Below are 143,775 nucleotides of genomic sequence, written 5' to 3' on the forward strand. Positions count from 1 at the left end.
TTCGAGATTAAGTTTTGAATTTTTTTTTGTAAAATAGGATATAATGATCGATGGGATTTTTTTTTAAATCAATACAAAGCATTTTTTATTTTTAAATATATAAAATGTGTTTTTATATTAAAATATTGTTAACAATTCAAATTGTTGTTGCATGTCAGTGTGTCATAGTGTGTCCTACTCGTGTCATCCATGACACAGCCTCTAAATGGCGTATCATTGTGATATAGAGCTTGGATACATGTTAAAAATATGAATGAGATCATTCACAAAGGCGCCTCTAATTCCACTCCATCCAAGTATACCACCAAAGAAACACTACCTCTCAGTCTCCATCTTTTTGTTTCAAATGCAGATTCTAGGATGTTTCTCAAAGTTGGCAAATGGGACTAACAAAAGTGAGCAAATTGATGAAGTCTTTGAAAGAAAGGACAATATGCCTTTTATTTTTTTATGAGCAAGCTAGGGTTAGGCAGGCTGAGTCAGCGCGACCAGGTCTTCGTGTCAGGTGCAGTTTCTTCGGGTTATAAATACAAAAAAAGCTAGGGTTAGGCAGACCATGGAAGGTGAGAAATTACCAGTCTACGGAAACTCCTTGTTTTTTTTATGCGGACTTGCAGTTTTGGCTTGTCCAAACTCCAAGTTAAAGATACCAGGAACCTCTAATGAAATCCATGAGTCCATTCTCATCTACAGTGGATTTCATTCTCATACTTGTTGAGGGGTTTCCTCAGAGGGATATTTCTCATTTATGGAGCCTCCATTTGCTAGTTCATGCAGTTGTATTTAATACTTCAAAAACGATTTTTATCCACCATTAGTTGGTAACAGTGTTCAAAAACTTGTCAACTCAACTCGGTCATTCACCAGATCAAATCATTGAATGATCCGGAACTTAACAAAACTCAGTTGAGATAAAATGACTCAGCTGAGTGATACATATGTATTTGTTATGTACATGCATGCTTATTATGTATATTATATATAAATGATATGTTTGCATAATTAATAATGTAATATATACACTTTGTATACACAATATGTATATTATAATACACATTATATGTAGCAAATAGTTATACAATATATGTAACAAAACATATTATTATATACATATTTATTTATAGAAATATAAAGTTGTCATGACTTGGCCGAGTCACCGAGTTGGCTAGGTGAGTCACAAATCAACCAATCCAGAGTCGAGTCACCACTGGCTGGGTTTTAAAATTATTGTTAGTAATGTGGGTTGTCTTAGATTATTTAAGTGTCATGTTATCTCTAATAACGTAACCTACCTCACAACTACATATACCAACTGGTGAAGTTCTCTTCTTTGAACACTAGAAACTGCTGCACAAATCTGTCACATTAACCAGATTCTCCCAAAAACTATAGTTATATCATCTGAGAAGACAAACCAAGTAGCTTACAAATTTTCTAGGCCCTGTAGAAATGGCCTAGCTTATTGAATTGATTCTGCACCATCCTACATCTTTTAATTCTGCAATGTAAAAGATTTTATAGAATTTAATTAAATGCATGAATCATTGATTCACAATTCCTTACCACCATTTATTAGTTTGTATAATGTAAAATTCATTACTACCACTATGTTGTCATCGCGATCCCTAGTGCCTTTAAGTTGCTTTCCATATTAGCATTTTTCAAAACTTTTTATATGTATGTATTCTTGCTTTTAACTCTTGGTCCTAACCTTCATTTATGCTTAGTCATGGTTACCTTGGTGCTAATTTATTTCACTTCATTCTTTTATCATGAATCTAAAACTTATTCTTCAGTTGAAAATGAATACGCCGTTATAAGGTAAATTATTCTTTTTTATGTCTCAGTGCATTTTTGTACTCTTTTCAAGAAATTTAAGTTTCAATAATTGCCACTATTTAAAAAGGTTTATCAAGGTTCATACACTCCTACTTGGTTTGACAAGCTAAATATAAGACAATATTTGTATCTCATGAACTTGAGATAACAATATGGGCATGTCATTAAAAAGCTTAAATCTTGCTTATTGGAAAATTTTATGATTTTCACATGTACTGTTTCTTATTTACTTTCTAACATCTCCTACAACTCGCGTGGGCCCGAGGGTGTTGACGTAGTATGGTTGGGAGCATCATGTCCTCTCATGTAAGCCAACACCCAACATAGGCCCTAGGGGTGAGTAGGGATGCACATGAACGGGGTTCAAGCCAAGCTGGGACTGGCTTGGCTAGGCTCGAAAAGAAAAACTGGTTGTTCAAACTCTGCTCGAACAGCCTACGCCCGGCTTGAGATGAACACATTTTATAAAAAATAGAACTTTTTGAAAGAAACTTAAGTCGTAGGATTTGAACCGCTTTTAAAAGAGTCCAAAGACGTAAGGTAACACCCCTTTTCGTGTACATGAAAAGAAAAATAATATACATATATAAAATCTAATTTCTTTATATAACTATGTGAACCGAGCTTAATCAAGTTTATCGAGCCTAATTGAGCTGGACTACCTTTTCAAGCTTAAACGAAACATTTATGAGCATAGTCAACTTAAGAATTATCAACAAGGATTAAAAAATAAGTCTAGATTATTGATAAAGGAGCGTGAAAGTGTTTTCAAAATGGTGAAGCTACGAAAAACCCTTAAAAATGGGGCAGAGGAAAAAAAAAAGATCATTTTCCTCTCAATTACATTTTCTCATTAAGATGGCAAAGGCCGAAGCATCCAAACCAATGTTGTCAGTATCAGTATCGGCCCTGTATCGTTTGGTCAACGATTCAGGTGAATCAGCCTATACCTATACTCAAGTGAATCCTTTTGAGTAGGCCAAAATATAATTAAAAATATTATGTGTCAATTAGAACCCGACACATGTTAAAACTATTAAAATATTACACAATTTGGGATCCAGGGATCTCAGTAGCTTGTCATATGAATCATGTATGGCTTCTTTTATTACTATAATTAGTTTAAATAAATAAAAAAAATATATATATATATATATATATATACCTTTCTTATTATTATAATTAATTTAAATAAATAAAAATAAAAATGCAATGTGATTATTTTTTATGGGATTTTATACTTAATTGCAATCATATCTGAATATGTTATTCTTAATTGATAATATTCTTTGCAGTATTATTTTTTATATCATGTCTTCCAACAAATAATATTCCTTGAAGTATTAATTTTTTAGATCACGACCTACACGTTTTCCAACAAAATCATTTAATGTCATATTGAATATAATCAGGTCAGCTTTGAATCCCCACCCGAACAACACACTTGATGGAAGTGTGAGTGGGCCCCACTCTTACGTGTTCAGAGTGAGATACTCGTTCTCTCGAGTGAGATGTGCAGTGGGGGTTGAATGTAAGTGATGATCAGTTACATGCAATATAACCGCAACTAGGGTTGTTAATGGGTCGGATATCCGACATGTCAAGGTGTACCAGACCCAATCAAATAGCAAATTAGCTGGTTTGGGTTTTGGTTCGGGTTTTGTGAGGTCACAAAAATGAAATCTCAAGATAGGATTCGTATAATTTTAGAAATTTACTTGTATTAAAAATACATATAAAAATACTTGAGTCAAATATCTAACAAAAAAACCAACTTGGGTCAAGTACCCGACAAAGATCATAACCCAAATAATGCCTGCATATTGCTTGGATCGGGTTTAGAATGAGCTGAATATTATACATGTTAATACTTTTTATGCCCATACCTGAAAATTCGAGTTGGGTTGAGTTGAATACCTGATACGAACCTGACCCATTGACAAACCTAATATTAACTGATAGTTACGAAACATGAAAAGTGTGGGGAATCATACGATGCTTATGGGTTTTAAGTGTTTGTCCATACACACTTTTGAAAGTCCAAAGGAGCTTTTGAAAAAAAAAAAATGAATCCATTAACAGCAAAGCCTCTGAAGTAAAGGCACTGTTTTAGAGTGAGTACCTTCCCCCACAGGTGTTTCGGAGCTATGTTTTGCGAGATAAGGCTTGTGTTGGGAGTGGAGATTTGCACGCGATCACCAGTGAATGTTTGTCCGACGTTTATCTTCGACAATAAGGTGTTGGACGTTACACATTCCTCTACTTAATTTTATATCTTATCATGTAATGGGTGTAGGCCAAGTTGGCGCCCCCATATTGTGGATGAACTTAGTTTAGATTCTAGAAGTTCATCCGCAGGATAAAGAAATTGTTGGAAAATTGTAACTTGAAAGGACTTTTAAACATAAATAGTGTGTTTGGCGCAGTTTGTTAAGAAGGCCTTATAAAACATTGTTTTTGTAGTAAAGGACTAAATTACCATTGATTTTATAAAATGGGTCGGGTTTGGGTCGGATACAGGTTTAACCAACCCACCCACCCCAACTTGAACTCAACTCAAGCTTTTGTGGGCCTTTTGTAATAATGGGTCTCATTGTATATTGGATCACATTGTTTTTTATGGGTCTTTTGTAATAATGGGTTTGATTGGATAATTTGCAAGAGCAGACAATGGTGAGGCCGCATTGTTCTGCCCCGTCATGATCTACTTTGTCAACATTTCTCACAACACAAAATGACTCCAAAATTGGTACAAAAGGGATGCTTGTCAAGAACCAACTGGGCCCCATGTTTGCCCTCCAAGAAGTGGGGCTCTATGAAAGGTTCTCATATGAAAGCCCTCTAGAGGGCCATAGTAGGCCAAACGAGGCCTTTCATTTTTCAGTCAGAACTGTATATTTGAGTCATCATGGAACCACGACCTATTTTCATACGAAATGGGTCATTGCACAAGAAAAATGCGAGAATTGCTTTGAACGTTTTAAACGGCTAAATCTCGCAAGCTTTACAAAATCTCACAAGATTTTTTTGTGTGTGACATTTTCTCGCGATAATATCGCGAGATTTACTAAATCTAACTATATTATCAGAATATGTTTGTTACCCTTTTTATTTTACACGATTTCAAAACTCTAAAAATCCTAAGTTTGCAAAAAATACAAATACTCTGTTCTGCTGCAAGGGGCGACAACGGACGACTCATTTCTCCCTCTTTCTCTCATTGTTTGTCTGTTCTCTGGTAATACAGATCAACCCCTTAATTTGGTTCTTGTTCTTTTCTTTGTGAGGGCACAACTGATCGTGGGTCTTGTTTTGTTCTTCCTTATGGGGTGGGACTCTCTTTTGTTCCTACTTCTAAAACAAGGTATGGATTTTTTTTTCTATCTAACGAAGGCAGCAATTGCTTGTTCTCGATTTTGTAGGATTCCATTTTTTTTTTATACGCAAGCTGGGTTAATTTGATCCCCACTAGTTACACAACATACTGATGGGGTTTGAACTTGCAACATCCCAACACATGGTGGTGTGCACTAACAGCTCTTACCAAACAAGCTGAGCACCCTGTTGGTGATTGTATAGGATTCTTGTAGCAACTGTGATCTTTGATAGATTTTAATAATTGGGCGTCTATTTTTGCTCTAACAGGCATTTTTATCCTCTTTTTGCTTGAATTCTGCCTATGGTGCATAAAAACTGTATTCACATTGTCTGGAATCAAATTGTTATGAGATGTATCTCACTTGAGAAAATGACATGGTAGAACCATTTGCAGCATAGAGTTTGCAGTTGGTAAACATAAAACTTTTTTTGCTATCATACAAAATGATGCTCCTAATCTATCAACCGGCATGTGTTAGGATCAGATACATCTGCAAGGGGTAGGCTTTGTTATCTGTCGGTTGCAAGAAGGTTGAGGGCCCTCTAACTCTGCAAGGATTTGACTTAATTGTCCTCTCTTCATGACTAATGAATACCCATTGTAATCACAAAGCAATGAACCTATGGGGTAGTGTAATCTAACACACACACAAACAAGCATACATATTCTGGAGACAAGCAAGAAACTTTCACTTTGGGAGGTTATTACGACCTTAGCATGTGAAAGCAAGACATTAAGTGCACCAATATAAGGTTCAATAGGTTAGCTCCCTGCCCTATAGAAAAAAAATTGAAGAAAAAATAGAACTTAATCCTACAAGAAGAAATCAAGAAAATCTTTGATCGTCCTAGATGTTTGGCTAGATAAATCGATATTGTTTTCTTCTCTTTCTATATGTATAAAATCAATCTTGATCCTTTTACAGGCAACACCCTACAAGAAGAAATCCTCAACTATCATTCAAGATGAACTTATGTCTGTTTTGATCAGAATTTACAAGTGAAAGCCACAAAAAGAAAACTGTATAAAATTGCATGATTTGTTGTCTATACCATAAGCATCTCTCTTGAAAGTGCAATATTTTCTTGTAAGGATGAGCTGAATAGTGATTAGAGAAACTTTCCTCCTAGTATTTTCACCACCGCAAAATAAAGGTAGTCACTGTGGAGAAGCTTTGAGAGTATTGACATCGTCAGCAAACTATCCATCCAAACCAACATGAGAAATTTTGTGGGGTTACTCAAACGGGAAAATGTTATGATTTCTCTCGGGTGCTGATCATCACTTTGGCAAATGTTATATTTTATGGTGTGCCAATTGTGTTATCCCAAAACACATTCTAGGGATCTTTGCAATAAGTACAAATTTGGCTATATAAATGTACAATTTTGATTAAAATATGCAAAATATTCTGTTTTGATATATTTTGCTAAATATTTGATCTGTTTTGATGTGTTCTATGTAGAAAAAAATACGAGGAGACCTAAAGATGCATTATGGAACCATTCTACACTACAATTAGATGGTCAATTACTTTGCAACTATTGTAAGGTAGACTTCCATGGAGGAATAACAAGATTTAAGTATCATCTTGCAGGCATACCAAATAAGGATGTTGTTACATGTGAGCACGTAATATCATATGTGAAACATCTAGCATTGGCTTCAATTCATGAATTAGAGTTCAAGTCATCAGGGAAAAAATCAAAACTCACAAGTTATTTGTCTTCTACTGGAAGCGGCTCAGATTCTACTTTTATAGAAATTTCTTCTACTTCTCCAAGTATAGGTATGAATTATTGAAATACTCTAAATGTTTTCATAAAGAAGAAAGAGAAAGAACATGCAGATATATGTGTAGCAAAATGTATTGACATGAACAATTTACCTTTTAGGTTAGCTATAGATGATGCATTTAAGGAGATGGTTAATGCCATTGCAAAGTGCAGACTTGATTATACTTCTTCAAGTAGTGAAACAATTAGAATAAAATTGCTTCAAAACCTAAAATGACAAGTTATAACATTAATTGATGAGGTCAAAAAGTCACGGTCGATATCAGGATGCACTTTAATGTCTGATATATGAACAAATAAGAAAAATTGTTTAAACATAAATATTTTGGCTTCATGCCCTAAAGGCACAATATTTTGAAAATCTAAATATGCTAAAGGGTAAAAAACTGGTGAATATATTGATGCGTATATATCAACTACTATTGAAGAAATTAGATCAGACAAAATAGTTCAATTTGTGACAAAAATGACTCAAATTACTTGAAAGCAAGGGCTACAGTACAGGTAAGATACCCTCATATTTTTATATCATCTTGTGCTGCACACTATATTGATTTAATGCTTTGAGATTATGATAGATTACCTAATTTCTATCATACATTATTAGATGAAAAAAGGATTACAAGCTTCATATATGAATCACAATCAATTTTGCAATTTATGAAAAATTATACAAATGATAGAGATATACAAAGGTCTGGAGTTACTCGTTTTGCCAATAATTTTTTATGTTTGCAATCTATATTGAAAATGGAAGATAAGTTGAGCTTTTTAGTTGCTTCTTCTGAATGGAGAAATTTAGAAAATGTTAAGAAATAAGAAGAAGGTAAAGATGTGACTAATATTATACAAGGAGAAGAGTTTTGGGAAAATGAAAGAGAAATAATAGCAACAATAGAACCACTTATAAAACTTTTGAGGATGGTAGATGGGGATGGTTCTACCATAGGTTACTTGCATTAAAGTATAAATCATGTTAAAGAAGAAATAAAAAGTTTTTATAAATGTCGAGTAGATAAGCATCTACGAATATGGGACATCATTGATAGTCGATGGGAGGTCAACTTGAGAAGTGGCTTACATGTTGTTGCTGGGTATTTAAATCCACAACTTTTTTATAATGGTCTTGTAAAGGTAAACAACGAAATCATGGAAGGATTGAAGAAAATGATGGAAAAGATGATGGATAAGGAAGATAAAAATGATGAGCTTGATTCAAAATTGACTTATTATCATTCAAAAGATCCAAAGATCTTTAATGAGATTACAATATCTCTTCTCCGTACTACACATCCACTTAAGTTTCAATTTTGATTTTCATTTTGGATATTTTTTTTAAATATATTATCAATTTTTCATACTTGCTTTTATTTTCATTAGGGATATGATTGGGAAATGAGTGAAAGCATACCAAAAAGAGAAATCATCTTGAGCCAACAACTCTTACTGATTTATTTTATGTGCGCATAAACATGCACGTGCAGAAGACTTCAATTGGAAAAGAAGCAAAAGATTCCTAACCCATTGTATATGATGACATCGATGCATTTGCATATGATTCAATTAAAGAAAAGAATGAAAAAGAAGAAATAGAAGATGAGGAAAAGGATGATGAAAGCATTGACGACCAAGGAATTGATGAAGACACTTTTTATTCCACTTTTGATTTCTCAGTTAGTAGCAAGTGAATAATTTTTTTTGTATAAACTTGAATAATTATTATGTCTGCTTTTTCATGAACTTATGGTCATTTTGTTTTTGTTTTTGTTTTTGATACTTGATTATTGATACTTGATGCTTATTTGAATGAAAGTACATTTGATATACATGCTTGATACTTATTTGATGCTTGATAGTTTTTAGATATGCTTAGTGAGATTGAAAATAGATTTTATATTTTTTTCATGTAAAATTTAGTTAGTTTATTTTATTTTTTATTTTTTTAGATTTTTTAAGAATTTATTTGGTTTTTTAATTTATTCTCAAGATTTTGCCAAAAAAAAAATGAGAAATATTCAAAAAGTTGAAAATCTCTCAAGAAATTTACTACCGAGAAATACTGTTTTAAACTTTTGTCGCAATGGGTGTAGGCTGCATTTGACACCTGGATGAACTTATGTAAAAGTCAGTTCTAGAGATGACATAGTTTAGAAGTTCATCTGCATGATAAAAAAACTTTGTTTGGAAACTGCAACTTGAAAGAACTTTTAAACATGAATAGTGCTTGGTGCATTACATAACTGACCTTATAAAGTACTGTTTTGTAGTAAAAGACTAAATTACCCTTGACTTTCTAAAATGGGCTAGGTTTCGGTCGAGTATATGTTGAACCCACTTAACCCAACTCAAGGGTATTGGATCATGCTGCTTTGTGGGCCTTTTGTAATAATGGGTCCGACTGGATATTGGATCACACTATTTTTGTGGGTTTTTTTTTGTAATAATGTGTCTGATTGGATAAGCACATTGCACACACAATTGATACAATTTGCAAGAGCAAACAATAGTGAGGCCACATTGTTCAGCCTTGTCATGATCTAGTTTAGAAACATTTCTCACAACACGGGGTGACTGCAAAATTCGTACGAAAAAGATGTCTGTCAAGAACGAAATGTGCCCCTAGTAGGGGTGACAATCGTGTCGGGTCGGCGGGTCAGAACACCTCAACATGAACCCAATCCGTTTATTAAACGAGTCAGATGTGGCAAACACGAACCCATCCCATTTATTAAATGGGTAACCCGACCCGATTAACTCGTTTAATAAACGGGTCGGGGCAACCCGACACGATTATATCTCTCCTTTAAAAGATGTTGCAAGCAAAAAATAAGAAGAAGGGGGGTTATTTTAAGTAAGAAAAAATTAAAAAGAGTTATATTTTTAAGCTTGATTTGATGTTAAAAAAAATTAACGTTTTTTTCAGATAAGAACATTTAATGTTATTGCTCTCAAGTCTTGTCACCTCTGCGATTAACTTTTCACCTCTTTCTCTCTCTCACATTTAATTCTATTGCTCTCAAGTCTTGTCACCTTTGCAGGGCAGGTTTAAATATTTAAAAGTGTCGTGTATATTTAAAACAGGTCGACATGATTATCAGTTTGGATTACAAACGGGTTGCGAATTTAATCATCCCAAAGAACCTTTTTAAATATAAATGGGTTGCGGGTTGACGGGTTCGTGTAAAAGGGTTGACCCGCCCGCCTAACCTGTTTATTAAACGGGTCAAACGGGTTGGCGGGTTGACATACCCCTAACACGAACCCGACCCGTTTAATAAACGAGTTAGGCGGGTCAACCCAGTTACAACACGAACATGTTTAAGCCAAACCCGAACCCGGCTAAGAAGCGGGTTGGCGGGTCGTGTCAGATTTTGCCACCCCTAGCCCCTAGTGGCCACATGTTTGCCCTCCAAAAAGTGGGGCTCTATGAAAGGTTCTCATATGAAAGCCCTGTAGGGGCACATAGTAGGCTAAATGAGGACTTTCATTTTTCAGTGAAAACCATTTATTTGAGTCATCATGGAACCATGGCCTATTTTCATACTAAATGGGTCATTGCACAAGAAACAAACAGGCCTAGCTGGCAACACATACAGTTTATACAAAAGAAAATATAATCTCCCGCCAAAACAGAAAGAAATGCACAAAGTTGTGAACATGGATACAAGGATATAAGACCTCTTCAGCTTGAAAGTAAATGATATATTTGCTTATGCCAAGTCTATGTAAAAACAAAGTCATGTCTATCCTGTAACAACATAAGGAAACTTGTCTTTCACAAAAGTGAAAGAAACAAATGGGTGTATATTTCAACTAATGAGAAATCACAGTCAATCAATATACGCAAATCATTTTTTTTTGTGCTCTATGTTTCTGCAAATCACAAGTCACAAACAGTATGAGCATGAGGAGCCATTCTTTTGATCTCAATGGCCATGACACCAAAGAAAAACACCTGTGAAGAGTGCATAAGAACAATTTCACTATAGTGAAACATGTCCCATTACATGGTGAAAACATTGCCGCACCATGATCCATGTTAGAGGACCAATGCTGGTAAGCCCCATAAGCAGCAACATTAAAACCAAGTAGGCAAGGAGAACGGAAATGGAATTACATAAACCTCTAGTTACCTTTCTCAACAAATGCCTCAGACTAAAAGATGAATTTCTTTGCAAAGAATTCGAATTACAAATCACTGGCAATCCAACATGTATGCTATATATGCCCATGACCAACTAGGCTCATGCACCAATACAAGCTGATCAATGAAATCCTCATGTAAAAGAACCAGCATGACCTGCTGCTATGGATAATCCCATTGTTCCAGTACCATCATTAAGACTAGGGGTGGCAAAATCTGACACGACCCGCCAACCCACTTCTTAGCCGGGTTCAGGTTTGGATTAAACGGGTTTGTGTCGTAAACGGGTCGACCCGCCTAACCCGTTTATTAAACGGGTCGGGTTCGTGTTAGGGGTATGCCAACCCGCCAACCCGTTTGACCCGTTTAATAAATGGGTTAGGCGGGTGAGTCAACCCGTTTACACGAACCCGTCAACCTGCAACCCGTTTATATTTAAAATGGTTCTTTAGGATGATTAAATTCACAACCCGTTTGTAATCCAAACTGATAATCATGTCGACCTGTTTTAAATATACACGACACTTTTAAATATTTAAAACCCGCCCTGCAAAGGTGACAAGACTTGAGAGCAATAGCATTAAATGTGAGAGAGAGAAAAAGGTGAAAAGTTAATCGCATAGGTGACAATACTTGAGAGCAATAGCATTAAATGTTCTCATATGAAAAAAACGTTATTTTTTTTTAACATCAAATCAAGCTAAAAGTATAACTCTTTTTAATTTCTTCTTACTTAAAATAACCCCCCCTTCTTATTTTCTGCTTGCAACATCGTTTAACAGAGAGATATAATCGTGTCGGTTCGACTCGACCCGTTTATTAAACGAGTTAACCGTGTCGGATTACCCGTTTAATAAATGGGTCGTGTTCGTGTTTGCCACATCCAACCCATTTAATAAACGGGTCGGGTTCGTGTTGAGGTGTTTTGACCCGCCGACCCGACACGATTGCCACCCCTAATTAAGACCATCATTCACAACCATTAATGCTAATATTAACATCACATCATGACCTTTGTTCCCTTCTTTCAACCAGGCTTGACTTCAATGGTCAAGATCTCATCCACAGCTGCCACTTTACTGAAAATAAAAAACAGAACTATATCAAATACCAGGGAATTGTAGGAAGCATTTTCATTCTTCTATAAGAAAAGTACCTACTCAGTATTTAACCCAGAAATGAACATATGTAGTAATAATTTTCTGATTATGTTATTGTTCACACAGAACTCTCAGCCAAAAACATCATCTAAAGGCAATTTGCAGCTAAAACTTACAGCAACAATAGATGCAAGGTTGTCATCAGCCAACACCATATCCGCAACACTCTGATATTCAGAAAAGGAAATAAAAAAACATTATAAACTGGCATTCACAGTACTCTGATTCCAATGTTATGATGGCTAAGCCTCGTAAGCCCACCAAACAGAATGCCATATTAACTTCTAAGTAGCACCAAATTAAAAAGATACTATAACAACTGCTAAGTGCTAACTAACCTCAAATTCTAACATAAGCAAAACAGGCTCAAGCAACAAAATGAGTATCTCTAGGTCCACGAATTGCAGGATGTAAGTTGATAGCATGTAGCAATTCTACATGTGTGACCATGTGCCTAACCTGGTGCAAAACTCTTTCTGTTGAAACTTCAACTGGCATTCACAAGTACGTTCATGGGTCCAGGTCACAGATCATGCTATGTAAAAATATGTATATTTGACCACTATTATAATAAAGTTTATAGGAATTTTTCTCTTCTCTGCAAACTTATGTAAACTTCAATTTGTGATCAGTTCAGTCAAGAAAAATTGAAAATTAAAAGAACACTTAAAAACCATCAAATGGAAAAAAAGATAAGGCACACATTCATGCAAGATGAAAACTGAAAAAGCAGAAAGCAAATGCTTCAATACAAATGCAATCCTACAAATACAAATTCTTCAATACAAATGCAATCCTACAAATAGTTTTCCCTCCTCCTTAATTGGGTCTGCTAATCTGCCTGGTTAGGACAATTAAAGAGATCCTGACCCCCAGGTCAAAGCTCAGCCCAATTGTTCACAAGGCTTATGTAACAAATAGTGATGTTAATGAAATGAAAGGAGGCGGAAGCACCAATAGGGCAAAAAGTCACTCCTTAAGAGTGACTACAAGAGCCAAGAACACAAACACCAAATGTGCACACACAAAACTCACAAATATAGAAAATGACTTAAAGTCATAAGTTGGATTTATTGAAGAAAGGAAGAGAAGGGTGTAAAAACCCATACATTTACAAGGGGGAACCTCCTCTTTATATAGAGGAGGGAAGCACTAAAGAGGACCCATAAAGGGGGCTCCCTTCTAGTCGTTGGGAGCCCCAACGGTCATAAATATGACTGTTGGGGCCCCAACGACTAGATGGGTGGGGCCCCTTTATGATTCCAAAAAGCAAAAAGACAAAAATAAAAAGGAAAAAGAAAAAGAGGAAAAAGAGAAAAAGGTAAAAAAGAAAAAGGTACATTTGGAATTACCAAAACACCCCTATCGGGTTTTTGGTTTATACAAAACAGGAAAAAAAAACTATATAATTATGTATATATACATATATACGTATATATACTTATATATACTTATATATATACTAATGTATATATATATATATATATAAGTATATGTATATATATATTTATATATACATAATTTAACATGCCTCCTCAAACTTTACGGGGAGAAGACCGAAAGTTTGCCAAGAAGAAACATGAATCGTGGAGTTGGGAGTGCCTTGGTGAAGAAGTCAGCTAGTTGATACTCTGAAGTGACATATGGCAATGTGATGGTCCCTTTGAGATATTCGTCTCGAACATAATGGCAATCCATTTCGATATGCTTGGTCCGCTCATGAAAGGTGTGATTGCTGGCAATGTATATCGCACTCTTGTTATCACAACAGAGCTTGATGGGAGTGGAAATGTGAACGCCCATGTCACCAAGAAGACTTCTGAGCCACACAATCTCCATAGTTGTCATCGCCATAGCCCGATATTCAGCTTCAGTAGATGATAAGAAGACCTTCTGCTGCTTCTTGCATCTCCACGAGATGAGAGATTCACCTAAAAAAATGCAAAGACCCGCAATTGAGATCAGATCATTGGGATTTCCTCCCTAGTCAGCATCAGTAAAAGCAGTCAATTCAAGAGATGAGGAAGAGGATAAGAAGAGTCCCTTGGAGATGGTATTTTTGATATATCGCACAATTCTCATTACGGCCGCCATATGAACCGTAGTAGGAGCGTGTTGAAATTGGCTCGCTGCATGAACCGCATGAGCTATGTCTGGACGTGTGATGGATAGATAGGTGAGGGATCCAATTAATTGACGGTAGGGGGTTGGATCTTCAAGAAGAACACCATCTTCAAGTCTTAGTTTCGCATTGATAACTTTAGGAGTCTCCACTTTCTTTAAATCAGATATTCCTGATTTGGTACAAATTTCTGCAACTAACTTCATTTGAGATAAGATGTACCCACGCGCTGAATAAGCCACTTCAATTCCTAAAAAATATCTCAAATAACCAAGGTCAGACATATCAAAAGTATCTTTTAATATAGACTTAACATCATTTACTCCCTTTTTGTCATTCCCAGTGATGATCATATCATCAACATACAACAGAAGCATAATAATGGAGTCACCTGTCCTATTGACAAAAAGAGCAGTGTCAGTATAACAAGAAGAAAAACCTAAATTGATTAATACATTACTAAACCTGTCATACCAAGCTTTAGGAGCTTGCTTAAGTCCATATAAAGCCTTTTTTAATTTTAAAACTTTTCCATTTAAATTCATACCTGGAGGTGGTTCCATATAAACTTCTTCATTTAAATTACCATTCAAGAAAGCATTTTTAACATCAAGTTGAAAGATGAGCCATTTTTTAACAGAAGCTATAGCAATAAGGGCTCGAACACTAGTCATTCGAGCAACTGGGGCAAAAGTTTCATCATAGTCTACCCCATACTCTAGGGCAAAACCTTTGGCTACCAACCTAACCTTATATCTTTCCAATGAACCATCACTCTTAGTTTTTACTTTAAACACCCATCTATATCCAATGGGTTTCTTGCCATTGGGAGGATCAATGATTTCCCAAGTTTGTGCCTTTTTAAGGGCATTAAGTTCAAGCTCCATAGCTTCATTCCAATGATCATATTGTTTAGCATCATTGTAATGAGATGGTTCATTGTGAACACCCCAAATTTTTCAAAATCTTTTAAATATTCCCTTTTTGCCCCTAAATTCATTTTTTAGCAGATGAGTCATTTTTAATCTAAATTCCAGTTCATTTCTCAAGTTTTACTGAAATTAAATCCATTGTATATATTTAAATTGATTTCGGATCTGGATCCATTATCCAGATCCAAATCTGAGTCTCCTTGTTCAAAATTTTAAATTAAAATTAAAATACCAAAAATAGCCTTTAAATAGTTCAGACGGACCATCCGACATCCGTTTGGATCCATTACGTTGTATTCCTCGATTCGAGTTTTTAAAACTCGAATATTTTCTCAAAACTTGGGTCCAAACCCACTTTCTGAAGAAATTTCTCCAAAATGGTCTGAAATTCTCGGAAAAACACTCTTTGTAAATATTTCTCAGAAAAATACAAAAATTTATTGTTTAAACTTTGTTTTTTATAAAATCTTAGTTTTCTATTACAAAAATACAAAAAAATGGAAAAGCAATACAAAAATCAAAATTTGAGAAAAGCAAATGGTTTTAAAAATTGAAAAAAATTTGAATTTTGCTAAAAACCTCGTTTTAAACCATTTTATGAAATTTTTTCTTAAAAGGAGCCTCTTTTTTGAAAAAATGAAATTTCAAAACAGTCTCTCCCGCGCATCCTCCCTCAACCCCTCATCTTTAACCACTGATTCTCCTTCATACCTCCATCAGCCGCTGGCTCCCCCTTTCCAGAAGGATCCTCCCCATCGAACGGCCTCACGAGCTTTTCCCATTCTCAACCCTCGATCACCTGAAAGCCTCCCTCCTCCATTCATCCTGAACGAACTTCCCCCTCTCGTTGCCCATATAAGGAGGCATCCCCTGCAATGATCGATCATCCATTATCGACCCCTCCATCTTCTTCTTCTCAATCCGTCTTCACCCTTCCTGACCTATTTCCTCCTCCCCTCTTTCTCATTCCTTCTTCTCTTCCTCTTCAGCAAAAGGGGGGGAAAGCCAGCAATCCCTCCATTCCATCGATTCCACTGCCTCCCACACGAAGCTCCTTCAGATTCCCTGCAAAACCACGGTGAGTCTTCTCTCTCTCTCTCTCTGTTTTCTTTTATACATGTATATATATCTGGATTCTTCTTTGAAATTTTCCTTATTCCATCTCATAAAGGCACCCTCTATGATACCGATTTGCATATAGCAAATTCGGATCATAGATAGGCAACATTAATGGAATCCCCTGATTCCTACATTCAATTTTTTTTTCTTTTCTCCTTCCTCTTCTTTTATTTCCCTTTTTTTTTTTTCTTCTTTCTCTTTCTTCTTTCTGGTAAATGTTTGGAGTTTTCGATTGTTAGAAATTCTGGGCAATCGACCAAGTGGAATTACAGAATTCTGACGATTTGACTAATTAAAATTTTGGATAAGCACTGGTGCGTTATTATGCTTCGATCCATCTCTGTTCTTATTCCCAATTGTCGATTGAGACTTCAATGATATCTGCAATTTAAGAATTCGAAATTCATGCCAATCTGGCGACAGCATCAGATGTGGATGCTCCAACAAAAAAAAGAAAATGTTCATTACAATCCAGCAACGATTTGCTACAAGAGAGATCTGCCGGAATTCTGCAGTGACCTGTGCTGAATAAAATCCCTTGTTATTAAAATTTTGTTGGAACCCTGGCTGCCTTTTGAATGGTATTCTTGTTGAAGAAAGCGTTGAATATGCTATTGAATCCTTAATCTGAAGCAGAGGTTAAGATCATTGGTTGTTGATCGGCAATCTGATTCTTAAATCAGAGATTAGCACTCTACATCCCAGGTTTACCATCTTCACTGATTCATTTAGGACCTTCATTATCATTTGTTCACTGTTTAGTTCAATTATCTAATTCTTTTACTGTTTACTTCATTTATTTGCATGATTTGTTTGCTTGATTCATTTATTATTTGTCTAAATCACCAATCCAAACCCTACAATCCGATCGACCAATGCTCTTCATCAGGAATTCCATTTCCATCATGGTAATGAATCCTGGTTGATCACGTGGGTTGGAATAAATCTGTATTTTAAGTTCTAAATATCCCTTTCTAGTTAATACAAAGTGCAACCTCTTGATGATCGATTTGCCAGAACTTGTTAGGCTCTGGCCAATGGCCTGAAAATGTTCTGACGCGTTTGTAATGGCATATGCTTTTGATTTAAATGCAGAAAATCCCTTACCAGTGAATTCGTTCAACTGAATACCTTTGGGGAAGTCATCTTCATTTTGAATCTGCTGTTGGAAATCTTTTAGAATGCCTAACTCTTGTCCTTCACATAAGATTCAGATAGGTTCTTTTTTTTTTCTGTTCTCTAAAAGAACTTACAGGAAATTTTTTTCGGTGGTATGAACTAAAGCACTACTTGTGGTTAAGGTAATATTGGTTTGGAGGTCTGGATCCAGCTTACAGGGGCGTGTGCTTCCAATGTTGCTGTTATCGGTAACGACAAAGAGGTTCATAATGGATCTCTTTGCGAAATTCAATCCTGAAGCCACCACAATTGCTTTTTAAGGGGTTGGCTGGTTGTTTTCTTCTGGGTTTGCTGCTAAAAGCGTCCATATTTTCTTTAAGAAACAGGGAAGTCCCATTGTTGGATATCGTTGCGCCAAACAAAAGGCTATGACAAGGACACTAGCAGTGCAGAATCCTGTCTCTCGGATGGTATACAAAAGTTCCCAACCTCTTAACAAAACTGGAGAAGTGTGCTACAGCCGTTTGCAGCCATCATCTGCAAATGGTACTGTTCATCAAAACCTGGAAGCAATTCCCACCTCTTGCAGCTTTACCAAACCACACCCAGATTTGCTGTAGGAGCCATTTCGCTGGTAGTAGACTCCCCTGTTAAATGCCTATGCTTGTGCAATGTTATTAGAGTATATATATCCTCATTTCTTTTAATTTCGGGTTCCTTCAGCTTATGCCCTTCGCTTAGCCTGTATTTGCACCCAACCATTAAATCCTGCGTTCATTCATGTTTGCATTCCTGTGTATTTATTACAAGCTTTATCTTTCGGTATCTTATCCACTATATTTTCCAACTTTGTGACATGCATATTGTTTTCTGGTGATCACTTTCAATTCTCCTATTTACTCTTTTGTTTCAAGTATTACAGCCTACAGGTATATATCGATATCTACATTTGCAGTATGTTTAGCACAATATCCAGACATGCTCGTCTTCCAAATTTCATTATGGTTTGACAGTATTACATCAATGCAATTGCTGATCTAAACTTAGGAGATTTTGTAAAGATTGCAGGATGCCCTTATGATCATAAGGAGTCTCATCACCTGTTTATCGCCCACTAATCCATAAGCTGCTGAAGCCTGTGTAGACAGAGGATTGCCAAAAAAAAAAAGAGAGTTTATTTGTTTCACCCTCCTGTCGCAATATAAGGGTCATTTTCTATGCTTATGTGAAATCCCATGAATGAACAAGCATACTGATCAAGAAAGGTTTTGGATTCTATTTGCTTTACTGAATTCACTTGTTTCATCCTCGTATAGAAGATCCTATTACAAGCATGTGTCGTAGAATAGTTTGGTCATATGATAGATTTTACAGGTGACTACTCTGTGCTATGTGTTAAGTCTTGCTTTTTCTCCAATATTTTCAAGATGGAGAGCCTGTCTTCAAGTCATGAGGGACCTCAATGACCAGTATATGTAGTCAGTATATTATTGCCATACATGGCCACTAGCTGAAAATCGTTTTGAGAGGTTTGCTAAGCATCCAGTCTGCCTGGGAAAACTTTGTTATTCCCTCTTCGCGGATATCATTAATTCAAAAGAAAATGGGTTTGCTGGACTCTTTAAATGCAAGTCCTGCTGTGAAGTTTAGTGTTATTACATTTGATATCAATTTTATTTATTTGAACTGACCTCCTGAATATGTTTGGAAAACCGCCCTGGGGACTCTCTGTAAGGTGCTGTGAATTTCCTGGATGTATGAAGCAAGGGAAGAAACTTTGTCTTTGATGAAGCATCAAATTGTTAAAGTGACTGTAGCTGAATCAAGTATAGATCCAGACATCGAAGCTACGGTGGCATGCTATAGTGATTGCTACTACTGTTATAGCAACAACAACTATCATTGGGGGATCCTTGTGCGCATGATGTTGGGTTCTTTGCATCTCACAACTGTCATTACATCTCCCTGTTACATCTCATTATCAGCATATCAACCTGCTGTGACAACTTCATTCCAATATCATCCCCTATAAACATATTATATATAGCATCATTGCATCATGATAATATATGCCATTTTCATTCCATTGATCATTGTTGTAATCTTCTATGTCGCTCCATCTGCATATTGATGCATACTGCTAATATCTACTTCACCACATTACATTCTCATTTTCGTTAGCTGCTACATTGTCCACTATCTCCACAGCCCCCACTACCCTATGCTCCCAGCTTATAAACCATATCTACTGTTTACCCATTACCGTTACAGCAGCATCTCCTGTATACTTTACCATATCTTCATAATGTCCACTTCAACCCTCATTACCTCTCACTCCATTGATGCATCGGTATAACACCCCATCATAGTACTTGATCGCCTACCACTGCCAGCATCTTCGCCTTGCTGAACCTCCCTTTTCTATTATAAAACAGCAGCATTTCTGCATCTCAGCATATCCATACATCATTCCTTATTTTTTTTTCTTCTTTCCTGCATATTTTGTAAACAGATCATGTAGGTTGCTTAATCACTGTGCATATGGGTGTACTAAACCATTCACATGTCATCCCTTTTTCGCAAACCTTCCACAAAACTGTGTGGCATTCATCTTATAGTCAATAAATACATTAAACCTCATCCGTCATGCTTCTTTGTATGTCACCTTCATTAATGTTTCTAGTTGCTTATCTACATGTTATATTTGTCATAATCTCGTTTTATTTAGTATAAGCATTATAGTTAGATAGATACATTTGCATTTCATTATTTGTATGGCCATATGTATGTTAATCTCTGATATAGCACTTTCCATCTTTCTTTACATGTTCACATTCTTGGTTTGTGCTAACTCCATTTTTCTTGCAGGGATACGTGAGATGTTAGGTTCTCTCTTTTAGATTAGGTTTTGATTATTTTAATTTCGATTCTCAAGATTGTAATAGCTAGATGCTAAATGAGAATATTTATATTTCTAGTTCTAGAATAGAATAAACGAGCATTATAAATATCATAAATTGTTTATTTTTCATACTTTTTGCCTTTATTTCTCAAATTCTCACAAATGGTGAAACACGAATGGCATGTGCACCATTTCGTAAGAGGTAATTAATCCTAAGTTGATGATTTACATCAATGGCCATAGTCAAGATGTAAACAAAACTTAGGATTTTTATCTTTTATAAAATAACACTGGATCCACACTGGATCCTTTTAAAAAATCATCATATTTTCAAATATTTCATCTTTTATCAGAATTTAACTTAAAATTAATTCAATATATATACCAATGGTCATAGTCAGGGTATATTGAGAATTAATTTCATTTTAAACTCTATAAAAGCACAAAATGTGTTTCATTCTTCCCTTGAATTTAAATATAGATTATTATATAATACATTCAATGACCATAGTCAAGGATGTATTATATCTTCAATCTTATTTTAAATTCATTTAAAGAATAAAATAGCTTTTCAAAATCCAATTTCAAAAATTTAAATTCATTCATCATTTAGGATAGAATTGCATCATATTTTCGAAATTTCCTCTTCAAAAACTCCAAGTGAAGTAAATATCTTCCTCAATCTATCTTCAAGTCTTATAAAATCCAATTCATCCTTTCATTTTTTTTAAATTCAATTTTATTTTCAATCTCAAAATCCAAATTAACTTTGAGATTTCAAATTCATTTTATATTCAAATCCAAATCAGATTTCAAAATTCAAATTTGACTTTGAAATTCCAAATTCATTCCAACTCAAAGTTCAATTTAACTTTGAGACTCTTGATTCATCTTCTAAATTCCAAAATCAAACTTCAAAAATTCAAGGTCTAATTTGACTTTGAAATTCGTTTGTATATTCAAATTCTAAATTTCATTTTTCAAGTTCAATTTGAACTCGGAAGTTCTTGATTCATCTCCTGAATTTAAACTCCAAATCCATTTTAGGATCCAGGATTCAACACTCATATTGGATCTCAGACTTCAGATCCAATTCCTCTTTAGGATCCAGACTCCAATCTCGTATTGGATCTCAGACTTCAGATCCAATTCCTCTTTAGGGTCCAGAATCCAATTTCACCTTGGATCTCAGACTTTAGATCCAAATTCATCTTAGGATCCAGAGTCCAAATCTACATTGGATCTCAGACTTCAGATCCAAAATTTCCTTTAAGATCTAGAATCCAATTTCACCTTTGATCTCAGACTTTAGATCCGAATCCATCTTAGGATCCAAAACCCAATTCTACATTTGGATCTCAGACTTCAGATCCACTCCATCTTAAGATCCAGAACCCAAGTCCATCTTTGATTCCAAATCTCGGACCCAATTCCATTTTAGGATCCAAAATCCAATTACATTCCCCAGTCTAGATTTCAATTCCTATTCCATTCTCGGATCTAATCTGAAATCTCCTAAATCCATTTCTATTCTTAAATACCATTTGATTTTCCCAGGTTCATTCTAAGATTCAAATTCAATCACTTCAAAGAAATTTCATCTTTTTCTTCTCCTATATCCATGATTAAATTAAAAATCCATTTCTGACTTTGAAACTTCATTTCCTTTCATTTCAAAGCTTCAAATCATTCTTTCTCAAAATAAAAATTTATTCTTCCAACTTTGATTTACTTCAAAGAATTAGAATTTCTCTGATCTATCTCAAGTTTTAAGTTAGATCATTTCTTCACTCCCTTACCAAGTTCACCTCAGAACACTTGAGAATTTTTTCAAAACATCTTTCAAAAAGAGCATACATCTTTGCATTACACAAGCATGATTCTTTGTGCATTTTAGAGTTAGAATAAATTCTTAGATTATATTTAGGCAAAGCAAAAGGCATAGATTCGATCCTTGGTTCGATTACCCCTGGTAAAGGCGCCAGGAACGGTCGAACCTCGTACCGACGAGCGAATCCCGTCTCTCCATTTTCCCGCAATAATTTTTAAAACGGAGGCGAGTTAAATTTCTAAATATTTTCAAATTAAGGTCAAGTGAGACCGCGTAAAAGAGTTTCTCTTCTCTTTTTCTTTCTTTCTTTTCTCTTCTCTTTCTCTTTTCTTTCTTTTATTCTTCTCCCCTCAAAAAGGAGGAAAATAGAGGTTGTAAAAGGAAAAGAGAAGGAAGAGAGAGAAACCACAAAAGAGGAAATTTTTTGCGATGATCACATTCATGAAAGGAGTGAAGAGCAAGAAGACATACTCGATAATTAGGGGAAAAAGAGTCATAAGAAACAAATCTATTTGGAATCTTAGGAATGCGATTTGATCTTCTTTGAGAGGTTTCTTCTATCGACTCATTTTGAGAAAATCTTTCAAGGGCACATGGAGGATTTCTTTCATTCCTTTTAGAGTAGACTTGTATTTGTCTTGAAGCATTTTCTTCTAAGTTTTGATCATTATTTGGATGTTCAACAAGATCTTCATTAAGATCAATATGATAATCTATGATGTTTTCTTGAGGTAACAAGTCAAATAAAAAGGAATAGTCAATATTTTCATTTGGTTGATGCGAAAAACCATTTTCTTCTTCGAGGAATGTGACATCTTTTGAGATATAAAGTTTATTATTAAGTATGTCAAAACATCGATATCCTTTTTGTTTTTCGCTATATCCCAAAAAAATACATTCAATAGCCCTAGGAGAAAGTTTATCATTTTTGCGAGTTAAAACAAAGCATTTACATAAAAAAATTCTTAATCTTTTATAATCGGGAGACATATTGTAAAGTTTTTCAAATGAAGAAAGATTTTTCAAAGAGGATGAATGGATTCTATTGATGAGATATGTTGAAGTTAGAACTGCTTCGGCCCAAAAGGATTTTGGGATATTTTTTGAAATCAATAATGTTCTTGTAGTTTCTATTATGTGCCTATGCTTTTTTTCCGCAAGACCATTTTGTTGCGGAGTGTTGGGACAAGAACGTTGATGACAAATTCCATTTTCTTTTAAGTAATTTTGAAAATCATTAGACATATATTCACCTCCCGAATCGGACCTAAGAATAGATAGATTTCCCAAAAATTGATTTTTAACCATTGCATGAAATTCTTTAAAGAACGAGAAGACTTCAGATTTGCGACTTAAGAAGTATATCCACGTAAATCTAGTGAAGTCATCAATAAAGACCACATAATACGAAAAACTTCCTTTAGATAAAATTGGGGAAGGTCCCCACACATCGGAATGAACAAGTTCAAATGGCCGAGTGGCAAAATAACTTCTTTGAGGAAACAGAGTAGCTTTAGATTTCCCAAAAATGCAATCCTTACAAGTCATGTGATTGTCTTTACAAGTATTGTTCAAAAAAGGGAAAAGAGACATTTTTACAAAATTTGGATGACCAAGTCACTCATGCCAAATTCCAATACTTTTGTCTTTAACAAGATTGCAAGATGACTTAGATGAAAGCGTCAAAAAGTCCATAAAATAGAGATCACCCCTTCTATGGCCTTGCCCAATTAGCTTCCCTGACTGGAGATCCTGCACGATGCAATCTTTAGGTAAGAAAGAGACTTGGCATCCATGGTCGGTGATTTGGGAAACGGAAAAAAAATTTAAATTAATTTTTGGAACAACTCTTACTTTAGGAACAAAAAAGTTTTGAGAATTTTTGAAGTCAAGTGTTCCAATACTTTTAATTTTTAATGAAGTTCCATCGGCCGTTGAAACATAGGAGGACATGGGTTCGGAAAAAACATTGGAAAGGGAGGTTTTATGAGATGTCATATGGAAAGAAGCACCAGAGTCTAGTATCCACATACCTGGAGGTGATGAAGAGTAGGCGATGACGACTCCGGATGTTGAAGGAGAAGACTTGAGAAGGTGTTGGAGAACTTCAGATATATGATTAAGAGTTTCTTTGATATCTCCTTCTTTGGTACTTTCTTCCTTCTTTGGAGAATTTTCTCCAACCGCGGCAACCTTTCCTTTAAGCTTTGGACAAACCGGTCTAATGTGTCCCGGTTCATTACAATAGTGGCATATGATTCCCTTTCTAGGCCCATTGATATTTTTGTTAAAGTGGGGAGGTCTATATGCTTTAACATTTGATCCGGGCCTATTAACGGCCAAAACCTCATCATTCCTAATGCTCAAGCCAAGTCAAGTTTCTTCTTGACATACCTCGGCAAGAGCATCTTCAATAGGTAGGGCTTTGCTTCTATGGAGAAGAGATGCCCTCACTTGTTCAAATTCCGGGCGAAGTCCATGAAGGAATTGAAAAAAGTGCTCCTTTTCAATTTGTTCCCTTCTCAGTTCAATGTCTTGTGGAGCAACCCATTTGGGCTCAAGAAGGTCAAGCTCATCCCAAAGAGGGGTTAGAGAGCTAAAATAGTCCCGGACACTCATATCCATTTGTTTGGTGGAACGAATTTTTTCTTGACAAAAGAATTGCCGAGCAAGATCCTTTTGGGTATACATACCCTTAAGGAAAAACCAAGCCTCATTGGCTCTTCTAAACTTGGCAATATTGGCACAATTTTTAAGATCTACATTGTTCATAAACCATGCCAAAATTTTGGCATGGTTACTTTCCCAATCCTCGATTTTGGATTGATGTTCATTAATGGCTTTGATGCGCTCATCGCCATCTAAAGCCTTTTCAACTTCATTTTCAATTTTGGTAAGAACAAGAGAGGGTTCGGGAGTAGTCCCCATAACAAAACCCCAAAGTTTCTTACCTCTTAGATGATTTTCCATAGCGGAGGCCCACATGAGATAGTTGGACCCATTTAGCTTGAAAGAGAGCTCCACTTTAGAGTCACGTTCCATCGGCACCAAATATACTTCCTTTCTTCAAAACTTTGAGAGGCACGCTTTCCAAGATGACAAAAGAAAAACACAATCACCAACCAAGCTTTGATACCATGAAATGAAAGGAGGCGGAAGCACCAATAGGGCAAAAAGTCACTCCTTAAGAGTGACTACAAGAGCCAAGAACACAAACACCAAATGTGCACACACAAAACTCACAAATATAGAAAATGACTTAAAGTCATAAGTTGGATTTATTGAAGAAAGGAAGAGAAGGGTGTAAAAACCCATACATTTACAAGGGGGAACCTCCTCTTTATATAGAGGAGGGAAGCACTAAAGAGGACCCATAAAGGGGGCTCCCTTCCCCTTTATGATTCCAAAAAGCAAAAAGGCAAAAATAAAAAGGAAAAAGAAAAAGGGGAAAAAGAGAAAAAGGTACATTTGGAATTACCAAAACACCCCTATCGGGTTTTTGGTTTATACAAAACAGGAAAAAAAAACTATATAATTATGTATATATACATATATACGTATATATACTTATATATATATATACTAATGTATATATATAAGTATATGTATATATATATTTATATATACATAATTTAACAGTTAAGTGCCAACAAAGTCATGGAGAGAAATGAAGCTTTATTCAGTCATAATGTATCCAATAGAAGAGTAATTAACCAGACCCAATATGTAAATCCCTTTTAAGATTCCAAATTACTATTATAAGCAATGTAATCACAATTCTCAGTATAATGAAAACAAGTGTAAAGACTAATAGAAGTTTGAATGAAACTTGGTGCTTCTCTTATTGACATAATTAGTCAAACATATTGCTATATAGATTTATGGAAATACAACAAAGCACAAATGTAATTTATAGCTGCAAACAAGCCCCTGAAACAAACTATTGCTTAGCAAATGATTTCTGGTATTAAGTTTTATAGGACATGGTCAGTAAGGCTTCAACAAAACTGTTGGCCCAAGTTATATCCCTCATGGAATAGGTATTTGGTTGATTGGCCTAGACTCGCCTGGGTTGATGCATTCAGCTCTAGCTGTAATGGATCTAGCTGTAGAAACATATATCATTTCGGACCAAAATTTGATACCCAAATCTGCCTGATAAATATCAGCATGGCAGGATGGTAACCTCAACCACTAAAACTTGTTCAAGACAGGTTTTCTCACAGGACATATAAAAAATAAACAATTTTGACCCAGATACAACACAAGTCCAACATGAACATACTGATCAAATCAAGCTCCTAATTCATCAATATATATTTAGATAGATTCAAAACAATTAGCTTCAATTCCACACAGACAGGTTCAAGTTTTTTTTGGAAAACCGGTTGGATTCAAAAACCGATTATTAACAGATCAATAAGGACAAAAACAAAACAAAAAAAAATGCCGATTACCAAGGAATTCAAAAACAAAAGCTACCAAAAGAGCACAAAAAAGGAAAAACCCCAAACAAAGAAAAACCTAGATCCAAACGAAACATCTTCACCTAAAAAAAAACAAATAAAATAAAAAAAAACTCCCAAACAAAATAAAGAAAACCCTCTAACCATTGAGAGAGAGTATGAAGCTTACCCTGCCGTCGATGGTGAAGTGTCGAGGAGGCCACGATGGTGTTCACACAGGGAAGACGATGGTGGGACTGCGGTCGATGGTGTTCACACAAGCAAGACACGAGAAGCATCGTGAAAGTAACCCTAACGCCACATTTTTGTATGTGTCATATGAGTATTTAATGGGAATGAGCTTGCACAACAATGTTCAAGCTCGTTATTACCTTACCATGCCGACGATGAAAAAACTCTCATCCCGCTCCTTCCTATGGAAAGGAGCTTTTTTCTCCTTCCTGAAATCTCAGTCGTGAATCACCATTACAGATGACGAGTTTTATTTAAGGCTTACAAACTCCTTCCCGTCTAGAAAACGTGGGACCCTCCAGGACGGGGCGCCAAACGTGTAAACCAGCTTGGATCACATCTAGACAAATAAAAGCAGGGTGCTTCACAATGACACAATATGCTTATCGTAACGGAAAAATATGGGTATGTATATTCCCAGACATGCCCATTACACTAAAACCTGCAAAACATGTATGGGTTTGAGGAAGGGACCTACTTAGTATTGGGTATCCATCCTTAAACTGAATCAAATACTTTAAGAAGCTAGCAGAGCACAAAGGGTTTATCTATACGAATTATTGAGGAATACAGATTTCACAGGAAATCAGAGACTTTCCCCATCAAGGGTGAAACAAACACCACAAAAAGAACATGGGAATGGGGCCCAAGTGTTTGTCCTGCCTTTGGCTGAAACAAACGACCCTTAAGGGCACGTTTGGAAGAGAGAAAAACTCTCATAGGAAAAATAGTTTTGCCTATGACAGTTTTTGACATTGAGAATTTTTTCAAAAGAAAGTTTTTCACTTGTTTGTGTAGCACGAGAAAAATAGAGTGAGAAAGTGTAAAAAATGAGAGAGGAGGAGGAGGGTGGTGGTGGTGCTGACAGTGAGATGTTTTGAGATAGGTGTGTGTGGTGGTGGTGGTGGGGGGGGAGTGTAAAAATAAGTAGGAAACATTCTTGCAAATGTTTCTTATGAAAAAGTGTATTCATTAGAAAAACTCTCTAAGATAAAAAGTCTCTAGTTTGAAAGGGTAGAAAAAAACCTTACAAATTTTTTATTTTACATCACTTTTCCTATATCTTTCTTGCTTCCAAACATGCCTTAGAAGAGAGAAAAATTTTCACAGGAAAAGAAAGTTTTGCCTGTGAGAGTTTTTGATACGAGTTATTCAAAAGAAAGCTTTTCACTTGTTTGTGTAGCATACTGAAAACAGAGTGAAAAAATAAAAGAGGAGAAAGAGGATGGTGGTAGGTGATAGTGACAGTGAGATGGTGGGTAGTGGGGAGTGTAAAAATAAATTTTCTCTTGGTAGAAAATATTCTTCTACCACCCCTCAAGGAGAAATGTTTTTATAAAAAAGTATTTTTTTAGAAAAACTCTCAATCAAAAATCTCTCTCGTTTGTAAGGGTAGCATTTTTTCATTTTACATCACTTTTCCTACATCTTTCTCCCTTTCAAACGTGCCCTAAAAGTTTCATGGGTAGAGAGCCTCCGGTAAAACGTGTATTTCTCATGCTTAAAAGGAATAGTAAATCGCTTCGAGAACGTTGGGTCTTTCAAGAATCGGAGATTTGGGGCACATGGTCTCCTCGCGTCTCCCGTATTCCTCTCTCCGTCTGATCGCGCTCCCCACCGTTTCTTGATTCTTCTTGTTGGTATTTGACCTTCTATCGCACGAAGCTCGATGGCTTACTGATGGGCAACTCTAAGAGTTGGTCTTAACGGTGACGGAAAGAGACGCGGGGATGTCGGGGAAGGCAGAAGGCGGTGACGAGGCATCTCCGATTGGAAATGCCGCCGGAGAAGCAGAGAACCTTTTGCCTGGCGCGGTACCAACGAACGATGGATCGGCCGGGGCGACGGAACGAGGCTTCGAGCCCTCTTCAGAAGGGATCTATTTGCCGAGAGACGATGGTGGTCACGACCATCTTGTGCAAACGATCCTCGAATTGGGGTTTCAGAACGAGTACTTGAAAAACCAGTTGGAAGGTCTCAGGGTTCAGCATCAAAGGGCTCTTGGGGATCATGACGAGCGCGGTGGGAACGAAAACGGGGATTCTGCGGAATTGCGCGAGAAGGTCCGGATTCTGACGAGGCAGATCCAGGAGCAGAAGGAGATGCAAGCCTCCGCGGAGGAGGCCTTGAAGCATCTGAGATCGGCTTGCGCCGAAGCGGATGCAAGAGTTGAAGACTTGTCTGCGAAACTGATCGGAGGTTCTTGCTGTTCTTCACACTTTCATGAATCTTCTCTCTTTAATTGTTCAGATTGAAGAAATTTGCGTTATTTTACGTCCTTGTTTGCGTTTGTTATGATCGGAACGTTATTCTGGTAAGCTTTCTTGGAAGGATGACTAACCTCAATTTGGTTATTAATAATTGTTTACAGTGATTGCTTTCTTTAATTATATTCATTGGGCAAATGGGAATGCTTTCTGTACAATGGCAGAGGTCTTTGCTTTTTAGCGTGATTTCAGGATGTATAAATAATTTGTTATGTTTAGTCCTATAAAGTGTATACCACATCAGTAATAACAGTTATGCATCAGAGATTATGATACGTTTTTCTTATATTGGGAACAAAAGCAGTGGAATGTTAGTTAAGGCTGCAAGACTCGTGATTATGTAACTTCTCTCCGATGTAGCAGTGATGTTCACCTTATCTTCAGTTATACGAGTAAATCTACCATCTCTGACATAATAGCAGCATGATCAAATTATATTTCATTTTCTTGCTTATATGACAGTCGGGTAAAGAATGTACCTAGTGATGGCTCAAGATGTCCTGGTTGGAACGTTGGGTGACTATGTGCTGAATTTAGCATTGACAAACTTTGGGACTTTTCATACATAGAAATTTAGCTGATGAATTTGGGCTCCCAAAGAAGAATATGAACTTGTTGAATAGGTTTAGTGATTGGAACCATTCAGCAAGATTGTGAGGTACAAACAAGTATGGTTAGATGGTATTACTTGGCTTGAACATCTTGTATTCTATTAACCAACAAGGAATTTTCAGTGATGAAGTATCTGGATGCAGAGTTATTCAGGATTTCAGTTAATGCTGAGAAAATATTGGTTCTTCCTGTTATAGCAACTTCCACCTTAAGCTTGGGAGGGTTTCGTTGTTTGGGCATTTTAGCCATTTCTATATCTAAAATGCAGAAAGCACCTTTTTCATGGAGGTTCTGCTATGGCAGTACATCAAACCTCCTGTTTTTCCTCTTAAGCCCTCCATGTAGGGATGCAAATGGTTCGGATTTTGGATCAGAAAATACACTGGGGAGTTAGATCTGAAACAGCCAAAATTTGCAAAAGGCCCATCCTGAATCCAAACCGTTTGCAACTCTACCTCCAGGAAAGCTAAAGAAAAAGATTCTCTTCAGAAAAGGTGTAATGTTCAAGTTGTACGACTATGTCGTCCAGAAAATCCATGTTCGTTCACTGCTTTTTGTTAGAAACAAAGTCTGAGGGGAAAGGGAGAGGGGAGAAGGACGTTCTACTTCCTATATGATGTTTACTGTGTTATCATAATCTATTTGGGGAGGGGTTTTGCCTGCAAATTCATCCTGCAGTTGTGTTTGGAGATTAGTGAAGGTTTTATAGATATATGTTCACTTTGACTGCGATATATATGTCTGTTTTGTCCCTTAATTAATATTTCATTACTCGTCTTTTAGGAACTGATAACTGATCTGATGCCACATTATTGGTTGTGTTCTAGTTTTCCCATAACACCTATAAAGTACAAACAATTCTCTGCAGTACAACTTTTGTCATATGGACTTTTTTCATATTTATGTGTTTTTTCACTCACATCTATTTCGCTACAATATTTTAATTACAGCTCAACAGAAGATGGACCAAGAAATACGTGAGCGTGATGAGAAGTATACAGAACTTGACTCAAAGTTTGGAAGGCTCCATAAACGTGCTAAACAACGCATTCAAGAGCTTCAAAAGGTAGAATTTATATTGAAATATTTGAGCTTGATCCTTTAATAGCATGTTTGCATCTCTTGGGGTCTGCATTGTGAACATGGAGCTCATAGGACATGGCCAATTTTCATAAGCACTAATCCCCAGACAGTTGTAGTTGGGATTTCAAATGTCACTGATCTTTGTAGAAAAATCGTTGGAAAATGTGGTTTTATATCTTTTATTTCCTTTCATGTGAGAATGGATGGAGATGTGATATTATCTTTCAGCATGTATTTGGATATATGTTAGCGCGATCCAATTCAAAAATTTCACCCAACTGGCTGGTATCTGAGCAATTCGTCCTGTTGCTTTACAGTGGCCACTATTGTGGAATTTTGCACAAAGAAAGTGTTGCATATGACACAGAGACAAGAGTGTCATATGTGTATAATATAGCTTTAGAATCTTAGATACATGATATTGGACTTGGCTTTCCTACTCAAGAAGCTTGAGGGTTTTCAATAAGCATCTCTTTGCTGTGCTAAAATGAGGTTCATATTTGTAAATGCTGATGTCTTTGTGTACATATTGCAAGGTTGTTGCAATTGCTCTTTTAGCCAAACCTTCGCATTATGACTTGCCAGAGGAGGTGTTGCAATTCCATGTATCCAAAACACCTTTGTTAATGAACACATTCTGATTGCTTGTACTAGCCAAAGTTTTCTTTATTCTCCTCTATAGTTGAGCATGTGGGTTGCATAATTTTTATTCCTACATGATATTTCCCCAACTGGATACTGCTGAAAATTTAAATGTTATTTGAGATCTTAAACAACAAGTTGGTGACATATTGTAATAGACAAAAGTGGTGTTAGACTGGGTTTGGGTCGTTGTTTAAGGCAGATCAATGGTATTGTCAAATTTGAATTGACTAGTTTTGGCCAGATTTCAGAATTTTCTTGTAGGTGTTCTTTCAGCCTTTGTTTCAATAAGCGTTTCAGATTGGCTACAAATCTACAAGCAATAAAGTTGGCATGACAAACATCTCATCTTGGATTCAATAGCAGATCTTGATGTATTGGTTGCACTGCTATTTGAAAAAGATGAAATGTGGGACACTGTCATTCCCCAGTTTTGTGGTTGATATGTTTAGCATGTTTCTTAGATCAATATTATATCCTGATGTGGCCATCGAAAATCTTTAACGAGTATGTCCAGTTCTGTCCTGTTATTGTATTAACCATTCCTGTAGCATGCTGTTCCACTAGCGAATCATGGCAAAAGAAAAGGAAATACGAGAACTATATGGAATGTTATAATGTCGCTAGCAAACTCTAAGCTAGTTTAGGTTTGTTATGGGAATTTTTTCTGTCTTTGCTGGTTGCTTACAGAGTGGTAACCAGTCTCAAATTTCTAGGTGTTAATATTATCATACTTTTCTCTTTTGAGTTGAGAAAAGCATTTATGTTATGAAGTGAAATAACAAAATGTATAAGACAAATACAAGTCACAGTATCCAACATGGCATTCATCCATCCCTGACCATCTTATTGTTTGCTTAATTGTAGACCGTCATACTAATACATGGATTAAAAGGTAATGTGTGGAATTAAAGAACTTTTGTTTCTCTCACTCTACAAGGTCCATCATACCATTAAAAGCCTTCAACAACAGACAACTAACAATTTTCCCGTATATTCTTTATCTAGTTCACATCAATTGGCAAAACGGAAGGTCATGTCGCCTTCATTTAGCCAATTCAATTCAGAAGGTTTCAGGCAGAATAAAAGTGTCATAACATGGAGGAAAATTTCATAGATTTCAAGGCAAAGCACATATCTTCCTTTTGTGTATATCTTCTGCTTACTTCTAGGTTTTCTATTATTAGTCGCTTAAACAAGCCAAAGTGATGGCTCTTGGAGAGGGTTGCAGTTCTGAAGCGCTGATTAAGAAGTTGATCTTGATGGTTACTTCAGGTTGGCAACACATAACTTAATTGATAAAACCTGAATTATGGCATCCTGCCTAAAAGGGTTGGCTACATATGCGTTCAGCTTATGAGAGAATCCCTCTCCTTCTGGACTTATGAAGTTTCCCACCATTAGTTAACATTTCAGGCACATTCTTTTGCTACATAATCTATATTATGCGGTCAAAAGTGCTGGCCATCCTGGGAAATACCTAAGTGACAATGTTCAAATTTGCAGTATGCGCTGGTGGTACAATGCAAGCAAAATACATGATGATGCCCATCCATGATCTGACAATAATTGCCTTCTTTCACAGAAGAAAACTACTGACCAACCAAAATGGTTTTGAAATTGTTGGTCCTGGTTACTAGACTTTATACTTATCCTGGTTTGTTCCTCTAAAGCCTGTTTGTGAATGTTAATATCATTAATGTAGTGGCAACTATGTCACAGGGATTCGGCTAGGAGGGTACCGCACCCGCGTCGACGCGACTCGACGCGGGTGCGGGTGCCGCACCGGGTGCGGTCAACCCGATCCTGGGTGCGTTGACCGCACCCAGGATCATTAAGGTCCATTTTAAAAAAAATTTTTTTTTGCCCAAATGGGCTTACGATTTTTTTTTTAAAAAAAATTATGCAGCTGACAGGATCATTAAGGTCCATTAATGCTGTCAGCTGCTGTCAGCAGCTGACAGCAGCTGTGCTGACAGCTGAAACCCCTCCCCCCCCCGCCTATTCCCCTGACCCCCTTTATTTATATATATATATATATATTACATTTTTGCCCCTGCCGCACCCCCGCACCCGGGTTTTTTGGAAGTGCCGAATCCCCGCACCCGCACCCGCACCCGCACCCATGTGACATAGAGTGGCAAGTATGTAAGAGGTCATGGTTCCAACCACTCCCCAAGGAACATCTTCATGTTTTTAGCAGGGTGTAAATCTGAACTCTGTATACATTTATTGTGGATCCCCTGCTAATTTTTTTATCAGGAGAAAGATGATCTTGAAGCTAACCTTCAAGAGGTGAATGAGAAGTCTGCACAAATGTCGTCTCAGTATACATCAGCACAGCAGGAACTTGAACGCACACGTCAAAAAACTAGTGAAGCACTTCGGACAATAGATGTTGAAAGGCAACAGTTGTGGACTGCAAATAACAAGTAAGTCTTGCTGCATATGTAATGATTTGGTGTATTCACATATTAGAATTACCTATATGGTAATATCATCTTTCATAGTTAGGATAATGAGTTCTTCTCATTTGTATTTTTTGTTCAGTTGCTCACCTTTCATATGATCCCTAATTTAAATCCATGTTGTCTATTAATGAGTCATTATGCTTCTATACTTTCACCTTGTGTGTTGGATAAGAACTGTGTTTTTGTTACAAGGATCATTATGTTTCTTGCTGTTGTCCCCTTTGTTATTGTGGCTTAACTGGTGCTATTCGTTTGGTCAGATAGTGATCCATAGGCTTCAATTTTTATTTCAAACGTTTAAGTAAATGCCAGCTACTGTATTAGTGGTTCATTGACTGAAAGAGATTCTCCTTTGTCTTCCACAGATTCGCATGTATGAATCAATCATTTAGCAAATTTGTTCTAGCCTTTAAACAATGGAATTATGGTACACTGATTGGCTAAGTTTGTTAAATTATGTATTAATTGTAATCTCGTATATATATATTGAAATACATATACATATTACTATGTATATATGTATATGTATCTCAATATATATATATATATATATATTTACTTATTTCCTTTTTTGTTTCTTTTTACCCAAAAAGGGTATTTCTGTAAATTCCTATTTTACGCATATTCCCCTTGGAATATGATTGTAATTCTTTTTTACTTTTTACTTTTTCTTTTCTCTCTTTCTTTTCTTTTTTCTTTTTTATCTTTGGATTTTGCGCCACATAGGGTGGCTCCCCAAAGAGTCGTTGGGGAGCCTCCAACGGTCACATATGTGACCGTTGGGGGCTCCCAACGACTCTCTTGGGAGCCCCCTTTTGTGGCTCCTTTGTGTGATTATAAATAGGGGTTTCACCCCTTTTGTATTTTTCATGACTTTGAGTCAAAGCCCAAGTGCTCAATAAAGTGATTCTAATATTTTTTAAGCCGTTGTGCATTTGTGAGATTTTGTGAGTTATGCTTTTGTATACAAGTGTTCTAAAGTGTTCTTATCGTGCATATGTGCCAAGTTTGTTATCAAGAATATTAAGGTCTTGATCTTAGTATCTTGTTAGAGATACATTTACATGGTATCAAAGCAAGGTTGAAAGAGGAGGATCGTGCATTTTTTTCATTTTTGAAGTGCCTCGAAAAATGTGTCTTCAAGCTATTAGAGTTTGAAGTGGATCATCTTCTTCGGGCAATATTTTAGAAGCCTCTTTTGTCAAGAAAGGACTTGAAAATCTTTTGAGGTATGTGTTATTTTTTATCTTCTACCCGCTCTAGTGGGTGAAAAAGATTCACACTTCTCCCTGGGTTTAGACTTAGTGGTTCGAACTATCATGTTTGGGCCGGCAATATGGAAGCCCATATCAAAGGAAAGGGCCTTTGGGGGTACGTTCAAGGTTCAATATCCGAACCCGAACCCAAACTTACCATAATTGAAAAAGGGGATATTAAGATTCTTGATGGGGAAGATAGACAAAAAGCCCTTGAAGATTATTCAAAAAAGCATGATGAGTGGGAGATGAAGAGCTTCAAGATCTTGTCTTGGATTTTTTTATCCGTAGAAACCAAGATCAACGCCAACATCATTAAGTTCAAAAAGGCCTCCAAAGCTTGGTTGTACCTTGAAAAGATGTATATTTCAAGGGATTTATCACACAAGTATTACCTCTAAAAGAAGGCATTGACCCTTCAACAAAACAATTTATCTATTCGGGAATATTTTGCCGAACTATCGTCTATTTGGGACGAGCTAGCTATGTTCGAACCAAAATGGAGTGAAGAAGCAATTGAGTTAAGACACAAACAACTAAAGGAAGATCGATTCTTCAATTTTCTAAATGGACTTAGACCCGAATTTGAACAAATTCGGTCTTCTCTTCTATCCGCCTTCACATCTCCCTCTATTGAAGATGTAATCACTGAGCTAAGTGGTGAAGAAACCTGTATGGAGATTAGTAAAAATAATCCTAGCATCCTTGCTACATCTTCTTCTCAAGATGATTGTGAAGGGGTTAATGCCGTGTCATGACCCGAGAACAATACGAAGGCCTACAAACCTCCTCATTTTAAAAATCAAGGTCAAGGAGGAAATGATCGATATGGCAAAAAAGACTATAGCAAATTAACTTGCCATTTTTGTAAAGAACCCGGGCATATCAAACCCATTTGCCCCAAATGAAAGAAAATACTTGCTGCGGCTATGGCATCCCAACCAGAGGAACGGCCATCTTCATCAAATGAGCCTCTTTCCCTTCAACAAATTGTGGATGCTCTACAACCTCTTCTCAAGGGAGGCATTTCCGGAGCCGCTATGTCATCTTCCTCGCCTCCCGGTAAGATATCTTGGCTCTTAGATTCCGATGCATCTTTTCACATGACTCCAAGTGCTTGTTCTCATTCTGATTTTTCTAAAAATTCTTTTCCATCTTTTGTCTCAACGGCGGATGAAATACCTCTTGAAATTAAAGGAATAGGCAATTTTGAAAAACAAGACTTCTTTATTCCAAAAATTCGTCTTATACCAAAACTAAACTTAAATTTACTTTCGGTCTCTCAACTCTCGGACTATGGTTGCGATATAAAATTTTCTTCTAATAAATGTTGCATACAGGATCACAGAAAGCAATAGGGTGTAGATGGGTATTTAAGGTTAAGAGTAAGAGTGATGGGTCCTTCGAGAGATACATGGCCCGTTTGGTTGCAAAAGGATATAGTCAAGAATATGGGATTGATTATGAAGAGACCTTTGCCCCGATAGCTCGAATGGTCACTGTCCGATGTCTTATAACCGTTGCCTCAATCAACAAGTGGAACATTTATCAAATGGATGTTAAGAATGCATTTCTAAACGAAGATCTAAATGAAGAAGTGTATATGGATGCTTCTTCTGGAATGGAGTATCCTAAAGAAAAGGTGCTTCGCCTTCGAAAAACACTTTATGGTTTGAAACAAGCCCCCAAGGCTTGGTATGATAGGTTTAATTCCGTAATGATAGAAAATGGTTTTTCATCCTGTTTTACTTATACTGCTTTGCTTGTTAGAAAATCCAATGCAGGGATTGTTATTTTACTTCTATATGTGGATGACATGCTTATAACCGGAAGTAATTCTAAAGGGATTAAAAGCATAAAATCAATTTTAAAGGATAGGTTTGAAATGTCTGACTTGGGATTTCTAACTTATTTTTTGGGTATTGAAGTAGCATACTCTCATAGAGGGTATTTTTTGTCTCAAACTAAGCTTGCATCTGAGATCATTGATAGGTCAGGTATTACAGATGATAAGGTTTATGAAACTCCTGCTATAGTAGGAGCTAAAATGAAGATTGCTGATAGTGTTCTTCTCTCCGATCCTACTCCCTACAGACAACTTGTAGGATCGTTGATGTACCTGAGTATTACCAGACCAGATATCTCACATGCGGTTCATACGGCAAGTCAGTTTCAGCACGCACCAACTTCTGTTCACATGAGTGCCGTCTTACGAGTCGTAAGATACCTAAAGGGTACTCCAAATAAAGGAGTTTTTCTGTCATCTTCTTCTGTTTTAAAATTAATTTCTTATACTGACTCTGATTGGGGAGGTGACCCAAATAACCGTCACTCCACCACTGGTTTTTGTGTGTTCTTAGGTGATTTACTGATCTCGTGGAGATGTAAGAAACAACAAAAAGTTTCTCTCTCTTCAACTGAAGCTGAATATCGTGCCATGACAACTACTACCATGAAAATTGTATGGATCCATCAGATGCTTGAAGACATGGGGATCACTATTGAAGGGCCCACTAAGCTATGCTGAACTAACAAGAGTGCAATTTATATTGCCAAAAATCATACTTTCCACGAGCGGACTAAGCACATTGAAATAGATTGCTATTATGTTCGTGAAGCCTATCTAAAAGGAATCATTGATCTACCTTATGTTACTTCAGAATATCAGTTGGCAGATTTCTTCACCAAAGCTTTATGTGCACCACGATTCAACTTTCTCCTTGGCAAACTTTCGGTCATCATGCCCTAAGTTTGAGGGGGGTGTTAAATTATGTATCAATTGTAATCTCGTATATATATTCATATATATATATATTTACTTATTTCCTTTTTTGTTTCTTTTTACCTGAAAAGGGTATTTTTGTAAATTCCTATTTTACGCATATTCCCCTTGGAATACGATTGTAATTCTTTTTTACTTTTTACTTTTTCTTTTCTCTCTTTCTTTTCTTTTTTCTTTTTCATCTTTGGATTTTGCGCCACATAGGGTGGCTCCCCAAAGAGTCATTGGGGAGCCTCCAACGGTCACATATGTGACCATTGGGGGCTCCCAATGACTCTCTTGGGAGCCCCCTTTTGTGGATTCTTTGTGTGATTATAAATAGGGGTTTCACCCCTTTGTATTTTTCATGGCTTTGAGTCAAAGCCCAAGTGCTCAATAAAGTGATTCCAATATTTTTTATGCCGTTGTGCATTTGCGAGATTTTGTGAGTTGTGCTTTGGTGTACAAGTGTTCTAAAGTGTTCTTATCGTGCATATGTGCCAAGTTTGTTATCAAGAATATTAAGGTCTTGATCTTAGTATCTTGTTAGAGATACTTTTACAAAGTTAAGATATATAATGTACATAGATACGTACGTAATTTCATACATGTGGGTATATATGCATGTATCCATGTATGTATGTATAGAGCATATAAATGCATGCAAATATACACAATTATGCTACATTTTACAAGTTACTCTAGATATGAAGTTATGGATTTCAATTATGAACTAAAAACATAAAGATGTAAAAGGTATCGGTTAACTAACAAATATATAGCTAGTAGTTTAAACTTTTGATGTCGATCATAGGCTACACATTGACTGGATCATAAGATAGACAAAATGAGTTATGTTAAGTTCAAAACATGGATGACCTATACCCAGGAGTACCTAGTACCAGTGTGGGTACTTCATGGGTGTGAATGGCTACGAGGGTTTTGTAGAAGTACCCATCTTACATAAGTTATAATCATATCATATTTAATTTAGTACTGATCTGGGTAAAAAGGGTACTTCTACTAGGTCTGTACACCTTGTTGTGTTCGTACTGTTAGTGATACTCCTATGTATGGGTCAATTGGTTTTCGGACTTAACTCATTTTATCTATTTTATGATCTAGTTGATAGCTTTTCCTCAACATCAAAATTTTGTATGGTTAATTATATATTTTCTGATCATTATTTGTTAGTTAACTACATACATTTGACATGATTTAGTCTTTTAGTTCGCAATTGACAGTCTATTGCTTTATATCTAGGGCATCTTGTAACCTGTAGCATAATTGTGCATGTGAGTGTGTCCATGTACCCATCTTTTTAGAAATTTGCATGTTGTACCTATGTGATATAGGTACTTACAGTAGCATTAGATTGTATAAAATATCAAAGTTGAGTCATAAAACAAACTCCATTTATTTTCTTCTAAGGAAAATGAAGTTCACTTATTTTGAGTGTGCGCAAAGCAGTTTGTGGTTCTCGTTTAGTGAGCCTTGGGAGCATGGTCTACAAATTACAGAAATCCTCTTGCATGTTATTTCATTTCTTGGTCGGAATTTGGGTCTAATTGTTATCACATTCTGTTAACATATAGATATCTATATATAGATACATATATGTATATATTGTTAACATGTGCATATAATATATATATTATATATATAATGTTTCTATATATTTTTTCTGTATGTAAACTGAAATACCCATCCGGGGTATTTCAGTCATTTCACTTGTAATAGGGTCGGCCTAGTAAGGGCTGTATTGTAATTTTTGTTTTTAGTTTTTATATTTTTTGTATTTGGTGCCATTGGGATAGCCCAACTAGTCATTGGGCACGTCCCAACGACCGTCATTGGGCAAGTCCCAACGACCGTTGGGGCTCGTTGGACTAGCCCTTGTGGTCTCCTTTTGCCTATTTAAAGGGGGTTCTTCCCCATTGTAAGCTAATGCTTTTCTAAGCATTTTATGGTTAATACAATCTTATATTTTTTACATTGTTGCTCTCTAAAAGTGTTTGTGTGTGGTTTCTCCATTGTGAGAGTGTATTAGTTCCATAAGTGACCCTTTTGATTGTACTTGTATATCTCTTTTGAGAGATTGTATTTGACCCATAAGTGGTCTCTCAGTGCATTCTTGTAGCCCTTAGAGGAAATCTTTGTATTAATTTTTGGTTTCATTACATGGTATCAGAGCTAGTGCTCTTGAAGGCTTGTGGATTCAAGATCGGGTTGTGGTGAAGGTTCAGGAGCTCGTGTGCAAGCCTCTCGGTGGATCTTCATCTTTCTCTCTTATACTCTCTCTCTCTCTCTCTTTTCCTCCTCTTCTATGGTCAATAAAAAAGTTGTAACAGTTGTTTCCATCAAATTTGATGGGTGTAGTTATAATATGTGGGCCACAATGATTAAAAGAATACTTATGAGAAAGGATTTGTGGCAATTTGTTGATTGTTCTGCTTTGAAACCTTAACCAATTCTCACAAAAAAACTATAGAAGAAGATGGGCAATCTAAAGAAGAAACTCTGAAAGGAGTTGAGAGCAAAAAGGCTTTGATTGAATACAAAAAAGCCTATAAAGAATGGGAGGTAAGCCATGCCAAGGTTCTTTCCCTTTTTATGGGAAGTATGCACGAGGCGTCATGCTCCAATATTCTTGAATTTGAGAGGGTAGACGAATCTTGGGAGTTTGTTAGACAAACTTATACAAAAAAAGATGCTGCTCACAAATGTGATCTAAGGGACCAGATCCATAATTATAAGCAAAATGACAAGACGATTAAAGAATATTATAGTGCCCTTAAGAGGCTTTTGGACCAAATGGCTAAGTTAGAGCCAATATGAGAAACCCTAAATGATGCTCTTCAAAGAAAAAAGCAAATACTTGAGGATAAACTATTCCAATTTATGAGAGGACTTAGACCCGAATTTCAATAAGTTCAGGTTAATATTATCCATAGGAAAAAATCTCTTTCCTTGCATGAAATATTGGCCGAGGTGTGTATGGAGGAGACAAGGTTGAGATCCATGTCCAACTCCAAAGAAACTAAGGATAATCTATTGGCCGTATTTAGACAGTGTGCCAACATCAGTGTATACAAACCACCATACTTTTTCAAGCCTTACTACGGGAAACCTCGCAATGATGACAACAAAAAGATCATGTCACAATTATTGAGAACCGGGGCATATTAAGCCCTATTGTCCCATGTTCAAAAGAAGAGAAAAAAATAAGGTGGCATCCGTGGGAACTTCACAATATGACAATAATGGAACCGATGGTGATTCCAAATTTATTGGAACCATGACCATGTCCCAACTTGTGGAGGCCCTACAACCACTCTTCAAAACCTCTACTTCCTCTTTTTTGGGAGCCACAGTCTCTACTTCATCACCTCTTTGTAAGGTTAATTGGCTTTTGGATTTTGGAGCCTCCTTTCATATGATCCCAAATGAATCTTTTCCCTCTGATTGTTGCACTAATTCAACAAAAACTCATGTTATAATCGTCGATGGGTCCTCTCTTAATATAAAAGGTATTGGGAATTTTAAAAATCTTTCAAAAATTTGCATTCAAAAAATTAGATTTGTTCATAAATTAAATTTGAACCTTTTCGTTTCTCAAATTGTTGATCATGGATATAGTGTTTCCTTTTCATCCAACCAATGTTGGGTGCAGGATCTCCGGTCAAGGAAATGGATTGGGGAAGGGCATAGAGAAGGAGATCTCTACTGTATGGATCAACTTGTCCTTTCAAAAGACAGTTTTTTGTTATAATGTATAAAATGTGGACATTTTTTGTGGCATCAAAGGCTAGGTCATCCTAGCATATCCAAATTGTCTTATGTACTACATTTGAAAGTTTTTTGTAATGAAGAATTTCATTGTACTAATTGCATTTTTGGCAAAATGAAAGCACTTCCTTTTCCCAATATGACTTTCTTTTCTTCTAAAGCATTTGAATTAGTGCATTTGAATGTACGAGGTCCTGCTCCTATTCCTTCAACACGTGGTTATGTTTACTATGTGATTTGTTGATGATTACTTTAGATTTACTTTCTTAGGCATAAATATGAAGTTTTTGAATTTTTCAAAAATTTTCATAACGACGATGAAGATAGGTGTTTCTCTCAAGTACATTAGTATAATTAAAGTTATGTACGAAGGAGTAGTAACCAATGTCCGCACTTGTGGAGGGGTGACAACCAATTTTCCTATAACGGTTGGGTTACATCAAGGATCTGCATTAAGCCCTTTCCTATTTGCTATAGTGATGGATGAGCTTACGAGATCAATTCAAGAAAATGTGCCGTGGTGTATGTTGTTTGCTGATGATATTGTTTTGATTGATGAGTCTAGAGCTGGGGTTAATGCTAAGTTAAAATTATGGAGACAAACATTGGAAGCAAGAGGTTTTAAGTTGAGTAAGAGTATGACAAAATATATGGAATGTTGGTTTAGTAAGCAACGAAGTAGTGATGGGAGTGTACTGAAGCTTGGTGAGCAACAAATACCGGTGGATGTCTGTTTCAAATATTTGGGATCTATCATTCAAAAGTATGGAGAAATTGATGGAGATGTAAATCATAGGATAAAGGTTGGGTGGATGAAATGGAAAAGTGCAACTGGAGTGTTGTGCGATCGTAGAATGCCATTGCGGTTGAAAGGAAAGTTTTATAGGACGACAATTAGGCCCGCTTTACTATATGGTACAGAATGTTGGGCTGCCAAGAGACATCATATTCAAAAAATGAGTGTAGCTGAGATGCGTATGCTTAGATGGATGTGTGGAAATACAATAAAAGATAAGATTCGAAACGAGGAGATACGTAAGAAGGTAGGCGTTGCATCCATTGAAAATAAGATGAGAGAGAATCGTTTACGGTGATTTGGACATATTCGGCGTAGGCCTAATGATGCTCCAGTTAGAAGGATGGAGAAATGGGAAAATATATTAGTTAAAAGAGGTCGGGGTAGGCCTAAGAAGACTTGGATGAAGATGATAGGAAAAAATATGAATGCTTTGAACCTCACCGAGGACATGACATTGGATAAAAATGATTGGAGGAGAAGGATTCATGTGGAAGACCCAAAATGATTTTATTTTTTGGTTCATATCGCCGACCCCAATTGTTTTGGGACGAAGGCGTAGTTGTTGTTGTTGATGTCAAAAATCAATTTAAAACTGACATCTCCATCTTTCCCTTTGATTGAGGGGGGATAATTTATGTCAAATGATTTCAAAAAATATCTTTAATCAATTGAGATTTTATATCAAAGATCTTGTGCTTATACACCACAACAAAATGGTTTTGCTGAAATGAAATATAGACACATAATTGAGACTACTAGAACATTTCTAACTTCAAAACATATTCCAAAAGAGTTTTTAGCCAAAACTTCCTTAACTTTCGTATATCTTATCAATAGACTTCATTTCACCAAACTCCAAAACTTTTCTCCCTATGAAAAACTTTTTAAAATCTCTCATGACTTATCTTATATTAGGCCTTTTGGATGTAAAAGCTTTGTTCTTACCAACAAACATGTCAAACTTTCTCCGAAAGCCATACCTTATATATTTTTCGGGTATGGAGGAACCCAAAAAGTTTTAGGTGTTATGATCTTGAAAAAGACAAACTTTATATTTTTAGAAATATCTATTTCTTATAAAAGGAAAGTTTTTTTTATCAAAGTGTCCCTAAGAAAAGTAATGAATATTCTTTATTGCTTGAGTTATTACGAGCAATGATGATTGCTTAATTGATGATGTTAATCACGAAAAACCATATCTTAATATCGAGGATGGTGTAAATCTTCTTAGGAATATGACAAATTATAATGAGACCTTTGCACCCATAACTAGAATGACCTATGTTAGGACTCTTATTGCTGCAACTGCTGTCAAGGGTTGGGTCATGTACCAAATGGATGTGAAAAATACATTCCTAAATGAGGAGTTAAAGGAAAAAGTTTATATGAAATTCACCTCCTGGATATAAGATTCCTACTGGAAAGGCACTTCATTTGAAAACGACGTTATATTGTTTAAAATGGCACTTAAGGCATGATATGATAGATTTAGATTTGTTATGCTTGCACTTGGATTTAAATCCTGCTATATTGACACTACTATGTTTGTTAAGAAATCAGATTCCGGACTTGTCATCTTGCTCCTTTATGTTGATGATATGATCATCACAAGTGAAGATGACCAGAGAGTTGAAAGTATTAAAACTATTCTTAAGAAACATTTTGAAATGACTGGCTTGGTTTTCTTAGATGTTTTCTAGGGATTGAGGTTGCTTATTACCTTAGAGGATATTTACTTAAACCAAGTTTGCTAATGATATTATTGACAGATCTGGGATCACTAACGAAAAGAGGGTAGATACTACAAAGGTTATCAATGCCAAAATGAAGAAAGACGATGGATCACCTCTAGAAGATCCTACTCCGTATCACAAAATGATTGGTGCATTGATCCACCAGACCATTACCTAACCTAATATTACTCATGCAGTTCATACTGCGAGCCAGTTCCAATATTCTCCTACCGAAGTTCACATGAGTGTTGTGATGAAAATCGTTAGATATTTACAAAATTCTACTTCTAGGGGTCTTTTATTGTCTTCTTTCTTTGTCTCTTGAGTTAATTGCTTATTCTGACTTAGATTGGAGAGAAGATCCAAATGATAAACTCTCAACTATTGATTTTTGTATTTTTAGGTGATTCTTTGGTGTCTTGGAGGTGCAAGAAACAACATAAAGTATTATTATCATCTACTGAAGCTGAGTACCATGCGATTACTACTACAACATCAAAGATTGTTTAACTACGTAGACTACTTGAAGATATGGGGGTTCATTTGCAGAGACCTTTCAGATTATGTTGTGACAATAAGAGTGCCATATACATAGCTGACAATCATACATTTAGTGAAAGGATTAAACATATTGAAATGGATTGCCACTACGTACATGAAGAATTTTTGAAGAAGACTATCATCTTGCCCTACATCATATCAAAATATCAACTAGCTCACTTCTTCACCAAGGCGCTTCCGTCACCTCGGTTTTACTTTCTCCTTGTCAAACTTTCGGTTTTTACACCGTAAGTTTAAGGGGGAGTGTTAACATATATATATATTATTTCTGTATGTAAACTAAAATACACATCAGTGGTATTTTAGTCATTTCATTCTTATAATATGGTCGGCATAGCAGAAGTTGTATTGCAAATTTTGTTTTTAATTTTTACATATTTTTGTATTTGGAGCCATTGGGATAGCCCAACTAGTCGTTGGGCTAGTCTCAACAACCATATTTTTAGCTGTTGGGGCTAGTCCAACCAAGGTTATAAGTATCGTATCGTTACTCGTATCGGTCGATGGCAGTGGACCGGGGAGAAACGGGTATTCGTCCAAACCCGCCCCATTTGGGTCGGGGATGGAGGGCATGAAACAGGGAATGAACCGGGGATGGAGGTGAAAGTCAAGATTCGTGCGAGGATGGACTTACGCTTTCCCCCACCCCGCACCGCCTCGCCTTCGATCTTCATTAATAAAATGACTAAAATACTCTTATTTATTTTATAAAATTACATACAAATCTTATATATATATATATATATTTATATTTATATGTTTTATTGATGCCGCAGGGTAGTCGGCTGGGTTAGGATTGACCCAACCGGATGGGTCAGCTGGGCTGGAGCCGAGCCCCAGTCGACTGTCGGTTGGCTGGGTGCTGATTTTTGAAAAAAAAATAGAAAATAGAAAGGGGAGATTTTCGGAAGGGCTTGGTTTATATATGTTCACCAGTTTTGTTGAGTATGTTGGACTTAATCCGATGCATGTAAGGGGATTTTATTGTTTACATGCTTGGAATTGGTTATGTTGCATGTTCATAGTGGTGTTACATATTGTTTTATGAACATGAGTATATTGGAATTTAGGTGTTATTGCATGATAATAATTGTATGTATGCTCATATGTTTAATTGAATTGGTTCATGAATATAAGCATGCATTTAGCATGATTATGTGAACGCATGCATTTGGTATGATTATGTGAATGCATGCATTTGAATTTTATGAGTTAAAGTGTTAATTCAAGGTTGTTCTCTTATGCAGGAGCATACGTGAAATTGACATGTTGCATGTAAATAATTGCAAGAGTGTTCACGTGCTTTAATTGAAAGGATTCATGAATGAAAGCATGTATTTGACATGAATACATGTATTAAATGAAGTCATGCATTGTACATGAATATGTGTATTGAATGGAAGCATGCATTTAACCTGGATACGTGTGAACTCATGCATATGCGTATGAATTTTATTGTTTCATGTACATCTCTGAAATTGCTTGTATGAGGGTGCATTGAAAAGCATGTCAAAGGAATGCATAGTGGCATGTGATTGATGATTTTTGCATATGAATGCATCAATGATCAAAATGGATCATCCTGGGCTGTGTGAGCCTTGAGTATATGTTGCTCTTTGTTTTAGTTGTTATATGCATTGCAAAAATCAAATGTCATATTATTGTCTTATTGCACTGTTCTATGTTGCCATGAGCTGTGGTCCCTTGCAGAGCTCTCCATGTTGATTTGCAAGCATTGTATTATTAATTTTGCATGTTGAATTGCAAAATTTGAAAGAAGATGAATTAATAACAAGATAAAAGAAATTAAAGAACAATGTAATTTACGTTTCCTTGATGTCCCTTCGATAGTGTAAGAATCTTGGACATTGCAGTTTTGGGAATACCGTGAGGATACTAAAACTTCGTGTGCGTTGTTGTTGCCTCTGAACCCGATATTGAGGTTCTTGTCCTGACCACAGTTTTAGGGAGGAGTTTGCCACTTTGTCTGGCGGTGGTGTATAGATACAACTGTTGTTTTGGTATACCAAGAAAGTGACATTATTGTTGTTGATTTCCATAGTGTCTCTATATTGGTTGTTTATTTTCAATATTTTGATGGATGATGTTTATTATTGATGTCGGTCGAGGGCTAAATTTGAAACCCAGTAATAAAATACAACTTGTGTGCTAAGTGTAACGCCCCAAAATTTCGAACCTTATAATTTCCTTGAAATAGTTGAAAAAAATTCCTTTTCTTTATAGAGTTTATTTTTAAAATCAGCGGAAACGATTTCTTTAAAAGAAAAAGAACAAGTTTGACAACCTTGGGCACGTTAGCGAGAGAACAAAGATTTACCATGGACGATCTGCTATAATACTTAGGAAACCATTTTTTCTATTTAAAGAGAGTATCAAGTTTGTACAAAATTTGGATTTCCTCTAGGGAAAACCATATCAAAAACCAAAATGTCCAGAAGAAGAACTACGAGCAGAAACAGTGGATCCTTAAATCATCTCGCAGTCGCGCCATCGCCTGATGCACCTATTCGTTACCTGTACCCATGAAATGGGTTAGTTTTGCGAAAAACTAGTAGGAGAGCAAAAAAATAGAAAGAACTAAATTAGGCATGAATAATTTATGCAACAGGTAGTAACGAGCAAACTAAGCAGATAGACTGAAGAAACAAGATAAGTACAACAAACTGAAAAGGTGAGCATGCTCAATTTAGTTATTACTTGTTAACCCGCCATGCGGGTACATACATGGCACGTGAGTCGAAACAGTCGAGTCCAAGCCGAGTGTTCATTATGTTAAGTATTTTAAGATACCTCGGTTGTCTGACTGAATCCTATTCCTATGGAGACGACTGATGGTCGAGAGAGTAAGTCCCCAAGGCCTGATAGAGATGCATCCAACTTCTGCAGAAGTGTTAGACTAACTTATGTAGCCCCTATCCCCCCCTTAACCTCCGATGACTGGGGAAAACGAGTCTTTTGCCCTTTTAAAAAGCCATAAATGGTCTGTCCATCGGAGTTGGTACCCTTCGTCCTTTCTCTTGACGAAGCCAGGTTGAATTGAGCGCGACGGGGTTTCTTAGCCATTGCCTCATTCTTCATGCTCTGGTCCATTAGACCAAAACGAGCATCTTGCCTATGAAGGCGATCCCATTTTTATATGTGTTTTCAACAACGTGCACAAAGCACTAATCGAGGTCATAAGACCCTCTCATCCAATCGTCGTAGTACTAACATGCCTCGCATGTTCAAGAGTACACTTACAAGGAAAGGGATATAGGTCCTTAATAGGAGCCTCAGAAGTGTGTTTCGCAGAGATATAATGTTTTAAAAAGCTATTTTAACATTTTAAATCTTTCGAAACGACCCACATCTTGCCAACATATGGCATGTGATTTTCTCGAATCTGACAACTGATGATGCAGTGTCTAGCTGCTATGCAAGTCATGACACTGGTTTTGGTAAATGGGCTTCACAAATGAACCCATCACCCAACAACTTGATCTTGCCTCAGATCAAAGGTTTTCCCAAAACATATTGGGTAAAAAAGAGAGGAATAGGTATTCCTTCCGAATACGCTGAGTCGATGGCAAGGCAAGAACGAAAGACAATAATGCGAAAAGCAAGAGCCTGGGCGCGAAGCGCGACGGCAAACAGAAACAAGAAATGCGAAAGCAAAAGACAAGGATCACGAAACCGCATCCTTGAATTAAAAGACAGTAAGTAGTACTTGCTAAAACAAAAGCCTGGGCGCAAAGCGCGACAGCAAACAAAAATAGGAAATGCGAAAACAAAGGACAAGGATTGCGAAACCGCGTCCTTGAATTAAAAGACAGTAAGTAGTAATTGCTAAAACAAAAGCCTGGGCGCAAAGCGCGACGACAAACAGAAATAGGAAATGCGAAAGCAAAGGACAAGGATCGCGAAACCGCGTCCTTGATTTAAAAGTGTACTTATATACGTATATGTATATAAATATATCATTCAGTCCTTTCGATCTTTAATTATTTGAGCTTGATTTAATTATTTAAGTCCTTGTGCAACTTCTCCTACCTTGGGGTATTGCGAGAAAGAAGTCGTCTACGAGCGTAGGTGATCGTCGGTTTAGTTCGCGGGGCGCGAACGGGCTCCGCTGCGTAACACTGCAAAAGTACGTTGTTTAGCATGCATAAAACGAATAAAGATAAGGAGAAAACTCGGTTTCTCCGCAATTTAATGCAGGGGTCATCGACTCCTACAGTTACGAAAAAGAACGGGGTAGGGTCCAATGACCCATGCCGTTAAAGGAGATAGGTGCAGGGGCCATCGGCCCCTGCCGGATATCTAAAGGAGGGCAGGGGCCATCGGCCCCTGCCGTGATAACAGTAAGAGGGGCAGGGGCCTTTGGCGCCTGCTGAGTCTTCAAAAGGAGGGGCAAGGGCCTTCGGCTCCTGCCAGCTTTTCAAAAGAAAGGGGCAGGGGCCGATGGCCCCTGCCAAGGAAATGAATAGGGAGGGGGAGCGCAGGGGCCAAAGGCCCCTGTCGAGCCTTTGCTCGACAGAAAAAGAGACTGTGAAAAGAGGGGCAGGGGCCATTGGCCCCTGCTTGGTTTTCGAGAGATGAGGCAGGAGCCTTCGGCTCCTGCCTCCTTTTTTAAGGAGAAGGGTAGGGGCCATCGGCCCCTACATGAAAAGGCAAGGGCAGGGGCCATGGCCCCTGCCAGAATAGTAAAAAGGGCAGGGGCGGAGCCCCCTGCCTGCTAAGAAGATGAGGGCAAGGGGGGCGGAGCCCCCCTGCCTGCTAAGAAGAGGAAGGCAAGGGGGGCGGAGCCCCTTGCCTGTCGAAAAAGAGGAAGGCAAAGGGGCGGAGCCCCTTGCCTGTCGAGAAAGAGGAAGGCAAGGGGGCAGAGCCCCTTGCTTGTCGAAAAAAGGAGGCGGAAGGCTCGGCAGGGGCCGCTGGCCACCTGTCGGCCTTCCGGCGAACCAGCGGAAGAAAAGAGGGGGGGTGGGTGGTGGGGTGTTTACCTGGGCTGCCGTGAAGGGGTGTTGGCTGGCGTCGGCAGTGAGAGGGAGACGAGAGATAGAGTCAGGGAGAGAGAGAGCAGAGACAGAGGGGAGAGACGAGAGATGAGAGAGAGAGTCGGGGGAGGCTCGTAAGCCTTCCCCTCTCCCCTCTCGCCTTTTCATAGGGAGGGGGCGCACACAGGGCCCGCCCCCTGTGTCGCCGGAGACCCCCCCCCTTCCATGGGCTGCCAGCCCCCTCGAAAACCCTTTTCGAGGGGCTTGGCATGAGTTGGATCTGGGTCGGGTCTGGACCCGCCCCAGGTCCGAGATTTTTTTTTGTTAAAAAAACTAGGTTTTAAACTAAGTTACCCTAAGAACCCTACTTGACCTCGAAAATTCTTACCCGTTTGGAGTATCCGCGGGCAACGATAAGTAAAAAGAGAAACCTAAATTGTGTGCATTTAATAGGGACATGCATATGAAAAGAAAACTCTGATAAAAGATAATAATTTATTCATGCATGTGCACTGAAATCATATATATTCCTGCTATGCATTAGATCATGCATATTTACTTGTTCCCTTAATTATCATCTATTGGTGAATGTATGCTGTTTGTTTCCTAATGCATGTTAAATGTCTTTATTGCTTAACTTGTGACCCTTGTTGTTTATTAAATTGTTCCCTCTTACTTAATAATTGTTCCCTATTGCATGAGTAGTTAATTGAGTTATGAATTTGTCATAATTGCATTCCTCTAAAATATTGCATGAATCTTATTTATGTTCTTTTTACTTGTTTGTTTCGTTAGAGGGATTCATACGCAAGATTCTTTGGATTCTGACACCCTACTTTTGTGTTTTTCGCAGTTTCAAATGCCTAGTGGATCAACTTGCTTTTGAGAGGAGCTACGAGGGGATTTCACGATTGCTTGTCAGATTCTTTGGACAACGTGACTCTTCTTTTTGCCTTATTTACATGTTATTTGTTTATGTCTCAGACCTTATGCATTTGAATAAATAAAGTTTGGTTTGGTTTGGTATGAAAGATGAGTATAAGATTCCTTGTGGTGGTGGTTGTATGTAACTGTAAAGTCCTCGAGTCTCTGGGATTGTTTCCGCACTTGTTTAAGAAAAAATGCCACTTTTTTACAGGTATGAGATGAGGTCGTTACACAGATGACCCTTCTAAAGGATAGGGAGAGTACTTTAGTATCATGGAATCGAGAGGTATCATTAATAGGAAACATATACCTAATATGTTTATTTATGGATGTGAATAAGGATGTAAATGGGCCGACTTGGGTCGGATGTAGGCAATACCGAATCCGAGTAATCAGATTTCTTTTATTTGGATTCAGAGCCGGATGTAAAATTACTTCAACTGAATCCTAATCCGATTATTAAAATATAACCCGAACTCGGATTCGGCCTTCCAAGGCAATGAGCTTTTGGCGGGGCCTAAACATTTGAACTTCAACATTCATAACATTAAAAACCAATGCAAATGAATTAACACGCGGCATTATGTTTTTAATATTGTTTATTGGACTTAGAGCAACCTTAATGCAGTTCCACACGACTCAATGCATTTATTGCACCTTATTTGGAACCCAACTGGTATCCTCTTTGTTAATAAAACCTTTTAAATTACCGTCACTCCTTTTTAGAAATATTCTTTTCTGAGCTCTTAAAAATCCAATTGGGTTGGTAGATAAAAGTAAAACCGAATTCGACTCCAAACGCGATTGGGTTTGATGAAACCATACCGAATTTGACCCAAATAAGTATTCCCATCCATATTTTTCAACCAAACTGGATCAAACAAGTTTTGGGTCTGTCGGATATCTAACCCAAACCCTGACTGTTGACATCCCTAGATGTGAATAGTTGTTTTACAGTTTATGATGTAAAACCATATTCATTTTCAGGTTTGACATTAATCCATATTAGCATTGGAAATCAATGTTGTAAGTATCAGACATATCGTAACTATGGCCTAACTTGATACAATATACACTCGTATCACGATATGAGTGTGTATCGTATTCGTACGATACATGTCTGGCGCACTTTAAAAAAACCCAAAACTCGATTATTTTAATTTTGTGTTTTAAGGACCTCCCTAGGGCCGATTCTCTCATTTGTGTAGAGGCCTTTAGAGGAGAACCCACACACCCTAAGAAGCATGAGAGCAATTTATGGGCCAATTTGTGCGCAAAGGAGATGGCTTTTGCGGATTTCTCACTTAAGAGTGCATTTCCATCAGTTTTCATTCAAGAGAGTGGGCTAAGGTAACAAATCTGTATTCTTTGTTTCCCATTAATTTTTTTGGGAGAAGATGACATCAAATGATCCGGCATGACAATGGGGCACTCAAGTAGGAGTGAAAACCAATTGAAAATCAAGTGCAACTATTGCCATCATATTGTTTTGGGTGGTATCTTTCAGTTAAATCATCATTTAGCTGGGACACATTACAATGTTGCCCCCTGTATGTCGAAGGATTTGCCGGATGCCGTGAAACGCCAATGCCAACAATTAGAGAAAAAAGACAAAAAAAGAGATGAGTGAGGCATAAATGGGGTATGCGTAGCTCTTAGATGATGTGCATGACGAAGATGAGCTCCATGCTTCTGATCCTACAACCTCTAGCATAACATTAGGAGAAGAAGAAGATAATGATGATGATGATTGATGTTATATTTTAAAAAAACTTTGTTATTTAACACTTAAGTGTTCATAAACTCGGTTATTATGTTTGTGTTTATATAATATGAAAGTATGAGTCTCGTGGCATGTTCTTAATTGCAAGATATTTAATATTTTGCATTGTTCTTATGAGATATACATGCAATATTATCTGTATTAGTTGATGTTTGATGATGTCTTATGTAGCCCATAGATATATAAATGCTTCATATGTGATTTTATGGTTGTATTTTGTACAATTCATCATTGTTTCATGGGCTATGATTTTTTAAAATTTTTGCTATTTTTTCTGATTTTTTTGAAAATTTTATTTTTTTTTATTAAAAAGTTATGATTTTTATGATACACTATGATACATATCTAACTTTGGGCCCGACCAATATGAGTAACGATACGCTACTTACAACCTTGTTGGAAATGATCTTAATGTAAGTTTTGACCAACATGACTACATAATCATTCTGTCATTTTCTATTGTATGCATTCTTAAAAAACCATTTTGCTTAACAGGGCTGAAACAAGAAAAAGTTAGTGCTGGAATTCATTTACCTGACTGATGTAGCTATAATTCAATAAAAGTTCTTTTTAAGTTTTAAAGTAGTAGTTGTTAAATTATATTACGAAACCTTGTAATCTTATATATTATATATATAAATGATGATAAATATATATATATATATATCCATTTATATATAAAATATATATATTTCCTTATTTTAGTCATAGGAGTAATTTAGTCATTTTCACTGTTTTACGCACATTCATTTTCATGAATGTGATTGTAATTTATTTTTATTTTATTTTATTTTCCTTTTGTACCAAAAGGTACCTTGGGGGCCCCACTCAAATAGACGTTGGGCCCCTCCAATGTCTATGAGTGGAGCCCCTCCAAGGCTCCTTTATGGTTATTATAAATAGGGGTTCTCCCCTTGTATCATTCATGATTTTGGGTCAAAGCCCAAGTGATTAATAAAGTGTTTTTTCATTCTTTTATGTCTTTGTGCATTTGTGAGATTTAGTGGGTTGTGCTTTTGTGCACAAGTGTTCTAAGAGTTCTTATTGTGCATGTGTGCACATATTTATCATCAAGAATATTAAGGTCTTGATCATAGCATCTTATTGAAGATACTTTTACATGGTATCAGAGCAAGGTTGGAGAAAGAAAGATCGTGTGGATTCTCACATTTTTTCGGGGCCTCGAAAAATGTGCTCTCAAATATTTGGTGATTGGGGTGGATCCTTTCTTCATCAATACTTTAGAAGATTCTTCCACCAAGAAAGATCTAAAAATCTCTTGAGGTGCGTATTTTTTTCCTCATTTCTCCTCTCTAATGGGTGAAAAAAACTCCCATTTCTCTCTCGGCTTTAAACTTAATGGCTCCAACTATCACGTTTGGGCCGGAAATATGGAGGCACATATTAAAGGAAAAAAGGCTTTGGGGGTATGTCCAAGGCTCGATTCCCGAACCAGAGCCTAAGATCACCTTGATGGAGAGAAGAGAAATAAAAATTCTTGAAGGAGAAGAAAGATTATAGCAAAAAACATGAAGAATGAGAGATGAGGAACTTCAAAATCCTCTCATGGATTTTCTTATCCGTGGAGACTAGAATCAATGCCACCTGTTGCAACCACGATTGAGTACGCAGGAACCGAGAAAGAGAGAGAGAGAGAGAGAGAGAGAGAGAGAGAGAGAGAGAGAGAGAGTTCCTTTTCTATTAGGGTTTAATCTCTACTTAAATAGAGATTAAACAAGAGCACCAAATTACAAAAATAACCCTCACACAATATATAATAACACGTAAACCCAAAATGCCCTTATAGCATGTCTCAACACTCCCCCTCAAGCTGGAACATAGATATCAATCATGCTCAGCTTGTCACAACAGTGAGAGAAACTTGGCCTTGCCAGAGCCTTGGTAAGGACATCAGCCACTTGATCTTCAGAAGATACATGATCGGTGCAGATATACCCAGCCTGAACCAAGTCGCAGACATAGTGACAATCAACTTCAATATGTTTAGTCCTTTCATGAAACACTGGGTTGTTGGCAATATATGTAGCAACCCTATTGTCACACATCATCAACATAGGTAGGAATACTTTTACCTGAAGCTCGGTTAAAACTGATTTTACCCACATAATCTCAGCTGCGGTCTGAGCCATCGCTCGGTATTCAGATTCAGCACTTGACTTGACTACAACGGTTTGTTTCTTACTCCTCCAGGAAACAAGATTTCCTCCCACAAACACACAAAATCCAGATGTTGACTTCCTATCTTCAACAGACCCTGCATAATCTGCGTCAGTGTAAGCAACAACGTCCAAGGAGGGATTTCGTTTAAACAACAGACCTTTACCAGGAGATGACTTTAAGTACCTGAGAACCATCATAGCTGCATCCCAGTGAACTTTGGTAGGTTTGTCCATGAACTGACTGATTTTACTCATGGCTAATGAAATGTCAGGTCTAATAATAGTCACATATAACAACTTACCCACCAAGGATCTAAAGCTGGTACTATCCACATATTCAGACTTCTCATCGAACATGTGAGTTTTGGGATCCATTGGAATGTTAGCTGGCTTAGCTCCTAGCATTCCAGTCTCTTTTAATAAATCCAACACATACTTTCTTTGCGATAAAACTAAGCCCTCTTTGTTTCTTGCAACCTCGATACCCAGAAAATATCGAAGGTGACCAAGATCTTTAGTAACAAAGTGTTTCTGAAGATGATCCTTTGTTGCAGAAATATCTTGGGCACTGCTCCTTGTTAATATGATGTCATCGACATATACCACCATAACAACAATTCTAGCATTGGTTTTCTTGATAAACAAGGAGTGATCTGAAGCTGACCTGACAAATCCAAAATTCGACATTACCTCAAATAATTTGTGAAACCATGCCCGAGGGCTTTGCTTCAGGCCATAAATAGCCTTCTTCAACTTGCACACCTTCTGACACTCCCCCTGAACCTCGAAGCCTGGGGGTTGTTGCATGTAGACAATTTCATGCAAATCCCCATACAAAAAGGCATTCTTGACATCCAACTGAAACATGGGCCATCCATGGTGCACAACAGTAGAAAGAACGAGACGAATAGTGCCAAGACGAGCAACTGGGAAAAAAGTTTCAAAAAAGTCAACCTCATAAGTCTGAGTATAGCTTTTTGCAACCAACCGAGCTTTGTACCGTTCAATTGACCCATCCGAGTTATATTTAATGCTATATACCCATTTGCAGCCTACAATATCTGCATCAGTGGGAGGATCAACCAAGTCCCAAGTGCCTCGAGACCATAGGGCATCCATCTTATCACACATAACCTGCATCCATTTGGAGTCGAGTAGAGCTTGACTGTGATGAAGCGGAACAAAGGAGGCAGGCAGAGCTGAAATAAAATGCTTCATAGATGCCCCAAGGTTAACTTCTGAAACAAATTGCGAGATGGGGTGGAGAGTGCACTGTCTCTTTCCCTTGCGCAAAGCAATGGGAAGATCATCATCAGGAGCGGAAACTGCAGTATGCTCATAAATACTTACCTCAGGAGAAGGAGATAACAGAGGCATGGAGGTAGGTGGTACCTTGTGAGAGTATACTATGGGAGGGTTTCGATAGTGAGACATCCCATACGATGGAGCCAAGGACTGAGGAGGAAGTGACTCTAACGGAAATGGAGGAATTGGCAAAGGAAGGGAATCACCAAGGCTCTCCTGTAATCTTGGAGTAGTACTCGAAAAGTATGGAATAGACTCAAATAAGGTAACGTCTGCACTGACATACTCTTTATGAGATATAGGGTCATAGCCTTTTTGGTTTTTAGGATACCCAAGGAAAACACATTTAATAGACTGTGCAACAAGTTTATCTCGATCAGGACCCAGCTTATGCACAAAACACACACATCCAAAAACTTTAGGGGGGATAGGAAAGAGAGGAGCCTCCGGTTGAAGAATTTGAATTGGGATCTAGTCTTCTACAGAACTTGAAGGCATGCGATTTATAAGAAAGCCGAAAGTCAAAACCGCATCGCTCCAGTATGAAGCAGGCATATTGGATTGAATCATTAGGCACCGAGCAACATTGAGGATTTGTCTATGTTTCCTCTCAGCCACACCATTTTGCTGGGAGGTATGGAGACATGTAAATTGAGGTTGAATCCCATTAGTAGAATAGAATTGAAGCAAGTCTTTGGATTTGAACTCAAGAGCATTATCAGTGCGAACAATTTTAACACATGTCAAATTTAGTTTTTATCTCAGCAATTAAAGATTTAAGAATGATAGGACCTTGAGACCGATCTTTTAACAGGAACACCCACGATAACCTTGAGAAGTCATCAACAATAACTAGATAATAATGATACTGAGTTCTACTCGGACCCCACACATCGACATGAAGAAGACCAAATAATCCTTGACTTGACGGACTTTGATTGGAGGGAAAAGAACTTCAATAATGTTTTCTCAATTGACATGTTTCACATTAATAAGAAACTGAAGGAGGTATATGAGGAATGACACGACGAAGTTTTGTCACTGGAAGGTGACCCAGACGATGATGCCACAATAGAGGACTTGAGGATGATGAAACAACAGAATAGGCCGAAACCTCCGGTTGATGTAGATAGTACAGACCACCTTCCTCATAGCCGCTACCAATCTTTTTCCCCGTCAGCAAGTCCTGAACTGTGCAGCCCATAGGATAAAAAATCATCCTACAATTCAACTCTTTTGTCATTCGACTGACGGATAATAAATTCTGTGGAAACGAAGGAGCATGAAGAACATGCGACAATTGAAGGGTAGGGGAAATAGATATGTTTCCCTGCCCTATAATTGGGGAAGCGCTCCCATCAGCAAGAACTACCCCTTTTTGATCAGTCACAGGATTTAAACTTAAAATGTTACTCGAATTTTCGCACAAGTGTTTGGATGCTCCAGAATCAATGATCCACCTACCACCTTGGCCAGATAAGCCATCACCTGCCAAGCACGCAACCTTCGCAACAGAAGACTTCAAAGAGGATGAGCATAAAGCAAGAAGCTTGTTATATTCAGCCCGGCTAAGAGTTACATAATCATTAAAGTAATCTGCATCTGATTTAACCACTTGAGCCATAAGGAAAAGTAATGGGTTAAAAACGAACAGGTACAATCACACGCGCACACCAACAACCAACTATGAAACCGACTATATCTCGATTGGATTTTACAAATGAAATCTGAGATACACGATTGCCGCCCGTTTAGATCCACACTTCAAGTATAATTTTAAAGGAACTTGACCAAAACCTTCCACCTCAACAAAGTTTTGCTATAGAATGTATATCAATACCACACATCCAATATGATAAAGATGTGTTTGGTTCATACCTAAAACTGCAACACTTCCAGCTGATAATGGTAGACTCAACTCTCCACCACAACAGTCAATCTGATATAAACTCAGATCAGATCCACAACAATAGACTGAATATCACGACCCATTTCATAACTGAATAATACGAATCCGAACTGATCTACTCAACAGTTGCTACCATGGACAATACCAAGACCGTGATGCGACTGGTTCATGACGGAATTTACAGACTTGTTCGACATCCACGCTACCACCATAGATATGATCAGAAGATGCAGACAACTAAACCCCTTTCTAGATGATCTCAACAAAACTATTGAGATGCTTATACTCCAGCAAATCAATATTTGAGCAAGCATATCAAGCTGGGAACCTAGGTGTTGGTCTGCAGTAGACAACTTCAATTACACCAAAAACAAATATCAGATCTGAATATGATCTAACTTAACATCACCATGTCAACCCACATGAACAACAACCCACGTCAACTCAGAGACCGCTGATCGCCAGCACCGCTACGATATTAACAACAACAACTCACGACCACACCAGATCAGATCACAACATCTTTAACACACCTGCAATGAAGACTGATCTGGTCCACACCATGCGACATGCTCAAAATCACCACCAACTGCAACCTCGTCAACGCCACGACTTCAACACACAGATATCAACCCAATGCTCCAGCTTGCTAAATCACGACGATCCATATCTTTATACAAATCTGCGTGGATCTTATGCCCACAACTACCTTACCAATCAATCAGACCCACACGACATTTAGATCAATGACATATGTGAGTCATGCCACTGCAAAGTCAGATCTGCAACCAAATCTGATTCACTTCTACACTTTTCAGATCAGCGACAAGACCTTTTCACGACCACACAACTCACGATTATTGCACTCAGGTCTGAGACTAGATCCACAACTTCAACCTCAACCACAAGATTCAGATTAGATGTTAGATCTGAATCACATCCACAACATCAACAACTTTCAGATCTGCGACAAGCCAGATCTGTATTAGGTCCACAACGTTGATGGCGGCTGCAACTTTGATGTTCTCCAGACGCCACCCATGATGATCTTCAGCTACCCAGAGATATGCCAGGCTTTGATACCATGTTGCAACCACGATTGAGTATGCAAGAACACACACAAAGAGAGAGAGAGAGAGAGAGGAGAGAGAGAGAGAGAGAGAGAGAGAGAGAGAGAGAGAGAGAGAGAGAGAGAGAGTTCCTTTTCTATTAGGGTTTAATCTCTACTTAAATAGAGATTAAACAAGAGCACCAAATTACAAAAATAACCCTCACACAATATATAATAACACGTAAACCCAAAATGCCCTTATAGCATGTCTCAACACCAACATTATAAAGTTCAAAAAAGCTTCTCAAGCATGGGAATACCTTGAAAAAATGTACACTTCAAGGGATTTATCTCATAAATACTATCTTCAAAAAAGGGGCCTTGACCCTTCAACAAAACGAAAGGAAGAGTGCTCATCATCTTTAAATAGAGCTCATCATCTTTAAATATGCCCAAAATGGAAGAAGTTGCTAGCCATGGCTACCACATCCCAACCTCAAAAGGAAGAGTGCTCATCATCTTTAAATAGAGCTCTCTCATTGCAACAAATTGTGGATGCTCTTCAACCTCTTCTCAAAGGGGCTATTTTCGGAGCCGCCATGTCAACCTCGTCTCCTCCCGGTAAGACATCATGGCTTTTAGATTCGGGTGCTTCATTTCACATGACCCTAAGTATGAGTTCTTTTTCCGATTACTCAAATAATCGCTCTCCATCCTTTGTTTCAACCACGGATGAAACATCTCTTGAAGTAAAAAGAATTGAAAATTTTGAAAAATAAGGGTTTTTTATTTCAAAAATTAGATTTATACATAAATTAAACTTAAATTTACTTTCAGTTTCTCAACTCTCGGATCATGGGTGTGATATAAAATTTTCATCTAACAAATGTTGGATACAGGATCGCCGGTCCGGGAGGTTGATTGGGGAATGCTCTATGAAGGGCGATCTTTACTATGTCGATTCTCTTCAAATTCTAAAGAACCCATTTTGTAATGTTGTCCAACAAAAAGATATTAATGTGTGACACAAGAGACTTGGATATCCAAATATTGTAAAAATTTCTCATTTACCTTTTGTTAAAAGTCTATGTAAAAGTGATTTCAATTGTAACGATTGTATACTTGGGAAAATGAAAAAATTATCCTTTTGTCAATGATCTATGTTTATAACAAGACCTTTTGAAATTGTCCATTCGGATGTATGGGCACCGACACCTGTTTTATCAAAATGAGGTTTTGCATATTATGTCATTTTTGTTGACTACTACACGAGATATTGTTGGATTTATTTTCTTAAACACAAATATGAAATTTTTTCGACTTTTAAAACCTATCATATGATGATTAAAAATCAATTCAATTGGGATCTAAAAATTTTTAGAACTGACTCTAGTGGAGAATACCTTTCAAGTAAATTCAAAAATAATCTTGAAAGGCATGGTATTCTTCACCAAAGATCTTGTCCGAAAACCACTCAACAAAATGGATTAGCCGAAAGAAAGCATAGACACATAATAGAGACAACTCAAACTCTACTTATTTCTCAAAACATTTTAAAAGGTTTTTGGGCTGAAGCTGCTTTAACGTCTGTCTATATAATAAATCGGCTACCTTTGAAAAACTTGAACAATATCTCGCCTTTTGAAATGTTGTATACCAAGAAACCCGACTATAGTCGATTGAGAATTTTCGGTTGCAAATGCTTTGTTCTTACTGACAAGAACGACAAGCTTTCACCGAAAGCCATTGCCTGTGCCTTTCTTGGATATTCAGAAACCCAAAAAGGGGTTCGTTGTTATGATATTAAGAATAATAAATTATATGTGTCCAGAAATGTGAGTTTTCTGAAAAATGTTAATGGTTTTGAAAGAAGTGAACCTTTTAAAGAAAACATGGATTACTCCTTTTTATTTGAATCATTAGCTCATGATGATGACAGTGATGATGAACTCACTCCTAATGAGGCTAATGATAAAGAAGACGAAGAAGATATTCTCTTTCATCCTCCTATCTCCCAACATAGTGATGAAGGGGCATTGAGAGACCCTATAACATATACCCATAGAGACAAAAACAATTTTAGGAGTGCGATTGAAACATACAGTGAACTTAGTAATTCCAATTCAACAAATGATGAAAATCTACGAAGAATTGAGAGAAATAGAAAGATGCCTTCTAGGTTCATCTCATATGATTCCTTTACTCCTAAACATAGAGTCTGTCTTAGCGCCATTCATTCCTATGTAGAACCTAGGAACTTCGAAGAAGCAAAAAAGAATGATGAGTGGCTGAAAGCAATGGAATGTGAGCTTTCGGCTCCCAACAAGGCAAAAACTTGAGAATTTTAAGTTCTTCCTAAGGGTAAGAAAGCAATAGGGTGCAGATGAGTATTTAAGGTAAAGACTAGGAGCGATGGATCTCTTGAGAAATATAAAGCTCGGTTAGTTACAAAGAGATATAGTAAAGAATACGGGATTGACTATGAAAAAATATTTGCCCCTATGACCCGAATGATCACTGTCCGATGCCTCATCACCGTTGTCTCAATTAACAAATGGAACATCTATCAAATGGATGTTAACAATGCCTTCCTAAATGACGATTTAAATGAAGAGGTATATATGGATGCTCCACCAGGAATGAAGACTCCCAAAGGGAAAATGCTATGCCTTTGAAAAACACTTTATGGTTTAAAACAAGCCCCCCAGGCTTGGTATGACAGGTTTAACTGCGTAATGTTAGAAAATGATTTTTTATCCTGTTTCACTGATACTGCTTTGTTCGTTAGAAAACCAATACAGAGATTGTCATTATGCTTTTGTATGTAGATGATATGCTAATAACCAGAAGAGATACTAAAGGGGGTTGAAAGCATAAAATCAATTTTAAAGGATAGATTTGAAATGTCTGATTTGAAATTTCTAACTTATTTTTTGGGTATTAAAGTGGCATACTCTCATAGAGGGTATTTTTTGTCTCAAACTAAGCTTGCATCTGAGGTTATTGACAGGTAAGGTATCACCGATGATAAAGTTTGTGAAACTTCTGCTATAGTAGGAGCAAAAATGAAGATTGATGATGGTATTCCTCTCTCCGATCACCCCCTACAGGCAGCTTGTGGGATCATTGATGTATCTGAGTATTACTAGACCAAATATTTCTCATGCAGTTCATACTTTCAGTCAGTTCCAACATGTACCAACATCAGTTCACATGAGTGCTATCTTGCGGTTTGTGAGATACATAAATGATACACTAAACAATGGAATATTCTTATCCTCTTCCTCTGAATTAAAATTAATTGCTTATACTGACTCTAATGGAGGAGGTGACCTAAATAACTGTCACTCTACCACTGGTTTTTGTGTGTTTTTAGGAGACTCACTGATCTCATGAAGATGTAAGAAGCAGTAAAAACTGTTTCTATCCTCAACAGAAGCTGAATATCGTGTCATGACGATCACTACCATGAAAATTGTATGGATTCATCAGCTATTAAAAGACGTGGGGATCACAATAGAAGGGCCCACCAAGCTATGCTGTGATAACAAGAGTGCAATATACATTGTCAAAAATCATACTTTTCATGAGCGGACTAAACACATTGAAATGGACTGTCACTATGTTCGGGAAGCGTATCTGAAAGGAGTTATAGATCTTCCATATGTAACTTCAGAATATCAATTGGTAGATTTCTTCACCAAAGCTTTGTGTGCTCTGCGGTTCAATTTTCTCCTTGGCAAACTTTCAATCATCTTACCCTAAGTTTGAGGGGGGGTGTTGAATTATATTACGAAACCTTGTAATCTTATATATTTGATATATATAAAGGATGATACATATATATATGTATCTATCCATTTATATATATATATATATATATATACGTATCTATCCATATATATATATATATATTTCCTTATTCTAGTCATAGGGGTAGTTTAGTCATTTCCACTGTTTTACGCACATTCATTTTCATGAATGTGATTGTAATTTATTTTTATTTTTATTTTTATTTTTTCTTTTATTCTTTTCCTTTTGTACCAAAAGGTACCTTGGGGGGCCCACCCAAATAGACGTTGGGCCCCTCCAACGTCTATGAGTGGAGCCCCTCCAAGGCTCCTTTATGGTTGTTATAAATAGGGGTTCTCCCTTTTATCATTCATGCTTTTGGGTCAAAGCCCAAGTGATTAATAAAGTGTTTTTTTCATTATTTTATGCCTTTGTGCATTTGTGAGATTTAGTGGGTTGTGCTTTTGTGCACAAGTGTTCTAAGAGTTATGAACTCTGAGACTTTTCTTTTCCATTATTATCCTGCTTCTTAAATCTAATTCTGCTAGATAACTCTTGTGTTTTACTTCTACAAAAATATGATGGTATTGATGAGTTACAGGCTTCGAGATGACATTGATAACTTGCATTGCTCATTGGAGGCTAAAGCGGCTGCTCTGGAGGGAGCCCAACAATCACTTGTTGAGAAAGAACAGGTTGGTTATCTGATTCTTTTTCATAACTAGATTGCACATAATCGTTGTTGTCTTCTTCATCAGCTTGTGGGTAATGATTGTTACCTGCCATGATCATAATGGTACCAGACAGGAACTGCATAATGTATGTATGACATTGCAAATAAGAGTCAGGAGATGCTTTCTCTATGCAGTAGCGTCTTAGGCAAGGCTGTTGTTATCGCCACTCTTATTCAATATTGTTGGTGAAGGCTTTGGTTGTGCTATTCAAGAAGGCAATGATGCTAGGATTTGCATGGTGTAAACATTTCTACTTTGCATTTTGCTGATGATATCCTAATGTTGGGTGAGGCCATAATAACTCAAGGGGGCATTTGAATCGTGGACAGCGTGTCCTGTCCTGTCCTGTCTGTGGACAGAACAGGAGGCAATGCCCCTCCCTGTCCAAGCGCCATAATTTTTTTTTGTTTTCTGTTCTTGTCCTGCTGCTGTATGGTGGACCCTGTTTTCGGGTCCACGGGGCACATCAAAGTAGCGTCCGTGCATCCCGCGTTTGCGTGGGTGCGTGGGGCCCATGCTTAGTGTGTCCTGTGGACACACGTTCTGTGAATCAAACGCCTCCCAAATGTTCAGGGTTTAGCTCATACTCAGATCATTTGCTTCAGTATTGGGACTAACTATCAATAAAGCTAAACATGAGTTGTCGACATTTATTATAAACTGGGACATTGAAAAAGCTGCTGAAAATCCTTTTGGATTCAATTAGGGTGGCCTCCCACTTAAATATCTTAAAATGCCACTGGTGAGAGGAAGAACCAAGGCTTCCCATGGGCCCTAGTGGAAGACAAGATCATGTTGAGGCTGCAATCGTGGAAATCCAGGTGCCTAAATTTGGCTGGTCGAGTAAATGTTGATTAAACATGTTGGCTAGCATACTCATTTTCCTTGTCCCTCTTCTTGATCTTTGCAAAGACAGAGAAGAGAGTATCTCACGACTGGTTGTGCTATTCAAGAACATTTGAACTTCAATTAATATTGTCTTCTCCTATCGGTTACAACTAGAGAAAATGGTCCATACTGTTACAGAAGGATATCATAGGATGAAACTAAAGCATTGACTATCTATATAGACATCCTTGAACACTGAAATGCACCATTGTAGGCATAATCCATTGGAATAGATATGTTCACAAAGTAAATTTAGTAGCATGTAGGATGATCATCTAACATGTAGAAATGTAGTGCATGACCTAAATGCAGATCATCTTCATGGGGGCATAAACTGGTTCTCTACTAAAGCTGCTATTTAAAACCAATAAAAGATGTGTTGAACATGTGGAGATCCTTTTTCAGTTCAGATGGTTCAACCTGTGTATAACTGTTGGACGGGTGGGGGTAAAGAAGTTAGTCCAAGACCATAAAATTAGGTTAGCCACTTGGAACATAGGGTCTTTAACTGGTAAGTTGGTAGAGTTAGTAGATGTTATGTGTAGGAGAAAGATTGATATTTTATGTCTACAAGAGACCAAATGGGTAGGTGAGAAAGCAAAAGTGATAGAACCTTGGGGATATAAGATTTGGTATACAGGAATAAATAGGAATAGGAATGAAGTAGGGATTGTTATGAGTCGTGAGTTTATAGATAATGTAGTTGAGGTCCGTAGGAAGGGTGATAGGGTTTTACTTATTAAATTAGTATTAGGTACGGATATTATTAATATTATTAGTGTTTATGCACCTCAAGTAGGTTTAGATGATTCCACTAAGTGTCAATTTTGAGAAGATTTAGATGGAGTAGTACAAGGGTATCTTATGGAGAAAGGCTTTTCATCGGCGGTGACCTTAATGGGCATGTAGGCATTAGTAGGAATGGATTTGAGAGTATCCATGGAGGCTATGGTATAGGAAAAAGAAACGATAGTGGAGAAAGGATTTTAGATTTTGGTTTGTCCTATGATATGATCTTAGCAAACACTTGGTTTAGGAAGAGGGAGTCTCACCTAGTAACATTTAAAAGTGGGGTTAATACGAGTCAGATAGATTTTTTCCTACTTAGAAAGAGAGATAGGGGTTGTTGCATCGATTGTAAGGTTATATCGGGAGAAAGTGTAGCTACACAACATAGAGTCTTAATTTTAGATCTTAGAATTAGACAATGCCGCAAAAGGGATAGACATAGGATAGATCCTAGAATTAAGTGGTGGGCACTGAAAGGAGCTAAACAAGGAATGTTTGTAGTGCGGGTAGTTAAGGAAGTTGATTGGTGTCTCGAGGAGGATTCAGAATCTATGTGGAATAAGATAGCGGGTGGCATGAGAAAGGTGGCTAAGGAGGTATTGGGTGAGTCTAAAGGCGGTGCACCGCTAGGTAAGGATACATCGTGGTGGAACGAGGATGTCAAATTAGCTATTAAGGTTAAAAGAGAGTGTTATAGAAATCTAAGTAAAAGTCGTGATAATGAGAATTTGGAGAAGTATATGATAGCAAAGAAGGAAGCTAAAAAAGTAGTTCGGAACGCGAGGGATAAGGTATATAAGGAGGTTTATGACAAGTTGGATACCAAAGAGGGTGAGAAGGATATTTATAGGATTGCAAAAATGAGAGATAGGAAATCGAGGGATCTGGGTATGGTTAGATGTATCAAAGATGAAACGCAAAGGGTTTTAGTCAAAGATGAGGAGATTAAGGAGAGATGGAAAGATTATTTTGATAAGCTATTTAATGAAAGTCATGCTCAAGATCTTGGAGACTTTTCCATTCCTTTTCATGAGATGAATCGTGACTTCATGCGCAAGATTCAAAAGAAAGAAATTGCAGAGGCTTTGAAGAAAATGAAATCAAGAAGGGCAGTTGGCCCAGATGGTATACCTATCGAGGCTTGAAAATGCTTGGGAGAGAAAGGTTTAGAATGATTGACAAATCTTTTTAACAAGATTTGGCGGACAAATAAGACTCCTAATGAGTGGAGGAAGAGTACTTTGGTGCCTCTATATAAGAATATGGGTGATATACAAGATTGCACAAACTATCGTGGTATAAAACTCATGAGTCATACTATGAAACTTTGGGAGAGGGTGATTGAGTCTAGGTTGAGGAAGGTTGTCATGATATCGGAGAATCAATTTGGTTTTATGCCTGGAAGATCTACTATGGAAGCTATACATCTTCTTAGACAACTTATTGAGAGAAATAGAGAGAGGAACAAAGATTTGCATATGGTTTTTATTGATTTGGAGAAGGCTTACGATAGAGTACCTAGGGACGTTCTCTGGTGGACAATGATGAAGATAGGTGTTTCTCTCAAGTACATTAGTATAATTAAAGTTATGTACGAAGGAGTAGTAACCAATGTCCGCACTTGTGGAGGGGTGACAACCAATTTTCCTATAACGGTTGGGTTACATCAAGGATCTGCATTAAGCCCTTTCCTATTTGCTATAGTGATGGATGAGCTTATGAGATCAATTCAAGAAAATGTGCCGTGGTGTATGTTGTTTGCTGATGATATTGTTTTGATTGATGAGTCTAGAGCTGGGGTTAATGCTAAGTTAAAATTATGGAGACAAACATTGGAAGCAAGAGGTTTTAAGTTGAGTAAGAGTATGACAAAATATATGGAATGTTGGTTTAGTAAGCAACGAAGTAGTGATGGGAGTGTACTGAAGCTTGGTGAGCAAGAAATACCGGTGGATGTCTGTTTCAAATATTTGGGATCTATCATTCAAAAGTATGGAGAAATTGATGGAGATGTAAATCATAGGATAAAGGTTGGGTGGATGAAATGGAAAAGTGCAACTGGAGTGTTGTGCGATCGTAGAATGCCATTGCGGTTGAAAGGAAAGTTTTATAGGACGACAATTAGGCCCGCTTTACTATATGGTACAGAATGTTGGGCTGCCAAGAGACATCATATTCAAAAAATGAGTGTAGCTGAGATGCGTATGCTTAGATGGATGTGTGGAAATACAATAAAAGATAAGATTCGAAACGAGGAGATACGTAAGAAGGTAGGCGTTGCATCCATTGAAAATAAGATGAGAGAGAATCGTTTACGGTGATTTGGACATATTCGGCGTAGGCCTAATGATGCTCCAGTTAGAAGGATGGAGAAATGGGAAAATATATTAGTTAAAAGAGGTCGGGGTAGGCCTAGGAAGACATGGATGGAGGTGATAGGAAAGGATATGAATGCTTTGAACCTCACCGAGGACATGGCATTGGATAGAAATGAATGGAGGAGAAGGATTCATGTGGAAGACCCATAATGATTTTCTTTGTTGGTTCATATCGCCGACCCCAATTGTTTTGGGATGAAGGCGTAGTTGTTGTTGTTGTTGTTTGTTGTATGGTTCAACCTGTTGGAGAACGATACAACACACTGTCTGTAAAACCCACAAAATTTTGATAATTATCAAAATAAATAAATTCAATTTTTTTTGGGAAGCACATTTCTCTTTTATGGGAAACACACTTTCCATTTATAGGAAACACACTTCCCCGCACTCCCCCTCCCTTTTTTTCCTTTTTTTTTGTATTTTTATTTTTATTTTTTTATTTTTTTTGCTTCCTCGTCACTTCTTAGGTCGCTTTCGGTTTGCTTCCTAGGTCACTTCCGGTTCGCTTCTTAGGTTTCTTCCGAGACGATTCTTGATTCGCTTTTAAGTCGTCCCACGCTTCCCACTTCCTAAAATTTTGAAAGTGGCACGCTTCCCGCTTCCCGTATCGCTTCCTCGACTGGCAACCATGTATGAACCACACTGTCTATTTCTGAATAGCCAAGTGTTAGGGCTTTGACCCAAAGTTGCTAGTACTGTCAGTGGCTCAGTAGAGAAAACAGTTCCCTGGAAATCCAAAAAATAGGTAGAAGACTCATTTTGTGTCTTATTATTTCATATTTTTCCTCTTTATTTTTGCTTAATTAATGATTAGTATTTAGCTTATTTATTTTGGATTTTGGATTTTGAATGTAAGCAAACTGCACTACTATTATATGCCTGACCATAATATGTAAACTATCAATAAATATTTTGATGGTGGTGGTGATTTTTTTATCTTCTCACAGATGTTAAATGACATGCAAGGTTTACTGCAGTCATTGGATGAAAAACGTCAAGCTTCCATAACTGAGCTTAGTTCAAAGCACCAAAAGGTAAGTGGTTGCATTTTATCTTCTTACATAGAGTCAATTTTCTCCTTTTCGGTATTTTAAACCTTTTGACTTCACCTTTGTTTCTACCATCTTCTTTCAATCATCTGTTTATATCTAATAGTGGAATGTGTTTCTGATTCTAACTTAATAGCTATTGTATTTTAGTGACTCAACAACTTGATTTGGTTTTGTTTCTGTTTTCCTTTTGGTTTGTCTAGCATATTGAAACCCTAGAAGCTCAACTTGCTGATGCACTTAATGATAGAAACAAAGCTGCCGAAACCATTTGGTCATTGCAGGTGAGGTCCTTTGTATAGATCTATTTCATCCATGGATATCTAGTAGAAAACCAGATAATAAGGAAACAGAATTAGGTTTCTGCAAATGAACCCTCCTGAACTATTCACGTAGGTTATTTTAATTACTTCCAACTATATTGCCTCAATTCCATTTGAAATTGGTAACTGTTTTAAATGATGCTATTAGCATGATTTCCCTTTTCATCTCCTAAATAGAAATTCTAGGTTTGTAAGATCCAAAATATATGAAGCAAGGTATGCTTATAAGCCTTGATATGTCTTGTGCAGGTTGATCGTGAAGGTTTCTATTTACTTTGAACATGACAATTCCTTGCTTAACATAGCCTTGCAGACTTTTTTTTCCCCTGTTAGTTATGTGGTCTTAGGATATGAAAACACATATTTGTTCTAGGTAAGTTTTTAACGAAAGCTATCTTGGACTAAGCTCTTATTTAATACATATAGTTTTGTACAAAAATTTGGATCTTCACATGGAAAAGTTGACTGTTCGTTATTTTATCACTTTGATTCAGATTCATTTTGCTATGTGTTGGTAATAGTCATAGGTAGCAGCAATATGAGCTGGATGAAGGAGCTTATGGTAATCTTAAGTGAGAAGTTTCAGATGCAAGGTCTGAGATAACTGTGATACTTTTAGGGGATTGAGATAGATCAACAAAAAGGATAGTTGGTGGTCTCAGCACAAGTGTGCTTAGATTTGTTGCAACATGCAGATCGCAAGCCAATTAGTGCTCCGATGGTCATTGATACTAAGCCAATTGTTGTGTCACTATCAGAAGATAACATCTTTCCCATATTGTGACAACAAAAATACTATAACTATGTTTTAGTGTAACGTGGTAATACAAAGCACATTTAGATCAATGTTTTGTTCGAGAAAAAGGTTGAAAGTCAAGAAATGCAACCAAAGCTTGTTATCAGTGAGCATCAAGTGGCAGACTGATATTGTACATATGCTTGAATGCTGAAAGAGGTGATTTGCTTGGCTCATTTCATTGGCTGCCAAACATCTTCTCTTCCTTGCAGGACATGCATGTCGTGGCAGTTCATAGGTTACATTTATAGGTCCACTTGTTAAACAACAAATGATCTTGTTGACCTGCATTAAAGAAACTAGAAAGTCCCTAGTGTGCATGTTTGGATTCTTGTACCATGCATTGGTACCAGGTGCAACTGAGTAATTCCATATATAGATATCAGGCATTAAATATTGTTTATTATAAGTATATAAATATTTGTTGTATAGTATTTTATTGTTTATCTTTGTCTTTAGATATGATTATGCTATATTGGAGTATATATATGCATATATTCATGTATATATTTACTTAGGTATGTATTGTTGTGTGTTCATAATGGGAAAACAAATTATGCACTGTAGCTATTTGATGTGCACATTGAGAGTACCTTGCACTATATTTTGTTGACTATAATGAGAACAATTAGCCTAGCTTGACTTTGCCATGAATATAATTGTCAATATTTCTAAATGTTTGTCTTTATGGTAACATGAATTGCCCCATATGGACCTGAAAGACTATATTTATCATCTTGTACTTTAGCTTCTGTACTAGTATTAGTTTTTTTTTCTTCAGATCCATCATGTTCTAATTTTCCATCATTTTAGCATCTTACTCTGTAGTTTCATCAGTTCGTTCTAATGACTTCTTGCTATTTGAAGTTTTGCATGCTGAACAAGAAAATTTCTCCTTTCTAATGTTTGGAATAATGATTGAGTGGCACCCACTGGCCAGAATGTCATTCACGTCATGCATAATATGATGCATGCTTTTTTCTTTTATTGTTTGATTTTGGATGCTTATTTATAAATTTTGTACTGCAGTACAACTCTGTCTATTTGATTTTAATTGTATTGCTTTCTAATATTTGAAGATTTCAGTGCTCAGCTAACATGAATCAACTCCCAATCTATTCTTGGCAGGCACTAATTGCCAAAAAGGAGTCACAAATTGCTGAGTTGGATGCAGCCTCTAGTGGTGAAGCTGCACGACTAGGAGCAGCATTGGAGGCTGCCAAAGGCGAAGTACTGCATCTAAAAAATGAGCATGTGTGTGTTACAACTTCCCTTCAGTATGCTTTAGTTTGATTTCCCTTGATTTACTCAGAGTTTTCTTCAAAAGTAAGCATAAAGTTGCATTCACCTATGGAAATCATTGGCTAGTCTTCTGGATTCAGAGTTTCTGAAATGAACTAATATTAGCGCTTGAATTACTAGTGTATAATAAGTATATTATATGAGAAGTCTTCTTTCCGTATTATGATTCTATTTGAGCAGATATGCTTATATGGTTAACTGCAATATAAACATGGTTGAAAAAGTCTTTCATGGTTCTCTAAGTATTTGTGAAAGTCTCATACATATTGTGTTTTCAGTTCTATAATGTGGCCTAACTATCCTTTTATTTTTAGAAGAATTCAAAGCAAACCCTTCTTTTGAACTATCATTTTTTCTTTGTTTTACTCTTTATCTTTATTTACATTTTGGCTACATTTACATAATTTCTTGTAGTTATTTTTTATGTTACATAGACATGGATCTGGGTGTTGGTATCAGAAACCAGCAAGTGACATTGGATTCTTTGACCCTTGCAAAATAGGGTAGAAAATCATTGGACTTTTTACATTAATAACTAATGGTTCCAAGCCCATAAGCCATACATCATGAGACAAAGAGAGTAAATATATAATATAAGGGGAAATCTGTTATTGAGACTTCCAAAATGCTTAAGTAGGGAGGATCTAGTTTTAATGTCAGTTTCAGTGCATATAAGCATCTGAAATAGTTGTCTATCTTGTTTAAAAGAATCTGTGCATCCTAGATTATGATTTGTTGTTGATGCTGCTACAAAGAATCATGAGATTTTGTTTTGCTTTATAGTGTATAATTAATATTCAATTCATTTCCTTTCTCCTTTATGTGTTATACTCGTTCTTTGAGTTTAGTCAATTTGCTTAATGAAAGTATTGTCTATTGACTTGTTCAGGAGAAGGAGAGAGAAAACTGGGAAGCTTCTTTCCAAGCACTCAAAGCAAAACTAGAGGAATCTGAGAGTGCCTATTTGCGCTCTCAGATTGAATCAGCCAAGACTAGAAGTATGTATGTCTTTTGTATATTTTCTTGGGTTTCTTGCCCTTGAGGTGGAAAATATGACCATCTAAAACTGTTACAGGTGAATTAGACTTACAGTTGGCTGTGCTAAGTCAGCGGTTAAATGCCAAAGACTCAGAACTCTTGGCTGCTAAAGAGGAGGTACAGTTGTGTTCATGTTTTGAATTCTGGTTAAACAGTTCCATAGGCGACTAGCATATTTTACTTGCAAAAAGTTCAAGTGATTCTGCAAAATGCTATGCACACATTCTTGTTAGCTAGTTATATTCATGTAAATTCTGATGGCATCAGCTGAATCATAGCATATTCTTTTACAACAGGGCAGATGGTCACGCTTAATAGTAGCAATTATATATGGCTGTAATCCCTCTATGTGTCAAAGGAAAAGGGTTTATATTTGTTTTTTTCTACTCTGAGTTTACTAAGTTTTTCTTATGAGTCAGTGGCCTCTCGAGGTCACAATCATAGTCACCGATATAGGCGATATTTTGAAATTATCATGATAATATTGCTGTAAATTCATAAAACGATATTAAAGGTAAAATCTCACGATAATTTGAAAAGATCAGAAATTTGTATATATCACGATATCACAATATTGTCAGTTTTACTTTTCTAATATTTTGTTTCTATATCTTAAATATATTTTTCTTCTTTTTTGATATTTTTATTTCTTTTATTAGACATGTAATTTATTATCTAAACATGTTATTTTCTTACTTATTTCTGCTATTTTTATATTTTTAAAAATTTTAAACACTCAGTTTTTCTTGAGATTTATCAACTAAACCTATATTATCGCGAGAAATTGCCTTGCCGAGGTATAGCCGAGACCGATATTTGTGACTGGTTATAATCCCTTAATTTCTTCATGATAACTTGATAAGCACCATATCTGCATCACATACAACTGCATTAGCTCCGATATTGTTCTTCTGAATATGTTTTAGTATAAGCTATCATGTAATTCTCTACTTGTAGAATCAACCCCCATTGTTCACTTCTAGTGTGGTGGTTGGGCTCGGCCTGGCATTAATCGGGCTTGGTGACCAATTGGTGATCTGAGCCCGTCCCAAATCGTGTCAGTTACCCGTAAACTCAATGGGTGCCTGGCTCGGTGTCCACACCTACCTGTGTCATGTTGGCACTAGTACTTGGGTACTTCTTGTATGAGTTAATTGGGTTTCAGACTTGACTCAACTAATTTATACATTTTATAATCCAGTTAATTTGTAAACACGGGATCAAAAGCATCCTGTGTTACCTATATACATTTTGGTTATTAATTGTAGTTAATTATATATCTTTACCATGTTTTATTTTTCACACTTTTAATTCATAATTGACAATTTAGATCATTTTATTGTATCTATGGTGCTTTTGTGTGTGTGCGTGTGGTGTTTTAGTAGAAGATCGGGAACACATAGGGGCCTTTGGTCATGCTGGTTGAGGTTTAAACTTTAAAGCTTTGACCCTTCTTGGTCTTTGTGTTTCTTGAAGAACCAAAATATAGAGGCACAGTCAAGAGAAGGAATTAGCTGCGAGTGTTTCTCCCTAATGTTCGAGATGGCAAATCATGACTTTATTATAATGCAACCACAATCATGGTACTGTGCAACCAGATGTAATTTGTAATGTTATATTCACACCATTAATGAACATTTTTATTAATTGAATTACAAACATAGCACTAATGACTAGGCATGTAACAAGTTCATGTGATTAACTTTTATCTGAAGACCTTCAATAGGTTATCCCGATAAATACAAATGTGAACATCTCTGTTACTTTAATGAGTTTAAATTTCTCAACCTCCTCTTGTTACTTGCAAAAGTTATATTCTTTTCATGTGCTAAATATCTGATCTATATTTCTAATCATGTTAGCCTATTGTCAATTCTTCCAGGTTAGCATCCTAAAAAAAGAATTTTCCTCTTACAAGGTTCGTGCACATGCTCTTCTTCAGAAGAAGGATGCGGAGCTATCTGCATCTAAGGAGACAGAGCTAGTTCAATCTCTTGAGGCAGCAGTGAAGGTATAGTGTTTTCATTGCATTGCGTTTCAGTTTCATAATTCGACAGTTGACATGCACACATGCACACATACACACATGATATATATATATATATATATATATATATATATATATATATATGTATGTATGTATGTATGTATGTATGGCTAGATGGATAGATAGATAGATAGATAGATGGACACACACTCTCTCTCTCTTTCTCTCTCTCTCTCTCTCTAAATACCGTATTTTATTTTCTGCTTTCCTTATCTACTATGTATCTTAGGAAGCAGAGAAAGAAATTGCACTGGCAACACTGGAAAGGGATCGTGCTCTTCAAGCTCTCAATGATGTTCATGCTAACCATGAAAAAGAAATTGAAGCAAGGTAAACTATGATTTAATATAAGGAATGTATGCATAAATTGCTATTGGTGGCATCGAAGTGTAGCATTCAATTACACTGGCTTAGAGACTTGAATTCCTTTGGTTATGTAGTAGGTCTTGAACTTGAAGCCACAACCTGAATATGGCTATAGGTGAAATGATCTTAATTGTTGCTTGTGTTTTAGTTAATTTTTTGTCTTAAGCTTCTCTTCCTCATTATCACCAATGAATTTCAAATTGACTTCATTTACAGAAACTGTTATTTTTGAGCATAGCTTAATTTTTTTATTTAAGATTGTTTTACTAATATTTTACAATTTCCATAAAATGCATTACTCATTTTTTGTTAATTAAATTGACTTCTTGTCATATATGCAACAGTTGGCTTTATGTCCACAGGGTGCTTTAATGATTTAATTCATGGAAATATACTATACCAACATGATTTTTCTGAGTTTGTAAGGGGCTGCCCATGGTTTCCTTTATTATGCACAGAAAACATATTATAATGGATTTTTATTTTTAAGCTGTGACACATTTTTAGCATAGTTTGTTTTTCCTTCATGGTTATTCTCTCTACGTTATTGAGGGTAGTAACCAAATACGTTGTGTATCACTGTCTTGTTTAATTGAAAAGTTGGACAACACAGCTTTTTATATCAACTGATCTTTTTGCATATTTTAAAATTGTCATCATATCCAGTTTTAACTTTAAGGAGATGTTAAGCATATGGGAAAATGGTCTTAGTTAATGGAATTCCTTGTGTAAAACGCCTTTGTCTTCTAGGATACGTTACTAGGTGACTAACGTATATAGCAAGCAACAACTTTGTGTAACCTGACCGATATACCCCTATTATACATCAATAACTAAAAGAAACAAAATCTTGCTCATGTCTAACCCAGCTACTCCTCAAGCCCAACAAGAAGCTTATCTTTATTCTAGCGTGTGGACAAGATCTTTGATGTGTGATACCATGTAGGCTGAAATAATTTTTAAATTCATTGGACAAAAACTCTCCCACTGAATCTGTACGAAATATAGAGATTTCATTTTCAAACCTATTTTTAACCAACTTATGAAGTTTTGAAAATGAGAAAAAACTTTAGATTTATGCTTAAGTAAATCCAAATATGTCTAGTAAAGTCATCCACAAATATAACGTAATATGTATATCCACCTTTTGATAAAATCGGTGTTGACCCCCAAACATCTGAATAAACTAACTCAAATGGTGTAGAAAAAATAAAAGTTCTATCATTAAATGGCAATCTCCTCATTTTTCCAAGAACACAACCTTCACAAGTAAAATCATTCATATTATAAAAAATTTTCAAATTTGGGAAATATTGGATTTTAGATACATTTGGATGTTTTAATCTTTTATGCCATAAATTTAAATCTAATTTTTAGACATTACAAAAAAAGTATCTTTGGGTGTCTCCAAAAAATCTATATAGTAGAAACCTCCTTCTCTATGACCTTGCTCAATCAACTTTCCTAACTGACGATCCGGCACCAAACATTCATTTGAAGAGAAGAAGATATTATAACTATAATAGGATATTTGAGAGATAGATAAAAGATTTAAATTTAATTTAGGAATGTATCAAATTTTTGGGATAAAAAATCTTTTTAAGTTTGAAAGATTATTTTCAAAATATTCTATTCATTTGATTTCAAGGGATTTACTATCAACCGTGAAAACATTTGACACACTTGAGTTGTTATGACATTCAGATAAAATATCATGATTTGGGGTCATGTGAAAAGATGCACTAAACAAGAAGCCATAGAAATTTACTAGGGTTGGAGTAAGATGAGACCGCGACTTCAGTTGAAGAAGAGGATCCTCTAAGAAGAGGTTGGAGAGCTTCAACTAATTGATATAAGGATTTGTGTATTTTAATGGATATATCTTGAGAGTTGCCAACCATAGCCATCTCCTTAGTCTTTTAAAGTGTTTCAACCGTAGCCGCCTTTTTTTCCAAATAGTTTTTATCCTCCCTTCTTCTTAGCTTAGGATACTAGTTTAATATGCCCCGACTCATGACACCAATGACAAATGATTTTTCTTTTGTCATATTTATTTCCTTGTCTCCCAAAGTGAGGTGGTCTATAAGTATGAGTGTAGGATCTCAGCCTAGAATGGCAAAAAAGAAATCATCTTTATTCATGGAGATACGTTTCTTTAGACAATTTTCTTCAATACTTAATTCCAAGGGAATTTTTCCTATATGAAGGACAACCGACTTAGTAGGCTCAAATTCGGTTCTCAAACCATTTATAAATTGATAAAAGTGTTCTGCATCAATTTCTTTTTGGCAGAGTTCAATATCCTCGGGGGAATGCCACTTTGGCTCAAGGAGAGCCAATTTTTCTGAACGTTCGGATAACTCATTGTAGTATTCTCCAATACTTTTCTCTCCTTGGGTCATGGTTCAAAATTTGTCTAATAAGTTTTACACATGTGCAATATCCTTAAGGGAATCAATATTTTTGAGATATTCCCATGCTTTGTTGGCATGCTCAAATTTTGTAAGGCTTGAACATTTTTTATTATTCACACTGTTAATAAGCAAAGACATGATCTTGGCATGTCTCATCCTCTATTCTTTCCATTTCTACTCATAACTAGCTTTAACTTTGGTTTTTTCTTCATCTGAAAGAGGAACTTCCTTTTCGCTCTCCACCTTGGTTAGGGTTAGTTTAGGCTCCGAATCAGAACCATCCACTAACCCACACAATTCTTTTCCCCAAATATGACACTTTATAATTGAAAACCATGTTACATAGTTGGTATCAATGTTGTACGTATCGTATGATACAATACGATACATATCATTACTATGGGGGTATTCTAATATGATACACACCCGTATCTCAATACGAGTGTGTATCGTACGATAGATTTCTGTATCTTATGATACGCCCTTGTATCTTATGATACGCCCTTGTATCTTACGATACACAACGATACGGGGTGTATCTTAAGATACACTATAAATGAAGTTTAAATGCACTTATTTCATTTTTTTCCGAAAACACATAAGGCTTCTTCGGGCTAGTTCATATTCATCCCTAAAGAGCTTAAAAGTGATCTAGAGAGATTTTTTTCCAAGAAAAAAGAAGATGATGTTGATGATACTCAATGATTGAGGTTATCTAATTCATTTTTTGTTTGAATTTTTTAAAAAATTAGTTATGTAAAATGTTTAAGCATTAAAAAAACACTGCATTTTTTTTATTTATGTAAACACACATTATTATGAATCTTGTGACTTATTAGCTTAGATTCGTTATTTAATATGCATATTATTTCATAGTTTGCATTTTTCTTGTGAGTGCCATTTATAGCATATTATCTTGATTATTTAATGTTCGATCTCTTATGCATGCTATTCATAGCACATAATTGTTTTGATATGTAATATGTGATTTTATGGTTGCATTTTGTGCATTTCATCATTGTTTCATGTGTTATGATTTTTTATAATTTTTATAATTTTTAATTTTTTAATTTTTTTTTATGATACGATATGTATCTTATTTTGGGCCCGACCGAGACGAGTTACGATACGATCCTTACAACCTTGGTTGGCATCATTAAGTTTAAAGGACACGATTGCAACACTTTCTTTGTCATCCATTCTTACAAGGGAGAAAAAGATAGAGGGAGAGAAAGAGATAAGAAGAGAGAGAAATAGATGTAGAAGAGCAAGAACACAAACACTCGAACCAACAAACTCAATGAACACTTGAACCAATGAAGCAAGCCAATCTTCAAGTGAGTAATTGTAATAACCCGTGAATTTTTTTTTTTTTTAAGTTAGGATTCGGGTCGGATCCAGACCCGGACCCGAATGGAGGCACCGCCTCCCGTGTTTTTAACACAGGGAGGCAGGGGTTTCAAAGATAACCCCCCGCCCTCCTTCTTCCTCTCTCGGTCTCTCTCCCCCGACCGAGTCTTTCCGCCTCGTTCGTCCCTGCGGCCACCGACGCCGGTGACTCGCCGTCGGCAACCGCCCTCATCCCGCGTGCTGCAGGGGGGCCGAAAACCTCAGGTGTCGGCCATCTCCTTCCCTCTTTGCTGCGAAGGTGCCGACGACCCACGACCACTGCCTTCCGTTCCGGCGACTCTTCAGGTACGCTTCCCCTCTTCTTCTTCTTCTCCAGGAGTGATCGACTGACAGGGGGGCGGAGCCCCCTGCCGTCGCCCCCCATCGGCAGGGGGGTTACCCCCCTACCTTTCTCAGGATCGGTCGACAGGGGGCTGAGTCCCCTGTCGTCGGCAGTGGGACTCCCCCCCTGTTTCTCTCGTTGGGTCGACTGACAGGGGGGCAAAGCCCCCTGTCGTCGCCATACGTCGGCAGGGGGCTCCGCCCCCCTGTCACTTGTCGTGTCGACAGGGGGCTCCGCTCCCCCTGTCCCTCTTGTTTCGCTGGCAGGGAGCGGAGCTCCCTGTGTCGGCCCACCTTTTCGGCAGGGGCTTCTGCCCCCCTGCCTTTTGTGGATTTCTCGGCAGGGGCAGAGCCCCTGCCTTTTCGTGGTTCTTCCGGCAGAGGAGGGGCTCGCCCCCCTCCTCTCTGCCTCCTGCCACGGCAGAGGAGGGGCTCGCCCCCCCTCCTCTCTGCTCCCTCTGTCACGGCAGGGAAGGGGCCGAGCCCCTCCTCCCTGCCTCCTGTTACGACAGAGGAGGGGCTCACCCCCCTCCTCTCTGCCCTTTTGATCGGCAGGGGAGGGGATGAGCCCCCTCCCTGCTTCGTGTTACTTTAGGGGAGGGGCTGAGCCCCCTCCCTGCTCTTTGTGTTGACAGGGGAGGGGGCCGAGCCCCTCCTCCCTGTGTCTCCTTTCAGCAGGGGAGAGTCAATCCCTCCCTGCTCCCTTTTGACAGCAGGGGAGGGTCAATCCCTCCCTGCTCCCTTTTGACAACACGGGAGGGTCAACCCCTCCTTGTTCCCTTTTGACAGCAGGGGAGGGTCGACCCCTCCCTGCTCCCTTTGACAGCAGGGGAGGGTCGAACCCTCCCTGCTTCCTCTTTTGGTCAGGGGAGGGGTCAATCCCCCTCCCTGTGCCCTCGTCGTTAAGGGAAGGGGTCGAGCCCCCTCCCTGTGCCTTATCTCGCTTTAGGCAGGGGCATCGCTCCTGCCTCTGTTGTTCTTCGGCAGGCAGGGGCAAGGCCCCCTGCCTCCCTCTTTGTATGTCGTTTGGCAGGGGCGAAGCCCCCTGCCTCCCCTTCGTTGCTGACAGGCAGGGGCTCTGCCCTTGCCTCTCTTCTACTTTGTCAGGCAGGGGCGCAACCCTGCTTGCCCTCGCTTTATGAGGGCAGGGGTGCAACCCCCTGCCTCCTCGGAGTCCGCTGACAGCAAGTCAGCAGGGGCTCGCAACCCCTGCTTCTGCTTCTTGCGCTTATAGCAGGTGCGCATGCGCACGATGCCCCTGCCTCTGTTTCCCTTACGTCAGGGCGGCGATAGTGCCTCTGATTTTCTATTTTGGTATTAGCTTCTAAGATCGTTACTTTTGCAGCTCGTACGACGGATCTCGCTCGCGCTCCGCGACCCGAGCCACCAATCGCGTACATCTGCGGACGACAGCAAGCTTGCAACTCTCAAAGGTAGGGGAAGATTGCACAGAAGACTTGGACAATTGAATTGAGCTCAATTAACTAAAAAGGGACAATTAAATAAATATTATGCATATATATATCATATATATTTATATGAGTACGCATTTAACTCAAGGACGCGGTTTCGCGATCCTTGTTCTTTACTTTGCCGTCGTGCATCACACAAAGGTTCTGCGTTGCACTCCTACTTACGGTCTTTACTTTGCCGTTGCGCGTTGTGTCGTGGGTTTGCGTTGCACTTATGCTTACCGCCTTTACCTTGCCGTCGCGCTTTGCGCCTAAGCTCTTGCCTTTGCATAGTGTTGGTATTGCCTTGCTATTGCAGATGACGTGCAGGTTCTTGATCTTTGCGTATGCCTTAACGGCATCCTCGTGGAGGATGCAAGGGGCATTTACCCCTCTCCCTCTTGCGACAAGAGTTCAGTCGGGAGCGAGCGGCACATCCTCGTCTAAGGAGAGGGATACCTCGCAAGGATCCTGGCTCTTCGTGTGTGCAGTCCTGCAGAGTCGACTTGAGATTTCAGGGAGCTGCGCAAAAGCATCGAAGACTGCTCCAAATCGAAGCATTTGGAAGGATGTGACTGGCTGTTTCTGCTCGCCTTTTTGGCATATCTCGGGTGATCCCGAATTGGGGGTTCAAGCGAACTTCTTAGCGGGTGTTCTGTTGAGAAACCCGTATCCCGTTTATCGAGGCCGGTATCGAGTCATGCGAGACATGTAGATACCCCGATAGCGGATGTGATTCGAGATAATCACATGCATAATGTTGGCACAAGGTGCTGCTGTTTCAAAAGATAAAGTAAAGTAGATAAACTTTACATCTTTGTGAAACACTCCTGTTGAGGCTTCTATTGAGGAGCTATACCCCCTTCATCCTAGAGTACTTGTAGTCGTGCACGACACGTCTAGTACTGCGATGATCGGATGAGACGGTCGTGCGACCTCGAACAACGCTAAATGCAAAATATTGTAATCACATAAATGGCCTCACATTCGCCTTCACAGGCAAGATGCTCGGGTGGTTTAAATACCACAACATAGAATGGGTCGTTAGTTAAGCAACCCCTAACGTACCTATTCGCTTCTTTGTGTCTGTCAAGGGAGAGGACAAAGCGGTACAAACTCTAATGGACAGGTTGTTAACAACCACCCTACGGGCAACGATCCGGCCTCCCCAGTCATTGGAGTTAGGTGAAAGGGGCTACATTAGTTAGCTCAACACTTCTGCAGAAGTTGAATGCGTCCGTGGCACAACCTCCTTTGGGGAATCCTCTCTTGGTTAAAGCCGTCCCTTTGGAGCGAACTCAACTAGCTATTCGGGTTATTGAAAATACATAGAATAACAGACGCCCGAACTAGTTTCAGTTGGGTCTACGTTTTGCCTGCGCGTACCCGCAGGTTCGTAATTATCGAAACATAAGGTCTGTTCACACTGGTCGTTGAGTCGTGAGCTTCGCTTGCACTACTTCTTCTCTTGCACTACTGATTCGCTTGCACTACTGCTTCGCCTGCACTACTAATTCGCTTGCTTGCTCGATAGTTCAATATGCTACTCGTTGAGCTGTGTACGCCTGTCAAGGTGTTACTCTAGTTGGTTAAACTGCTTACGCAGTTCTTTGCGGAGTAATAAGGAGTTTCTCATACTAGTTAAATGCTTATAATAGTAGCATTATGCCAGTTGCTACATATTAGCATGTGACTTGCTTTATCCCTTGGTCGAACTGTTTGGTGCTTATTGTAGCGTAGCACTTGTTGGCTTGCATCTCTTATGATTGATGTGATTGCATACAGCTTGTAATCTACGAACTGGTGGCAACTAGGATTGATGTGATCGCTTGTCTTATAAGTTGCTTACATATTGTGATATAATTGTTGTCGTATGATTGCTTATGAATGGCTTGTGATGTAATGGTTTATGCCTTACGATTAATTTAATTACTTGTTCATGGACTGAGCCATTTTATGGTAATTATATGTTTTACGAGCATTGTTATGAGTGCTTGTCTTATTCAGTTGTTTTGTTTGGCTGACGGGTAGAGTTAGTTACCCTTCGCCCATAGAATCAACTGAATTGCCATATCTGCGCGTTCTCATGTGTCGTTTACACATGCTTTGAGGGCCTATTTGAGGATTGCAATATTCCTTGTGGCAATCATACGATGCGTAGGATTATATGCTTATGCGCGGAGTGATACAATGCATATTGCTGATATACATGCTTGTGCCCATATTGTGGCTACCGACCTCGAGAGCAGTCAACTGTTCAGAGCAGTCGATTGTATAGATGCGTGTATCACCGAGTAGGGTGTCTGACGAGCACCTGATCTCCAAAGGATTATCTGCGAGGGCGTGTATGATCAAGACCCGGTACCCGGCTAGAGTGAGAGATCTCTATGAGGATGTACACTATCCACGAACGGGTAGCCGCAAGGACGGTGAACTTCTGTGAGGAAGTGTATGGTCCAAGATCAGGTATACCATCTAGAGCGGAATTCCTTGTGAGGTTATACATTTCCCAGACCAGGTGATCCGGCGTTGATCTTGTTGTTGATATTAGTAGCTATCGACCCCAAGAGCGGTCTTTTGTGTTGATGCGTGTATCGCAATGATTTTCATTAGATATGGCATATGTTGGGGATCGGTTTCCCAAAGGTTTCACTGTGAGGTTATACATTTCCCAGATCGGGTGACCCGGCTAGAGTGAGAGATCTCTGTGAGAATGTACACTGTCCACAAACGGGTAGCTGCAAAGACGGTGAACTCCTGTGAGGAAGTGTAGGGTCCAAGATCAGGTATACCCTCTAGGGCGGTAATTCCTTGTCCGGTCGTATATCTCTCGGACTGAACGATCCGACGTGGATCTTGTGTTTTCGCTTACCATAAAAAGTTATGGTGAGCTGTGACGATCTTCTGAGATTGTTTGTGATAGCCAACTATGAATTCATAGTTTCGGCTTTCTGTTTTAGCATTATTACATGAATGACTCAGATGTGAGAATCAGATCGTTAGTGATTTGAGTTAGTGATCATGTTTTGGACCTTCTACGGAAGGGTGAGCTTCTCTAAGAAAGTATGACGCCTTAGTGCGTCATAACCGGTGACGGTGAGCCGCGTAAGACTTTGAGAGATGAGGATAGATTAAGGTTGTTCAGGACAATGCGTTTGTTAGAAATAGTGAGCGACAAACGATGTCTTGATGGTGATTAGATGCAGAGACCTCGTTCTAGGAACGAGGACAAGCTTGTTGCGTAGTAGTTCTCAACTTACGATCAAATGAATCGTATGCTGCGTTGGTCAGTTGCACTGCTTACTTGCGTTGAACTGCTTACTGTTTGCACTACTTACGCATTTGCACTGCTTACTCGCTTGCACTACTTACTCGCTCGCACGCCTTATTCGCTGATACTGCTTACGTGTTTGCACTATTCACTTGCTTGCATTGTTTACCTGTTTAATTGCATATCTGCTTTAAATTGCGTAGTCTACTAAATTAAATGTACTTAATTCAGTTCCTTGTAGTCTCTCTTGTGCACCTACTAGTTTTTCGCGAAACTAACCCATTCTATGGGTACAGGTGTTTATTAGGTACACTACGGGCGATGGCGCGATTGCAAGATAGCTTCAAGACTTCTTCTTCCTGCTCTTAGCTCGCGTCCTGGACGCTTGGGTTTGTATCGGATTTCCCTTAGGATATCCGAATCTTGTGAGTTTTGGTTCTTTTAGCTAACGTGCCCAAAGTTGTCAGCTTGCCTTATGATTTATCAAAGAAAAATCTTCCGCTGATTACATAAACAAACTCTGAAGGAAAGAGATATTTCTAGTCTCTTGCCTGTTTTTCTGAAAAGGCTTCGCAAGTTTGAAATTTGGGGCGTTACAGTAATACACGATCACATGAACTCTTTAAGCGGATCACCAAATGAGCAAGCACCACACCAAGCTCTGATACCATGTAAAGATTCAAGGATCCTTCAATCATGAACCGAAATGTCCACCAATATTAAGTGGACAAACACAAAAAATGTTCTCTAAGGAATACACTCATAAAACCCACAAAGGGGTACACACAAGAAGGCTCACATTATGAAAAATAATATTTTATCGAATATCACAATTATGCAAAATCATACTTTTACAAAAGGGGAAGATCTTTATTTATATACACAAGAGGGAGAGGAGAGAGAGCTGAAAGAGCTAGAGAGAGAGGCTTGTTTAGCTGTTGGACCTTGGTCAACTTATAATGAAATATCGAAAGTGATAAAAACAATGCCACTAAGGGCTTAAACAAGATCACACTCACAATGTGCACAAGCACAAGTCCACTAAGGGACAACACAAATAGCCAACAAAGGGCAAATACAACAGTAAAAAAATATAGGATCTTATTGAGTAAGTGCTTTAATAAAAGCATAAAGAATAGGGGGGATCACACCCCTATACATGAGAAAAGGAGAATAGAGAGACCATTGGGGGCTCCCAAGAGAGTCGTTGGGAGCTCCAACGACTTGGGTGCCCCAACGACTTGGGTGCCCCAACGACTTGGGTGCCCCAACGACTCTATGGCTCTAATTTACAAAAAACAAAAGAAATAAAAATAATTGAAAAGAAAAAAATGTTTTTAATAAATAAATTTATTACAAATAGGAAATGGCTAAAATGCCCCTATAGGACATTTAACTATTACAAAGATTAATAACTAAATACATACTTGTATACATATATTTTAACACTCCCCCTCAAACTTACGGTAAAATAACCAAAAGTTTGTTAAAGAGAAAAATAAAAAAGGTGCAGGAAGAGCTTTGGTGAAGAAATCAACAAACTGGTATTCTGATGTGGCATACGACAATATAATAGTTCCTCTTAAATATTCATCTTTAACATAATAACAATCCATCTTAATGTCTTTGGTACGCTCATGGAAGGTGTGATTGCTTGCAATGTAGATTGCACTTTTGTTATCACAACACAACTTCGAAGAAGAAGAGATAATTGCACCCATATCTTTGAGAAGACTTCGCAACTATGCAAGTTTCATTATTGTTGTAGCCATTGCCCGATATTCAGCTTCGGTTGAGGATAATAATACATTTTGCAGTTTCTTGCATCTCCACGAAATTAGAGAATCTCTTAAAAACACACAAAAACTTACAACCAAAAATTTTCAAAGGTTTATAATCGAGAGTTCTTTCAAATAGTTTTACATATTGAGAAATATTTTGAAGGGATAATGAGGGCATTCTATTTATCAAGTAAGTTGATGTTAGAACAGCCTCGACCCAACTTTGGAATATTTTTAGAGATAAGTAAGGTCCTAGCGGTTTCTAATATGTCTATGTTTTCTTTCGGCTAATCCGTTTTGTTGAGGAGTTCTTGAATAAGATTTTTGATGACAAAACCCGTTTTATTTTAAATAATTTTGAAATTCATTTGATAGGTATTCTCCACCTGAATTAGATCTAAGGATGAAAATATTGCTTTGAAATTGATTTTTAATAATCATGTGGAATTCTTTAAAACAAGTAAATACATCGGATTTGAGACTAAGTAAATCCTTAAATATTTAGTGAAATCATCAATAAATATAACATAATATGAATAACCTCCTTTTGATATGAGCGAGGAGGGCCCCCAAACATCGGAATACACTAATTCAAAAGGTCTTTTAGATACAAATTTTTTATTTGGAAATGGAATAACTTTCATTTTTTTCAAAATACAATCCTTGCAAATTAATTATTTCTCATTACAATTTTTTTTTCCAAAGGGGAAAAGATACATCTTTGAATAACTTGAATGTCCAAGTCTCGTATGTCAAGTTTCAATGTCTTTATCTTGGACATAGTTAAAAAATGATTGTGAAGGAAGATTTAAATATTCCATGTAGTAGAGATCTCATCTCCTATGGCCTTGCCCAATCCTTTTTCCAGACTAGAGATCCTACACGAAGCAACCTTTAGATGAGAAGGAGATTTCACATCCATGATCGGATATTTAAGAAACCGAAAAAATATTTAAGTTTAATTTTGGAACTCTAATTTTTGGTACACAAGTTTTGACAAGACTCTAAGGTTCCAATGCTTTTAATTTGTAAGGATGTTCCATCGGCGGTGGAAATATAAAAGCTTTTTGAATCAGTGCAAACATTAGATAGACTATTTTCATGTGGAGTCATATAAAAAACTCCCAAGTCAAAGATCCAAAAACACATACCCGGAGGAAAGAAAGATGCTGTCGTAGCCCCCAAAGTTAATGGAGATTTAAGTAATTGTTGGAGCGCTTTCGATAGTTGGGTAAGTAAAAAAGTGTTTCCTCCTCTTCTAATGGATTCCTCTTTCTTTGGTGTAGTTTCATCAACGAAAGCTACTTTGTTTTTTGGAGGTATCATTAAGTTTGGGACAATTTGGCCTGATTCATAACAATGGTGACAAATGACTTTCCTATACCCACCATTATAGTTATTTTGCCTCCCAAAATATGGGGGCTTGTAAGATTTAACATGATTGCCGGGTTTAGAAACAACAAGTTTCTTCTTGTCAAACTTCGACAACCGCATCTTCCAACAGAAGTGTAACGCCCCGAAATCTTAATCCGAAATTTTGAGGATTTTTTTTTGAAACAGCGGAAACAAGTCATACTATAAGGTTAAGCATTCTGGAACATTACAGTGAGGAGCAAACCAAAATAATTTATTTTATTTCAATATCAATGAAAATTAACATCAGAGTTTCTCGAACCATCCCTAGAACAGTAAATCCAAAATCTCGATCGAAACTTCATCCCACAGCTGCTCATATACTGTATTCATTACCTAAAAAATGATAAATTTATAAGAATTAGACTACAACTGTCTAAGTAGGAATTACTGTAATTTTTCTTGCAGGTATATCATGTGTCAAGTATGTGGTGTGGGTGTCATGTGTGATTTTCAGTGTATACAAGAATAAGTAAAGATTTACGCTACGACAGTCAATAACGTATCAGATATCAACTGACAGGTAACATCGTTAGCATCATATAAATATCCCATAACCACAGATATGAATTCATGTAATGATTCAGAGGAATGCAATTATGACAATTACATAATTTAGGTAAGCATTCATACAACATGGTGCATCTATTAGGCACTTTAATCAATACCGCGAATTACAATTCAAGTAGAATTGGGCATTTAACATGCATTAGAAGTTAAACATCATGCATCCACCAAACATATAACAATTAAGGGAACAAATAACATATGCATGCATTTATGTGCAATGCATGAACACTTTATTATCTTTCATAAAAGTTTCTCTTTCTATATGTATGCCCTATTAAATGCATACAACTTTAAGTTTCTCTTTTTATTTACCATTGCTCGCGGATATACCCAATGGGTACAATCCCCGAGGTCAAGTTAGGTTCCCAAGGTAACTTAGCACACAATTTGTATTTTATTACTGGGTTCCAACTTAGCCCTCGACTGAATCACCTTCGGAACATTAGACCTCCACATCTAATGTCGGGGATACAAGGGACACAAGGGACACCCCACGCCCACAAGTGTCACTTCCTTGGTACCAAAAACAACAACTGTGTCAAACACACCACCCCCAAGTAAAGTGGCGGACTCTCCCTGAAATCGTGGCCAGGAGAAGAAACCTCAATATCGGGTTCAGGGGATAAAATAAAGCACACAAAATTTTTGTATCCTCACAATCTCCCCAAGACCGGAACTCTAAGATCCCCATTCTCCAGATGGGAGATCCTAGAAAGTATATTACATTATTCTTAATTATTTTATCTTATTAAAAATCAATTCTTTAAGTTTTGCAACACTATATGCAAAAGTAAAGGTAAAGACTCGCATCCACCCCTGCGAGAACCCTCACGGGACTCCCGCCCGTGGAAACACATAGAACAGTGCAATATAGTGCAATGAAATTACATTTGCAAATCAACATGCAAAATTAATAACATGAGCTTGCAAATCCACATGCAACTATAAGCTCACAAATCAGCATGCGCAGCTCTTCATGGTCTACCACCCATGGCAACAATAGAACATCACAATTTAAACCATAATATAAATGTGATTTTTGTAATTCATTTAAACAATTAAAGAAAGAGCAACCAAAGCTCAAGGCTCTCCAGGCCTGTGATGATTCATTTAGACCATCGATGCATCGTATGCAAGAATCATAACAAATGCAATTTATGCAATGATACCAACATGATTCCAAATGAACATTCATTCATACCAATTTAACAATGTGCATGAGCTACCACAGTCATATGCATGTGTTCACCATCCATGTGCAAGTGCTTTCATGTAATCACTTAACACACATGCATTCATCCAAAATTCATAAGTACATAAGAACATTTATGCATGATTGTACATGCCAACCACACATCGATTTTATATAGGCACATGTACTGAAAACCAATTCATAAATGCACGATAATCAAACATGTCCCATAAATGTAGGCACATGAAACTTTTCATTCATAACATCTGTTAACATCCACACACATGAACATCACCCGGATCTAGAAATTTAAATTTTAGGGCTGCACACATTCATATCATGTATGCACCTGTACCAAACAAACTTTGAAATAACATATTAACCGAAATCAAATATCTCACATGTTACAAACTATAAAGCATGCTAACACATGCCATTAAATATTCAAAAACTTAACTTTATGTATATGATAATAGATAGAGTTATCAACATAAATTTGTCAACATTAAATTGACTTATGTATGTCCTGTACATGCTTAGACACCAACCTGTGCCAAAAACCCAAAGTCTCTTCACAACTTTATTTCCATTGCACCCAAGTTAACAATCCAAGTACCCGCATCGGGTATTCAATCAATATTGCCCATTAGGCAAGATTTCCCAAACACCCTATCATTCATTTTGAATTCACAGCGGACAAGGGAAAGTAATTCACATAACTTGACTGCATGCAACAAACCATTTCAATAAATGACATTTCTTTAATATGTCTCACATCTCTTCTGCAAAAAGCAGTCAAAACTCAGACATTTCCATATTTGAATGTCAGCAGCTTACATGACATAATTTCAGATACAAACAACTTGCACATATGCCCATTTCTATATCAAGTTACGATTCATTCTATCCCTAAAGCGTAAAACATAGTGTTTCACAAATAGGTAGCATCACATATTAGCCCTGCATTAAGAAGAAAGTACTATAACTAGATGCATGCACAATAGGGATTGCTGGCCCTGCAAATTTTATTTTATTTTTTTTCTTTGCATATTGGGAATGCAGATTCTGTCAGATGTATATTAGAAGTGCCAACCCCGTTCAGGTGTATACTGAAAATGTAACAAACCTGAGTGTTTCCCAGCTGCCCGTTGACATTGCAAGGCACTATCGTATGGCTGTTAAAAAAATGCAGACAGTCAAATTAGATGTCATCATAAGAAAGCTTGGCAAGGTGCATCTTGCCACTGTCTAACATTATGCAGAGTGTGTACATCAAAGGAGGATATGCACATAGGCATATTCAAACGTCCGTTAAAAATGCAGGAATTTCCATTCAGATGCATCTCATCATAACACATATGCAGTCACCTTTGGGGTAACATACAAAGCTAGATATGTGCAGTTATATAAGATACTAGTTCATTCATTGCCGTAACAGATTTCTAAAACAGCTTAAGTAAGATGCATAATGAAACATGTCAAACTCGCTAAAATCCCTATGCTGCAAATATTTCAATAACCCATGAGATGAAATTCCAGAACTTACATCAAATATTTTTTTTTCAACACACAGAATTCAATAGCTCTAGTTCTCATGTATGCTCTGCTAAACAAAGAGTGCATATACGACTTTCACAAGCATAAACTCTTTCCCAGAAATACCTTTTTCTCAAAGTCACCACATTCATATCATGATTAATGTGCTAAAACCCCAAAATTTATAATTTCAATCATAGTTTAACATATTTAATTTCCCAACATCACGTAATAGGACGTAAATTACACAACATGCTAGACATGAAACATTGAAAACTAAATTGTACATATTAATCTCCACTGTAACTACCTAGTGGCTGACTGAAACCATTAACATAAGCCCAATAGCAAAAAGGATTTTAACATACAGACAATACATACCAAAACCCATCCACAGGGTGTATTATGCTAAGCAAATATTTAAAAGTACAGATTCGGTCCACAGACCTCACACCCACGTACACGAAAAATCTAGCATTTGGGAAACAAAAAGAAACTAACCCTAACGTTTGGATTAGATAGCATGCCAAGACAAATTTTCGCAGGTTACCAGATTTTCTCTTCTTTTTTTTCTCGTTTCCAATGAGTATCGAAAACTCAGAGTAACCCACCCTTGCCATTAAACCCATCGTAGGACAGAGATCCTACTATCAGGAAATCCAAAATCCATAATTCCCTTCCTAATAACAATCCGGAACCCCCAAATTGTAGATTTGGGATTTCCAGTTTAGGGTTGACAGCAAACCTCCAATTTGGGGATTTTCCTTTTGGTTTCACACACACACACCCGAGCACATGCCATAGCCCACAAAAAAAAATACAGAACCCTAGCTCTTTTCCGACGGAAGGAAACACAGGAGGTGGCCGGCGATCGAAGACGGCCGACGATAGGGCTGCAGGTGGTCGGAATCCCTCCGACGATGGTGCTCCTGCTGGTGTGCGCAAGAATGTCAGAGAGAGAGAGAGAGAGAGAGAGAGGAAGAGGGGCGAGACCCTCTCCCCCTTTTAACGAGAGGCGACCCCTCCCCCTTCTGAAAAGGAAAGAGGGGATAAGCCCTCACCCTCCGATGGTTCCGCGCCTTCCCCTTTTGCAGAAATCGTTCTAGGTCACGATTTTCTCTCTTTTTTTTTATCGGGCAACCCGTATCGGGTTGCCTATTACCCCCTCTTTTTATTCATTTCGCAGGGTGTGGGCCGGGTCTGAGCACTGCGACCCGCGATGCCGGATCCACTCTAACGTGGATCCGGGTCGGCCAAGAATGAGGGATCCAGGTCATAAGGGAATGGTGGATCCACATATTAGATTCATTTGGGTCCAACCCCAATTACCCAATACTATTACGTATATATTTTTAATACCCATTTATATTTTTCCTTTTGGATCCAGGTAACGGATCCCGGGTCCGATATGTATTAAATCACTCGAATTTTTCGGGTATTATAGGAAGAGCTTTAGTTCTATGGATGAGAGAAGATCTTACTTGCTCAAACTCGACCCTATGTCAAAATTGAAAAAAATGTTCTTTTTTCATTTGTTCTCTCCCTAGCTCAACATCTTCACTAGCAACCCACTTGGGTTCAAGAAGAGATAATTCGTCCCAAAGTAGACCAAGAGAGCTAAAATAATCATGAATGCTCATATCACCTTGTTTGATTGTTCATATCTTATCGTGCAAAAAAAATTGTCTTGAAAGATCTTTTTTGGGTATACATACCCTTAAAAAAGAACCAAGCCTTATTGGCTTTACGAAATTTGACAATATTGCCAGTTGCCACATATCTTCAGCTCAACATTGTTCATAAACCATGGAAGAATTTTGACATTGTTACTTTCCTGATCCTCTACCTTAGTTTGATGGTCTTGAATGACTTTCATACGTGCATCACCTTCTAAGGCTTTCTTTTGATCTCCTTTTTTTGTGAACTTGAGTTGTGGTTCCGGTATGATGCCCATGACCTACTCCCAAAGTTTCTTTCCTTTGAGATTGTTTTTCATAGTAGATGCCTATTAAGACTGACTGGATCGTTGTATCATTGTACCTATTATGGGTTTGGATTTGGACCCGAAATCCATGTATTTATTCTATTGTTTGTATTGGGTCTGGATCTAATATAACATAATGTAATATCCAAACCCAATCTAATTTTAATATAAGTATAACATATAGGGCACAATCCTGCTGTGAGGATTGTACCACTCATTGCTGCAACCTCCCTCTCTCTCACAGGCGTCTTCTCCCTTCTTTGCACCAAACCAACGACGCTGGGCACATTTTCACTGGGAATTCTGATGAACATATAGAAGTTACAAAGACTCTCTTGAGTCGAAAGTTCAAGATGAAAGATTTGGGGGTTGAAGTAGACCGCCGGGATAAATATCTTTCGCTAACTCAACACAAATATACCTTGGATTTACTGGATAAGGCAGATATGAAGGATTGTAAACCTCTGTCCACTCCTAGTGTATTGAATCATAAACTCAATGCTCTAGATGGGGAGGCATATGGAGATCCCAGACAATATCGCAGCCTCATGGGTATGCTTCAATATCTCACTTTCACTAGACCTGATATTGTGTATGCAGTGAATCAAGTTTCACAATTCATGCATGATCCATGCACAGAACATATGAATGTTGTCAAGAGAATTCTTCGGTATTTAAAGGGAACACTTGGGGATGACTTAGTTTATCATCAATCTAAGACCAAAGGAGAGCAACATAGACTAATTGTGTATGCAGATGCTGACTGGGCTAGAGATCCAGATGACAGGTCAGTGTTGACTGGGCTAGAGATTCAGATGACAGAAGGTCAGTGTCTGGTTATTGTGTTTTTATTGATGGAAACTTAATAGCATGGAGTAGCAAGAAACAGCATGCCGTTGCACGATCCCGTACAGAGGCTGAGTATAGGTCTTTGGCAGCAGCTACAGTAGAGGTTACATGGCTGAGATATCTTTTGATAGAATTAGGAGAAACCATTCTACCCACTACTCTTTTGTGTGATAATCAGAGTGCCATCCAAATTTCCTTCAATCTCATTCATTACAGTCGTACAAAGCATATAGAGATTGATCAACATTTTATTCGGCAAAAAAGTAGAAGACAGGGAAGTTGAACCTGCTTATATTCGGACGACTGATCAGGTGGCGGATTTGTTCACAAAAGGTCTTACCAATATACAATTTTGGTTCTTGAAGAGCAAGTTGTCCATGGTGCATGACCATGCACAACTTGAGGGTGGATATTAAGACTGACTGGATCGTTGTATCATTGTACCTATTATGGGTTTGGATCTGGACCCGAAATCCATGTATTTATTCTATTGTTTGTATTGGGTCTGGATCTAATATAACATAATGTAATATCCAGACCCAATCTAATTTTAATATAAGTATAACATATAGGGCCCGATCTTGTTGTTGAGGATCGAACCACTCATTGCCGCAACCTCCCTCTCTCTCACAGGCGTCTTCTCCCTTCTTTGCACCAAACCAACGACGCTGGGCACATTCTCACAATGGCCACATCATGTAATTTGTGCCATTTAGCTTGAAAGAGTGATCAATTTTTTGTTGATGCTCCATTCTTGAAGAAAGGGATATTAAGATAAAGAGGAAGAGGAAATAATGTGCAAAAACACGTATGAAGAAGCTTTTCCTCACTTTGAATAACCATGAACACACAATCACTTTGAAGAAGCACTTCCTCAATAACTCGATGGCTCTGATACCATGTAATGAAATAGCGGAAGTGATAAAAACAATGCCACTAAGGGCTTAAACAAGATCACCCTCACAATGTGCAAACACAAGACTAAAAAATATAGGATCTTATTAAGTAAGTGCTTTAGTAATAACATAAAGAATAGGGGGATCACACCCTTATTTATACATGATAAAAGGAGAATAGAGAAAGACCATTTAGGTCTCTCAGAAGAATCGTTGGGAGCTCCCAACGGTCAAATTTCTTGGGAGCTCCCAACAATCAATTTGTTGACTGCTAGGAGCCCCAACGACTCTATGGTTAAAAAGACCATAGAGCCCTTATGGCTCCTCTAATTTACAAAAACAGAAAAAATAAAAATAACTGAAAAGAAACAAAACTGTTTTCAATGAACAATTTTATTACAAAGAGGAAATGACTAAAATGCCCTTATAGGGCATTTAACTATTACAAAGATTAATAACTATATATATGTATATATAGGTATATACCAAGGTTGCCAAACTAGGAAGCGGAAGCGGAAGCGGGAAACGATACGGGAAGCGGGAGCGAAAAGCGAGGCATTTTAAAATTTATACGAAGCGGGAAGCAAAGTTTCAATTTAAAAGTGAAATATGAATAAAAAATGAAGCAATATGGAATCAAACAAGAAATAAATAAAAACTAAAATAAAATTGATCATTCTTATATTTCATGATTTTTTTGTAAAAGAGTTAATTTTTTGTTAAAATCTAACAATGATGGTTACCAATTTAAAGAAAGTACATGGAAAGTGAGTGAAAGCGTGAGAGAAAATACATGAACAAGATGAAAAAGAAATGTGAGAAAAGTATATAGTATGCATAGACCATGTGTATGAGAGGCATAGAAGAAGCGTGGGGGAATCGAGCTTCCCATGAAGTTTCGAAAGCGAGGAGTATCGCGCTTCCGAAGCGAGTTTTTGGGAAGCGAGCTTCCCACATACCTGAGAAGCTTCCGGTAACTCTGGTATATACATACATGTATACATATATTTTAACATAACTTAGGTTGACTAAGTCCGCACTTGTGGAGGGGTGACAACCAATTTCCCGATAACGGTTGGGTTACATCAAGGATCTGCTTTAAGCCCTTTCCTATTTGCAATAGTGATGGATGAGCTTACGAGATCAATTCAAGAAAATGTACCGTGGTGTATGTTGTTTGCTGATGATATTGTTTTGATTGATGAGTCTAGAGCTGGGGTTAATGCTAAGTTAGAATTATGGAGACAGACATTGGAAGCTAGAGGTTTTAAGTTGAGTAAGAGTAAGACTGAATATATGGAATGTCGGTTTAGTAAGCAACGAAGTAGTGATGGGAGTGTAGTGAAGCTTGGTGAGCAAGATATACCGGTGAATGATTATTTCAAATATTTGGGATCCATCATTCAAAAGTATGGAGAAATTGATGGAGATGTAAATCATAGGATAAAGGTTGGGTGGATGAAATGGAAAAGTGCTACTGGAGTGCTGTGCGATCGTAGAATGCCATTGCGGTTGAAGGGAAAGTTTTATAGGACGACTATTAGACCCGCTTTACTATATGGTACGGAATGTTGGGCTGCCAAGAGACATCATATTCAAAAAATGAGTGTAGCTGAGATGCGGATGCTTAGATGGATGTGTGGAAATACAATAAAAGATAAGATTCGGAACGAAGAGATACGTAAGAAGGTAGGTGTTGCACCCATTGAAAATAAGATGCGAGAGAATCGTTTACGGTGGTTTGGACATATTCGGCGAAGGCCTAATGATGCTCCAGTTAGAAGGTTGGAGAAATGGGAAAATATATTAGTTAAAAGAGGTCGGGGTAGGCCTAGGAAGACTTGGATGGAGATGATAGGAAAGGATATGAATGCTTTGAACCTCACCGAGGACATGGCGTTGGATAGAAATGATTGGAGGAAAAGGATTCATGTGGAAGACCCAAAATGAATTTCTTTTTTGGTTCATATCGCTGACCCCAATTGTTTTGGGATGAAGGCGTAGTTGTTGTTGTTGTTGTTGTTGTTAGGTTGACTAAGTCCAAAAACAAAAAATAAAAAGAAATAAAAGAAGAAAAAAGAAATATATATTTATATATATATATATACATGGTATATGTATACGTATATGTACATATATACATATGTAATATTTGTATATACATAAATATATATATACAATTTATATATATATTTTTAACACTTGTGATGAAAATATAATTTCATTTAAATAATTCTGCAGCATTTGCGATGAGTTTTGATGGTTAATAATTGCTGGTCATAGCGTTCACCATGAAATCAAGATAAATGAAGCTTTTCTATATTATAAGTAGTATCAATTTTAATTTTTCTGTAACAAATTTTGTTTATTTTTTCCTCAATTTCTTCTGCAGATTGATGCATTTGCTGAGTTATGATTTTCTTCATGTTGACACCACTGTTTCCGAATTTGAACCTTTGTTCATTTCAGAGATAGAGTTCTTACCACTGCTGAGAAAAGAATAAGTGATATGGAAGCAAACCTTAATTCTACTAAATCTCTTTACCTGTCTGAGAAAGAAGCATGGCAACAGAGCCTTGAAAATGTGGAAGAAACTTGGCGATGTGAGCATTAAAATGAATAATTTCTTACTTTACTCTGCTTCTCATCAGTATGCTGGAAAAATATATGTGCTCACATCTTTTATGGCAACTTGAAGCGAAATGTGAGGCATTGGAAGCACAAGTGAATGAAGTATCTGAAGGAGACCTGCAGAAAGAGCTAGAAAGCCTCAAACTGCAATGCAAACAATTAAAGGTACATTAAATTTGATTTAACCATTTATCATTATATATTTAATTGTTTTCCTCTGTTACTATAAGTTCTGTAATCATTTTATTCATGACTTGTAGGAAGAGCATGATTCATTTCGTGATATGGCTGATAAGATGGTTGAGATGAAAGATAAAGAGGTAGCCAAACTATTAGATGAAAAAAATAATCTGCAACGATCCCTTCAGTCAAGAACACTGGTTAGTCTTTGGTTTTTGCTTGTGTGGCCAGTTCTGTTTGGTATTTGTTATTCATTTGGTATCTTGTATTGTACTATATGATATGACTTATGATCTTTTTGCATACCTCCTTTTTTGTTTTGTCTTCTTTATATTCTGCCTTGCACAATGGTTCAAAAATTGAGTCTTGTTAAAGTGGGCTTTTAATGTTGTGTTTTGATTCCCCATATTCTAAAGTACCTTAGTTCTATATTTTTATTGTGCAATGAACCCTCAGTTAAGGGAAAATAAGAAGGAAAGAAGAGAAATGCAGAAGTAGCATGAGAGAGAGGCAAATCGTACTTTTCATTTCATTCACATAACAAAACATATATTACACCTAGAGAGTTAGGTATTCCTTGAATACCCTTATGACTAAACAATATAACAACTATGTCCAGTTGGGCATAAAATGACAAAAATACCACTGCAACAGCGTGTAAATGTCTGATATGACACTCAACATATATCTGAAAAGATAACGTCGGTTTGCTTTGTATCTTGTACCGGATCCTTAAGATCCAGATCCAATCATTTTTATGTCTAATATTCAAGATGTCACTTATAGGTGGACATGTAATTTTTAACTATTGTTTAAGGGTAAACTTGTACCCTAATACGTCTTGTAAGATCCATATATTCAATGAGAAAGGACGCCCAAGGTGGTTGTGTGTTCCCTCTCTGTTTCGTGTAGCCCCTTTCCTTCTATTGTCTTTCTTTCTTCTACAGGTAAAAGACTGGAGATCTGAAAATCTAACATGGTATCAGAGCACGTTAGATCTGGGTGTGGACATGATTTCCAGAAGGTATGACTGAAGAGACTCTTTTTTCCAAGTCGAAAAATTTCTTCCGCAGTCTTGTCTCTCTTCTTATTAAAATGAAAAGGTCTATATGGCTTGATATAATGTCCCGATTTGGAGGCGGCAAGTGCCCAATCCTCTTCTTGACCATTGTTAGAAGTAGCAAGACCACTATCATTCTTACTCATGTTTAGCCTAGTCTCTTTTTCACTAAGTTTAGTGAGAATCTCATAATAAGAGGAGGCGATGCGGATGATAGTAAGGAAGCCTTAGTTTGTTCAAACTCGAGTCTTAATCCATAAAGCAAAGCAAAGAGTCTATCCTCTTCAACTTGAACTCTCCGCATCTCAATACAGTTACCTTCTCATTTGGGTTCAAATTGAGCAAGTTGAGTCCAAATAGATGATAACTCCATAAAATAATCTCTAACATTCTTATCTACTTTAATATTTTTAGCTTTTTCTTGGAGATAATACTTATGAGCCATATCTTTTTCGGTAAACATACCTCTAAAATATTCCCATGCTTCATTTGTCTTTTTGTAACACAAAAGATTTGAGGTAATTTTTGTCTCAACCCTACTTAGCATCCATGAAAGAATCTTGATATTTTTCATGTCCGATTCATCTAATTTTTTGTAATATTCTTTCATTGCTTTGTCCTTTTCTTCGAGACTTGTCTCAACACCATTCTCACATATTGTAATTTTAGGAGTGGGTTCAAGAATAATACCTCTCACGTATCCCCACAAACCTTGACCTTTTATAAATGTCTCCAAATGTCCCGCCAAAATGATGTAATTGCTTCCATCAAGCTTAAATGGTGGAATCGAGTTGAAGTTGCTTGTATTGTGAGGAAGGAATTCACCCATGATGAACAAAGAGAAGAAGAGGACCACCACCAAGGAAGAATTACAAACACGCTTCACGAGGCAGCCCACCAATGCACGCTTTATGAATGATTATAAACCAAACTTTGATACTATGTGAAGAACCTCACAAATAATCAAGTTTACAAAAAACTTGACAAGAATATCAAATGCCCTAAGGCGAAAATAACACAAAGTGCTCTAAGGCACAAGAATATCAAATATTATTGAGAGAGAAACTTCACTAAAAAGATGAGATACAATGAGGGAAATAGTCCCTTATTTATAGATTACAAGAGGGAGCAATAGTCGTTGGGCTACTTCCCAACAGCTGGTCAATTAGTCAAAGTTTGACTATTGACCCTATGACACAAAACAAAAAAACAAAAAATAATAGTAAAAACATAAGAATACATATTACAAAATTATAACTCATACGTATATACTTCATATATATATATATATATATATATATATATATATATTTATACATATACATACTCTTGTATTACGAAGAGTATATATATATGTGATTTTCTAACACAAAGATCTAGGATAATTGCACTATTTTCTGAGCATAGAGGTCCTTACTTCAACAAGCATTCCTATTATGTCAAAGCAAATGGGTATTGGATTTGTTAGAGGTAGATAGATATGCGGAGACGTAAGAGGATAAATAGCTCAATTGAACAAAATAATAAACCTGGGGTTTGTGATCATGACAAATATGAAGATATTGGAAGGTACCAATGACTTTGTTGGCAAACTTATCTTCTTAACCATAATCAGGCAAGATATAGTTTATGCAGTTATTGTGATGAGCTGCTTTATGAATGCTCCCACTCTTTCACACATGACAGTATTGCTCTCATCTGGAGATATTTAAAGTAAAATCTTTGGGAGGAAATTCTGCACACTAATCATGGTCACTTAATAATAAGGTATACACTAGTGTTGATTGAGCTTTGAAGCATTGGAGGATAGGAAGTCTATATCGGGATATTGAACGTTTATGGGGGGAAATCTAATGTCACATGAATATGGCTGCAGTTACATGGATACAACCATTTTTATGAAGTTTTCAAAATGACTGTTTTATAAAGGGACATGATTCTGGAGCCAAAATGGATCATCCGTGTGACATAGGAGGAAACCGATTGTCATGAGAAAACAAAAAACAACCAGCAGTATCTAGGCCAATGCAGAACCAGAATATAGAGCCATGACACATAGCATTTTTATGGAGGGTTGTTGCTCAATTAAATGCTTGGAGAGTTGGGAATAGATGTGAAGGTACGTGTTGAATTGTATTGTGACAATAAGGTGGCAATCCAAACTGCTTCTGATACTCTGTACCATGAGAGAACCAAGCGTATATATATATATATATATATATATATATATATATATATATATATATATATATATATATATATATATATATATATATATATATTAATTGTCACTTCATAAGTGAAAAGGTAGATTATTGCAGATCATTCATGTGCATACTCATTCTCAACTTGCTGACATTCTCACAAAAGCAATGGGAAGATTATGACTTGAACAAACCATGTGCAAGTTGGGGATGACAAATATCTTCTCTCCAACTTGAGGGAGAATGTTAATGGATGTATTTCTCATATTCAGCTTGTACAAGGTTTTTTTTTGGGCCTGTCTACATCTCCAGCTCAAGATGTAGTCTTTTCGACCTTCAAGAGTCTTTGCTCAAGATGTAGTCTTTTCGACGTTCAAGAGTCTTTAGGAGTTTGTTTGCTATCATTTATGATGTATTTGATGTTTCATTGAATGTGCAAGCATCATATCAACTTGTATCATATGGTGTTTCCACAAGCTGTACCTGCCTGTTCCACATTTTTTTCTTCTCATTTTTTATGATATGTAGTTCAATATAACATGAGTCTACATTGTCTTAATTTGTGCCTGCTATGTTATCTTGGCTGGAAACAGTTGTAATTTGGTGATTCTGCCTGTTTTATCACTTCCATAGAATGGCATGTTGGTTTATGCAGTAATACAAAATGCAATGGTAGGTGGTAATTGTCAAGATATATGTATTGATTCTAAATTTCTAACGTGTATCCTCTTGTATATACCTAAAGTATACTAAAGTCTATGTCACACGGACTCGGCTAAGGAGGTGCCGCACCCGAGTCGACACGCCCCGACACGGGTGCGGACTCGGGTGCGGCTTCGGACTCGGCCCGGACTCGGTCAACGCCGAGTCGGACTCGGTCAACGAGTCCAGGCCGAGTCCGTCCACATTTTGGACTCGGTCAACTTTGACCGAGTCCAAAAATGTCCCTAAAAAACTTATTTTTTATATTTTTTATTTAAAAAAATATATATATAAAAAAAGGCACAGTGCAGACTGTGACTGTGCACAGTCACAGACTGTGCACAGTCTTTGCAGTGTGCACAGTCACAGACTGTGCACAGTGCACAGACACACAGACTGTGTCAGCTGTGGCATTTTAAAAATAAAATAAAATTATATATATATATATTTTTGCCGAGTCCCCGTGTCCAAAAATTTTAAAATTGTGCCGTACCCGTGTCGCACCCGCACCCGCACCCATGTGACATAGACTAAAGTATACTTATACATATTTCTCATGTATAAGTATACCTTTTTGTGCATTTGTCATTTAGATAAGGTATACATAAAGTATTCCTATTAGTGTAGAATAAGTATAAGTAATGTGTACTTGTAGGATAGATTAGGATTATTTTGTATTTTTATTTTTGCATTTTTGTTTGGCTGGTCCAGAATGATTGGAGAAGGATTCATCTGGAAGACCCAGAATGATTTTCTTTTTTGGTTCATATCGCCAACCCCAATTGTTTTGGGATGAAGGCGTAGTTGTTGTTGTTGTTGTTGTTTGGCTGGTCCAACTAGCCGTTGGACTAGCCAATGAATTCTCCTAATGGCTAGCTTTTTGGTCTCCTTTTATGTATGAGGCTTATCACTCATTGTGTTTTTGAGAGAGTGATGGGTGTTTGAGTGTGTTTGTACCATAGTCACCAATATTTTGAAAATAACGAGATATTATCGGTATTTCAAGGTCAGATGATATTTTCTTGAGCTTTTCAAAATATTGCCAGAATAAAAAACATCACGATATTTTTTTTTAGATTTTCAAAACACATTTTTTATATGTTTTAAGTATCTTTTTTTCTTTCTTCTATATTTCAAAAACTTTTCTAATTGTTTCTTTATATTTTTGTAAGAAAAATACTATAAAACCTAATATTTCTTATTTTTTATTATTCATTATATTTTTTCAAAATTTAAAACTTTTGATATTTTCTTGAGAATTCTTTGAAGAAAACAACTTTTTGAAAAAAAAAACTCTCGAGAAAAACTTGCCGAGAAATTGCCAAGAGTGATACTGGTGACTATGGTTGGTGTTGAGGACTCACTTGTAAATATTCACAATATTTACAAGATAAAAATTATTTATTTTATTCCTTGTTATTGCTTTTGACCATGCATTGTTTTTTGTCTTTGGCCAAATATATTTTGCAAATGCGTTTGGCTTTGGTTATCAAAATAATTATTATTTTTAATCTTTTTTTTTATATTTACACGGAGAAAACGCCCCCAGGTTCAGAGACCTAGTCGCGTTGGCTCTGCCTGCCATACTTACAATCACTGTCCTGGCAGCATTAAACTTCGTGGGCTTACCCCTTGCCCCCAGGAAGTCGCCACGCTTCGGCTTGCACAAGGGATGGTGCCCATGGGATTTGAACCTAGACCGCCTGCCTGCTGCGGCCTAGTCCCTATCCCACTACACCAAACCCCTTTGGGACAATAATTGCATGCATTTCATGACAATAATTGCATTTACGCTTTGCATAGTTTTGCTATGAACTGTAGAATATTAGCTTTCTTTGAGCATGGTGTCTTCAGAATCTAATTTGGATGTTTTTCCTATTGACAGTTCATGCTTCTGATGCATTACCTTTTGAACCTATTATTTTTTCATGATTTTCAATTGTTTTTCATCATCATGTGATAATTTCTTTTTTCTTTTTTTGTTGTTGTACCTTTCTACCAATTTCTGTAGTTGAACTACCTAATGTCTTCCTTTTTGTGGATTTGATTTGAACTTCTTTATCATCTTTGTTTTGATTCATGTTTTCTTTGCGGATATTAATGTGTTCTATTCCAGGCTGTACACAATGATACACAAGATTCAGGTCAGTCTCATTCTGCAAATGCCTGGTTGCTAGCAATAGCACTACTGTATTATGTGTTGTACTATGGTGTATTTATCTGCTCTATAGTTTTGACTATGTGCATTAACTGAATGGATGATTGCTAGATCCCATGAAGCAGGAAAACCAATTATCCGATGTAACTTCAGCTGAACAGCAGATTCTGGTGCGTAGCCACAAATTTTTGTTTTAATTGCTTCTTCATGAGGGTTACTCTTGAATTATACATATGCGTTATTTCAAGTTGATCGTGTTAAAAATGAAGTTTTGGGCTGCAGTGATGGGGCAATTGCTATTTTGATCCTAGTCTAGGCTAAAACAGATGCAGTTACTAAGTCAAGTGCATAATTTTGTAAATATTATTTTGCCATCCAGCTCTGTTTTTAAATTTGAATCATATAAACAAAACTAAGTTATCTGATTACAAAGTCAAGTTGCTGTAATGAAGTATGCCAAATTACAAGAACAATGTGCAAAATCACATACAAGTCCAAGAGTGGACAAAACAAGGCACGATACAAGCGCAAAGGTGCATAAGCATAAGTCTACTGTGGGGCAATACAAAGAGCCAACAAAGGGCTACACAAGTAAAAAAATAGGCTCTTTATTGATAATATGCTTTGAAAAAGCATTGAAGAATAGTGGGAAGCACATCCCCTATTTATATACACAACAAAGGAGGGAGGCCATTCGGAGCTCCCCACATAGAGTTGTTGGGGAGCTCCCAACGATCAGATTTAGGACAGTTGGGGCCCCAACAACTCTATGGTGGGGGCCCCCAATGGTTAGACAAAATACAAAAATAAAAATAAAAATAAAGAATATTAAAAATACATTAATAATTGTTTCTAATAAACAATTATTATTACAAATGAAAAGACCAAAATGCCCTTATATGGCATTAACTATTACATGAGAATATGTAAAATATATGAATATCTATATATATACATACATATATTTTAACAGTTGCATGTGTCAATTTCCTTCAAAATCTGTTATGACCCACTAGCCTTTTAGTAGGTGCAGCCTATAGTCGTACATGGTCCAAAATACTTATATGCTTGGTTTGGGGTTTGTGAGAGACTATGTGGTCAAAGTCATGGGTAGTAGTGTCACTTGTATTTGGGTTGGATCTGGAGTATTTGGGTGTATTTTGGGTCCAATTTGCATGTATGGATTGGAGGTATAAATACTAATGTTGTAAGTATCATATTGTATCGTACGATACGTGTCATTACTATGGGAAAAAATGATACGATACAAACTCGTATCGCGATACAAGTGTGTATCGTACAATACACCTTCGACACACTTTAAAAAAGGGTCAAAACTTATTTTTTATCTTTTGGATTTTAAAGACTTCTTGAGGGCCGACTTTCTCATTTGTGTAGGGTATCCATGCATCCTAGGAGTTGTGAGAGCGATTTGGGGGCCGATCCGTGCACAAGGGAGAGGGCTTTTGTTGTTTGCTCAAGTAAGAGTGCATTTTCACCATTTTTTATTTGATGAAGTGGGTTAAGGTAAAAAAATCTCTATTATGAGTAAAATTACAAAACTACCCTTAAAAAAATCTGCTTCGGGGGCTCAGACCTCCAAACTCCTACCTTATGGTTTGAGAGGAGTTGTCTTCCTGCAACTCCTACCAACTTACCGCAAAGTTGGATCCGCGAAAATTAGGGATTTATATCAAGGTAAAAATAAAGTTTCACATTTCTCCAACAAAGATGATATCAGATGATCCGGCATGACAATAAGACACTCAAGTAACGAGTGAAAATCAAATGAAAATCAAATGCAATCATTGTCATAATATTTTTATTTATGTAATATGGAAGTATGAGTCTTGTAACATGTTCTTAATTGCAAGATATTTAATATTTTGCATTGTTCATGTGAGATAGTTGATGTTTGATGATGTCTTATTTAGCTCATAGAGACATAATTGCTCCATATGTGATTTTATGGGTGTATTTTGTGCAATTCATCATTGTTTCATGTGGTGATTTTTTTAGAATTTTTGATAATTTTTTCTGATTTTTTAGAACTTTTGAAAAATTTTATTAAAAAATTACAAATTTTTATTAAAAAATTACAAATTTTTACGATACAATATGATATGTATTTTATTTTGAGCCTGATACGATACTTACAACCTTGATAAATACTAGTCTTGTATTGTAAGCTACATGTTTGATGATGAAATCAAACCTTGGATCTTTTGGAATTTCATTTGAAGGTGTGCTCCTTCCTTCAATTAGGTGCAATTTGGAGGCCTTCTTCTTCCTCAGGGTAGAATTGATTCACATGCATACCTACCGGAATCTGGCGAGATTGATGAGTCAAATTGGCCAGTTCATCCTATCGCTCTGGTGCCTTACTCTCCGTTGTGGATCCGAACCAGATTTGGTCCATAGCAAAAGAGTTTACTCTTCAAGAACTCAATGAAAAAAAACCCAAACTTGACTTTCAGTAAGGGTATCATCCCAGGTGGCGTGTATGTCATGTTAGATGTGAGAATTCAAAGCCTCAGGAATTTGTATTCTTTTCTCCAAAACAAAGTTTTGACAATAAATATATAGTTGTAAAACATGGGAAAAATGTATTTTTAGGCAATGCCATATTTAATGGTATAATAGTGCATAAAGCCCGACTGAAAAGCCATCTCCATTGTCTGAACAGGACCCTATTTTCGAGGCCAGCCATGATGATAACAGTGGGTGTTGGATGTCTGTTTTTTTGTTCCATCCATGAAGGAAATCACTAAGCATTTCATTGATTCTTTTTTGCATTCTGCGGTGTGACACACCATATCAATGTGGTTGTGGTGATTGCATTTGGCAGGTGCATCAGTGTTCCACCCATATCACTGGGAATGTACCTGATACAGTATTTCCTATACAATGCGGTGATATCCTCTATTCATTCTAAAGACACGCCCTAGATACCTGTGGGCACTTCTTCCACTTTTTGACAGATGCAAAGAATCCGAACGTAGACATTGGGACAATAAAAAAAACGATATCAGGATTCAGGACTGATGTAATATATTATACCAGTCCTGCTATCAGTTCTTTTTATACCAGACATTGCATATGTGAAATCTTATTTGATGAAAGGACTTGGCCTCTGCTTTTATTTTAACAGCAGTGTTGTGAAAAGCGTTGAGGCGTAGCGAGGCGCTCCACCAAAATTTGAGGCGAGGCGTAAGCCTCAAAAAAAAAAATAAACTTAAAAAAACTATAAAAAATATCTAAAATTATAAATAAATAAAAAATGCTTTATTGATGAAGCAACAACCAACAAGAAATAAAAATTCTCAAATAAATACTGAAAAAATATGAAATTAACATATAATTCAATGAATTCAGATTCATATTCAATAAGATTTAACATATATAACTTGGAAACTAAGAGTATACAACTTCTTTTCTCCTTCTAATCTCTACTACAAAAATAATAAAATTTTCCAAGCCATACAAGATTTATACAATCTCGATATTGTACTTGCCAAACAATTCAAAGAGCATGGTGCTTAAACTTTTAAATGAACAAAAAAGTTATTTCTGCGTCATGCTTATGAGTCTAGGAAATATTAAAGAGTATACAACTTTTTTTTGTCTTGAATAACTCTGTTTCAAGTGAACTTGAAATCCTGTAATATGTGAGCAGTGAATGCAAAATTAAAGATTGCTAATAGGGTGCTTCGACCCACCAACTTTATTACTAATGTTGCTGAATTCAACTTCTGGGAAAAAAGTGCTCGAGCTGTTGAAACCATAAAAAGAAAACATCATACTACCTCTGCCACTAAGGTTATCTTGAAAGAAAATATTGTCGTGGTATTAAAAAAAGTGCTAGATAATTTGTGATGCAAGGCTCCAAAATCTTTTTGGGAAGGCTCGTGTTGGGCATTTTGAAATGTTAAAACTTATCGAGTCTCACATTCTTATAAAGGAGACCTCTTCTCAAGTGCCAGTGAATGAAATCCAAGGAAGAAATGTAGATGATGAGACTGCGCAAGTGGAGATTGAGGGAAGTGCAATGGCTAAGACAGGGTTAGATAAGAAACGTAGAACTAAGAAAAAGACCGAGGAGAGTATACCACAGGCTAATCTAAGTGATTATGCAGCAGTGAATGTGCACAACATAAACTTAATTTACTTGAGACGGAACTTGGTGGAGGATTTGCTAGATGATCTAGAGAAATTCCAGGACAAAATTGTTGGTTTATTTGTGAGAATCAGGATTTTTGGTTCGGGTAATAAGCAAGACATGTACAGGCTTGTACAAGTTGTTGGTGATCTTTCTTTCATTGTCAATGGATGTTTTGAACTTTGTCATTTGTTGATTATCCATTTTACAATTGTTTTATGTACCTAAAGAGAACATGGCATAATTGCTGATGTTGTTGCTACAGGAACTAACAGGGCACCCAAATTTCAACGCTAAAGGAGATTAGAACTCAACCGAACTACAGACTAAAATTTCGCACAAAAAAATATCAGAAAAGAAAAATATATACAAATATATAAAACATGTACCTCTCTTCTTCTTCTTCTTCCGAAACCCAAGCTCGGGTTAGGTCGACAGACGAGACGAAGAGAGGTGGGAGACACCGAGACGAGAAGTGGGAGACGAGTGAGGGACTGTGAGAGAGAGATGAGTGACAGACGAGTGAGGGACTACGAGAGACGAGTGAGGGACTACGAGAGACGAGTGAGGGACTGCATGCGAGAGAGAGATGAGCGAGAGACGAGAGAGAGAGACTGCGAGAGATGAGAGAGAGACTGCGAGACAAAATGAGAAATTAGGGCCCCCGACCCTAATTAGGGTCGGGGCCCTGATTTAATAACATCTAACTTTTGGTCAAATGGGGGCTTTGACCCCCATTTGACCAACAAAAAGAGGCGCATACGCCTCACATTAAGGCGCATTTCGCCCCGAGGCGTACGCCTCAAGGTGTGTGAGGCGTACGCCTCAAGGCGTGTGAGGCGTACGCCTCAAGGCGTGTGAGGCGTACACCTCAAGGCTTTTACGCTTTATACCAGCGCCTCAAGGCACAAAGGCCCTCGCCTTGAGGCGAGGCACGCTTTTTGTGCCTTGAGACGCGTTTTTAATAACACTGTTTAATAGTTTGCAGGTGAAATTTTTTCTTCATTTGTTCATAATGGGTAGTGGATTTCTCTAAGTTTCTGCTGCATATTTTCTTAAAACATTAGAAAAAGATAGAAAAAGTTCTGAGGGAGCATATACTAATCTGGTTTCTGTATTTCATATTTTTATTTTTCAGCATTGTGAGGCATCAAATCTGCTGGCTTTTTCTTATGTTCTTGTTTAATTCAGTTGTTAGCTAGGCAACAAGCTCTGAGAGAGGAACAACTTGCACAAACGCAGCGCCACATATTGGCACTTCAAGTAATTATCCATATATTTTCTGTTGGTATAGGTTGCTATTAGTATTAACTTTCCAATATTCAATGTTCTCAGGAAGAAATTGAAGAGCTTGAACGGGAAAACAGACTTCACAGTCAACAGGTATTTATTGAGATAGATTATGCTTCTCTTTGATATATTTTCTTACTCATCTATCATCATCATTGAGGGTTGCTCTGCTATGTGTCAATGTTTTATCATTTGCACATCATATGCTGTGTTCTTGTTGGATAAAATTTAGTGTTATCTCTATGATGCAGACTTTTTAGGGTCCGTTTGTTTCATTCCCATGAGGTGGGAATGGGAAAGGGCACTTTTCCCATGCTTGCGGCTCGCACAGCTGCCAGCATGGAGGGGTAAGAACGTTTTCATATAGAGGGAGGTGTGACTGGAAAATGACAATAAAAAGGGTGGGGGAAGCAAAAAATTGCGAGCTCATCCCTTCTTATTGCTGTTTTTTTCATTTAAGGTTGGAAAGGACTGATCTCTCCCGGCAGCTCAGCCTTTTTTCCATCTAGTGGGAGTGAATCAAATGGGCCTTTAATGTTCTTGAAGAACCACATTTATTGCTTACAAAAAAAAAATTAAAGCACATTTTATAAATAAGATAGTTACCCTTATTTTTAATTAAGTGAATGTTTGGATCACCAACTATTTAAATTTTAATGAAGAAGAAAAGAATATTGGTTAGTAGTGGTGATGGTGGATGGTGATAGTAGCAGTGGTGGTGGTGGTAATGGTGATAATGGTGGTGGTTATGGTAATGTTAATGGTGAAGGGGTGAAATTTATAAAATGTTATTAAAAAAATAAAAGTAAATGATCCAAACACCAAAACTTGCTACTTAAAATAAGCATAAATGGCAAGGAGCATTTTATAAAGTGATACAAACAAGGGGACAAATCCATATCTGACCCATTTTTTATAAAGATGACAATTATGAAGAGATATATTCTTGGAAACATATAAGATTGGCATTCCTAGACCTATATCCTGTATGTTTTCAGTCGTGCCTCAGCCTAAGCAGTGTAAAATCAGCTCCTGCACTTTTGGTCAATCTGTGGATGTCAGATATTAGATAGGAAAAAACAAAGTTATTTCTTGGATTCATTCTAAAAAAAAAGGAAAATCTCGGATCGTCGTGGTTGTTCGCTCTATTGAGAATTCATATAAACAGTTTCCAAAGAAACACTTAAGCGGCATGTGGCTGATGCTTAAAAGTTAAAACAGTGTTTTAGAAACTAACTTTTCCCAAAGCACAGTTTTAAAGGTGTTTGCTGACATAGCTTTCAAAATAACATTTTGATACTGCCATTTGAGACAGTTTTTGAAAAAATAGAAAGGAGTCATTTTTTCAAAAGCTCATTTTCAAAACTCCGTTCATTCATCAGGCGTTTGGTCTCCCTTTGTCTCTCTCATGTGCAATCACTCCTCGGATCTATTATTTGGGAAAACTTAAAAAAGAAGTTTATCTTCCTCCTGTTTCCAGCCAACAGATGTTGGTAGTGGTTGTGGTGGTTGACAAGCCGCTGCTGCTGATGGTGCCAAGTGTGTGGTGAACATCGCGTATGGCAGCAGTGTCACCTGTTAAGAGGTGAACGAGGCTCACAGGAGAAGTAGCTTTAATGGTGGTTGCTTTTCAAGAATTACAATCACTTCTATGACTATCAATGGGCCATGGTTGGGGTTGTGAGAGGGGGCTATCGCGTATGGCAGCAGTGTCACCTGTTAAGAGGTGAACGAGGCTCACAGGAGAAGTAACTTTAATGGCGGTTGCCTTTCAAGAATTACAATCACTTCTATGACTATCAATAGGCCATGGTTAGGGTTGTGGGAGGGGTCTCCAAGGGAATGTCTGAGATTGGTAACGATGTCTCATGAGTCTCCAATGGTATGCAGATGTCTGCTCTTTGTAGACTTCAAGTGATTGCCGCTGCTTTTATGGTGGTTGTTGGTCATGCCAGCGGTCGTATTCTTGAAGCAACAACCTTCACACCCTTGTCATCCCATCTGCCTCGTCCAAGAGAGAGAGAGAGAGAGAGAGAGAGAGAGAGAGAGAGAGAGAGAGAGAGATGATAAAATTGATAAAATGTCTTATTGTCATTCAAACATATACCTAATTATGTCAGTACCAAAACCAAAACCTGTTTTAGAAAATGAAGTTTTAATAGAACTTGTTTTCAAAAATAAAGTTTTAATAGAACTTGTTTTCAAAAATGATTTTTTAATGTGTCATCCAAAGGGGGCTTTCGTTTCTCTTTAGTGATTCGAGAAGAGTTTCACTTAATATTATTTTATGGTAAAGAACACAAGCTGTAGGACGTAAGAAAATGCTATCTGGTGCTAATGTTTGATAGTAATTTCACAAATATCAGTATCTGTATGTTCTAAGCAAGGGAGAATCTCTCGATAAATTGAAACAATTTGTTTCCTGTGAAAATCGTGTGAAAATGCTGATAAAAATATAGGAAACTAAAGAAAATATGAAGAAATTTATATATAGCAAAGAGTAAAAGAAGTGTGAATACTGTGGTAATACCCAGATTGAAAATATTGCATTTTCTCATGGATTGTATCAGCTTATCATGATAATTTCAAAATATTGCTGATATTTGTGACTGCTTTTGATAGTCTGTCTCCTGCTTTTTAACAAAATGCTATGTCAGTGTGAGATCATGCCCAAGGATTCCTAGTTTCTTGATTTAGTAGACCTCTGTTTATGACTGAACTCATTTGGTTTCTCAACCAATACTGATACAAATTGACTTTTGGTTTTCTAATTTTTGTAGGTTACCCTAGCTTAGATGAATTGGGCAGTTGGATTGTCGCTTTGACTTAACTTTTCTGGTCTTGCACCATGAAACTATGAATTCCACAAGATACAGCTAATTGTTTTTTCGGAGTGTTGACTCAATTCAAGTCTGCTCGTTTGACTCACAAACTCCTAGACCTTGCTGACATGCTTCCAGTACAAGATTACTCATACTAGTCTGAGCCCCTATGTTGACTTCCTAGTCCTCCAAGGGGACTCATGTTCTCTGACCTTTGATAAGGAAAATGATGATCTGTTAGTTATATTTGGATCTACAAATTTTTTCTTTTTAATGAGGATAGACTGGAATGTGTTGAAAGTTCAAGGAGAGCCTGTCTCAACCTGCAGCAAATGAGGATCTACAATTATTGTTAGCAGTGAGCAGTCGCATTGTAACATCGTACTATATTATTGTGAACCCTTTTTGGGTTACTGCGAATGTTGATAAGAATTTTAAAGAATTACATTGTATGCCCTACATGTGCATAACAAGTGACAACACAACCTCATGAATTTAATTACAGTTTTTCTGGTCTATGTCTAATTGGTAAACGTCTGAGACGTCTAACCATGAGTAGAAATATATAATCCAAAAGTATTCATAGCAGAATAAAAGCCTACGTGCAGGTTGCTGGGATATTGAACAGAGTAGGAACAGGTTCAGTGATTCACATATGGTGCCAAGGATAAAGGTGGAACTGAATTTACAGTAAACATCAGTTCATGTCTTAATGAGTTCCATATATAGTATTAAAATATGCAGTGGACATTCCATGGATAATAAGCTAATAAACATTTTGTGTGTGTTTGTGTGTCTTGGAAACAATTTAAGATATCTTCCCATGGGGCTGGCACAAAAGCCTTTTTTCAGGAATGTAAGTTCAATTATGTTAAACTTTAAAACATTGGGTGTAGGAAGCAATGCTTAAGGCTGAACTCCGCAACATGGAGCGGTCACAAAAGCGTGAAGGGGTAGATATGACATATCTCAAAAATGTGATTTTGAAGCTACTTGAAACAGGTACTTTCAACTGATCACAGTTTGTACTTTGTATTGCTACTCCTGCAATTAACTTGAACGCTATTCCTATTGGCATTACTATCTACAGGTGAAGTGGAAGCGCTACTTCCTGTTATATCAACTTTGCTACAGTTCAGCCCTGATGAGGTGGTTTTTCTGTTTTTATTTTTTCCTTCATTTTCTTTTCCTCTGCCTCACAAATTTATTGAGAACCTATTTCTTGTTTATACAATCTTAATTGCAGACGAAGAAATGCCAAGATGCTTACAGTTCTTCACCAGATGTTCCATTCAGTGCTGCTGCTGTTGTTGATGCTGCAGCATCAAGACCACAGTCGCTGTTCTCGAGGTTCTCTTTTTCTTAATGTTGGAGCCGTATTTACTGGAATATGATTCAGAATTTTCTCGGGTGGGGAAACTAGAGTTATAGAAACACCCGAGCAATTGGAGAACCCCTTCGATGGACTACTCATATGTTGGGGGTTTTGTGAGCAAATGAATTTTTCGTGCTGATAATTAAATCACATGTATTTTTTTTTAACAACAGTTTTATTCCAGAAGCATTCTGTTACTGATGCCCTTACGGAAAGATCCTTCACAAATTCATAAACTGCAAGAAAAAAAAATATGCCTGCTCAATGGCGTGGCAAATGTAACATACACACATTTTATATTCAAAGTTTTTTACTACTATGGTGAAAAAAAATTGGTTCTTGCCTATGGTTTCCATCTCACAGAAGGTTTCTTTACCTTTTGCTTTTGTATTTTCTTTACTGTTAATTGGCTGTTATTTACTTCAATTCTTGTATAACGTGAGCCCAGATTTTTAGTCACTGCTACTTCTTTTGAGCTGTCTCTGTTGCCACTGTTTCTCCACCTTCGCATTTGGAGTTATAAACATTACATATCTCCGTGTCCCTTGGACCCAAATGCATCCTTGCACTTGCCAAGGGAACAAGTTGGATTTAGCTCCTCATCATGACCAGAAGCAGCCCAAGTTAAATTCGTTGGAAATTTTTGAAATGCCCAAGTTAAAGTTGGATTTGGCTATTGTTCTGTCAAACTTAACACGCTAGTTCATTTTGCTTTTAGTTGAAAACAACAAATTGGGCATGATATCTGAAAAGTAGAATAATTATTCTGTTTTCTTGGCGGTAAAATGAAAGGGGGTATCAAGTGCAATAATGTTAGTTTTTAGACTTTTGCATTTCAAGAGAGACCGTATCAGGTCAGAGGCGCCATGGATGCCGTTCATCCATGAGATGAATGGCAACCCAAACACCACTATTTTTTCTTGTTTTTTGGCTATTGGGCTTTAGATGCCTCTCATCTACAAGATAAATGTCTGGGAAATTTTTGGGATTCATCTGAGAGGTAAACCATCCAATCATGGTGTTTGGGTTGCCGTTCATCACGTGGGCCTAATCCAGTCTCATTTCAATAGATCAGTTGCACTAACAGAAGACAATAATATTCAGTTTAACATTAATGTGGCTGGCATGAACACTCTTTTAAGTTCATGTGGAGTTTGTTGTGTTGATCGAGAAGCTTTTTTTTTTAATATGTTACCTGGAGAAACTGCGTCTGTGATAGAAGACCTGGCTATGCTCGCTTAGCCTGCCGTTAAACTCTGAAACTAGGACCCTTGTCCCCAGGGCCATTGTTGGGAGTCGGTTTGCGCAAGGGAGTAATGTCGGTAGGATTTGAACCTAGGCGGCCCGACTAACAGTCTAGGCCCCATCCCACTACGCCAACCCCCTTTGAGATGATCGACAGACCTTTGAGATGCCACTTTTCATCTTAACTAATAATTTTAGGTTCCAAATATATCGGTTCAAAGAAGATTGTTTATCTAGCTGAGCTTGTTCCAATTAGGAATTGTACCAGTCCAGGCCATTTCCTAGTTGGTTGCTAGAGTTTAAAAAAAAACATAAATATTCCAACCATGGCCAGAATGGTGCCCGTCCAATTATTTTCTGACCACCAGCCAACTAGAATGTGGCTGGCCAGTGGTCGGTTTATAAGGAGCACGGTGGAGAGTTGAAGAGAGATGTTGCTCTCTCCTCACACCACCCCCACTCCATAAACCAGTTTTTCTGGTGAAAAAAATAAGGTGAGAGTAGTTTTTTCAAAACTAAGTTTTGAATAAAACCTGGTTTGCTGTCACCCAAACAAACCACCAACCAGGTTCTATGAGTAATAAAACCTGGGTTGATGCCCAACCTAGTTTTGGGTATCATTCAAACAAGGCCTGATATCTTTTTTATATCTTATTTGTTACTAAACTTGTAAATTTTAGTTAGATTGCAATTCCAAGATTATTTTTGAAGTGTCTTGACCAATCTGGGTGTACATGTGCACAATATCTTCGAATGAGTTTAACGATCCTGATCGTTGGTTTCAGGTCCCCGATAAGTGCCACGTGTTTCTCACGGTGCAAAATTTCCTTGCAAGGTTTTTAGATTTTAATCTTTTTACGTGTTTTTTTTTAAATGATTCTATTTGTTGCAAAATATGCTAAGGGTACCAGGCTATCTGCATCATTGACACCTATAGCTATCTGAAACAAGTCTGATTTGGCCAATATCTGGGATGTGACCGTTGATGAAGACTAGATTCTTGGACATGGGAGAAAAATATATGCCTCATACAGAAGCCTTATAGCTAAATATTTTTTTTTTCAAAACTTTAAAAAAGGTAAAAAAAGTATAAAAAGTCTTAGAATGCTTAGATCTATATTGGATGATTATCAGTCACTTTATTTTCTTGAAAACGCTGATTTACCTATCATAAGCATTAGAAAAGTATATTAATAGCTAAAGATTTAGAAAACTATGCCATATATTGTTTTTGTTCAATGCCTAATATACTAATTGTAGTTTATAGTCTACACTTTGCTGCTGAATTTTCATTTCAAGAAAGAGGTGTCTTTCATCTTTTTGGTTTCTTTTCATGACAGTGATTGCTTTAGATGTCGTTCAGCGTAATAGTATGGTGGACCTTTGGCAGTTGGATGGGTGATCAAGGTTCGATTCTCATGGGCGTCTCCCTTCTGCACAAGCCAACACCCAGCATAGGCCCTGGGTAGAGGTCCTAACCTCGGAGTTTTACGCTGTCTTGACGACCTGAGCCAGCGGGACCAAGTCTTCGTGTTATAGATGGGAAAAAAAATCATGAAGGAAGAAGTAGTTTTATTCCGATAAATTAATCGTGTCATGTTGGACGACTGGGCGTTGTTCACGTGTCGTGTCGGTACGTCCAGGTCACGTCCGCGTGATACACCTAAAAGTTTTCTTTCTTCGTTTCTTTGGTCCTTCCCCGCAAGACCCTTCACACCAAGGAACTCTACCGCTAAAAGTTCCATTCTTTGCGATCGTTTTAAGCGCTGCATATTGCCCTTCTATCACTCTAAGAATAAGAACCATGGTAGGTATTGGGGGCGTGAGGTAGGTCTGAAGAAGAAGACAACCAAGTGAAGAATTAATCGAAAGGGCAAAAAGATCAAGCAAAGGCGAGGAGAAGAAGAGGAAGAAACAACAGCACAAAGAAAGCGAAACAGAAGGGTATGCTTGTGAAACATTTCCTTTTCGATTTCACATAGTTTGTAAATTTTCCTATTTCCTTTTCTTTTTCGTTTGATTTTTTCTTTTTTAGCACTCTGCCTAGCGTGTCCACCTTAGTTCAGTAATAAAAGAGCTTGTAAGGTTCACCTTTTCAGTGCCTTAACGCATGTATAAAGGACAAGCTATCATGGTTGCTTTCATATGATTTATTATTATCTTGTGTCGTTGATGCCTCGAGAAAGTTGTAGAAGGAAAGAGACGTCCATGAGATATCACCCTTCTTTTATTGCTATGCACATAAATTGTTGGGCTATTTTCGTAGGTAGGGATTTTGAGTCAGAGAGATGTTTGAGGTTATCATCATCAATCATCATTCATTTATGTGCATGCCTTATTGAATTGCAGCTTTATCCTACAACAATCCCTTCTCTCTCTCTCTCTCTCTCTCTCTGGTAATGATCTCTTTCTGCAGCACTTTAAATGATTGTTTTCTTCCATGTGTTACATAACTGACTATCATTTGCCCAAGACGGTATTGTGGGCAATTTTGTTACTATCTTTCCCTTTTTCTATTTTTATGTATCTAGAGTTGTGGTGGCCATGCTTTTTCTCCACGATAAGATCTTGGGCTCTGATTTTGGTAAATGTTTTTCATGGCTTCACACACACACACACACACACACACACACACACACACACACACACACACATAATTCCCTTTTTCTTTTCTTTCTTTCTGATTCAGTGAATGATCTTGAAAACTATTAGTGTTCCATATTTCTGATTTAGGTAGCAGCATCATTTGGGAGGTATGATGAAATTGGATGTAATTCCGATTAGCCTTTCCTACCAGGGGATGAAATGGGGGAACCGAGAATTAGTAACTAGCAACTTTGAAAAGGAAAGGAGAAGAGAATTGAAAACTTCTTGTTCTTTTCTAACTTTCTGATTTTGCTTTTATTTCTCCCAAGTTTTAAACCCTCGTATAAACTAGTGAAGGCCTATTTTTCACTTGCCCTTTCTTCTCCAAACTTTGTGCTATCAGCTTGGATTGTAATACTTCAGTTTTCTCCTAGGTTTCAAGTTCTCTTTTTTCTGTATTTGCTCATGTTATTAATCATCTTTAGGAGCTCCATTCTTTTGTAAGTTAAATACTTCTTTTTCTTTCTTGTAGAATTCCAGCAATGGATGGTGTTGCTGATGGAGTGTTGTCAAGGATTGGTGTTTTCATTTCCAATTTCTTGCGCAAAATTCTGTGGGCTATATTATCTGTTGGCCCCATTCCTCATCATGTTGCAGTGATAATGGATGGCAATCGTAGATTTGCTCAATACCGTAAATTGGAGAAAGACTGTGGTCACAGATTTGGATTCCTTTCGTTGATATCCATGCTGCGCAATTGTTATGAATTGGGAATCAAATACGTCTCAGTTTATGCTTTCAGCATTGATAATTTCAAAAGAAAACCTGATGAAGTTGGTGGCCTAATGGAATTGTTACAAGAAAAAATTGAGGATGCTCTCAAAGAAGAAAGTTTCATTAAGACATGTGGAATCAAGGTTCTGTTTGTAGGGAATTTGAGCCTCTTGCCGGAGCATGTTCGGTGCTCAGCTGAGAAGTTAATGGTGGAGACTGCACATAACACAAGGGCAATCTTGTCAATTTGTGTTGCTTACACTTCTACAGATGAGATAACACATGTTGTCCAAGAAGCTTGTGATGAGGATAGGGTGCTGAGGACTTTGAAAGACAATGTTAATGGAAGGATCAAAGAGAATTCAGATGTCTCTCTGGTCACACTAGCAGATTTAGAGAAGCATATGTACATGGCTCATTGCCCAGATCCAGACATCTTGATCAGGACATCCGGTGAAACTCGGTTGAGTAATTTTCTATTATGGCAATCTTGTTTCTGCTACTTACATATTACAAAGGTACTCTGGCCAGAATTTTCACTCAGGCATCTAGTCTGGGCGATCTTGGAATACCAGAGGGTGCAGCCGTATTTAGAGAAGATGAAGAAAAGACTATGACTGTTTTTCAGCAATTGCCTGGTTGCTTATGTATTGCCATATCCTCATGTCATCTGAGCAATATGATAAAGGAAAATCATGATTATCAGTCTTTGGAGGTAGAGTAATATTTATATGGTGTACTGTACTACCACATGCTAAGGTTTCTTTTTTTCCTAGTTTGGCTGTTTTGGAACTGAGTTGTTACTGAATTTCAATCTTCCTCTGCTGTAAATAAGGGTAATTTATTAATTATGCATTACAGTATTGGCTGATAGTACATGCTCTTCTCATGGGAGATCCTCGATTTTGTGTCATGTAATAGTCAAGTAGTTTGAGTAGTATTGACATGATGTTATCAGTTTCTTGTATTGATTCTAGCTTATGCGAATTAGGAGTGCCAGTACAGTCTTTGATGTGTGTGTGTGTGTGTGTTTATACATGTGCATAATGACCTAAACATCTATTTTGCTGACATGAGAATCTTACCAATGACTAGTTTGGGTAGAAAAATTTAATTTAACTGCTAAAACTCCTCGGTGCCCATATGAAATGGAATTTATCTTACAAACTAACCCAAAGTTATGGTCCAAGTCAAACGTGTGTCCCTTGTAGCAACTGAACCATAAGGGTATGTTTGATGGTTTGGCCAGGGTTGGACGAAATGAACAAAAAAGACCGAACAGAACATTGGTTTTTTTTGTTCTGTAACAATTGTACCAAGTCCAACGTTTGTTTGGACTGTACTCAAATACTATGTTCCAAATGTTCATTATTTGACGAGGATGTGCGGACAACTTGGACAGTAATGGATAATAGGTCGGATTACTTTATTTTGGATCGTTTGACCTGATCCATATGCCATTTTACATGTTTTAACAAGTTTATTATAGATTTTTAGCCCAGATATAGATCCAATTACGAAACTGTCTGAAATCATGATTTTTTGCCTTGAATATGAATTTTTTATCCAAATATGGATCTCGAATTGGATTCAAATACTGAAACATATGAAAATGTATGTCTAAACTCATGGATGTTGGGTCAGATTACTTCGTTTTGGATCATATGACTCGACTGTTTACATGTTTTAACAAGTTTATTGTGAATTTTAGCTCGGATATGAATCCAATTACGAAACTGTCTAAAATCATGGATTTTTACCTTAAATGTGGATTTTTGACTCAAATATGGATCTTGAATTGGATTTAATTACCAAATTCCACCCATACAAAAATTTATGGGTGGAATTTGGAAGCAGATCAGGTCATGCTGAACATGAGTGTTTTTGCTCATGCCTACATCGTGGCCGTCTGTTTGCATTTTGGATGAATGCCATGTTGTTTTATTGACTTTTTAGTTTTTTAAAATACAAATCGGATGGCCACGATGTCGGCATGAACAAAAACGCTCATGTTCAGCATGACCTGATCTGCTTCCATGGAATTTGGTATGCAATGGATTGGGCTTTCAACCCAGGGGATGTCAATGGATTGGATTTGGGTTAGATATCTGATTGAATCCGAATATGATTACTCGAGATTCACTACTGCAAGCATGATCCGCTTAACAATTAGATTGGGATTTGATAAGCAAAATAGGCGATCCATGGGTTGGGCAAAATCGATCCACTTCATTGAGTTAAACACGCTAGACTTTGATATTGACAGTCAGGTATTAGGCACAAAGCAAAAGTTAAGGGTCAGTCAATATTAAAAAAGACCATCTGCATCTCTATTACGGGCAATGCACGATTATTCAAGTCAATATTCAAGGGGGCAACAATTTTTTGTTCTCAGAAACTCCAAGAAAATGACATCAGACTCAAACATAATGGTATAGTCACTTGCTTTATTTTATTGTTGGGACAGCCAACCCTATCAGAATATGCAAAAAATCTGAGAACAGAAGGTTTGCCCAAGCAGTAGCAGTTCATGTTAAAGCCAATTGATGGTTGGCGATCCAAACTCAGAGTCTCATCATCTATCTCAAAGCCTTATACTTCATAAACTACTTTTCCATATACCATAGTATAATAGAATGATCAGATCCATTTTGCTATAAACCAATGTTGTTTAAATTGGTTTCTGAACAGAATCAATAGACAAAAAAGTGTAGAAAAAATAAAGAAGGTCGATTCAGCTTGAATCAGGCCCATTGAGGATTAAATAGGGCTAATCAGGCCAATAGACAAAAAAAAGCTTACAACCTTTTCAAATTTGATCTTCTACTGTTTAAAAAGAATCGTGATTTCTCCAAGAAGATCAAAATTTTTAAATTCTCAGAAAATCTTTTTGCTAATATTATTGTGATATAACAATGGCTAAATCAAATTTTCCTCACACTAGTAGATGAACTGTGATAATGTAATAGCAGTCTTTCCAAGATTACTTCTTCCCAACACCAATATTTCCTCGAGCTAGTTTGGCCTTAAAAATGGTCAAAGCACTTCATGAATAGCAGGATAAGGATGCTCCTGATGAACAGCGTAATAGTGATTGTATTTCAAGCACCATGTTTGTTATCAAATTTGGGCTTATTTAATTTATTCTTAACTGCTTAAGTTTTCACAAGTAACAGAAAAGCACCATGAATCTCAAACTGAATTCTTGCATACTCTTCATGTACATATCAACTATCTGTTGCTGCACAATTGATTGTTCTGGCTCAAGGTTTATATTGATCATAGATTGAACCAAGGTGTTCTTGGGCAACCCAACTGCAGAATTGTTCCTCATATCGCTAACTTCACTGTTTTTTTCTGCATCTCATGGCTGCCAATATCAGAGTCAACATGATTCTCATTGCTCAAATTGGCAAAGCTCTCAGAGCTCTCTGAATCCAAATTATTGTGTGCCATAACAAAATACTCAGAAACCATGCGGTCATTCTCATCAGAAACTTACAGATATGAAAATTTCATCTTACTGTAATCACTTGAAACAGAATTGTTGGTTTCTGAATCAAGCAACCTCTCATGTGTTATAACACGTGCTAGATGTGGTAGTCACCATGACATCAGGTGAATGCCTACTGTAAGCAAGCGATAACTGGACAAAACCTGCTGGAGAATGGAAGAGGTCTATTGAAGAGAGTGAGAACTCCTGACTTAGTCCACCATTTGCAGAAATTGAAACCAATACAAACCCAAGCAATTGATCTTCCAAGAAAATTTTCTCTTTGCTTAACATCCAAATTTCGCATTTCATCGATATTCTGGACATTAAGTTGAAGATCAAATTTCTTCCACCTCCATTGATAACTCGATTGGAGACCATCAAATCAAGGTTGGAGGTGAGACAAAACTTTGCATAGACATCTTGGAGGAGAGTTGGGCAACAAAATTAAGAGCTCAAGACCAAAAACAGACCCTAGATCAAACCAGACCAAAATGAAATATTTAGAACAAGAACTACCTCAATATAGGAAATACTCAATTCATATGAGAAGTCGAACAACAAATGTCTCAAAATGACAAAACACACTAGCAACCACGAAAGCCCAATTCACCAAATTTTTGTTTAAAAACCAGAAACCCAACTCAAAACCCCAAAATCCAAGAAATCCTAGTTTCACTTGCGACCAGAAGGAGTCTCGCCCCAAAAATAGTAGTCAAAATCTTAGTTCCGCTTGCGATCAGAAGAAGAAATCTCGCCCCAAAAGCAGTAACCAAAACCCTAGTTTCGCTTCGAACGGATCGATTTTCAGGCTAGGGTCGCCGACAGCCACTCGCAGGCATCAAGAATAAAGGGAAATGTGAAATTGTTCGGCAGAACGCCTTCATCTCTCATGGCTCTGTACATCCGAATGGCTTCATGGCGACGACCACACCTTACAACTCCTCTGATCATTGTCTTGTAAATGAAGAGATTGTGGTATGGGATTCAGTTGAAGATTCCACAAGAGTAGTCGAAGAAGCCTCCCGGTGGGGCAAGAGCAAAAAACGCCACTAGCTCGACGGGCAAGCGTAGTCGAAGAAGCCACACTAGCAAGTCACAGGGAGAGAGCGTCGGGCGAGAGAGGCACGCTTGTCAAGACAATTTTGTTCTCCTCATCCTTGTTACTTTTGTAATAGGGGGAGGGTGGAATGAAAAGATCATATGTATAAGGACGCGGTGGACGCGCAGAACGCCATCCACCATATCCAATGTTTGTTGAAAATTGTCGTTCCTAGCAAGATTTTCATCTGAAGCACACTGGGAACAACACATCAAGCATATCCTAATGGTACTTGATCGAAGCAGGTTATATGTCACCCCCCCCCTCCCCCCAAAGACGGTTGTTAGCTACAGTGCATGTTCGGGGGTATCAATGAGTGTCGCGTATAAAAGCTCGTGGGGCTCGTATCCTCATGTGTGTCGACATCACTTAACATCAGAATCTGGTGCGGTTGCAAAGACATAAGTACCCTTTCTTTCTATTTTTGTCATGAAATGACGGTTCAGAAAAAGGACAAAAATGTCCTTCACCTAGAAAAGTGAAACGACAGTACGAGATCCTCCATCTAGAAAAGTGAAACTTCGGTTCGAGCCATTCTTGCTATGAAACGATGATTCGAGAAAAGGACAAAAATGTCCTCCATTCAAAAAAGGGAAACGACGGTTCGAGATCTTCTATCTAGAAAAGTGAAACTTCGGTTAAAGCCATTTTTGCCATGAAACGACAGTTCGAGAAAGGAAAAAACGATGGAGAGGAGAAAAGTGTGACCAAGGTACATAAATTGATCCAGTCTATCACAATTTACTGTGATAGGTATTATTATGATAGCATTACTGTGTATAGCGATTAATATGATAGCGATTACTATGAACGATTTATTGTGATAGGTATTATTATGTATAGTGATTACTGTGATAGTGATTACTATATATAGCGATTACTATGTATAGCGATTACTGTGATAGTGATTACTGTGAACAATTTATTGTTATAAGTATGATTCTATATAGCGAATATTGTGATAGTGATTACTATGTATGGCGATTACTGTGATAGCGTGTGCGCAACGATTATTATTTATAGTGATTACTGTGTACAATGATGTGTAAAAGTATAAATGTGAGTAATTTACAATTGATATGAATAATATGCTATTTTGTGTTACAGGTTGGTCAGAAAAGAAGTAGAGCACCTGGTGAAAAGTTTAGAGAGCAGTAACTGGTCAGTGGCCTGTAGTTCTATCGTGGTATGGACAACTGAGTGAATATCAGAAGGATCAATTATGAAATATGCACTTCGATGGCCTTCTGGACCAACAATATTTTGAAACATACTAGAACACCATGACTCACCTAATAAATAAGTGGAATCATAAGACGAACAAATTCTAGTTTGATTCTTTTGAGATCACCATGACCCTAGAAGATATAGTGCGGATTATGGGTCTTAAATGCCATGAAAGTGTTGTACTATTACGAGATTCAAACTATACCGTAAGGGACAAGTGCACAACCCTTCTAGGAATGTCGATGGAGGACTGGGGTCAATGTATTTCTGGTGAAAACAAATCCACATCGATGAAAGTTTCTTCTTTCCATATTAAATGGGAAGGCCGGTCCGCTACATGTGCATCTGAAAGAGCTGACCAAGAATTGTGTGGCTTCCTTCTTTATTTTTTTGGACATACTTTATTTTTCGATTGTTCTGGTTCGAGAATAAGTTACTTGTGACTGCAATTCCTGGAAGACTTAGATGAAGTTGACAACTGGGCATGGGGTGTTGCTATGCTTGCACACTTGTACAATCAACTTTATTGTATGAGTAAGGGTACAAAAACCATCGGGGGTTTTGGTCATTTGTTTAGGTATTTGTTTATTACATATTTAGTACTTGTAGACTAAGCTCATTGAATGTTATAGTCTTACTAATGTATTGTTTTTGTAGGCCTGGGCGTGAGAGCATATTGTTGCATTGCGTCCTCAGTGTGGCCCTGCGATTTGTGGTTTTCCAAAGATTGGTCGGTGGGCTAGAATAAATGTCAAGGAGGATAATGCTAAGTTCATTTTAGATGGTCTGTAATTAAATGAGGTAAATGGTTTAAAATTGTTTACAAACATTTCAACATTTATCATTCATTAGTATAAATCGTTGAAATGTTTAACATTCTTAAGTAATCATCGCTGCAGAATTTTATCTTCGTTAGTACAAATTGTTATCGCTTTAGCATTTAACTTTTAATACTGTAAATCGTTGTAATCGTTTGCATTCTTAAGTAATGATCGTTGCAGGATTTTGTATTCTTTAGTACAAATCGTTATCGCTTAAGCATTTAACTTTCAGTACTGTAAATTGTTGTAATCGTTTGCATTCTTAAGTAATGATTGTTGCAAGATTTTATATTCTTTAGTACAAATTGTTATCACTTTAGCATTTAACTTTCAGTACTGTAAATCATTGTAATCATTTGCATTCTCAAGTAATGATCGTTGCAGGATTTTGTATTTCTTAATACAAGTCGTTATCGCTTTAGCATTTAACTTTTAGTACTGTAAATTGTTGTAATTGCTTGCATTCTTGAGTAATGATCGTTGCAGGATTTTGCATTCCTTAGTGCAAACCATTATCGCTTTATCATTTAATTTTCATTAGTGTAAATTGTTTGCATTCTTAAGTAATGATCGTTGCAGGATTTTGTATTTCTTAGTACAAATTGTTATCCCTTGAGCATTTAACTTTCGTTAGTGTAAGTCATTATAATCGTTAGCATCCTTAGTAACAGTCATTGTAATATATTTAGCACTTGTTATTATAAATAATTTTAATATTTAGCATTCATTAGCATGAATAATTTTCTATACCTAAACCATAATCTCCAATGTACAGGTTGTGCGGAGACTGTATGGAGATGGGGAAGACGAAGACTAAGAGGTTGTTGCTGAGGCTGCGAGACTGTCTGACCGTGATATTTAACTGTTTAGCAATTATGAAGCCGAGTTGCAGTATGGTAGTCGGGTTCTCCTACAATCTAGCTTTGTGCCATAGCATATGATTATAAAAAACAGCAATCTGATTCCAACTATTTTCAAAAATATTGGGAATTCATGCATCAAAATTTGAAGATTGAGAATATTGGAAACCCATGCCTCCCGTCTGTCCCCCATCATGTCACATTCTAGCTTAGAAAACACGTTCATCGTCTCCCTCCGGCTACAACAACGATTACCTCAGTTACAGTACACAATGAGGAGTGAACACAACTCACAAAAGAGAAGGTAGTCTCTGGCACAAGGTTTGAGATGTTGGAGAGGGAGAATAAGGACTTACAAAAATAGGTGAAGAATTTGGGGAGACAAATGTGGTCACAATATGATACACTGGTAGAGATGATGACCAGCGTTTATAATAAGATTGAGGGAACCAAGAGGTCACCGAGGATAGAGAGTCCACCAAGAAAAAGAAAGAGATGATTTGTATGTCATAGTTCATCTGAGTCATCAAGTGTCACTAAATAAACGATAGCAATTCTTTTTATCACGATAATTATTTATTGTAATTCTATAATTCTTTGTTGTAATTCTTTACTTTTTTTTATAATGTGACATTCTTTAATTGTTTAATTCTTTTTTTAATAAGTGTAACACACAAGTGTCACTGAACAGATCATTGTAATGTTCGGCCTTCATAAATAAAAGTGATCGCAATTTGTTTTTTATAAGAGATCGCGACTGGCTTGCAACCAGTTGTATATAAAAGATCATGATTTATTTTTTATAGACGATGTTCTATCATGATCTATACAGCCATCCCACCTAAACCCATCAAATAATCGAACCAAATCTATTTGAATATCCTATTGCGATTTTTCTTTACGAGCTTTGTCCTAGCGAACAATACGTTCCATCACGATTTACACAATGATATTTGAAAATGGCGGAAAAGAAAAATAAACAAATCAACACGATATTTAGACTTAGTAAAGAACAAATCAAGTTAACTTCAACGATACAGACATCATTGTGTATATCGCTCTGGGACAATATCTGGTATAATGATTCAGATATAATATATGTACAACAATTTTTCTTATCGCGATTTATACAATGACTGATAAAAAGCAAAAAGTAGAAAGAAAAAATAAATCGACATGATGTTTATTGGTGAAGTTCAAATCTAGGTAACTTGATAAATATAAATTGAGTTAACTTCAATTATACATTACAACCACATTCATTTACATGAGTATTTAGTTACAATACATCATGATCAATAGTTTGACTTAGATACAATACATGACCATCATCATCAAAGAAAACAGACATCATCATCAGCATCAACCCCATGTTCAAATAGTGATGTGCTTCGAAATAGACATCATCATTAGCATCAGCACCTTCAGTTTACTGAGTGGCCTTCGCTAGTCACTGGGAACGATAAAAGACAAATCTATCTACCAATGGAGATCCTTGTCTCTTTGCAAGTTTTTTTGCAGAACATTTGTACCTCTTGATTATGCATAGACTTGTTCCCATGTGTTCCTCCTAACATTCATTTACATTACAACCACATTCATTTACAAAATACATGAATATTTATTTACAATGGTTTGACTTAGATACAATACATAACCATCATCATCAAAGAAAACAAACATCATCATCATCATCACCCCCATGTCCAAATAGTTATGTGCTTCGAGTGCAATCCAGGTGTGCATGAAATCTAGATTGCTAGTCCAGAAAATAGATAAAGGTATGGATCCCAAGATGCAACCCGCACGACTAGCATATTTGTCATGAAGTATACCGAAGATTAGGCAAATATTTTTTCAACTGCAAAGTATGGTTTGCGAACGATTGAGGGTCCGACAACAGGAATAGATCAAATAGATGATCATCAACATCCCTCTGTCTATCATGCAGAATATTTGTGCTCATTCTGGTATGGCAGCAAAGATTGAGGATGATTATGGTCGTTATATTTTGCGTAAGCTTCGATATACTTCATGACAAATATGTCACAGTCATATGTGTCATGAATATATCGATCTATCCATAGAAGATAACCACTAAAATCATCATCAAAGATTATACAGATCTTTCCTTACTATATGAAACAACTACGGTATCAGCATCAAACCTCATTCATCAAGCACAGGTAGAAGAAACACAGAAGAGCAAAGAAGAAAGAAAAATACAAGGAAGAAGAAGAAGGAAAAGAAGAAGAAGAAGGCAGAGGAGAAAAAAGAAGAAGTCGTGTTGTCGCAGAAAAGAGAAAGATAGGTTAAATAGATTAGGGTTTTAGAGCTGAACAACGGGTCAGGTCACTCTCCCACCTAAACCCATCACACAAATTGAGATATTGTTCAGACTAGATAAAATAAAAATCGAGGTAATTTCATAAATATAAATTAATTTATAAATAGCCACGATGTTTATTGGTAAACTACAAATCTAGGTAACTTAATAAATACAAATCGACTTACAACCAAAATACTTTAAGTTTCATAATTTAACAATATTTATCCTTTTGTAATTTGTTGTTACGAGCTTTATCAATGTGAATGATATGTCCTATCGTGATTTACACAATGATTGATTCATAAATGATGGAAAAAAATAATAAACAAATCGAGACAATGTTCAAGACTAGATAAAGTAAAATTGAGATAACTTCATAAATACAAATCATTTTACAACTTGATACCGATTTAAGTAACAGTTGTGAATCGATTTATGCTATCACGATTTGCGTTGATGAGCTTTGTCTATGTGAACGATTTATCCTAGTATGATTTACATAATTACAGATTCATAAAATATAGGAAAGAAAAATAATAAACAAATCGATACGATGTTTAGACTTAGTTGCAAATCGATTTCACTGTAACGATAAGTGCTATCGCGATTTGCTTGATACATCCTATCACATTGACTAGTTTTGTAAAAGATAGATAAAACAATATTTTTTTTTATATAATGCGCAATGCAATTAATTTATGCGCGGTTTTTGAAAATGGGTGGTAGGTGAAATGACATTTCCTTTATATATGAATGATATGTTGCACAAGTTCAAGAGGGTGTCGCTTCACTTTGCTTCATGATTAAGGAACAAACAAATTAGTGTTTCCTTTATAAACATTGTTTTTGTGAATCGAACATATAACATGCTTCATCGTAAAGAGGGTATTGATATCAAGGAAGGAGACAACGATAGCTACACGGCCAACAATGATGATGAGGGAGACGATGAAAACTACACGGCCAACGATGGCGATGAAGGAGATGACCACAGCTACACAACCAATGATGGCGATTCAGGCATATATTGTATAAACCTCGTGAGGAGTTTCTTCAATATTTGCCTCTTTTATGACGTATATTTGATTTATGTTGTGTACTGTAGAAAGGAATTTCAATGTCGTTTATTGAATATTCTGCTCATGTCAGTGAAACATCTACAAAAGAAGGTGCTTGAAAACTATGCAAAGAGCTCCAAGAGAACTATCAGTAATTTTGTACGTATGAAACTACTATCAGTTATATATTTACGTATGTCATGGGTGTGTATGTTAACAAGTTCATATTTGTTATAAACAGACTATATCCAATTTCGTCATGTATATTAAAAGCAACACAACAAACAATACTAGACACATTGTCACCCCTTATTTCATGGTATATCAGTTCTCTTATTTGTTTATTTTCTTTTTTGATTTATTCTTGTTGCTTCATGTTTTAACCTTACTATTATCACTGTTTTGTTCAACAAACTTACGTCCGCCGAAAGCCATACTCCATTGGATTTCAAGATGCACTACCATGTTGGGGTAACGATGATCACTGTGGAGACTTTTGGTCAAGTGAAAAGATAAATGAAGAAACGTCTTGTCCAAGGTTTAGGCCTAACAATCCTAACATGATTTGTACTATCAATTTGTATGATATTGATTCCTACACTTTGGCAAACTCTTGAGTATTGGGTCTTATACGTGATAGATTTATGGGAAAAACAACTATGGTGCTACACCTCATTGGACTTTCACACTGGTGTACAACGTGACATTATGCATTTGGTAAGTTTCTATTTATAAGTGTATTGTATCTGGTACGATGGCCTAAAATTTAGTTGATTCTGCTTTAACCATAGGAGGGATTCCTCAAAGATGTTTTGGGTGTCGACATTGGCGAGTGGAGTTTGTGTTGTGCACACCATGCTCCTTTACAAAATAATGGCGTCGATTGTGGCATATTTGTAATGAAGTATATTGAGGCAATATTCAATGGACAAGAACCTGATTTCGCCGCTGTATGCTCTACACTTAAACATGTTTTATTATCCTCTATTATTGGGGACTCAATTTATATATTGGTGTGACATTACCTTTTTGTTGCAAGATGATATACCTAGATTCTGCACAGAACTATGCCAAAAATTGATTGAGTTTGTAATTGTGGAAGAGAAAAAAACTCAACTGGCAAGAATACATACAAGGCAACGAACGATACAACCCCCCAGGAGTAATATGATGTACAAAGATTTTTAACAGATTTTGTAGACTGTGTATACTAAATGTTGTATACACATTTTATAAGACTGTATACAAATTATGTAAATCTCTCTGGGTTGAAATAAAAATTTAATTTTACTTAACACACGAATAAGTTGGACTCTTATTTATAGCAAAGGCAAATCGTTGTCTCCGACATAGACGTCATTTTGCAAATAGTATTTGTCTTATCGCGATTTGCTTTTGTGAACTTTGTCTATGTGAACAAATCATTGTAATGTTCTTCCTTCGTAAATGAAATCGTAAAAAGGATTAGTGATGTGTATGGTGAACAAATCTGTGTAATGTTCACCCTTCGTTAATTAAAATCGTAAGAGCAATTAGCATTGTGTACTGTTAACAAATCATTGTAATGTTCAACCTTCGTAAATAAAAATCGTAAAGTGATTACTGTTGTGTACAGTGAACAAAGTGTTGTAATATTCGCCCTTCATAAATGAAAATCTTAAAAGCGATTAACGTTGTGTACAATGAACAAATCGTTGTAATGTTTGCCCTTCACACATGAAAATCCTAAAAGCGATTAGTGTTGTGTCCAGTGAACAAATCATTGCAATGTTCATGATTGCTTTTTACGGTCTTCCTATCGTGAATTGCACAAACATTATGTCATACCTTTTTTCTTATATTACGCACATGTACCTCATCTTTTTCTTATGTCGTTCTGTTTTCTTATCTTACTTCTTTGTTCTTCTTCTTATATGTGAAACGATTTGTACCATTGCGATTTACACAATGACTTATAAAAGGATTAAATGATTTGCACAAACATTGATAAAAGGTTTAAACACTTTTTTCCTATCGTGATTTGCTTTTACGGGATTTGTCTATGTCAATGATATGTTATATAGCGATTTACACAATGACTGATAAAAGACGAAAAAGAGAAAGGAAAAATGAATCGACACAATGTTTATTCTTAAACTACAAATCGATTTACAACTTGATACCGGTTTAAGTAACAGTTGCAAATCGATTTCACTGTAACGATTTAGGGTGTAGGGTTTAGGGTTTAGGGTGTAGGGTTTAGGGTTTAGGTTTTAGGATTTAGGTTTAATGTTTTAGGGTTTAGGGTTTAGGGTTTAGGGTTTAGGGTTTAGGTTTAGCATTTTAGGGTTTAGGTTGTAGGGTCTAGGGTTTAGGATTTAGGGTTTAGATTTTAGGATTTAGGGTTTAGGGTTTAGGGTTTAGGGTTTAGGGTGTAGGGTTTAGTGTTTAGGGTTTAGGGTTAGGTTTTAGGATTGAGGTTTAGCGTTTTAAGGTTTAGGTTTTAGGATTTAGGTTTAGTGTTTAGGGTTTAGGGTTTAGCGGTTAGGGTTTAGGGTTAGGTTTTAGGATTTACGTTTAGCATTTTAGGGTTTAGGGTTTAGGTTTAGTGTTTTAAGGTTTAGGGTTTAGGTTGTAGTGTTTAGTGTTTAGGGTTTAGGGTTAGGTTTTAGGATTTAGGTTTAGCGTTTTAGGGTTTAGGTTGTAAGGTTTAGGATTTAGGGTTTAGGGTTTAGATAACAATCGATTTGTATTTATAATAATTTTTTTGGTAAATGAATGTGGTTGTAAACAACGTTGATTTGTATTTAAGAAGCTACTGTGACAACGATATATCTTTGTTTGCCTTTCTGAACGATATTGATATATAATATCGCGATTGACAAGCTTTGTGTTTTAGGTTTATTGGTTTTTGGTTTAGTGATTGGGGTTTAGGGTTTTGGGTGATGAGCTTTGTCTATGTGAATGATATATCCTATCGCAATTTACACAATGACTGATTAATAAAAGGCAAAAAACTGAAACAATAAAAAAATCGAGATGATGTTTAAAATAGATAAAATAAAAAATGAGGTTACTTCTTAAATACAAATTGATTTACAGCTTGATACCGATTTAAGTCACAGTTGCAAAATCGATTTCACTACAACGATTTGTCCTATCACAATTTTCTTTAATGAGCTTTGTCTAAGTTAATGATTTTCCTATCATGATTTACATAATGACTGATAAAAAATGAAAAAGCGGATGAAAAAAAAATCAACACGATACGTGCTATGGCGATTTGATTGATACGCCCTACCGCATTGACTAGTTTTGTAAAAGGCAGATAAAATGATATTTTTTAATTTAATTAATGTGCAATGCAATTTATTTGCTCACGCTTTTTTAAAACTGACAGTATTTTTTTAAAATTGGCGGTATGCGAAATGATGTTTCCTTTATATATGAATGACACATCGTACAAGTTCAAGACGGTGTCACTTCGCTTTGCTTCATGAACAAGGAACAGACAAACCGACAGTTTCTTTATAAATGACATGTTCTTGAATTGAACATATAACCTGTTTCGTCACAAAGGGGGTATTGATGTCGAGGAAGGAGACGAGGAATGAGAAGACAACAACTACACGACCAACGATGGTGAATCAGGCATATCTTGTCTAAATCTCGTGTCGATTTTCTTCAAAATTTATCTCCTTTATGGCGTATATTTGATTTGTGTTGTGTACTGTAGAACGGAATTTCAATATCGTTTCTTGAATATTCTACTAATGTCAGTGGAACATCCACAAAAAGCGGTGCCCAAAAATTCAGTAAAGAGCTCCAAGATAACATCAAACGGATGCAAAATGAATTTGCAAAAGGAAACACTATCAATAATTGTGTACGTATGAAACCACTATCAGTTATATATTACGTATGCCATGAGTATGTATGTTAACATGTGCATATTTGTTGCAAATAGACTATATCTGATTTCATCTTGTATATTCAAAGCAACACAATAACCAATACTAGACTCATTGTCACCCCTTATTTTGTGGTATATTGGTTCTCTTATATGTTTATTTTCTTTTTTGATTTACTTTTGTTACTTCATGTTCTAACCTTACTATTATCACTATTTCGTTTAACAGAGTTTCGTCCGTCGATTGCCATACTCCATTGGATTTTAAGATGGACTACCATATTGGGGTAACGATGATCATTGCAGAGACTTTTGGTCCAGTGAAAAGGTAAGTGAAGAAACCTCTTGTCCAAGGTTTAGGCATAACAGTCCTCACATGATTTGTACTATCGATTTGCAAATATCGATTTCTACACTCTGGCAAACTGTTCATCATTGGGTCTTATACATGATGGATTTACAGGAAAAACCAATATGGTGCTACAACTCATTGGACTTACACAGTGGTGTACATCGTGACATTTTGCATTTGGTAAGTTTTCATCTATAAGGGTATCATATCATATATGGTGGCCAGAAATTTACTTTCTTCTGTATTAACCACAGGTGAGATTTGTCAAAGATGTTTTAGGTGTCGACATTGGTGAGTGGACGTTTCACTCAGCACACGATGCTCCTTTACAAAATAATGGCATCGATTGTGGTGTATTTGTAATGAAGTATATTGAAGCAATATACAATGGACGAGAACCTGATTTCGATGTCGTATGCTCTTTATTATCCTTTATTATTGGGGACTCAATTTATATATTGGTGTCACATTATATTTTTGTTGCAGGATGATATACCTGGATTCCGCACAAAATTATGCAAAAAATTGACAAAGTTTTTAATTATAGAAGAGAAAAAAACTCAACCGACAAGAATACCTAGAAGGCAACAAATGACACAACCCCCTAGAAGTAATATGATGTACATCGACTTCAAACAAATTTTACAGACTGTACAACCAAATTGTGTATAAAAATTTTCTAAGACTGTGTATACAAATTATGTAAATATCTCTTGGTTGAAATGAATAAAATTTCAATTTTACTAAATTCGTAAATAAGTTGGATTGTTATGTGTAGTAAAGGCAAGTCGTTGTTATGTTTGCCCTTCGTAAATGATAATCGTAAAAGCGATTAACGTTGTGTACAATGGAAATGAGTTGTTTTCTTTAACATGATATTCTATAAGTGTATAAATCTATTTTAATCAGTGTAGCATACAAATGTCACTGAATAAAACATTCTAATGATTGGCTTCGTAAATTAAAATCGAACAAGTGTTAATATAAGTTGAAACAATTTGTATAGACATTGATAAATGGTAATCACGATTTACACAAACATTGACCATGCACAGTGCGATTTTCATCCAATTGTGGCCGACGTAGATGTCATTGTTTAAATCATTATACCCTCATAATTTACACAATGACGTCTATCTTTTAGAAAATGAGCTTTGTCTAAGTGAACGATATGTACCATCACAATTTACACAATGACGTATGAAGGTTACGTGATATAGCGATTCACTTTTATGAGCTATGTTTATGTCAACGATATTTTTTAATCGCCTTTACGGGTGATTGGGGTTGAGGGTTTAAGGATTTTGGGTTTTACTTCAACGATACGAAACAAGTTAACTTCTTAAATACAAATCAATTTCATTCACAAAGACATATCGTTCTTGCTGTAACTTCGTAACTACAAATCCACATGATTTACAACTACATTCATATACAAAAAATATTAGTATTTAGTTACAATATGTATGGGAGGACATTTTCATCAAACACATATCTATCTTTTAGAGACTCTCATTTTTACAGAAGAGATCACCAAAACATCCATATTGTTCATTGTCGAGTTTATTTCCTATTGTAAAGCAATTCTATGTGCAGCTTAGGATACATCATCTCCAAGAAAATGAGCTCATTAGTAATGGCAGCCCATTGTACCATTTTTCTTAGACTGAGGCTGATTCTTAGAGACTCTATCATTGGTGAACTCTTGACAATATGTTTCACAGCTTAAGCTCAAGCACTATCCCCTTGAAAGAGCCGAGGGGCTACATGATAAATCACTTTTACGTATTTGTCATGAAGTATATCAAAGATTAGGCATATATTTTTTCAACTGTGAAGTCTGGTTTGCGAACAATGGAGGGTCTGAGAGTAGAAATAGATCAAATAGATGAACATCAGCATCACCCCCTGTCTATCATGTGAATAACCACCATAATCATTATCAAAGATTATACAAATTTTTCCTCACGGTGTGAAACAACTACGTTATGAGTATCAAACCTCATCTATCAAGCACAAGTAGAAGGAACACATAAGAACAAAGAATAAAGAAAAATACAAGGAAGAAGAAGAAGAAAGAGAAGAAGAAGAAGGCGGAGGAGAAAAAAGAAAAGAAGAAGTTGCACTACTGCAGAAAAGAAAGTGGAAAAGAGGTTAAATAGATTAGGATTTTAGACCTGGACAATGGATCGGGTATGGTTGGGTAGGGTTTTATATATAGATCTATATTAGGGTTTTACGCACGTGTACACAAATCGATACGATGTTTAGACTTAGTAAAGCACAAATCGATTGAAGTAAAAGTTGCAAAATGTTATGAGTAAATCGCGATATTACATATCGATATTGTTTACATAGACAAACAAGGATATATCGTTGTAGCAGTTACTTCATAAATATAATAAGACATCTCGATAATTACCTACTGGTGATGATATCTGCTTTTTGGATGACGATGGTCATGTATTTTATCTAAGCCAAACCATTATGGTCGGGTAAAAAAGACTAGATTTTTTCGTAAATATTTGTGTTTGTAAATCATATCGATTTGTAGTTTTAAAGTTACCACGATAATGATATGTCTTTGTTAGTCTTTGTGAACAAAATCGATTTGTATTTATGAAGTTTCGCGACAATGATATATCTTTGTTAGTCTTTATGAACAAAATCGATTTGTATTTATAAAGTTACCTCGAATTGTATCGTTGAATTATTCTTGATTTGTTATGTACTAAGTTTGTACATTGTGTGGTGTTGTTTATTGTTTTTCTTTTCAACCATTTATTAATCAGTCGTTTTGGCCATTGGTCATGATGTATTGTAAATAGATACTAATATTTTTGGTAAATGAATATGGTTGTAAATAACATCGATTTGTATTTAAGAAGCTATCGTGACAACGATATATCTTTGTTTGTCTTTGTGAATGATAATGATATATAATATCATGATTTACTCATCGATTTGCAATTGTTACTAAAATATTGTTTCTGTATAAAACGTAAATCTGTATCATGTTGTAAATCACTTCGAATTTACCTTGATTTTTTTGTTGAAATTCATGTTGATTTGTAGATGAGACAATGATTTGTCTGTGCACTTTTATCGCGATTTGTACTCATGCACATTACAACTTTTATCCAGTTGTACAAATCGATATACACATGGCAAAACATATTACAAATCAACATGGAAATGCAACATGATAACTTAAAAATCGATATTAACAAACAAAACAATATCTCACAAATTGTTATTATGTTACTACAACAACAATTTTTAATACATTGCATATATTGAGTGAATAGACAATACTGGATGGGGTAGAATCCCTCCCATACAATATGGACGATACAATATATGTATAACGATTTGTATATGTGAAGGCTAGATGAGACAACGATTTTCACTAATTGTATAAGCAATAAGCAACGACGATTTATCTACTATATCAAAATTGTAGCTCTGTAGGCTAGATGAGGCAACAATTTATACATGTAAATAATACATATTGCAGTGTATAAGCATATTCACCTCCTGTTTTGTTAAAGTCATAACAAATCTAACAATGTGGAAATTGGGTCATGCAAAGAGGCATAACAACTAACTTTATGGTAAGACTTAAACAAAATTCACATGTGATTCCTGTGTTCCATAGCTCGCTTTTGAATTGATCTGAGCCTATCATGAAACAGAATAATATAAGACACTACATTAAGTTTCATAAGAAATACAAATATCCTCCCAACATTGATTACATACCAAAAGACTTGTAAAACTGAAGTTATCATTCCAAAAAAACTGGTCGGGAGGATTAAAGGTTACAACATTGTAGTGCATGTCTGTAGGGTATTGTTGCATGTTGGAAATTACACAAGTTAGATATTGATAAGCTGCACATAATACAATTTACATGGAAAGCAATATAATGTATTACATATCTGTTCATGCAAAGGGCTTGGTTGCTTTTGCTTAGAGGTTGGTTGTTTCTTAAACCTTTTCTTGCCAACCAATTCTAGTGCACCCTTTGTCCTCCGACGACTGCGATCAGAAGTAGGTTTTCTTTTGATACCCTTCGCTAGGTGAATTTTTTCATCATAATCTACAATGTTCACTCCTGACTTATTGAAGATGATGTTTACGCTTCGGCGCAACTTCTCATGAGTGTCAAGGGAAGCATGCTTTTTACCTCCGTTGTTCGCTCTCATTTTCTTGGACTGGTCTTCATAAGCTGTAATAGACTGATGGTGAATTAACTACACATTTTTAAGTAACTCGCTTGATGCTTTTCTCATGCATACATAGGCTTCTTTACTTTTCGATGCCAAATCTGCAACATGCATAAGTGACCTACATAGTTGTTGGTAACGAGAGGCTATGTGGCATTTCTCATCAATACTAGATTGACTGACATTATCTGTATCCAGCAGTTCAATCTTTGCTTGCCTCCTTCATCTTCGCATTAAATATGACTCAGGTATTTCTTGTATCTTCCCTTGATTAAGTGTCTTTAGTGCATGATGACATAAAATACCTTTGAATTCATATTTTTTGCATGTACACTCAATTGTTATGTTGTCAACATTGTATGCAACATGTGTTTCTTGTCTTTTCTGATGCTCTTCGCCCTTCCATACAATATGGTATTTGTGCATATTCTTGGTTAGCACACATCCTTTTATATTGTAATTCATGACCTGTATAACCTCCTTCTTAATTCATTCAAATACAGTTAGTGTACACAGATTTGCAAGTTGCATCAATATTTTCATGTCCAAAGTTACAGGGTGTGTATTGAAGCATTTTACATCTTGTTCAAGCTCATTCTGTCTAAGACCATCTACAAATAATTCATATTGTTCCATGAAGTGAAACATTGTTAAACATGAATACAGGGTTTTCTTCAGTGTGGCATGCATAGATTCAACTTTTTGTGTGATTATCATACTTGTACAAAAGTATTGTCTTTCATATATCAATGGCACTTTTCTTTTTTTACATATAAATTTTGTAACCACAGATAGTCTTTAAGGGCGTATATTTGAATCATTTCCTCCCAATCAGACATAAAGGTCACCTCATCTACACTCTCAAGTACACACCTTGTAAACTTTTTGTCAAACTCTATCTTCTGATTAAATATGTGTCCTATGTTCTTTGCTGTATTTTGAAAGATATGTCACAAACAAAGGTGATGATGTGCATCTGACCATGCATGAGACACTGCAGCCGCAATTGTTTGGTCACCATCTGTAAGTACAACTTTAGGGTGCTTCTCATTTATTGCCTGTGTAAATACTCTCTCAAAGCTTTCCTTAGTCTGGTCATACAAAAAGTGTCACCTAATATACAACTCTGTGAGTGATGGTTCACTCTGACAAACTGTCCAAATAGCCACTGTTCAGTATTAATCTTCATTGTCGTATAAAAAATAAGCACCATCTATGTGGTTTCTTAGATCCATAGGTGTGAATAGAACATTCTCGCGACCACCATCTATGTGCGTGCATAAATTGTATATCTTCCTTGGTGCAATGCTGACGCTATCAACAATTGTAGCATACGCTTCAATTACTTTACGATGTGACTTTAATATAAATAAAGCAGATAAATCATGGTTATGATCATTGATTAAAGTACGAACTACATATTTCTCATTCAGAAGTCTTTTTAACATCATTCTCACTAGACATCCACATCCTGAATCTGGCTTGCTCCTTGTTGAATTTTCACTTGACTTCTTCCAACCTTCCTTAGAACAAACATATGTCTTTTTCATCATGACACCCTATGCATTTTTTGACCAAGAATACCTTCTAACACTGAAGCCAAGTTTTAAGGTATAATCATTATAAAATTTATATACAGCTTCCTTATTATTAAACTGTGTTCCTTCTACAGGAACAGAGTCAAGTGTACTATCATGTTCATTCCCAGTGCCTGCACTTTTATCAAGTGTATTGTCATCATCGTCTACCTCATTATCAAATTGCATTTCTTCTGCTGGAACATTCAAGTCAAGAGTGAATCCAATGCATGCACCCTTCTTATCATGTGCATCATTAGTGCACATGTGCACTTCTCCATAACTTTTCAATGATTGAGATAGATCATCTTCATTGCAACAAGGTGATAAGCTCACCACTGTCATAAGCAAGATACCATTTTGCATTAAACGGATACTGATAAGGTTAAGCAAGTCAAAGAAATGATTGAATGAATCACAGTATAAAAGCAACAACGATTTCCTATTTGCTTATACTATGCATCGAGTTGTTACTTACCATGCCAATAAAAGAAATGATTTATCGTATATGTGTTGACGATAGCGATTTAATTATATCTACGATGTTGTGAAGCGATTTCAATAGAAATCACTAAATTAACAGCGATTTGAATACGAAAATCGCCACCGCAAGCGCACAATAATGTATTTCCATACGCACACATTTTAAAATTCTTTTTACAAATATCTTACAAATCGATACTAGAAAACACATAATATCTTACAAATCGATATACATATTACATAATATATTACAAATCGATACAAAAATTCAGCATAATAGTTTACAAATCGACACTACAAAACACATAATATCTTACAAATCGATACACATATTGCAAAATATATTTCAAATCGATACGAAAATTCAGCATAATAGCTTACAAATCGATATTAACAAACAAAACAATATCTCATAAATCGGTAGTATGTTACTAAAACTGTGATTCTTGTCATAAATCGATAGCATATACTGAGTGAATGGACGATACCGGATGGGGGTAGAGGCCCTTCCTCGCATTTGTAAACAAGCATTCTTGTCAACAGGTCCTAGCGACTTACAAATATCGTTAAGTTTCTAACTGTCGAAAGAACAAGATCCACCTGCAATAACAAAACAACGCTTTAATGGCACTCACGATGACATACGTTCTTTAACAATAACATGATGACATGGAAAGGTACTCACGATGCCTTAATGGCACTTGTTGGAATGTTTGTGCATCATTGCTTTCTTCCATACTGCCTAACGACAATGAAAACGAAGAGAAGACTGTAAAAAGAGATGGCTGACAAATGCCCCTATGACGCCCACCAATGATCGAACCAGTCGATCGCGAACTCGATAATGTTTTGTAACACAAGGCAGGAACGAGAAGGCAACAATGTGTTGTAACACAAGATAAAAACCCAAGCGAGAGCCTGGACTCGAGACGATGGCAAAGGCTGCTCTGGCGGCAACAAATGACAGTAAAGGGTGTATCGTCAAAGGGAGTTCTGTTATAGCAGATGGTGCAAAAGTTTATTGCTTAGGGCGAAAACAGAACGTTTGGCCTTGAAGAGTTAACATCATCCTCGACTTTCTAGATGAAGGACATTTTTGTTTTTTTCTCGAACCGTTGTCTCCCTTTTTTTGAATGGACATTTTTGTCATTTTCTTAAATCGTTGTTTCATGGCGAGAATAGCAGGAAAGGGTACTTAAGTCTTTGCAACCGCATCAGACTCTGATGCTAAGTGATGTCGACACACACGGGAATTTGAGCCCCACATGCATATATATGTGGCACTCATTTGGACCCCCGAACATGCACTATAGCCAACCCTGCATCTTCAGGGGAGAACACACAACACTCTCCCGTACTTGATAGTGGTTGGTCAGTTCAACCAAGCCTATGGGTATGATAGTTTTCATGTTGGACTCATTAAGATTGATTTCATACCGCACAAGTTTCATACCACTTGTTGAATATCTGGATTAAAACTTGGGATTTGTAAAGAAGCCCACCAACAAGGGAGCCTTACATTTTTTCGAAAAATGACCACTTGTATTGTACGCAAAAAATAATGTGTTTCTCAACCCCCCCCCACACACACACACACACGCACACACACACAAAATTCACTATTCTCCCAATGTCTAAAATCACAAATGTTGGGTATTAAAATGACCATTTTAACTTTGCATGTGCGGACCTCTTGAGATATGCAAATTTCTTCTGTGACAAACTTTACTACTGATTTTGACTTAAAAATTCAAGGGTTTGCATGATTTTTTTGGCCACTTGCATTGAAAATTTAGAAAAAATAAAAAAAATGGCAGACAGATCGACACATTAGCTTTCCAACGCCTCTAAGATCGCCTTGATTTGATGAGCGATTTGAGAGAAACATCTTATAGAAGATAGACTTTCCGATTGTATCAAAAGGTAATTCGCACAAATTTTTTTGCGGACTTCACGAAATTCACATAAAATATTTGTAGACTTTCTCATTCTCACATAAAATATATGTAGACTTCCTCTTCCTCAAAAAAATATATGTTGACTTTCTCTTCCTTGCACAAAATAGATTTAGACTTTCTCTTCCTCGCATAAAATATATGCATACTTCTTTATCCTTGCAAAAAATATATGTAAACCTCCTTATCCTATCATAAATATATGCAAACTTTTTCGTCCTCATATAAAATATATGCGAACTTTCTCATCCTCATAAAAAATACATGCAAACTTCCTCATCTCATAAAAAATATATGCAGACCTTCTCATCCTCACAGAAAACATACATGGACTTTCTCATCTTCTTACAAAACATATGCGGACTTATTTATCCTTGCACAAAATATATGCAGACTTCTTCATCATCGTAGAACATATACGTGGACTTTCTTATTCTTGCAAATATTGGTCAATTTTTTCCTATATTTTATGCAGAATTTCTTATTCGTGCTTATATTTCATGCAGACTTCATGAGGTCCGTAAAAAAAATTATGAATCTATATTTTAATTACAAGGTGCGATGCATTCAAAAAGTTTATCTTTCAAAGGACGTTTCTCCTCAACCGCTCATCCTATCAAGGTGATCTTGGTGGCGTTGAAAAGATAATGTCCCAATCTATCTCTGTATTTTTTATTGTTCTTTCATATTTTTGGCACATGTGGCCAAAAAATAGCATAGAATAAACGAAAAAAGTGCAATCGCGCTTTTATCTCTTGTTTTATGAACTCATAAATGGGAACTCTAGAGGGTCTTCGGTTCTTACTTAAAACATGAAAGTTACAGGCTTGTGTCTCAGTTTTCAAATGACTTTAAAAATATGCAAGTTTTTGATGTCGAATTGGAGAGATACAGATATGAGAACAGAGATTTTTTTTAAAAATAGTCAAATATTTGAGAAAAAAATCACATATATTTAGGAAGTCCCCATGTATGAAAGGTAAAAAATACTTTTTTAAAATTGGATATTTGCGGTTTTGGACATGAAGAGAATAGTGAAAATTATGAGTTTTTTTGAAAAACATGTCATTTTTGCTGCACAATGCAATCATTTTCAGTACATTTTTTGATAAAATTTTCCTAATCCGTATAAAAACTAGACGCAGAGGATTCACTTATTGGTAATTGTTGGATAATCTCTTGGGAAATTCTTGGTCTTTAATAGAGCCCCAAAGCACAAGAGGTTGAACCAAAAGGGCAGTTGAACAAATTCAGAAAGAAAACCAGTAAGTGCACTCAAATGAGAAACTTATTAACAAATGGATAACTTCGCATGTACTTGGCTGCTTCGGTGTTTTGGACATAAATCTGGAGTCTTTTGTCTTGCATGGTTACGCACAAACATGCATTACGGTGCTAATTTATGATCATTTAGAGCTGAACAACCTTCCGTAGGCTTCTTGTTTCTTGGCACATGTTTCTTGGCACAACAAGGTTATGATCTTCTTGTTGGTAGAGGTTCACTGTACATTGAGGTTGTCCATGAAACCTTTATATTTATGGTTTTCCGAGTGCATCTAATTTGATAGGATGAATTATAACATGCAATGAGTTTACGGACAAGTTTACTTGTCAAGGAGTTTAGAGAATTGAAGGAATTAATTTGGCTCTGTTTGGGACCGAGTGGTGGAGATGAGATGAGAGGAGTGAAGAAGAGAATGGGTGATGATATTGGAGTTGTCAACTACATCTTTGTAAGGATGCAATTGAAAATGTACCATCTCCACTCCCATCACCATTTTCATCTCTCAAATCAAGGTTTTCAAACACTTGTGGATGTATGAGCGGTGGGTAGGATTCACTAATTTCCATCTCCCTTATCATCTTCAGCTCCCAAACAGAGCATTGGGCTAAAAGTTGGGCTTGAAGAAAAATGCTACTTGTTTTTTTTGAAAGGAAGCTGGGTTTAGGCAGACCGCCACCAGTTATTATTCAATGCAAGGAGACATGCACTAACAACTCCTTTCAACCATGTGGAGCCTCCAATGGTAGGAAAAATGATACTTTCCTAGGGGCATAGTTACCAAGCGAAATGGATACATGAAGCAATGTGTAAAGTGGAAGTTGGGGAGTGAGTGTTAACAAAGTAGCATGAAGCGTGAAGCGGCATTTATTTTGGAAACGATTGTGAAAGCATGTGAAAAGCAAAAAAAGAAACATGAAGGAAATGAGGGTGAAACAATTGAAAAGCAAAAAAAATAAGTATTAATATAAAAAACACAAAAACAAGACCGAAACGAGGGGAAAGCAAGTGAGAAGGGGCAGGAATCGAGTGGGAATTGAAAGGGATGCGAGTGAGAAGTGATTTGAGATGCAAGTGAGAACAACACTTTCCACATATAGGGTGTGAGTTTTCCCATGCTTATATTGGGATTATGTCTCAAAACTACAGTTTTCTACCTTAATTATTTCATTTTCCTAAGTATGTGGGTGTAGGGTTCCTTACAAAAGTTTAGTCCCATATTGAAAGTTGTAGGAACTTTCAATGTCCTTATATAGAGGGGTGGTGCCTTAGAGAGCCCTCAATGGCATTAGATTTTGGGCTTCAACAAACCTTGGATCTTGGATTACAAACAATATATAGATTTGGATTTGGGTTTCAAATTCAGACTCGAACCCAGCTCGGCTTGGTTCGGTTCGGCTCACTAGGCTTTGAATTTTTTGGCACTTAAAGGATTTTGACCTAAAGTACATATATATTTGTTGACTAAGCCATAATACTATGCATTTATCCCATTTAGATATGTTCAGATATGTGAACACCCCAAATTTTTCAAAATTTTGTAAATATCCCCTTTTTGCCCCTGGTCTCAATTTTCTGAGTAAATTGGATCATCTTTAATCTAAATTCTAGTTATTTCTCGGATTCAGTGGAATTCAAATTCATTTTATATATCTGACTCAATTTTGGATCCGGATTCAGTTCAGAATCCAAATCTGAGCCTCGTTATCCAATTTTACAAAATTACCAAAAATAATTTCTGAAAGGCTCAGACAGTGCATCTGGTAACCGTTTGGATCCATTGCTCTGTATTTCTCAATGCGAGGTTCAAAACTTGAATATTTCCTCAAAACATGGATCCAAACCCATTTTCTGAAGAAATTGCCAAAGATCAAACCCGAATTCTCAAAAAACCCCTCTTTTGTAAATATTTCTGAAAAAAATTACAAAAATAGTTTTAAAAACCCTTATTTTCCCTTAGATTTTAGAATTTTATGTCAAAAGCCCCAAAAATATGGAAAATGTTAGAAAAAGAACAAAAAAATTATAATCAAAATGAAAAAAAGAAAAGAAAATACAATATATATATATATATATATATATATATATATATATATATATATATACCTCAAAAGCTCCTTTTTGAAACATCATCTTTTGTTAAAATCTATTTTTTTGAAAAACCTTATAAAAGAGCCTC

General features: G+C 36.9%; 2 protein-coding genes and 1 long non-coding RNA gene across 5 annotated transcripts; 2 read left to right on the plus strand and 1 right to left on the minus strand.

Annotated features, from left to right (window-relative positions):
* Positions 1-11,821: 11,821 nt before the first annotated feature.
* Positions 11,822-27,342, minus strand: LOC149818045 (uncharacterized). The gene is made up of 3 exons (XR_016427233.1): positions 26,979-27,342; positions 12,435-12,485; positions 11,822-12,237 (listed from the first exon to the last, which is right to left on the minus strand). It is a non-coding gene; the product is annotated as an uncharacterized LOC149818045 (long non-coding RNA).
* A 1,223-nt stretch (positions 27,343-28,565) lies between these two features.
* LOC149818046 (protein GRIP-like) lies at positions 28,566-112,793 on the plus strand. Of its 2 annotated transcripts, XM_089986533.1 has the most exons (21): positions 28,566-29,239; positions 30,870-30,985; positions 33,907-34,076; positions 63,557-63,650; positions 68,692-68,778; positions 68,997-69,077; positions 71,041-71,166; positions 72,104-72,212; positions 72,290-72,369; positions 74,135-74,263; positions 74,529-74,629; positions 96,223-96,356; positions 96,452-96,549; positions 96,645-96,764; positions 102,647-102,674; positions 102,800-102,858; positions 108,039-108,110; positions 108,183-108,230; positions 111,856-111,961; positions 112,050-112,108; positions 112,206-112,793. In XM_089986533.1, the coding sequence occupies exons 1-21, from the start codon at positions 28,771-28,773 to the stop codon at positions 112,323-112,325; spliced, it is 2,406 nt and encodes an 801-aa protein (XP_089842659.1). In that variant the 5' UTR covers positions 28,566-28,770; the 3' UTR covers positions 112,326-112,793. The 2 variants fall into 2 exon arrangements, with proteins under 2 accessions (XP_089842659.1, XP_089842660.1); XM_089986534.1 differs by lacking the exon at positions 108,039-108,110 and having other exon boundaries at positions 112,206-112,468.
* Positions 112,794-114,797: 2,004 nt separating this feature from the next.
* Positions 114,798-117,815, plus strand: LOC149818047 (dehydrodolichyl diphosphate synthase CPT3-like). Of its 2 annotated transcripts, XM_089985426.1 has the most exons (3): positions 114,798-115,523; positions 116,698-117,392; positions 117,471-117,815. In XM_089985426.1, exons 2-3 carry the CDS (start codon positions 116,708-116,710, stop codon positions 117,554-117,556), a joined length of 771 nt encoding a protein of 256 aa, XP_089841552.1. In that variant the 5' UTR covers positions 114,798-115,523; positions 116,698-116,707; the 3' UTR covers positions 117,557-117,815. The 2 variants fall into 2 exon arrangements, with proteins under 2 accessions (XP_089841552.1, XP_089841551.1); XM_089985425.1 differs by having other exon boundaries at positions 114,811-115,523; positions 116,698-117,815.
* The last annotated feature ends 25,960 nt before the right edge of the window (positions 117,816-143,775 follow it).

Source organism: Nuphar pumila, chromosome 13 (assembly GCF_984573655.1).
Source record: "Nuphar pumila chromosome 13, dmNupPumi1.hap1.1, whole genome shotgun sequence".
Taxonomy (NCBI): domain Eukaryota; kingdom Viridiplantae; phylum Streptophyta; class Magnoliopsida; order Nymphaeales; family Nymphaeaceae; genus Nuphar; species Nuphar pumila.

Bases quoted from the DNA above. Each gene is read 5' to 3' on its own strand.
- LOC149818047 (XM_089985425.1), top strand. From the start codon at position 116,708: ATGGATGGTGTTGCTGATGGAGTGTTGTCAAGGATTGGTGTTTTCATT.
- LOC149818046 (XM_089986533.1), top strand. From the start codon at position 28,771: ATGTCGGGGAAGGCAGAAGGCGGTGACGAGGCATCTCCGATTGGAAAT. The intron at 71,167-72,103 runs GTGTGTGTTACA...TGACTTGTTCAG, and splicing joins TGCATCTAAAAAATGAGCAT to GAGAAGGAGAGAGAAAACTG. The intron at 74,630-96,222 runs GTAAACTATGAT...TGTTCATTTCAG, and splicing joins GAAAAAGAAATTGAAGCAAG to AGATAGAGTTCTTACCACTG.